Raw genomic sequence first — 141,904 nt, 5'->3', positions numbered from 1 at the left:
TACGCCCCTAACCCTGAGCGACAGAGGCCCCCCCCCCCCCGTGCCCCTGCTCGGAGAGTCACATCCGGGGACTCTTTCCGCACCGTCTCCTTGTTTGCTGAGAATAAATGGTCCTTTGTGTGACAAGGGCACCTGCTGTTTGAACCCGTGACTCACCCAGGAGAGAACCGAGGACGGAGGATGGTTGGGTTACAGAACCACTTCCAGCCGGGACTGGAGGGGGGACCAGAAGACACGGTCAGAGGTAAGGCCAGGGCTGGAGCACCTCACGAGGGGGCCGGGGGGTAAACCTGGCTCTAACTCTGAGTGAACCGGCAGGGCATGGGGGGGGGGGGCGGGTCAGAAGAGTGTCCTCAGGCTGTGCTGGATGTGACTGGAGGGGACCAAGGGCAGGGGACCAGAGCCCGGGGAGGGGGCTCCCGCCTGGGCAGCGTGGAAGTGAAGGCACGTATTTGGCTTTACGTGAACAGAGAGCCCGCAGGATTAGTGACGGACAGGCTGTGAACCGTGAGAACAAGAGAAGGGTCAGGACGACTAAGCAGTTGGAGGAGAGGCCACCAAGTGGCACCACCTGGGACGCCGTGGGGGCCGAGGGCAGAGCAGGCTGTGGGGGAGCGCCACGGGCCCCCTTTCCGGCACGTGTTCCGCTCGCGACGTGTGTGTTCCTCCAAGGACAGACCTGAAGCATCACAGTCGTCAATAAAACACAGCAGGTGTATCGTAATCTACAATGACAGGCTGCCTCCTCCTGCTACTTGTGAGAGCCCGGGGTTACTGTCTGTACAGAAGTGGGTCTGACCTGGAGAGGGGCAGTTTGGGGCCGGAGCGTGTAAAATCTGAAAGAGCGTCCAACGATGAGCAGGTGATGCGGGAAAGAGCGTCTCAGCGGGTCTAGGAGAAAACCGGGCAAACGTGAGTGGAGAAGGGAACGGATTAAGGTGACAACAGACAGAATTACGTGAGGAAAGGAGGCTGGGTCGGTACTGTAGGAAGTGGGTCAGGAACACAGAGGAGAGAGGTGTCTGCAGAGGACTTTGGTCCAGGGTCCCAGAGCTGAGCCCGGAGACCTGCGGGAGGGTGTGTGTTCCCCACGGACCGGGGGTGAAGAACTCTCTGGCCGGTCCACCCAGGAAGTGAAGCCAGACTTGGCCCTCAGGCCAGAAGAGGGGTACGACCCTGACTGGACTTCTCTCTGTGTCGTTCGTTCAGTGATTTATTCGTTCCTCAAGCAGATATTTTCTGAATGTCTAAGATGGCCAGGCCCTGGGCGAGGGAGGAATATGCATTCAGACAAGGCTCCTGCTAATCCTCCAGCAGAAGAGACAGAAAAGTGAACGGGCGCTAGAACACCGAGTGGGCGGTGAACACGTCCCAGAGCAGACACGCAGAGCTGGGGAGACACACAGCAACTGACCGTGCTTGGGGAGGTCAGGGAAGACTTTCAGAGGAGGTGCTTCTAAGCTGAAGCTCACACGGTAAATACTTCCTGAGCAAAGAGGAAGAGGGTTCCCGTCCAGGTGCAAGGTACATGCACCGTGTGCAAAGCTGTAAAGGGGATGCGGCTCGGCTTTCTATCCGCGTCAGCCCCTTAGTATGGCATCCAGGAACTTCAGAACTTCAGGCCTTCTGCCATCTCACCATGTCCCGCCCTCGGCGCTAACCCCAGACAAACCCAACCGCTTGGCGTTACCTATGGGAGCCCGTTCCCTCTGGCTCCTCCAGCCCTCCTGTCCCCACATTGGGCACAGGGTCTACAAGGTCATCTCGGGGTGAACGAGGATTAGGACCATGGTAGCTCAAAGTCCTACACAGGCTGATTCATAGGGGGGCATCACCCTTGGAGCAAAGCTGGTCTATGGAGAAAGGAAAAGCAGCAAACCTTCAGGCTCAGGCTAAGAGCGAGAGGGAGAGACAGAGACAGAGAGGCTGGACCCTCCCATTCCTCAGGAGGGCTGCCCCGAGATTGTATTCCATGAGAGTCCCCAAGCCTCTTATTGTAGATCGACTCGAGTTAACCTCCCTACAAAACGATTCTTGGCTTAGACGTAAGCGGGAGTGGGCACAAACCACGGAGAACGTGTGGAATTGGTGGTGGGGACCCAGCAAGGCAGAGGAAAATGGTCAAGGTGAAGCCAACAGCCCTTGAGGGGAGAAGAAGCAGCTGGTTCCACTACTGAAACTCCAGCTGTGGGCTCTCTGAGGGCAAAGTTTTAGGGTCTTGGGATGGAAAGTAAAGGTGTCTGAAGTTGTTGGTTACTTCTTGTCATCTGAAGTCTACCAGGAAAGGCGTATTTTACGATCCGTGTTTCCTTACTGGAAATAAGGGAAAAACAGTAAATAACTCTGTTGCCAGAAGCCCTTCCAGCCTGTGATTCACATTCAAACTATGAAAATGTCTAAAGGGAGCAACCACAGCACTTTGATGCTCTGCCCTCCTGGGTGTCAGCAGGAGTGGGGTGTTCTCAGGACGATAACAGGACAGGGGACATGGAGAACTTGAGGCCTGGGAGAGAGCTACGTGCTCAACCTATCCCTTCAAATCTCTTCTCATTATTGCATTTCACGAGCTTCCTCAGGTTCTTTAAAATAAACTTCCTCTTAATTAAGTCAGTCATTCTTTCCAATGAAATGGTTCCCCATGAAAACAAAGATGTCATATTCCCAGCTGACTTGCTCCTAGAGATCCAGCTCGGGGATTGCCTTCTCCGGAACACATTCTTTGACCTGCCCACCTTGCCTTCTGGCTGTGTTCAGTCTTCCTCTTATGTGTACCCAGTAATCCACAATGTGCAGTAACTATCCTCACACATGTCCTACGTTGGACTGTCCTCAGTGCCCAGCACCATGCCTGCCTCCAACAATTGCTTATTAAGCTTTTATTGAATGAATGAATGAATGAATGGAGTTTGGGAAGGAAGCAATGCTTGATCCTAGATGTTCTTCAGCCAATCGGAGTCTAGCAGGCCAAGCGTGGAGGATAAGGGAACAGCATGTGCGGTGGTGTAAAGATATGGGGAGTGACATACCTTCATCCATTTTGGGCAATCACAAAGAATTGGTTGGACTGTAGCGAAGAAAAGATTTTTTTCCCTGAGTTATACTGTAAAGGGAAGAGTATTAGGAATTCAACTTGCTATTACATAGCTGAAAACATTGCATTTCAACTAATAAGGGTGACAACAGAGAAAACACTCCTCAAAACATACTAATTAATTCTGTCAGTGAGTAATTCAGCAGTAAATTCATTGGAGAAGTCATCAGGCTATGAACAATACATTGAATTATTAACTTCAGCAAGCATCACCTCCTGCACACACAGTATATTTCCTAAGCCTTTCTGAAGTAGATTAAAACAGGGGCATAGAATCGGGTGATAAGTACTGGGTCTTCCAGACTCACCAGAGAGCTGCTTCAAGATCCACACCCATCATTCGCTCCATATTGGTCAGTAGAAAAAAAGCTGCTTTGGGGGAAATCCCGCCCTGGGATACGGTCCTGAAAAGCGTCAGGTCACAGAACAACAGCTGATTCGTAACATAACTGCATTTATTAATAAAAACTCCTTAGCATGATTAAGAGGAAACTGTTTCACTTTCCCGAGATATAACTAAAGGTGAGTATGTAATGACACATGGCTTCCTGGCCATGATTTATGCAACTAACGAATTTGCCGCCTTGCCATCTACTATTCGAATCACATCTAGCCGGTGTCAGTGAAGGTGACGATGACATTACACGTTAGAGTATGGCTGCTTCTCGGGCGAGCTTCCAAAATTAGTAAAGGAGGTAACTCACTGCGTTGGTTTATGTGCAGGTAGCCAAAAATTATGTTGACGTTGACTTGCTGTACGTCACTGCAAATAGCAATTTCTTCAAGAATCATAATTAATTTGTAGATAGTTTTTTACTATCAATATTTGGCATATTGACATGTTCTCATCAGGACTCATCATTGCAACAGTTTTGCTTCCAAGAATTAAAACAAATAAAAACGTAGGGGCTCGATTTCCTCGTGTCCAGTGTAAAATGGCCAACGTAGATGATTTTAGGTGTCTTCTCCCTCTCGGAGCAATGAATGCTCAGTGGGCAGCTATTACACAGTAAGCATGATGTATATTTGCATTTGGGGATTCACGTATCCCTAAAACCGTCATGGAAAATCATAATGTTGTTGTTTGCATTTTATATGCGAGACAATGAGGTATCAGAAAGGTTAGTATGCCTAAGGCCTAAAAAGCTACGAAATTGAGTTTTGAATTCAAATCTGCCTTACGTGGAGATTAGATTTCCTTCACATCACAATGCTGCCGCCGGGTCTGTGTTCTGTGTCTGTGTACATCTATTATAAGTCTACGTTTGTGATCAAGCCGCCTGGAATATCAGTTAGTGGGAGTAAATCGAGTTTGTAATGCACGCAAACATTTTGGTTAATATTCTCAAGGCAAATCTATCTTCGTATTTCAAGAAAATACTAACTGCAGACCCAGAAAATGGGTTTCGGGTCTGTGAACCCTGGTTAACTTGTATCACTAGGTAGTACCTGATGGTGCAGATACTCTCAAAGGTCAGGAGGTAATGATAATTACCATATGCAGTCATTCAATTTACAAAGTACCTGCCTGTTCAATCACATCGTAAAAAGAAAAAAAAAAAGGGCTAGGCATTATAATTTCTTTTTGCAGATGATAACATCCGAGACTGCTCAACTGTGATTCAAACCCATGTCGTTTGAGTCAAAATGCTGTGCTTTTTCTACCACACCTTTTGGAGGGGACCTGAAAGGAAATTCTCTTATCCATACCCTCCCCAAATACAAGGTGACTGTCCACACTTCCTACAGTAGGAAGCCACTATTGTGTGAGCAAACGCCGGTGTCGAAATGCACTTTGATCTTGGAAACGGACAGCCACGTACTGGTGCCTCGGAGGAGGTGATGTGTGTTTCCATCTCCAAAGTGTGGAAGCGTCCAGCCTCCCTGTGGCCACCCACCCCCACCCCAGCAGCTTCCAGGGTGCTGGAAGCCAAGCGTGGGTCTTTACGCCTGGTGGAACTGACCAAACGTTCCCTTTTCCCGTTTAAGGAAACTGCTGTTCTGTGCCATGCTTCCCTCAAAACTGGTTCCTTTCCCCTCTTCGCCAAAGATGCCTGTCATAACCTCCCCCAAGTGTTCTCAGGTTTTTCCACAGTTGGAAAGAGATCTTGCCTTCGATCAAGTCGCTTTTGATTGCAGTCCTGAAGACACCCGTGAACTAGGGCATAGGTCAGGGCAAACTATGAGACAAAAAATGCAATTTTACATCCCAATATATTATCCTATGACATCTATTGTCTATAGAATTGTATGTATATATTCTTTTGCAGGCACTGTGCTAAGTATATCTGTGTATATAAAGTTACACAGGTTTGCATATTTATAGATACCGAGTCACGAAGATCAATATATATCTACACATATATATAAAATATGCAAAACACACTGGTCCCCTTTTATACGGAGACTGTGCTAACCCCGCGGTATAAATGACGATGTAGGCTTGCTTTTGCAACCTTGGCAGAGGGCAGAGGACTCCGGGGGACTTGAGGGGCTCTGTGATCTCGGGCTGATCTCCAAGGACAGGGAAGAAAACACCCCAATGCTCTGTTGCATAGCTTGTAGGATAGAAGCTTCTAAGGGCTTCTGGCTCTTCTCTTTGGAAACTATTTCTCTAAACACCTTTATGCCCTAGTCAGCACATCAGTGCACACTCTCCCCTTTCGAAAGCTGTATGGCCTGGGAACATCCCTAGTTTCCTTTCCCCAAACCATGGAGGGGAACCATAACATCAGCTTCAGCAAAGAGGGATGGTGCCACATCACCAGCTTTTCAACAATAATTTCCTATGAGAACAAAGAAATGCATCCCAGCGTCAAGCATATGAAGAGGTCTGTGGGGATCAATTAAGATTCTCTCAGGCCTGAGGGATTGGGTGGTGGCATGGAGACGTTATCATAGACGTGACACAAGTAACAGAACCGGCCTGGTGTCTCACAGCATTTCTCCGTTAGGGAGGCCAAGTCTCCATACCCAGAGCGTGTGTGACCTATCCGGCGACAGAGCACCGTGGAGGTTGGTGGACTGGAGTTGCACAGACTCGTGACAGTAAGTGCCTCCAGGTTGATGCGTCCATCATTTCTACCCGGAAGGAAGCCATGACGTCTGAAGGAACCAACAGGTGCAACGTGTCTGTCAGATGTCTGGCACACACAAAGTGATTGTCCATGAAGCCACCATGTGGCCACGGGGAGGGAGGAGATACGGATCGGGGCAAAGCTTTCCCTCATGTCACTCCCAAAACAAAAATTATTAAAACATTAAACCTCTGGGGGCGCCTGGGTGGCTCAGTTGGTTGAGTGTCCGACTTCAGCTCAGGTCATGATCTCACGGTCCGTGAGTTCAAGCCCCGCGTCGGGCTCTGTGCTGATGGCTCGGAGCCTGGAGCCTGGTTCAGATTGTGTGTCTCCCTCTCTCTGCCCCTCCCCCTTCATGCTCTGTCTCTCTCTCCCTCTTTCTCTCTCTCTCTGTCAAAAATAAATAAACATTAAAAAATTAAAAAAAAAAAACATTAAACTTCTGGCTAAAGGTCACTTCAAGACCTGTAGGAGCAAAAAACTAGAAAAAAAAAATGAGACTCAAATTTAATTATAAAACGAAAGAGGCTGAATTTCCAAGCATAAAAAACACGAAGCAAGATGGATATTCCAAGACTCAACTTCATATGCAAAGACACAAACATGCGTGAGTCCTTGCACAGAGCAGCATGAAGTGACCAAGAAAACCTTGGAAATAATTTGCCTATTTGGAAATAGTCGGGAGTCAGCTGATGTGGTCACGCTCTCAAAAGCCCTCCTAAATCTGCCATGCCCCCCGGGGGATACACGATGGAGGAATCATTTCCACAAAACTACATCCGAAAGGGGATTATGGGGGAAAAAGAAGCTCCCAGAGGGGGAAAAAAAAAAAAACATTCAGACATGAAAAGCACTAAAATTCTAACATGTCTTGAGCTTCTTGGAAACTATACAAAGTTTCGGCATTGCTAGGCTTTGGGTAGGATTTAATCCCCAGCTTTCTGGTCCCAATTTGTATGTTTTCCTCTCCACTTTCAAATCTCTCACATGCCGGCACTAGCCAAGGAGCTCGTGTGTTCTGCTGTGAATACCTAACCGGAAATTTCAAGATTCAGGACACCACGAGTCTTTGAAGCTGTCTGCTGAACTGAAACTTAATTTAAAACTCGTTATTTCGGGAAGAGATGTAACAAAAAGCTATTTTAAGTGACCAGGGTCCGATCCACGTCAGCATTCCTGAAGTTGGAGGGAAAAACACGGCTTTTCCATCGGGAGCTCTGCACCCAGACCAGGAGCAGAAGGTTGAGTCCCGGCTCTACGCGCTTCCTCCGACCAGGTCCTCCCCCCACCCCTGTCCCTTCAGAGTCATGACCGCGGGCCTGTGGGCAACCTCCCTGCTGCCCAGGGTCTTGTGGGGAAGACCAGAGTGCTGGGCTAGACCCGTGGGTTTTGAACTTCGTTCCACTGGATCCTCCCTGTGGCACAGACGCCGGGGCTTTGCTAGTGGAGAGGAGACAGGGGACCGGGTGGGAGTGAGGCAGGTGAGGCTCTGTGTCCCTCAGATTTCCCAAAAGGGATTTTGTTTAAAGGATACTGTCGTTTACAAAAGTGGGAAAACCTGTAGACCATAGGGTACGTAAGCTCTCGCCACGTTGACTATTTCATGAGACTCGTCCTGGGTGATATCTTTGTAATGCCTTGCCCAATCCCAGAAGGTCACATGCTCTCGAGTTAACCTCGTGACCCTTGCTTCTCACTGGCCCGGAGGGCGGGGTGCATCCTCTTCACACTGACCAGATTCCCTAGGAGTCCGGGGGGATGTGCGATCCCTTGACTTTGTGCACACAACCTCTGACATAAAAGCTTCTTCCAGTATTTTCCTTGCCTGTACCGAAGTCAGTTCAACCGTTGGTGTTCTTTGGTCTCAGCCCCACCCTTCATCTGATGCCCATGAGAAGGAGAGGCTTTGACCTTGGTGAGAACTTCTTCCAATTCCTCTCACGGTCTTGAACTCACACACTAGTCCACTTATGAGGAAGTTGTGGCTAGGTAATTAGGGAGAAAATGAGCCCTTTCACGTCAGTCCAAAAGATATTGAAGCGATATTTATACACAAGGTGTTGTTCTTAGCGTGGCGAGGAAAACAGAAGTTGGTACGGTGAGAAAAGTCCAGAGAAAGCTGTCTTGCCAGGGTGGGAAAGGCAGGGGCACCATCAGGTGCTGGAGGGGAAAAGAGGACACAGGTGTTTCTCAGCTTCGTATCTCATTAAACACTTTGGAGGAAGGAGGCTGGGGTGTGAGCAGAGGAATCCACGGACTTAGATCAGCTTTTCTCACCAAGGGCCAGAAGGATAGCCCCCAAGACACATATTCCCACATGGACACACAAATGAACGTTTTCATGACATAGCCATGTATTTATTTCAATATGCATACAAAACTAATAACCATTAAACGATGATTTTTACAGACATGATAGCCTATAATGAGGCAAACTGTAACTTAAGGAAAAATACAAAAGTGATACTCCAGGTGGCACTAAGATTTGGCAAAAACTATGGTAGAGATAGGAGGGTTAGTGAACGTTAGGAAATTTAGGGTTGGACCAGCTCTATAGTCTCGTGCATCCTGGCACTTCCTGGTAAATCTAATCTGAGCAGCGTTGTATGGACCTCGGTTAAAGCCACCTTAAGATATCTCATACGATGTCTGTTTACTAATTAACTCCCTCCCGTGGGAACTGGTGCCCGGAAGATGCTGAATACGATCATGTGGATGAATGAATGCAAAGATACGTGAACGAATGCATACATGAGAGAATAATTGCAGCCCAGCCCTAACGAGCATGTGCTCGCATCAACGGGAACGAGGATGATTAAAAATAAGACAGCAGAGGGGCCACAGGTGGCTCAGTCCGTTAAGTATCGGACTTCGGCTGAGGGCGTGATCTCACGGTTTGTGAGTTCGAGTCTAGCAGGTGATGAGCTTGAGACCCACGCCCCCGACCCATCGGGTGAACCCCACTTCTCTCTCTCTCTCTGCCCCAGAAGACTCAAAATAAAACAATAAGACTGGGTCTTTGGCCAGCCCCTGCCTCCTCTGGTACATTGTGACAGGTTTCAGAGAAGGGTCATATTTCTCCCACGATGCCAGTGGGCAGTGTCTGCACAGGGTGGGAGTTATCTCACCAGACCTGTGGACGAGGGCTTCTGAGTCAAGGTTCTCAAATCCTGGGCCCACGTAAAGACGGAGACCGTGGGCTATGGAAATAGTATACTAGACCGTTTGGCAAAGGCAAAAGGTAGCAAAGCCTACCTTTTCACATGATCACGGAATACTTACTCTACGATCTCTGACAAGGCCCTGTTCAAAAAGGGCAGACAGGAACTGGAGAAAACCAACGTGTCTCCCTCACACACACGGACTGTTTGATATTAATCATAAGGTTGCGACACCGAGTGGATCCAAATAATCTGTGCGGCGTCACCGTTTCTGATAATTGCCGGAGGTATTCATCACTAATCAAAGAGGATGTTACGCAATGTGAGCCGGCCAGCCTTCAGCTTTCTGGAAACACAGACTATATAAAGAGGGAGCTTTTCCTAGTTGAGGTACTTCAACAGCAGGCAGGTGGAGAGCATCAGAGGCCATCACCAGAGAAGAAAAGCCAAGGTCAGCATGGCCAGCCTTCCTCTGCCGCTGCTGCTGCTACTGCTCTGGGACGTGGGGTCCCACGGTTTCCCAGCAGTGACCTCAGACACACAAGAGAAAGATGTGGAGATGGTCCAGGTAAATGCTGAATTTCACATGCCAGAAACGAAGAGCCTTTATCTGCATTTTCCCATGGCTTTATAGAGAAGCAGTAGTAGCACAAAGGGGCTTAAGAAATGAGCTTTATTTATTAATAAATAAAGGGTGGGTTTCTTACGAAGAGAAACTCGTGGTGGGAAGGGTCCTCTCCCCAGAGCAGATTCTTTTCCCTTTTCCAGTTGGAGGGAAGCAAGAACTAAAGCAGCCAATTGTAATTCTGACTTCATGCTGTTGAGAGGTCGGGAGATTCCTACTTGAGATTAGTTTCCACCAATCATAAGGACCCTGAAATCCAAGCACAATCTTTCAAAGTGGCTCTCCACTTCTGTGAAAACTTCATATTGTCAATCTTGAGAGAATAGAAAGTTCTCATCTGGTGGTTTCAGTACCTTTATCTTTCATCAGAAATACCTGGAAAACTACTACAATCTGAAGGACGACGGGAAGAAAATGGTAAAGCAGAGAAACCATAGCCCAGTGGTTGAGAAGCTGAAGGAAATGCAGAAATTCTTTGGGCTGAAGGTGACTGGGCGGCCAGATGCCGAGACCCTGCACGTGATGAAGCAGGCCAGGTGTGGGGTGCCCGACGTGGCTTCCTATGTCCTCACTGAGGGGAACCCTCGATGGGAGCACACAGACCTGACCTACAGGTAACCAGAACGGGCACCAGAGCGAGGGCTCTATTCCCCATCAGAGCCATGACAGAGGAGGTCTGACATGTCTCTGTTTTATTTCACGTGAAGGATTGAAAATTACACACCAGATCTGCCAAGAGCAGAGGTGGACCGTGCCATTGAGAAAGCCTTTCAACTCTGGAGTGATGTCTCACCCCTGAACTTCACCAAGGTCTCTGAGGGTCAAGCGGACATAATGCTATCCTTTGTGTGGGGAGGTAAGCCCTTCTTGTAGCAGGAAACTCTCCTCACCTTCCCTTTGCCTTGACCCTAGATCCCTTCAGCTGCTGGAGGACCTTGCTCAAGAGGAGTGTTGCTTTTACAGGCTGAAGGAGGGACTATGCCACACTGGGTGGGAAATCTGTGGCCCTCTCAGCAAAGCTGACCCTCCTGGGTTAGCCGGAGTTAGAACCAAGAGGGACACCTGTTGAATTCTGTTTCTGGCAGATCACTATGACAATTCTCCCTTCGATGGACCTGGAGGGAACCTCGCTCATGCTTTCCAACCAGGCCCAAATCTCGGCGGAGATGTCCATTTCGATGAAGACGAAAGGTGGACCAACGACTTCAGGGGTGAGCCAGCTAATCCTGTCTCTCTTGATCCCCCCACGCCTCCTCAGTTCATTGTAATACTGGTTGGCTTAACTGAAAAGGTGCATTAGTAGAAGTATGTATTTTTCCACTACGAACACCCTTCAAAGAATTGCAAACAGGGTCTATTGGAACTTTTAGATTTCAACTTGTATCGCGTGGCCGCTCATGAGTTGGGTCATTCCCTCGGACTCTCTCACTCGACTGATATTGGGGCTCTGATGTACCCCAACTACATCTACAGTGGTGACGTCCAGCTGTCTCAGGACGACATCGATGGCATCCAGGCCATATATGGTGAGTGTACAGAACAACACTGGGGACGAGGGGCCGTTAGAGCGGCCGTCAGTGGGGACCTTTAAGAAGCTGGCTTTGTGGTTCATGCAGCTTTCCAGCAGAACTAACTGCGGATCTCTTTCTCCTTTAGGACCCTCCCAGAATCCCATCCCTCCAACAGGCCCCCAAACCCCACAACCGTGTGACAGCAAGCTAACCTTTGACGCAATCACCACGATTCGGGGAGAAGTGATGTTCTTTAAAGACAGGTAGGACATCAGTTCCTCTTTGTGTTTTGTGTCTGTAACCGCAACAACGCTCATGACTAGGCGAACCCATGCGCTATACTCTGCCCCACATGTTATTTGTCTTACGCTTACGTGCCTAATTAGAATTTTGATTAAGTGCAAGCAATTACGTACATTTGCACAATGTGATGAATTTATGACAACTTCTCCCCCCACATGCGTTCTGTTGTTTGGTGCTCAGAAAAAAAAACAAAAAAAACAAAAAACACTGAAGTAGAAAATTCAGGAAATATAGTCCCATTTTGCAGATCAGTAAAGTAAGGCAGAGAGAAGGAAAGAGATCCTTTCGGCGCACGGAGTGGTGACAGAGAAGCAACTGAGCTTCTGGCTCGTACTGACGCGCTCTCTTCGTTAATGCCCACTCTCGTGATGAGATTCACGTTAGCACTTTGGTAGGAGAAGCCAGTGGTTTCCACAGCACCGTTAGGCTGATGGGGGTTTTGTAGCCACCCTTAAATGTCACCCCTCTATCCTAGTAAAGATGCCCCCCAGAGCCTGCGATCCCCAGAGACCTAGGGAAGGACAGGAGCCGTTGTGGGGAAAATCCCCAAGAGTTCACGAGAGCCCTCCCTCGAGCACATATGTGGGGCCACGACATGCTTCTCTCCTCACAGCAGGGTCCTGGACCCCCCAGTACGGTGTGTGGCCTCAAAACATCCAGGGCTCCCTCCCAAGGAATAGGCCCGCTCTCTGTGTCATCCTGATTCCTAAAGGACCGTGTAAATTTATAACGTGGTCCTTTTTTGAACGATGCAGTCCACCGAAAGGACAGCCCTGAGGAAGGACCAGGGCTTTGGCACAGCAAGTAGGGGTGCTTTGACGGGCTCACTTCTCAGCCGCTCTTGCTAGAGTCGTGCCCGTGCTGTTTGACTGCTCTGTGGTCACATCCACCCCAGAATGCAGGGTGTTGGTCCCAGACGCTTTCCACCCTCTTCTCCCCTATAGATAAGGCTGCACGCGAACCATATAGGGTGTGGCTGAAAGCTAAGGAAGCAGCTGGCTTTAAAGGAAATCTCTGAATAGAGCAGGACGCCCCCAGCAGAGCAAGTGTTTGAGGGATTTCTTCAAGGACCAGGGGCAAGTCTAGGATTTGCAGGAACTCCTCTGCCTGTGTCCTTTGTCACTTAAGCGGCACCAAAGAGGAAGCTGTGGGAGGCTGGGTAGTAGTGGATTTGCCCAGGGCCTCACCGCCAGGCGGAGGTGGGGCCGGACCGCCACTTGGGCTCCTGACTGCCGGGCCCATCGTTCCCCGTGGCCTGCGGTCCGGACCCTTCTTCTGCGGCCGCGTTACAGTCTATGCTTTTCCATCACCCAGTCCCTGCGGACCGTAGGACCGACGGTGTGAGCCACCGGCCTAAGGGGACAACGGGACCGGCGGCCAGCTCTGAGTGTAAACTTGACCTTTGCCTTAGACACCTCCCTTCCCCTCCCTGACCCCTGTCTCTCCTCTGTGAGGTGCGAGCAGCACGCTCTCGTAGGGTCTTGCGAGGAAAGGCGTGACGGGGGAAAGGGCCTGGGCTGGCAGGGGCACGGACGTGGCTGTGTTCTGACACAGGCTCCTCGCGGCTCCGACGCCAGCTGTCAGACGGAATTGGTGCAAGCTGGTTGTCAATCACAGCCATTATTTGAGTAACTTAAATCATATTAATACCAAAGCCACTAAAGATAAGTGACACGGATGGTTGTGTAGTCACTCTACCGCAGTCGACTGTCCAGGTTCCTGAGGTTGTTTGTGCCGGACGTGCGTGGACGGCAGCAATGCTCTGGACTTACCAGTGCGCTCCCGGGAAGCCCCAGGACTCTGCCGTGGTGCTGTCAGCGTGCAAGGGAGTGGACACCACGGGCCAGGCTTCCCCACCGCCGCCCGGGCCCCAGCCCGGACGACGGACGTTCGACATTCACCAGGACCCGTTTGGCCGGCAGTAAACTCCCTTAGGTGTCAGCCCACGCTTGCTCCCCATTAGCTCAAATTTCTTTACTTTTTAATCATCAGGTTCTACATGCGCATAAGCCACTACTCCCCGGGCGTTGAGCAGAATTTCATTTCTATTTTCTGGCCAAACCTGCCAAATGGACTTGAGGCAGCTTACGAAGCTGCAGAGAGAGACGAAATCCGGTTTTTCAAAGGTAATGTTTCCGCAATGGTTCTGTTCCGTGGATTAATGTTTCATCCGCTTTGGGGCTGAGATAGAAGACGGTTGTAGCTACTTTCTCTCCACGCACTTCGGGAAATCTGACGATCTCGCTTCTCACACCGGTGGGAGCTCATCACCGCAACTGAGAACGATACAGTGCAGCTCTGAGTTGTTTTCCATAAAGAGCATGTGACTACAGATATCCGTGTTCTGCTGGTTTATGAACCTGGAATTTTGAAAATGTTTTCTGTGTGGGGCTCTTTACAAATCTCCCCTGGAGGTGCTCAGGAATGAAAAGGAGAGACTGAGGCCAAAGTTAGAGAGAGGATAGCACAGACACATGAAGGGAGGGGGAGGTATCGTGGACATCCCTGGGGAGTCTGTTAAGACCACAGACTCTCGCTTAGCCTGACATCCTCAAGGTCTGTCCACGTCCTTCAGCTGCCATGTACATTAAGGGATGAGAAGTCCTGAATCATCATGAACTGAATGTGACAAGCTTCTTTGATTCTATCAGAATGAAACGTAATCCAATGATGGGCTCCTGGATTTGAAGACACTATGGCCAACATCACTATTTCTGCAAATAATATACGCAAACATTAAAGTACTTGACCCGGTCATACACTCAAGGCAAAGGATCGAATGCAGTTTAGGTGGACAGAAAACTTGGAAACCGGCTTTCTATCCCTCAGATCATGAAATTAAATAGGAAATCGATTAATTTAATTTAGTTATTTAATTTTTAGAGAGGGTGTGTGTATGTGAGAAGGGGAGCAGGGCAGAGGAAGAGAGATTCTTAAGCAGGCTCCAGGCTCAGCACAGACCCAATGCAGGGCTCGATCTCACAGCACTGGGATCATGACTTGAGCCAAAATCCAGAGTCCGATGTTCAACCAACTGAGCCCCCCAGGCGCCCCTTAAGTAGGATGTCAGATGCACAAAGTTTCAAGCTGCTTTTTCATAAGGGGTAAACGAGCATGTCTGTGCAATGAGAATAATCCTGGCTTCAGGGTGGAAGACCAGTGTTATGTGACATGGGGCTTTTTAAGTCTAAATATATAGATCTGGACACAGCATAAATGAGCGTTTGGAACTGTATTCTAGCCAGATGCAATGGTTTTTGCTGACAAAGGCTGCAAGTCATTACAGACTGTGAGTCATTACAACACTCTGGCCTTTGGGAAGCCATTGGCGGGAACTTTCAGAGTCGAGGGGAAACCGCAGAAGCGAGCCTGGTGTCACGGAGGTGGCGCGATGAACGCTGGGGCCATCTCCAAGCTTGCTGCAGATGCCGATATTTAAAAAACATACTGATCTAATAGACCTTGGTTACAAAATTAGCTCAGGCATCTTGGGAAACCTCCCCGGATGGTTCTAGCGTGCAGGTGAGACCCTGCTCTGGCATGTGTAGCTGAGAACTTAGCTGGAAATCAGCCTACCGTCTTCTGGCGCCCTGGATAAGGATTTTCATCTCTGTTTTTTGATTGGCAGGTGATAAGTACTGGGCTGTCCGGGGGCAGGATATGCTGTATGGATACCCCAGGAACATCCACAAATCCTTCGGCTTCCCCAGAACTGTGACGAGCATCGATGCTGCTGTGTCTGAGGAAGAAACCGGGAAAACGTACTTCTTTGTCGGTAACAAGTACTGGAGGTAAAGACCGAGGACACAAAGTGGTAGTGCACCAGCTCTTTCTACACAGAGGGAACATTCTAGATTGAACCGTGCCCACGGGAGTCTCTTACTGCCTTGACTAGCTGCCGTTTCTGTGAATGGCTGTAGCAAGTATCCAAGGCTTAAGAGATCATTGTGCAACACCCATACTGGGAATCCAGGGAACACGTGGGGCCACATTTGAAAAAGGACACCTAAGAAGGAGGGCGTTTATCTTCACAGGGCCCTTCCACCCGTAGAAATGTATCTTTGATTACAGTTTGCCTTAATGGGATGTCGTGTGGTACTTCCCGGAGAATTAGAATTAGTGGTTGGCGTTCAGAGGGACCTTCTAAATCTTTTCCATCCAGCATCCCATGTCACCCTCCCCCATGCCACACAACATCTCTGCAGTTAAAAGTTCTTGAAACATTCCTGCTGCCAAATTCCCTGTGATGACTTTGCGAAGTCTACACATTTGATGCATTCTGATGCCTCCAATTATTTTTTGACCAGGTATGATGAATATAAACAATCCATGGATGCAGGTTATCCCAAAATGATAGCAGATGACTTTCCTGGAATTGGAAGTAAGGTTGATGCTGTTTTCCAGAAAGATGGTAAGTGAATATATGAATATATTTCCTCTATGTTGTTGTGATAGAATAACATCAGTATTGTTATTTGGGGGATGGCAGACGCCAAAAATATTCTCACAAATGACAGGATTTTTCAAGAATTCAAGTCAAGCCTAGAAACCATTTGTATAACATAGTAAGTCTCTTTTCTTTTCTTTCTAGGATTTTTCTATTTCTTTCATGGAACAAGGCAATACGAATTTGATCCTAAAACTAAGAGAGTTCTGTCTCTCAAGAAAGCTAATAGCTGGTTCAACTGCAGAAATTACTGACCCACTGTTACAGCAGAAAAATATATTTCAAGAGCCTAAGGAAAGTGTCTTCCCGGAGAGCCATTTGTTTAAAAGAAATACAGAGCTGTTAGGTATAATCTTATTTATATCTCATTCTACATGCCTTTTTATGCTTTAGAATGCAATGTATTATGTACTGCTGTAATTTAGTTCCACAACTGAGAACTGAGACAGTCAAGTTCATGGGTTATAGATTCAAATGGGCCATTTCTGCAAAGAGGCTCTTTTCCAAAGTAGAAGACTCTCACCCTGATCTTGGAGTGCAGCTCTTCAAGAACAGAGACCAGAGATACAAGCCTTTGCCAGAGGAAAAGCAGTCCCCTAACATCTAAGCAGCCGCTAGAACATCCTTATATGCAAAGAACAACTTTTGTTACAGAAAATAAAGTGTTTTATGTTTGGAATAAGCCATGCGTATCTCTACTGTTTTATAAACTTTCTAGTACATTTAAGTCATTACCTTGTTACTTCCTGGTGATAAAGCCATGCTTACAGAGACTAGTTTTCAAGTTTGAAGTGGGAATAGGCAAACTATTCATGTGGGAAGTGAGGGTGCACAGGAAGGTGGAATATTCTCCCGTTTTCATGGAAGTTACATCATACGCAAGAGGTTAAAACCGATTTCCCGTGTCCCATGTCAAGATTCCAAAATTGGTTTTAGGCAAAAGCATTGACAGCCTGGTAGAGTTGTTTAAGGGCATGTCCCTCACCCTCTGAGCCTGAGGGAAGGCTCTGCTTTCCTAAGGTCCCACTCCTGGTAGCCACGGAGGAGGGACGGGCAGCGCCATCTAACTAGTCCTGGCCAGCAGATTGTGCCCAGAAGGGACCCATAATGATGTGGAGAACAAAGGCAAAAAGAATCGAAGATAAAATTAAATTTCCTTGGGGCGCCTGGGTGGCTCAGTCGGTTAAGCGTCCGACTTCGGCTCAGGTCATGATCTCACGGTCCATGAGTTCGAGCCCCGCGTCGGGCTCTGTGCCGACAGCTCGGAGCCTGGAGCCTGCTTTGGATTCTGTGACTCCCTCTCTCTCTGACCCTCCCTGTTCATGCTCTGTCTCTCTCTGTCTCAAAAATAAATAAACGTTAAAAATAAAATAAAATTAAAAATTAAATTTCCTTATAACCTGCAGCCCTTTGACCAATTGTTGGGTCAGGCAGAGTAAGACACTCCTCCAGGAAGTCCCAACTGTCTTCATGATAAAGCTTGGCTAGAGTAAAAACAACCGTAGCTTGACAATATCTAAGCCTCCAGTATCCTGTGAGTGTTTAGCAAGTGAAAGTCCCTTTGGAAACGTCCCCTTGCCTTTACCGCCCTCCCCCAATATAATCAGTCTCTCCTCACAATCCCAGGGAAGCTCCTCCTGCCCCTGGGCCCTGTCCCCATGCTTTAATAAAACCACCCTTTGCACCAAAGATGTCTCAAGATTTTGTTCTTGGCCATCGGTTGTGAACCCCAACATTTTCCACATCAAATATCACCTCCAGATGGAGACACAATTGTAGGTGCACATTTCTCCAGTGGTACCCTCTTGCTGTGGTGATCGCGAAAGCACAGCAGAGCATCCACGACATGGAAGAAGCCTGAATTGTCACCACTCAAAGCGATCACCCCAAACCTCGGTAGATTTTGCTTAAAAAGCTTTGATTGTTCTAAACTCCTAAGATTCTAGATTTTGTTCAAGCGGCATAATCTAGTTATTCTTTATGTGGTTTATCATGCCTAATTTGGGAGGGTGTTCATGTAAGTAGGAGTCCCACAAGTAGTATCTGAGCCCTGCAAGTTTTACGACGAGCTCATGGGTGTTCATGGTATTGGTGGACTTTCTGGTATGTAGAAGAGGCTTGGGAATATTTTGAAGTACTCACGATTCTGGGGCAGGCAGTTCTCAGCTCAAGAATTTGGAAAGAAGTGTAACCTCTCCTTTGGCCAGGTGTCTTTCTTTCTAATAAGCATGTTGATATTGAAGTATATATAACGTAAATACAGATAAACGCACAAATCCTAAGTGTTCCTATCCGTGAGTTATCACAAAGTTAGCAATTCCATGTAACTCTCACCCCGATCAAGAGATAGAACATCACCAGGTACACAGCAATCAAGACCCTTTGATCACTGCTCAAGTCTGTGTCAGTTCAGTCCACTTGAATCAGAGCCTGAAACAGGAAGACTGGGACAGGAGTGTTCTGAGGAGAAGAGTGGACACAACATTTGAGAGCGAGGAAACAGCTACAGAATATGGTCCCAGATTGCTCCAATCTAATGATTCAAAACTTGAATCACAGCTAATCCCATCTCAAGGCAAAGGGACCAGCTTTTGTACCCCTGTATCCTCAGTCATCAGCCGAGGTCTGGTTTGGGGGGGTGGGGAGGGTGCATAGCTCCCAGGCGAGATGGCTTCTCTTTGGCAAAGAAATGGGACAACTGAGAATTGCAAGCCACCAACCCTTGAAGAAGCAGGAGGATGGGCACACTGGTGCTAATGGGGGTCTGGAGACACGACCAACCATGTGTCCAGTACATTCTCCATTTCCCAGAGGCAACCCTCATGCTGACCTGGAACATCTGAGATTAAATCTGCCTGTTTTTGAACTAAATTAGATCCAGTATATATTCTCCCGTATCTCCCTTGCTGTGTTCAACATCATGTTCCTGCACTTCATCCACTGATGATGGACTTTGATTTGTGACCATTTGGGGGCTCTCATACACTACTGCTCTTATGTAGGCACTTCTGTTGATTTTATACCTAAGAGTGCAATTGCGGAGTCATCCAGATTCCCCGTGCAAACACCGTCTTCAGATTCTCTCTTGGCCTCCTGTCTTGTGTTCCAGCCACAGCAGCAGTGACTGGTTCTGTCCAGGTTTTAAAGCAGCTTCTAAGCCTCTAGCTGTTCTCATCAGGCCTCTGCTTTCTGCTCTAGGGCTCCTGGCCTTTCCTGTTGGTGTTGCATCAAGCACTGCTGTGGAACTCACTCAGAACACAAGCAGTCTGTGCGAAGAGCAGTCACTCGTGGAACAATCATTGTACCAGTGCGACAGACACAGATGAGTAAATGGGTCTCCCTCTTTCCTCAGTGGGATGTTCCTAAGATGGATTCCAAGTGGGTCCTTGGCGCCATTCTGAGCAAGATATTTCTCATCTCTGCCTGGCTGACAATTCATCTTTGTATTGTCTCTTCCACTTTCCCTGTTTTGCTCTCCCCAACCCTCAATCCAGCCCTCCCTCCACATCACATGCCTTAATAGTCACTTATCTTTAAAATTTTTTTCAAGTTCTGCTTTCTGAAAATACCAGACTAACTCCACTTGTACTAGAAGTGGGGCAGTGATAACCTTGGTATGTAGTGTCATCACAGTGGTGGAGATTCTCATCTGTGGTTGATTGTGAAGGAATAAAGGTGAATCATGAGTAATGGGTGATCAGTTGGCCATAACCCCTGAATGACATGGCAGGAGTGGTGGTTATAGGAAGTGGGGAGCGGGCTGGTTAACCACCCTTGGAATTTGATAAAAAGAAAGTAATTAGTTCGGGGCAGCTAAATGTCAACTGAAGAGCCACTGTGAAAGTCAAAAGACATTAATGACATTTAAGGAAATTCTCATTTTGCAGGCTGTGCTGAAAATCAACCCCAGATCTCATTGCAAATTTGGGCACTTCCTAGCTGGAATAATGGGGGTACCAATCTGAAAATATGGAACATCTAAGTTCTCCCGAAAGTTCCACATGGGCAGCAGTCCCTTTGCCAGAGGAAGGCAACATCCCCTTGCATAGGGAATCAACAAAGCCCTTACCCGAGTCAGTACCTCACAAGATAATGTTCATCCTCCTCTCAAATTCCTTCCTTCACTAGTTCCCAAGGAAATAACTAGGGTCAGGTCTCAGTATAGTTCAAATTCTAGCTATGGCAGGAAATTGCTTATAAACCAAAGGCATTAGAGGATATGGCCCTTGAGTGCCATCAGGAACTAGGGGAACATGCATGAGAATGGACTTTAAAGGCATTGGACCAGGGTGGGAGGATGTAAGCCTGGACTGAGAAGAATTTATTAACATGGTGCACTCATTCTGGGCTCAAGAGTCAGTTTTCTGGCAAGGAAACTGGGACTTTGTCCAATACTCAGCTGATGTAAAGTCTCTAATCTTGAATGCAATGATGTCCTACAGTGTATGAGGTAGAGATGCCAGCCCTTTTTGTAGCACGGTGTTAGGGAATGAGCCAGGAGGCACAAGGAGATGGGAATCTTGAATGGATTTATTACATGAGATTGAGGGACCCACCCCCAGATCCTTTCTGGTCCAGATGGCTCTCCATTCATTGAGGCTGTACAGAATGCACTAGTGAGGGGATGTACTGGTGTCTGAGATACACAATGATGGTTGCTCTCTGTGGGCTGGGGTGACAGTATGAGGTGTGGCTTGGAATTGGGCTCTCTAGTGTCATAGGGATGCTGCAATTTCAGGATGTGAAGGGCAGGTGTCCCACCTAACCATCAAAGGCAAGGTAAACCAAAGCAACTCTCATTAACATGGAGACTAGACTAGGACTAGAAGGCCTTCATTTCCACAGATCATGTGTTTCTAGCAGTAAGTAGATGAGTACACGGTAAAGGTGCTGCTGAACTGATATTTTAAAAATTAAAAACTGCCGGTATCAGTTACTGCAACAGAAAAGTCCTTCTCAATTCCCAAATCTAAAAAGATTTACAAGCTCAAGCTCATTGATTGCAGAGGAGTCTAGGTCTCCTCGAAGAAGGATCCTTCTTCATACTTATGTATTTGTATGGCTTAAACAACAGAAGTTTACTTTCTCATGATTCTGGAGGCTATGATTTTTTTGTTGGTTGGTTCTATTTATTTTTGAGAGACAGAGCGTGAGTGGGGAAGGGGCAGACAGAGGGGGGGACAGAGGATCAGGAGCAGGCTCTGCGCGTACAACAGAGAGCCCGATGTGGGGCTCAAGCTCACAAACCAAGAGATCACGACCTGAGCCGAAGTCAGATGCTCATGTGACTGAGCCACCCAGGTGTCCTGGAGGCTATAATTTTGAGATCAAGGTGTTGACAGGGTTGGGTTCTTCTGAGGCTTCTCTCCTTGGCTTGCAGATGACCATCTTCTCCCTGTTTTTTCCTGTGGTCTCTCCTTTGTATGTACTGGTGTCCTAATCTTCTCTTCTAAATACAGACCCCAGTTATATTGGATTAGGGCCACCCTAATGACCCCATTCTAACTCATTTGGCTCTTTAGAGACCCTATGTCCAAATTCAGTCCCATCCTGAGGCATGGAGGGGCTAGGACTTCAACATATAAATTGTGGAGACAAAATTTAGCCCACAATACGCAGCCTGTGTGCCTGTGTGTGTGTGTGTGTAGTAAATCATCCCACAAAAGGACTTGTGTCCATTGACCAAGGTAACTGTGCTCTGGGGAAAGACAAACATCCAGATTTTTCAAAAACAACTGGGTACTAGATCTGAACTGACAATGACAAAGAGGTCACAAAATAGCAACTTGATCTTCTAGTTTAGAAAGGAGCCTTATGATACACCTGAAACTAAGAGTATACTGTATGTTAACTAACTGGAATTTAAATTAAAAACTGAAAAAAAAAATAAAGAAGCCTTATGAAAGTTTAATGAACAAAGTTCTGACTCAAGCTCATCGTGGGTCCAGTGGGTCCATGGACACATCCTGTGGCCATTTTCTTGGTCAAACTTTCCTCTTGGTTTGCTTACTTGTGGAGTTAGAACCTTATGTGTGAAGGATCAAATGAGAGCCTCTGAAACTGCTCCTCCCTAAATTCTCTGGCAAGATGATAACTTAGAAACACCAAAAAACCATTACCACATCCTGGAGGATTGCATAGACAGATAATAACATCAAAGACTTCAAAACAACAAGGAGAGTCGTCCCTATTGCAACTCCATTCGATTTCTCCCTCTGGCCCCGGCACAAAGTGGATGGATCATGGTGGGTGATGGCAGACTTCTGTAAACTTAACCAAGCAGGTGGCATGCCCTGTGGCTATTGTATCAGACACAATTGCTTTACTGGAGCAAATCAACAGAGCCACAGAATCTCAGCATGGAGTGATTTAGGAGGAAGGTTTGAAGATTTCCCTTCTTCTATGAGCCCAGATGCACTTTGAAAAATAGAGTATTTGCTTCTTAGTGTTTTGGTTCGGTTTTAGCCCCAAATCTAACTTTTCTAGTTGGAAGCCTTGGGAGAATTTAGAATTTAGAATTTACCATGATAAGGGGAAATAGTAGCTTTTTTTTTCTAGACCTCTTCCATGCGTGTTGAAGAGGCAGCATTCTGGCCAAGAAATTGCAGCGAAAGCCAGATCTGCTCTACTCAACTCTCTGTGATGTTAAGCAAATGATCTGGACTTTCTGAATCTTCATTTCCTATCTGTGACAAAAGAAACATAATGCAGGGTTTTCCTGAAGGCGGACAAGTCTACATCACCCAGCAGAGACCTGTCACATAGAAAATATCAAATAAATGAGAACTGCCTGTTCCTTCCCACACCCTCCTAAGCCCAGAGTTTTTCATCACTGTTACTTGCCTCACTAACAAGTTTCTTTCTACCAAAAAAGTGCACGATACTAATGACCCAACCCAACAATGAACCAGAATCCAGATTGAAAATACAGTAACATTATTTTGCGTATCCAACAAGTATTAATAATAGTGCTTATTATAGGTCACCATGTATAATCATGCCTCTGAATATTTACAAGAGGCACTGAAGCCACAATTCTGAAACTTGTCTAACCCCTGCTTTGACATTTTGCCTCCTTAGCTGATAGTCTTTATCAGGTCAGAAACTTGTTATCTAAAGTTCTTACCTAAATACCAGGAAGGAAATACAATGGGTGAAAATTCATTAATACTGGGAAAGGAAGTGGGCTTCTCATTGTCCTCACCTTTGACCCAGGATGATAACCCCAACCTGTAATAACATCAAGACTTTCCAATGAAAGAAGAAGTTGCACATTATTGTAGCTGGTATCATGACACAACTCACTTAGGGTTATGTGTGTATCTACAGTCTTGGAATCAGAGGTTGCTGGATGTTGAAAATTGATAGGTAACCAGTTTTTCCAAGAACTGGACCATCTCTAAGTGGGGAGCGTCCTACATTTCTCAGGCTTGGTTACAGGACAAGATGAATCATAGACAGGTTCTATCTGGATGGCATCCGTACAACCCCCACATAAGGGTGCAGGCCACACTGAGTCCATCTCTCGCCCCCCCCCCCCAGTGCACAGGTGGCATCCACCTTAGAGAACTACCCTGTGACTGCACCACTGTGCTCCTCGCTTCCTAAGAGCTGGGGATAAGGAACAGAGAATGGGAGAGAGGAGGGAGGGGAGAATAGCTGTGGGGTAGGGCCGCACAGTACCTACCACCTGGGTCATCCACCCAGCTGCCTTGTCAGTAAGTTACCCTGAATAAAACTCCACGTGAATGGTGCACAGTGGCTTGCCTTGTTTTTCGGCATTACAGTGACTTCTCAGGCCGGAGGATACATCACTGGCCTCCCTCCGCCTTCCGGCACCAGAAGGTCAGGTGATGGAGCAGGTGGACACAGACCAAAGGAAAAGCCCGGATTCACAGGATGGTCAGAGCGTTGAGAAGACAACAGAAGCTACGGAGGTCAGTTGAAGGCCCTTTCCCAGGTGTCGAGAATGAGAAAAACCAACAAAAAGTGTACAAAGGTGAGAGAAAGGCATTGGGGGCAGAGCCAAGGTTCAAGCCGAAAGCTCGTTGATGGAAATGTAAGTTGCAGTGGTTAGGATTCTGAGTAATCACTTATCACTTGTTTGCTGGTTTACTTCATTTTTATGATACTAATCTACACCACGGCATTGTTTTGAGCATGGGAAATAACACACTTTTAGGGCCTGGCATATCCCTAGAAAGTTTTCTCCTTTCTTTAAGGAGCAGTTCTATACTTGCCTGACCATACACACGCTTTAAGAAGCTTGACAAAGCCACGAATGACTTAGACAAACCTATAGCGCTCTTCCTGCCCCAGGTCATCAATTCCTTCGCAGTGTGGTGGGTGAGTGGAGGACACGGTACACGCCAGCACCGCTCGTGTGAGGCCTGTGTTCTGGTGTTTTGACAGTTGTAATCACAGCACTTACCACCACATTAATTCTCATTGTGTCATGACCACATCGTAAGATCCATCAACAGGACGCTTGACAGCAATAAAATTATGACTCAGATAAAGACGAGGACTCCCAGAGTGTGCCCCATCCGTGCCTGGGACCATTGCCACGGAGCTGTCAGGCCAACAAGCTTTGTCTGGTAAGAGACTTGTTCCAAGCCTAAAACAACCTCCCTGCGAGTCGGGTTACATCCACCCTGTTTCTACAGATGCCAAAACGGTGGTCCACAAAAATGATACTCTTAAGTCCCACTTAGATTGCTCTAAGTCCCACTGACTTTCTCAAGGCCCCACGTCCCTCATTCTCCAGCTGAGGTCCGTTCCATGCCACTGTGGTAGAGCTGACCCTGTGGCTCCATCAGCCACAGGTGGACGGGACTGGCTCAGGGCACCCCCACACTTCTTCTAGCTCTGTCTGCCTCGGTGGGGCTTAAATGGCAGGTGGGCTGATGGGTGATTCCTGCACACTCATGAACTTAGACTCCTATCATGTAGAGTTAGTTTGTCTGTAGCGAGAGAAAATCCTAATTCTACTCGACAAGAATTTTAGGGCTGTCTGTATTAATAGGTTAACTGGGTAAAAATAAGGTATTGCAGACGTATGATGTGAAAAACACTGCATTTGGCTGAGAAAAGGAAAGAGACAAAGTGCTGTTTGAGTGCAGAGGTGAGTGGCTGTATGGGGAGGGTCTGACATCATTCCCCGTGACATATCTCAGTCCGTCTTCTTGCCCTGTGTACTTGCAGACGAGGAACTGAGGAGATTTTTCTTAAAGCCAAGAAGGTAGGAGGTGTTTCCATTCCAATTTAATGGGTTTTTACGGACTGGTTTCTGTGAGCGTGTCTTTCCTTCTGAAATCTACAGCCTCCATCCAGCACAAGCCGGGCCACAGGGGAATCAGTACGTGCTCCGTCCTCCCCTCTGCGGACCTTCCTTTCCACCACCTGCTTCCTTCCCAAGCAAGCCCCACCCCAGGGACAGCAAATCCATCTGAAAAGCAGTGGTGACTGGGTTTTACGACTCAAGAAATGAAATATCTCTTCTAATATCTTCTACATAACAATGCCCACATTTAGACCAAAGCGGTGTCTGTCCTTTATTTCCATTCATCTACTTCTACCTAACCTGCTTATATTTGAGTTTAAAATAAAGTCTTTTTTTTTAACGTTTATTTATTTTTGAGACAGAGAGAGACAGAGCATGAGCAGGGGAGGGCCAGAGAGAGGGAGACACAGAATCTGAAACAGGCTCCAGGCTCTGAGCTGTCAGCCCAGAACCCAACACGGGGCTCGAACTCACGAACTGCGAGATCATGACCTGAGTCGAAGTCGGACGCTTAACCGACTGAGCCCCCCAGGTGCCCCAAAATACAGTCTTTTTAAAAGAAAAGGTCACTGCTTCCAAATGTCTCTACATACGATGTGTTACTAGGCTTTTCAGCTACTTCTCAGGAAACACACAGAGGTGAACAGTCCTTTATTTTTCCTCTTTCCAAACACAGAAACCATTTCTTGAAAATTAATCACGATTACATTACCCAAGTTGGAAAGTTGAAGGGAAGGGAAATTCTGATGTAGACCAAATCACCTTTACCATTTCTAGGAAATTAATCACGATTACATTACCCAAGTTGAAAAGTTGAAGGGAAGGGAAATTCTGATGTAGACCAGATCAGCTTTACATTAAATTTTTAAGAATATTCTTGATGTTCAGATAAAAAAAAAAAAAAAAAAACACGAGCATGAATCATGCTCTTCGGATATAAGCACCATCACCCTAGAAAGGGACAGTCCCTGGAGGGTAGACACCCAAGCCAATAGGCAAGATATTTTCCTGAGCTATGAAGCATCCTGCAATCCTTGTGCTGTTTTGTCTGCCAGTCTGCTCTGCTTATCCACTGAATGGAGGAGTGAGGGAGAAGGACCCGAGCACGGATCTTGTCCAGGTACATCGTGATGGCGGCCACTGCAGCCGCTGGCCAGCCCCCAGGGAAAAGGAAGCTGCCTGCTTGGTCTTGCAACACAAACTAGGCTGGTTTGATTGTCAGTCACTGTGTTGGACTAAGGTAGCATCGGGCACCTCGAGTGCTAGAGGTGGGTGTCCCTACGTTTGAGCAGAGAGGGAAGAGAGGTGCAGGAAGGGAATAGGGAGTAGAAGTCTGAGCTCCTCGAGGTTGTAGGAACACACCGGCGGCTGCTTTGGCGCTAAGGGGAGGAACAAATGGGAAGTGCTCGAAACTTCTCTGGCTTTAGAATTTCTTTGGTGGAAATAATTAGGGCCGAGGAACATGCTCATTGTGACTTTCGAATAATTTCAGGTAATACTGTTCATATTGTTACTCATCATGTTTAGGCAAAAGATTTTATCCCCGTTAAGTCTTGAACCAGGAGTGGAGTAACAGTGTATATTTCTGCCCCCTTCCTGCCTTGAACACCGTTCCTTTGCTCTAGGTGGACAGACGTCCTTTACACTCCCTGGATGGGTTGCTGACTAACTCATGACCTGTTCAATAAAGCCAGTTTGATCTTTTAAATTACTCAGTGAAGTTTTTGTTGTTTAACATCCCACTAGCAATACCTAGAGAACTACTACGACCTCGCAAAGGATGTGAAACAGTTCGTCAGAAGAAGGGACAGCGGACCTGTCGTTAAAAAAATCCGAGAAATGCAGAAGTTCCTCGGGTTGGAGGTGACGGGGAAGCTGGACCCTGACACTCTGGCGATGATACGCAAGCCCCGGTGCGGCGTTCCCGACATGGGCCAGTTCACCACCTTCCCTGGCCTGCCGAAGTGGAGGAAAACGCACCTCACCTACAGGTAACGGGTCCAAAGAGGTGTTCACATCACACTGCGATTTTACCAAGTACCATCACAGGAGAAAATAATCTCTTCAATTTTTTTCTTAAAGGATTGTGAATTATACACTGGATTTGCCGAGAGAGGCTGTTGACTCTGCCTTTGAGAAGGCTCTGAAAGCCTGGGAGGAGGTGACCCCACTTACTTTCTCCAAGATTTACGAAGGAGAGGCTGACATAATGATCTTTTTTGCAGTTAGAGGTAAAAAAAAAATTACATGTATCATTTATCTGGCGCTTACTGGAAAAGGGCATAAAGAAATTCTAAACACTTGTATTACCATTATTTTTTTTTCCCTCTGCCAGAACATGGAGACTTTATCCCTTTCGATGGAGCAGGAAACGTTTTGGCTCATGCCTATCCACCTGGCCCTGGTTTAGATGGAGATGTTCACTTTGATGATGACGAGCTGTGGAGGGAGGATAAATCAGGTGGGCACCAGGTTCCCTGGTTTCAGGAACAACGTCTAACACTATCCAAGAATAGTTAGATCATTCAGCACGAGCAGTAAATGTAACATCCTAATAACTAAAATTTGTGATGGTTTGGGTGCTAACAACCAGAAGCACTGGTGTTTCAGTCATCATTGATGAACATTTTCTAATGTCTGCGTTTGCTTCTTTGCTCCCAACAAGCACAATATGGGAGGCACCATTCAATCTTATTTCCACAGCTCAGGGTCCCATGGAGCTTTTTTAGGATCAGCATGTTAACAAATGCTTCTCATTTCTTTAACTAGCAATGACAAAGGTAGAAGGAATTGTACTGAATTGGTTCCAACCTAAAATGTGCCCTGGGGTTTCTTCTTTTCTTTCCATTTGCCTCCTTTTCTCTTAAAAGATCAGGAAAATGCCAGAAAATAAAGGAAATTGTTAAGTCATCTCTTTAAGGAAACATATAACTATCTTTAGATTAGGAGCCTTTTCTTTTTCTAAATTAATTCTGAAAGACTTTACTAAGTTTAAACACAATGACCAAAATTAACTACATTTTTTTTTGAGGGGCTTCTAAAGTTTGGAAACACACAGTTGAACAACTGTTATTTTCAAGGCGGGTTGGGATGATGTTCGGTGCAAATGCAAAGAGCATCTTTGCTGAGGGTACACAAGTGCCATGAGCAACGATCTTGCTTTATTGGAACGACCATTCTTTTCTGCATAATTGCTTGGAGACTTGCTTAAATAATTTCTACTATTAATTTCAATAAAATTTTTTAGAAGGTAAAGAAAAGCTGAAGCCAGCTGTGTTTGTGCTGCAGAAAGCTGTTATTGGACATACTTCTATTCTAAGCTAGAGATTGTACCTATCCATTGGCACTGACTACAGAAGACGTTTGTTAACCACCAAAAATTGTGTGATTATGTTTGAAGAAGAGGAAGGACAAGTCAGATTAAATCCTCACAGGAAATGACTAGTTTTGTTGTGTAAGAGTGGAGGAACACGGCGAATACCCTGTGATTAATTTGAACTTAGGTTACAGCTGGCACATGTTACTAAATTTGAACAATAACTAACTTTGTATTTGTAGAGACAATGAAGAGTTATCTGTATTGACATGTAGTCTTGGTACCTCCAAAAAATTTTTTTGGAAACAGTGTTTATCACCGTCAGTCTAGGCGAAATGACCAGGTTTTCCTGGCTAAAGAGAAAACTGGGGAGGAGGAATATGGTGAAACCCTCTCTTATTATATTGACTTCAAGTCAACCTTGAAAAATAATTAAATTTCTATGAAGTATGGAATATGCCAATCAACGAATGAACCCACAAATAAGGAGAATAGTACCACGTGGTCCCAAGGATAGTCACTGGCATGTGTTCATACGTATGTGTTCACAGAACAAACAGCTTTTCGATTCTGAACATTTATGGTTTTTCAAATAGGCACCAACTTATTCCTCGTTGCTGCTCATGAGTTCGGCCATTCCCTGGGTCTCTATCACTCGGCCGACCCCACAGCTTTGATGTATCCCGTCTACAACCCACGCACAGACCTGACCCGCTTCCGCCTTGCCCAAGATGATGTGAACGGCATCCAGTCCCTGTATGGTGAGTGATGCTGGAAAAAGGAGGTATTGGAGCTTTGCAGTCATGGTCTTCGGGAAAGCTTTAAAATGCTGCATAAAGCATTTGCAATTCGTCTCAACGCACTCAGGGAGTGTTTGGAAAGCATAGAAATTGACGGAAGCATCCCATTTCTCCTCATGTTCCATCCCCACATCTGTTTCCTTTAGGACCTCCCCCTACGTCATCCCCTGATGGCCCCGCGGGGCCCACGGAATCTGTGCCTCCAGGACCTGGGACACCAGCCACGTGCGATCCTGCTTTGTCCTTCGATGCCATCAGCTCTCTGAGGGGAGAAATCCTGTTCTTTAAAGACAGGTCAGACCAGAAGATTCTATTTCCCTATCTATTCTTTTAATGTACAATGCTTCGAAAGGAAAACAGAAACTTGACAGAAATATTTAAATAAGATATTTCCTCTACGCTTTACAATCATTCAGATCTGGTTCTTGTTGCATTTTATCATCTCCTTAAAGTAGCCTGGATCATTTTGTTTACAGACGTACGAAGGATGATTCTGGGTCACTAGAATGTAAGCCAGGTGAAGGCATGGGGTTCTCTCTGTGTTGTTCACTCTTTGATCCTGGGGACCTATAACGGGCCCAGGACATGCAGTGTGTAAGGCGAACAAGTGAATGATTAATTGGTGTATTTAACTATCATAAACCAGGTAACTTCTACTTCTGGAAGTCGAGCCGTACCTTGACCTGTGCTAACAAATACTACTATTTAAATTGATTAATTTGAGAAAAAGTGATATATGTTTCTGGCACAATATTAACATAGCACCAAAAGACACAGAAGGAAAAGCGAAATCTCTCTCCTGTCTCTGACCTAGGTAGTCCCTATTCTCCCTGTAGTTTCAACCACTGCTAACAACTTCCTTCGTCTCTTTACAAAGCTATTCTATTCACATACAAACATAAATGGGTATGTTTTTTCTTACTTTTTAAAAAAATACTAATGAGGGCATACTATACATACCATTTTAGGGACTTCTAGAGTGGTGTAGCTTATCGATTAAATAAAAGTTACTTAAGAGACAGCCTGTGCAGGAAATAAATCTCCAGGGGAAAGGTGCCGTCTCTGTACCAAGCAGTAAAGACACATCTTCATCCCCAGAGATGGGACGTTTGGAGCCAAGAAAGCTGGGTAAACAACCCTTGCTACTTTTTACTATGTGCTCCCCCAGCCCAAAGTCCCTTGAGGATTCCTTACTAATTAAAGATCCCACAGTTCAGTTCTCCTTGCTCTGTCAATGCCTCACAGATTTATGGTTTCTTTGTCTCGAAACTACGACAATTCCCTACGTCACTCACTTCTCTGGGTCCCAATTTCATTATTGGGCCTCCACATGCACGTAATACAACTTTGGGTTTTTTTCTCCTGTTAATCTGCCTCACATAAATTTAATTCTACCCGAAGGTAGAGCAGAATTCTCCTTCCCTTCAATGGACACTGAGCTAAGTAGTTATATTACCACGGATTTCATCACCTCGGATCATAGGAAAGAAGATGGCCCAGTACAGGCTTCTGAGTTGTCATTGATGGAAAGAGAGAGAATATGTTCTTTTATATATACACTGAAAGGAGAAAAACAATTGTAATTAATTTTTATGTTTTCCAGATATTTTTGGCGTAGATCTCGCTGGAACCTTGAACCTGAATTTCATTTGATTTCTACATTTTGGCCCTCTCTCCCATCAGGCTTGGATGCTGCCTATGAAGTTAATAACAAGGATACCGTCTTTGTGTTTAAAGGCAAATAAGATATAAGAATTTTAAGTTGTTGAAAAAGTTCTCTTGCCAAAATTTCACTGACATGAATTTTCTCCATTATGTTAAATTTTATATGATTTATTACTGCAAAGACCTAGTGCCAATACTTAGACAAGATGTGTATAAGAACATTCTAAGTTTTACTTTCCATTATTCAATGACACTGGGGCACCTGGCTGAGCGTCCAAATTCTTGATCTCAGGTCAAGTCTTTTTGTTAAAACAATTTTTTTTAATTTTTTTTAATGTTTATTTATTTGTGAGAGAGACAGACAGACAGACAGAGTGTGAGTGGGGGAGGGTCAGAGAGAGAGAGGGAGACACAGAATCTGAAGTAGGCTCCAGGCTCCGAGCTGTCAGCACAGAGCCCGACGTGGGGCTCAAACTCACAAATTGTGAGATCATAACCTGAGCCAAAGTCAGATGCTCAACTTTGGCTGAGCCACCCAGGCTCCCCCAAATTTTTTTTAATGTGTACTTATTTTTGAGAAAGAGAGACAGAGCACAAGCAGGGGAAGGGCAGAGAGAGGGAGACACAGAATTGGAAGCAGGCTCCAGGCTCTGAGCTGGCAGCACAGAGCCCAACACAGGGCTTGAACCCACGAACAGTGAGATCATGACCTGAGCCAAAGTCTGATGCTTAACTGACTGAGCCACCCAGGTGCCCCTCAGCTCAGGTCTTGATTTCAGGGTCATGAGTTCAAGCCCCACGTTGGGCTCTATGCACTGGGCATGAAGCCTGCTTAAAAAAAATTCAATGATACCTAAATAATAGAAGCTACCCCACGTTCATGAATAAGGAAATAGTAATAATGTAATGTAGGAAACATAGAGACCGTGTAGTAAAAATGTCAACTTATCTATAAATACAAGATATTTTCCGTTCAAATGCCAAAATAGTTTTCGTGGAACTTGACAAATCGGTTCCCTAACTTGCGTGGGAAAGCAAAGGCCGAGAATAGCCAGGGTACAGCTGGAGGAGAATGAGCCGGGGAGGACAAGCCAAGGAGGACGAGCGGGGGACGATGGCCGCACGCTGGAACTGGAGTGGAGAACACCGTGTCAGCGTGTTGACACTAACAGGCGTCCAGGACTCTCTGGCCCTTTCTCAGATTTTACACCTGCTGGTTCAGTCTCTTCCACTGTGAATATGCTCTTTGAGTTCTTTTACTTCTGGAGTCAGCGTTGCTAACATATCTTTCTAGGAATGTGTCCATTCCGTCCATTTTCAAATCGCCTGGGATGAAGCTTTCTGAGTATTATTTTGTTATTTCACTTATCGCTGAAGTTCTGTTCCCTTTCTCCTTCCTGCTCTTGGGTCTTTGTGCCTCTCTCTTCGCCCATCTCATCGGATAACAGGATACTTAACAATTTCATTCGGCATCTCAAAGGACTCTCAGCTTTGTCATCCTCTCTACTGCATTTTGATTTTCTGTCCACATCACTATTGCCCATGTTTTTGCTGTTTTCGAATGTATTCTGTTACTGTTTTTTATAACTTCAGTTTGGTACTCCCAGCCCTTTCTTCTTTCCTGGTATAAACATTTATGCCTAAAAATATCCCTTTCTTCTCAACTTTTGTTCCATTCCTACAAGTTTTGATATGTAGTAGTTTCATTGTGTTCATTTTTAAGTTTTTAAAACATTTTTTCCATTTTTAATTTTTCCCCTTGCTTCAGAGTTATTTGGGAGTGTTTGTAAGCATCAAATTGTGTGGGGATTTTTAAAAGTCAGGTATTTCTGACAATCTCACTTTTATGAGGAGGAAATGAAATCACCTGAAGTTGCATTGGCTACTGTAAATGTTCCCTAACTCTGAGGCGTTGCTTTCACCCGGTAATTTATGTGACATTTATTTATCCTTGCGATGTGCCAGGCAGGGTACTCCTTAGTGTAGTTCAAACCCGAAAGAGGCTCCTATTCCGGAGAGGGCAGCAGGGCTGAAATCGAGCGCGTTAGGAAAGATAAGAGCTGGGATTGAGGGGAGCTCGCAGGTGCCGTGGGGGACAGCGCTGGCCCCGCATCCAGGGCTCAGCAAAGACCCTGGGACGGGATGATGGTCAGGATGAGTGCTGAGGGAGAACTTTGTTGTGTGGAAAAGGACCGAATGTGTAGAGTGGAAAGGCCTTCAAGGAGGAGGGACAGTCTACACAAAGGCAAGAGAACATCTGGAGCTGCCCAGACAGGTGCAGGTCATTCGGGTGAGGCAAGACAGACACACGACAGACTGGTGTTTTAGGTCAGTTACCCTGGCAATAACGTTAGGGAGGGATTCGGGGCACGGCAGGGGGTGTGATGAAGTAAAAGCAGAGGGACTGATGAGCATTCAGTGTCCTGATTCACTCACATTTGGGTGGCTTCCTAGGCTACTCATAAGAAGCACAGTCTGGACTAGTGACCACACGGGACCCAAGAAAAGTATCCAATAAGTACCTGACTTTGTGATGTGCAGTTACAAGAGGGTTCCTAGGTAGAAACTCAGACCAAGGAGTCACCAGCAATTGTAAGAGATGACCAGGACCAGTCACTGTAATTACAAACTGCCATCAACTGTATTATTTATAGATAATAAATATAAGACCCAGAAAGGACAGAGACCAGAGTTAACTACTCATTCATTCATTCGCTCATTCAGGGAATGTTTGCTAAATACTATCACCTGGGCGTCGGGTTAGTGGCTGGAACTAAAACCAGGATTTCCTGTTTCCCACAACAATGTGCTAATAGCTTCTCTAAAACCACAAGGCTTCACTAAAATTTCTTGGCTTCCTTTTTTCAAAAGGAAATCACTTCTGGGCCATCAGAGGAACTGAGGTACAAGCAGGTTATCCAAAAGACATCCACACCCTGGGTTTTCCTCCAGCCTTGGGAAAAATAGATGCCGCTGTCTCTGATGAGGAAAAGAAGAAAACGTACTTCTTTGTAGAGGACAAATACTGGCGGTAAGATGCGGTTGGAATGACTCTGTATGGAGCCTGATTAGGGACGTTAGGTTCTTTCTTTACAGATATCCTCCCTCCAGTCCCACCCTCTAACTCGGTCTAACCTCCAACTTCCTGATTATGAAGAAGACGACTTAGAGTTACCCCACTTCTCAGATATAATACAGGGCTCTCAGAATGGCTGGTCCCCGGGTCATATATCCAGACAGCAGAAGACATCACGAGAGGCCACCTGAGGTCCAGACAGCAAGCCACCATAGGAAGCCCAGGTGTATCAGGCTGTAGAGACATGATCTACGGGGCAAGTGTGATAAATAACCAGAGTTTGTTTTTAGCCAAATGATTAATTCACTTCGCATCTTATGTGTATGCAGTCCTCATGCATTTGTGGCAGAAAGGCACTTGGGCTCTGTGTTGAGGCTCAGAAACTTGACCTCAGACATACAAATGGAGCTCCGATGGAATAGCATGATATCCTTGCCTCTGGAGTAAACGTTGGTTTGTGTGCTAAGCTTACGGTCTGGGAAAGTCGCACATTTTTGTAGTCCTGAAAATGCTTACCACTTCTTTACCCTACCTGAGAATTATCTGGGATTCCACACTGGAGCAGTAACATTATTTCCTACTGTCGTATGCAATGGGGCCTCTGCTCGATGTTGATATCATACTGTCGTATGCAATGGGGCCTCTGCTCGATGTTGATATCATACTGTCGTATGCAATGGGGCCTCTGCTCGATGTTGATATCATACTGTCGTATGCAATGGGGCCTCTGCTCGATGTTGATATCATACTGTCGTATGTAATGGGGCCTCTGCACAATGTTGAGCTGTATTTCTTTCACTTGGTACAGATTTGATGAAAATAGCCAGTCCATGGAGCGAGGCTTCCCCAGACAAATAGCTGACGACTTTCCAGGAGTTGGGCCGAAGGTTGATGCTGTATTTCAGGAATTTGGTAAGAAGGCACCCACTTCATCGCCACTGGGGACACTATGGGGCATTTTATGGAATCAAAATGATGTGGAGAGTCAGTCTTCAAATCATTCAGTCTTATACCCTTTATTCTCTAAATTTTTGAAAATTTTAACTTTTAGCTTACATTTATTTTTCCTGGATACTTTCCAAGTCTCTGTTTCATACCTGCACATAAAATGAAAGGGTGCTTCCTCACACCGTAGTCAGTATGCCTCAGGTCACTATTTGGTAAAAAAACACAAGCAAGTATGAGCCAGATTACTGATGGCAGGCTGCCATTCTCCTCTCTCCCGTCCCATCCCGGGGGGCCTTGTGTGGCCTTGTGTTGAAGTCTGTAGTTGCCTACACTGAGTAATTCATTTGGAAATAAATAGCAGTCTTCCCTTATGCTCAAAATACACAAAATTCAATTCCTGGTCTTGGCTAGGTGGGATGGTGACTTGTGTGCTTGTTCTGAAGGCATTTTGGAGGGAGATTCTGGGGCTCGACAGTCATGAGGCGTGTGATCTTATTGCTAAGGTATCTTGACCTTTGTGCGTACAGAGTAGGAAATGACCTCCAGTGCTTTGGGTTGTTGGCCTGATTCTCCTGGGTCCAGTTACCTCCCAACCTGTGCTTTAGGACCTAGAGGGGGAAGTGGGGTATTTCAAATACCATAGAATATCGTCAGTATGGAGGCAGTACAATCCAATGTTTTAGAGCCCTGGCTTTGAAGTCAGAAGAGATGGAGTTCTCGCTCCACCTTTCATTAGAGATGTTACCTTGCAGAAATTGCAAAATCTCCCTAGTTCTCATTTTTACCCCCATTCGTGACATCTCACACTTTTTTAGTTAAGAGAGAAGACATAAAGCGTGTAAGCACTCAGCACGGTGGCTGGCGCAGAGTAACAACTGAATAAATGCCGTTCATTATTAGTTTCCTCTCATTCTGAGCTTTGCATGTTACAAAATTGATTTATTTGAAGAATGTCTCATCGTTTTCCTCATCTATGCTTACAGGATTTTTCTATTTCTTCAGAGGACCGTTACAGTTTGAGTTTGACCCGAATGCCAGGATGGTGACACGTGTATTGAAGAGTAACAACTGGTTATATTGTTAAGTGAGAAGTGAAAGAGATAGATTCATTTTAAATGAATCTAATAATTATTCACCTATTTTATTTTAAGTCAGAGGGATGAATTTTTCCTGTGTGTGCAGTGGCCAAAGAAGAGGAGACTTGCAGGCACTTTCACGTGTCATGGAGCATTTATCTGGGCCACTTCACTTGCTGTTGGATTACATTGACTAGAAGTTGGATACATCCATGTGCACTAGTCAGAGAATGTATTTCCGTGGGTGTTTTATTTGCTACTTAATAAAGATTTTTATTTTTGACCTGTTCCTTCTTTCTAGAATAATTCATTTTTAATATAAGGACCACAGGGTGGACTGAGCACTTAACAGCTGTTCTGCTGGTAGGTGTAATGGAAACACACGCTTCAGGGATGTGGCATATGGCGATCATGTGCCCTCTTCCATTCTCTCCACCAACAGGATCTTTATTTTTACCTCCCAGATATCATAAGCATTCCTTACACATCTAAGGAAGAAAGAGCTTAGTCTTTGTTGTTGTTGTCCAGTAGGACTGGGTCTGAACAATGTTGGAAAATAGAATTCTAGAATATTGGAGCTTAAGAACCTAGCAAATCATCTACTGCATGTTATCACTCACAGGCATGGAAACAAAACTAGTTTGGAATCCAGCCACCATTTTTTTTTCGACTTTTCTCTCCTCAGAGAGTCCCCCTTAAAATTTCTTGAGGGCCCGTTTAGTGGTCACGAACTCCTTTAAGTTTTGTTTGTCTGGGAAACTTTTTATCTCTCCTTCTATTTTGAATGACAGCCTTACTGGATAAGGAATCATTGGCTGCATATTTTTCTGATTCAGCACATTGAATATATCCTGCCACTCCTTTCTTACCTGCCATGTTTGTGTGGATAGGTCTGCTGTGAACCTGATCTGTCTTCCCTTGTAGGTTAAGGACTTTTTTCCCTTGCTGCTTTCATGATCCTTTCCTTGCCTGAGTATTTGGTGAATTTGACTATGATATGCCTTGTTGATGGTTGGTTTTTGTTGAATCTAATGGGAGTCCTCTGTGCTTCCTGGATTTTGATGTGTGTGTCTTTTCCCAGGTTAGGAAAGTTTTCTGTTATGATTTGCTCACATAACCCTTCTACGTCTTTTTCTCTCTCTTCATCTTCCGGGACCCCTATGATTCTGATGTTGTTCCTTTTTAATGAGTCACTGATTTCTCTAATTCTTAAATCATGCTCTTTTCCTTAGTCTCCCTCTTTTTTTCTTCTTCAGTATTCTCCATAAGTTTGTCCTCTATATCACTGATTCATAGTTCTGCCTCATCTGTCCTTGCCACCATGGCATCCATTGGAGATTGCAGCTCAGTTATAGCATTTTCTATTTCATCCTGACTAGCTTTTACTTCTTTTATCTCCACAGAAAGGGATTCTAATTCATTTTCAATGCCAGCTAGTATTCTGATTATTGTAATTCTGATTTCTGGTTCAGACATCTTGCTTGTATCTGTGTTAAGTCCCTGGCTGTCATTTCTTCCTGCTCTTTCTTTTGGGGTGAATTCCTTCATTTTGTCATTTTAAAGGAAGAAAAGGAATTAATAAGGTAAAAAAATTAAAATTAAAAAATTAAAACAACACACACACACACACACACACACCCCAAACAAATGATGCTAGATCCTAGGTTTGTTTTGGTCTAGGTGTTGAAAGGACCTTGATAGATTAGAGAAAAAGAGGGGTAGAGAAGGAAAATGTTTGAAATTTTGAAAAAATGAATACAAGGAAATAGAATAAAATGAAATGATGGAAGTAAAATACAGTTTGAAAAATTGACAAAAAAGTAAAAAATATAGTAGAAAAAAATTAAAGAAAAATATTTTTAATAAAAATTGGAAATAGAAATAACCTTTTTCTCTTTCTGTATTCAAAATAAGAAAAGAAAAAAGGAGAAAAAAGAAAATTGAATAGATGGAGTAGGGAAAAGACTGAAATACGATTGGAATTACATCTGTTTCCCCTAGAAGTCAGACTATGAAGTGCTTTACAGTCCGTAAACTAAGCAGGCTGGAGAGACTCATGTTCCTAAAGAGAGACGTTGGCCCAGTCAGGCGGGGCTTAGTGTAACGGCTCCGTTCTCCACTAGATGGCTCTGCTTAGTTTACAGGGGTGGATTGTTGCGATGCCTGTAGGTGCATATGCGCATGTGCGGGAGTGGTGAAAATGGCGTCACCCAGCTACCCAGTCTCTAGTATCGGAACTCTGTTCTCCACACCAGCAATCGGGCACCCTGCTTTGTCTCCGGCTTCCATTCACTCCTGGCTTTTACACTCTCCGTGACCAAGCCTTCAGGCTGCCAGGCGGCGCCTCCCTCCTGAGTTTTATCTCAGATGCAGCTGTGTTTCCCGCCCCCTCGCTTCTGACGGACTGCGGCTTTGACCAGCTCAGATCCTCTGCCAGAGGGTCTCACTGAGCTGTGGCTGGAGCCAGGCACCCCCAGGAACATTTGCACGATCCTGTTGCAGCAGCGCCTCAGGGATTATGGAAAATCACAACACGCATCTGGCACCAGCCTTCGCCCTTCCCACCAGAGCACCGCCAGGTATCAGCTGTGGAGTTGCAGACTCTACGCTCCCCCTGTTTATAGTCTGAATGGAATTTAAACCCTCTCCTTTCTCCTTTCTCCCTTTTTAGTTCAGTCCCTGTGGCTGTTCCCACTTTTCCACTTTCTCTGTGGCTGCTTTTGATGGGGGGGTGGGCGGTGATTTTCCCAAACTCTCGCCCCAACCCCATCTCCGTCCTCTCTCCACAAGCAGAAACAGCTTCCAGCCCTCTGTGGCTTCTCTCTCCCCCAGTTCACCTCTCCGCACCATGTACCTGCTGAATTCTGTGGTTCAGGTTGTGCAGATTGTTGTGTTAATCATCAGATCAGTTTTCTGGGTGTGCAGGATAGTTTAGTGTTGGTCTGGCTGTATTTCATGGATGCGAGACACACAAAAACTTCCATGCTGTTCCTCCATCTTGGCTCCTCCAGCTCCAGCCACCATTTTTGAACCCAAGTGTTATTTCAGTGGTGCTCCCTGACTGCCCCAGAGACCAAATATCTCATTTCCTTCTCATTCTTTCATTAAAATATTCTCTCATTACCATTCTGTAGCTGGCAGCTCCTGAGCGATAATAGCTCCCGTAGACCTGCCAATTGTATGGTTTTGCTGAAGTGGGTTTATCGTCACTCAGTTATATGCGTCACACCTTTCCAGGTACCCTACAGAGACTTGGTCATTCTTTTGTTGATTCACCTACATGACAGGCACTTTCTTGAGTACAACATGTAGGACAGTGAGGAAAACACATTTGACCCAACCTCTTTGAGTTCTGCCTGGTGGGAGTAAGAAATCAAAGAACATGAACACAAATTAATATATGATTATAAATAGTAAAAATATTATTAAAGAAATGACAGAATGATAAGGGAGAGTAATGTTAGGGGTGGGAGGGAGCTACCAGCTAAAGCCCAGTTGTTCAAAAATGTCCCTCTGGGACAAGAACGAAGAAAAAAATGCATAAATTCCGTTGGCCAGGCCAGTGGGTGGAAGGAGATCCAGCATTCTAGGAAGAGAAAATGCACAATAATGTCAAGGCTCAGAGGTGAAAGAATCTTGCCACGCTCCCGGAATTGAAAGAAGGTGGGCGCCTGAGTAGTGTGTTGGAAAGTGGCTGTGGAGTAAGAAGGTATCAGGCAGGTAGGAACGATCCAGTCACGTGTGACGTATTAAAGAGCTGTATTGTATTTTAAGTGCATTATGGATTTGCTGAAGGAGTTTTTAAGCAAAAAACCGACACAAGCCAGTGTGTATGCTGAGTGAGTTCCCTAGCTGGAGAGAATTGGAAGGAAGTCATTTTGCAAGTTGGGCAACACATTAAAGGAGGTGATGGGGGACTGGGACATGTGATGGGCATGAGCTGTGTCTTAACATCATCTTATTCAGCAACAGGCTATCCCTGAGGGCAAAGAAGGTGTTCACAGCAACCACTGGGTTCCCAGCATGAGTACTGGAAGTAGCAGTGACTCCAGGGTAGTTGAGGGGCACTGGGAGGGGAGCAGTTTTGTGAGAGATAGTTAAGAGTGAGGAAGAACGATCTCATTTTCCAAAGTTAGAAATTCCTGTGAGATAATCAAGTAAAGGCATCAATGGGCCTTTTGATGAAGGAGCGTGGAGCCCAACACAGAGCAGATGATGCTGCGGGAGATGGGGGTGTCTGTGAAGTCATGGGAACAGGTGGGCATGCTCGGAGAGCTGCAGGGAGGAGAGGGTGGTAAGGGACCAAAGTCCATGGCATGAGTGTCACCCAGGCTAGACCAGGCTATGCTGTGCTCACGAACAGCTCCCAACTTTCTGTGGGTTAAAGCTAAAAGCCCACCATGGTGTCCTGTTGGGATTTCTACTCCAAGTTCCCCCCTTCCAGACCCAGCAGATGGAATGGCCACCCCCTCGAGCTTTGCCTGTTGCTGTGCGGAGGGAAAGGTTGTTGCTGTGTCCACTGACTCCCAACTCTGTGCGGATATAACAAACACCCTTCTGTCTGCATTTCGTTGGCCAAAGGAAGTTCACTTTGCCTCATTGAATGCCATGGATCCACACATAACATCCTGTCATGCGCCTGAGGGGAGTCGGAAATACTTAGTAATTAACCACAAATCATCACCACAGGGGATTGTTTCGTTCAAAAAAATGTAACATTTACATTTTTTCTTCAAGTATTTCACATTAGACTCTGAACTGGAAGTACAATGGACCAAAGTCCAAAGGAAGAAAGCATATTTATCGAGTATAAAGTTTTTCTCCCTCCAGCTTCCCCAGTTGTCTTTCCCAGACGTCAGCACCGCTCCCGTCATCCGTGCCTCTGTTCTGTGCCACTTGCTCCATGCAGTGTGGCTGCAGTGTCCCGGGATGGTTCGAGTGTAGACGGATTGGCAGGTCTTAGGGCCATCTCCAGTCGTGGTGTAAGAGTTGTGTCCACTACTGTTTGGGCTCCACGCTCAGAATAACAGCTGTATCCTTCAGGCCGGAGTCTCTCGTGGGGCCCAAAAGCCACTGGCCTTACCTTTCCTCCATCCGTTATCTCTGTCCATACCATCTGTATGCCTCATGGGCCTCATGGGCCACGCTACGTCCACCACCGTGGGAAGGAGAGAGGACCCCACACCCGGGACTGGCTCAGACCTGCGAAGGTGGGGGTGCTCAGTCCCAAACTCATTGTGCCGCAGCCAGCGAGCAAGTGAGGGCACACTTGATGTAGAGATGACAACATTGACGTTTTCCACTGAGAATGATATGGAGTGAGAAAGTGGAAAGTGGGCACAACCTCGGGGAGGTTTTGGCAAAGAAAAATCTGCTGAAGCTGTTTTCTCTTATGCTTCCAGGCTAATGGATGCCTTTTTTTGGTTGAGGGGTAAGGAAAAAGTGGACTTTCAATCTACAGGCCCCATATAAGGTGCTTTATTTGTGCAATCCATTCAGGCTTCATAAAAACGATAGTAAACAGTAATGTCTAACTATTGCAGGAATCAGGCTCTGGGGGATAGACTTTCCCGTGATCCACAACTAGTCGACAGTCTCACCGAGATCCTACTCCAGACCGCTGTGGGTCAAACGTCTTGCTCCTCTTGCGGCTAGATCAGAGACCTCAAGTCAACCCACACTAGTTTAGCTTTGTCTCCATCATGTGCTAGTTAACGTCTTTGCTTTTAAAGGCACACAAGTTCATCGAGATTGTGGTTCTCTGAGATAGCTGCACTAAATGCAAGGGTGTTCCTGATTGTGTAGACCTCAGCAGATCAAAACGGGGGAGGACAATTAGCCCTGAGACAAAACAAGATTCTGACTCACCCTCAGAACTGGCAGACAAGTGTTGGGCTCATGGCCCTTTGTGCCATGTGTGGAACCCTTTGGATTCTTGGAGACAGGAGAGACTTGACTCCTATGGTTCTGCTGTTCCCTTAACACATGTGGCCTTCCCAGGCTTGTTCCTTCTTCTGCCTTCCCTGGTTCAGGTAACAGCGCAAACTTCTTCTTTTTTTTTTTTTTTTACTTTGTTTATTTATTTATTTATTTATTTATTGAGAGAGAGCATGAGCAAGGGAGGGGCAAGGAGAGAGGGAGAGAGAGAGAATCCCAAGCAGGCTGTCCACTGTCAACGCAGAGCCCAACACGGGGACTGTTCCAGTGAGATCATGACCTGAGCTGAAATCAAGAGTGTCACACTTAACCCACTGAGACACCCAGGCGCCCCACCACCTTCTTCTTACATATTCATCTTGGAACCTTCTTCTCCGACTCACAGGCCACATTCCCTCACTTGCCGTGCCGTCTGGATTCTTCACGTGCCATGTGTAGAGAGAGCAAAATAAAGGGCGTCAGCCGGAGAGTGGCAGATGGGATGGGAGGAGGCCACGTGGGAGATGTTGTTCAGCCTTCGTAATTGTCTAACTGCATGCTGTGCTCACGCTGCCCTGATTCTCAACCCTCTCCCCATCTCTACTTGCACAACACCGACCATCCCTCATGGCCTGGACCATCTTCCACCTTGTCCATGCTATCCTCCCACGCAATATTAGCTTCTGACGGAGATTCACGCACTCTTGAGATCAGTTTAAGCATAACCACTCTCTTAGAGCGAGACACAGCTCCAGCAGGTGCCGATGAGGAGATTCAGTCCAGGGCAAAAAACACACATCCAAAAGGGGTATCAAACCGAGGCGGGTCATCACCTAGTCAAGCACGTGAGGTTTCAAGTTGTGGTGGAGACACCGGCAGCAGGAGGACCGCTGGGCAGCGCAGCTGTAGGCAAGCGGTACCAGGAAAGCCGGATGGCAATCAGTTAGGACCCCCCGTCGGCCAGAGTCCAGCACTAATGTTCAGCTGGCAAGGATTCCCAGAGAGAGGCGCATCGGAGGTTACTGACTGACCTCTGGCCAGTTTTGGTCCAGGCAATTGGAAAAAGGATGCCCTCGTCTGCAGGAAAGCTCTGAGGAGACCAAGGAATGTTGGGGTTGTGAACGGGCTGGAACTCGTCAAGACGTGGCCATAGGATGGGGCAATGAGATGGCAGAGAAAGGAAGTGAATACAACCTGAGTAAGCTTGGGAGTAGATTCTCCCCCATCTCCAGATGAGAATGCAATGCAGCCAATGCCTTGGGATTTTATGAACCCCTCTACGCCACGATGACAGAAACTAAAATAACAAACTAAAATAAATAATGTTCTAATCCACCAAGTTTGTGGTAAGTTTAAAAGCAGCGGTACATATCTAACATGGCACATGATTGTAGGTGGGGTTACAGGCACATAGCAATTATCCAGAGGGCTCAGGCCAAAATCCAGTTCTGCTAAAGAAGGTCTGGAGGCAGAAATGTCTTACCCGCTTTTGGGGCTCACAATACGCTTGACATAGACAGACATGTGACTGTGTCTAAGGGAAGCTTCAAGGCAAATTTTGAAGTAGGGAAAATTGGTCAATGATGCCCTTGTTTGATTTGGGGTATCTTTCCCTTTCTCTTCCTGCATTTTTTACTCACCCCCTTATCAGGCATCAGGCAGCACTATCACACTGCATTTTCAGTCATTAAGGAAATTACGAATGATGACGAGTTTGATGCGTTTGAGTTATAATGTCCCTGTCTTGCTATTGAGAATTATGAGGGTACATGTGTTAAATACACATGTAGAGAGAAATAGTAGAGTCAGAGTAAAACAGAGAGAGAGGGAGGGAGAGAGATGAGAGACAGTGAAACAGACAAGGGAAGACAGCGAGAGAGAGAAAAGAAAAGGTGACATGGTGGAGATCCAGGACGTGCGAACAGTATTTGAAACGCACAAAGGTGATCCGGTCATGAGCAGACCAAAGAAGAAGAAGTCTGAACTGGTGGAGAGAAGGAGAGGCACCGTGAGTGGAGAAGGAAAGGGTTGGGATGACATCGCGTAGGGCCACGTGAGGAAGTTGCACTGGGGCCAGGCCACCTACAAAGTAACCTGGGGGTCGGAGAGGGGAGAGCGGCCTGGGGAGCAGTGTCACCCCAGCCCTGAGGTGAGACAGAAAACCTGGCACGAGGTCTTTGTGCCTCACGTACCAGGAACAGAGAGAGGGGGGCTGGTCCACCTATGAAGCCGGCCTTGATTGCTCTCCAAGTGGGTGCCACACCAGGGACACAGGGCACAGAGCGCTGCAGACAAGGCTCTACGTTGTGGATGGAGAAGCGAGCGGTCTGGCTGATCTGGTACCAAGCACCCCAGCCATGATGGGGGAAGCCCATGGAGCTATGGAGTCACCTAGAAGGGGCTCCATCCCAATATCCAATACTGAAGGGTCACTGCAGGTCACCGAGAGGAAGACACATCCACATGGAAAACCAAAGAGCAAGGATTTAGGAGCCAAGGGGAAGGGTGGTGGCCCAGATAGGGAGCAAGGAGAGTCTGGGGAGGCATTAGGACCTCACACTCTGAAGAGGTGCTTCTTACAATACCTGCAGTAAAGGACCAGTTTCTTAAACTTTCAACAAATTACACACCAATATTTTTGTAAACATGCATTGAAAAGGAATTACTAGGAAAGTGAAATGTCAAAGATTGTAAGAGGGCTCAGTTTTTAAACTACTTGATTCAATAGACATAACTCACTGTCGAACCGTGAGAACTTCCAGACACTCGTTCTCCTTTCCTGTGTTTAACGACAGGAGGGTGACCAACAGTTCACGGGCACAAAGAACACTTGGAGCGGCCCTGACCTACGGTTTGCAAGTGAAGAGATGTATCACGGGCAGGGGGACCTGAGACTCTCCTGCCGAAAGCACTTCCCGGGTGTAGCCGGTGTTCAGACTCTTGAAAACCAGGTCTGGAAACTACCCATGCACCTGACTGAATTGTCACAGTTGAATCTTCCAGACCCCTCCTTGCTAACACCAGGGCAAATATTCTGATAGAGAGAGTGGGGCCCTGGCGACTGGAACGGGGAGAGTTGGGGAACGAGCTGGAAGAAGTGATGGGGAACTCACTCTCCCTTTCTACCCCTTCTTCTAAGTGCTTATCACTGGGTGCCGTGCAAGTCTTCTACTGACTGACAATAAACCCTCTTTTGTGCAATGTGACGGACTTGATTAAAAACATAAACAACATAAACTTGATTAAAAACAAAACATAAACAGAAGCTCAAACGCATCACAAAGGCTGTCCCCACGCCTCTCTCCCTTGTTCTCCACGGCTCAGCTCTGTTCTCCCACGTGTGTTACACACATCGAGCCCAGGGGCTCCTAAAATACTTCTCATGTTCCACTGTAACTTCTCGCCTCAGATTTATCCCATATCAGGCTGCAACCTTCTTGAATTATTTACCACTCTGACCTACTCAAGGGCACAAGGATTGGCATGAAGCAGATGGTCAATACCTGATTGTCGACTGAATGCAGAAATGGGTCCAAAGGAAATAATGCTGCAGCTTACAGTAGAGACTGGGAGTTGTCGGGCTACAGATCTGAGGGGGAAGGGTGTTCCAAGTGCAGGGAACAGCATGAGGAATGGCATAGAGGTGTGAGAGGACTCGGAGGATGTTTGGTTAGAGTCCAGAAAAGAGTAGGCCCTTGTGATGCACATTGTGGAGATAAATGTGTGAAGCATTCAACTTGTCAGCTTATAATTAAGAGCCTGAGATTTTATTCAATATATGAAACAATTGAGTTAAAAGTTTCCACAGAGCTCATGTCTGGCTTTACCTTTTGTTTTCTAGGATTCGTTTACCACACTCATCCATTTGTTCATTCAATAATCATTTAATCACAGCATCAAACCCATTTTTTTAAACAAGCAAAACTCAAGCTGAAAGAGAAGGTGCTCAGCTAGGACACACAACCTATTCCATTTCTTCAATCCCCCAGGGCACACACACTATTTTGGTAAGTGTGCAGGGGAAGGAATGGCCTGTCCTCTGAAAGACGTGATCAAGGGAGATCATCTGGTTATTTGTTGTTGTATACAAATAAACACACTCTAGCCTGGGTGGCTCAGTCAGTGGGGCAGCCGACTTCGGCTCAGATCGTGATCTCACAGCTCGAAGGCCCGTGGGTTCGAGCCCCGCGTCGGGCTCTGTGCTGACAGCTCAGAGCCTGGAGCCTGCTTCCGATTCTGTGTCTCCCTTTCTCTCTGCCCCTTCCCTGCTCATTCTCTCTCTCTCTCTCTCTCCTCTCAAAAATAAATAAACATTAAAAATAATAATAAAAAAATAAACACACTCTAAACCTTAGGAGCTTAAAATGACGATCCCTCACGGTTGTGTGGGTTGACTTGCAGCTCCCTACTTCTCGCTCAGGCTCGTACGTGGTTGTAGTCAGATGATTACTCGGGCTGGGGTCATTGCACACGTCTTCCGTCGCTTGTCCGGTGCCTGCCTGGAAGGGCGGAAGTTACCAGATCCCGGGCCTGCAGCCTCTCTGGCTGGGCTGGGCTCCCTCAGGGCATGTGACCTCAGCAAAGACACATCTTGTACACGGACGCTCAGGGCTCCAAAGCAAGTGTTCTCAGACAAAAACCAAAGGCTACCGATCTCTTACGGCACCTGCACCATTTTCTGTGTTATTCTGATGGCCAAAGCCACCACGGAATTCATCCGGATTCAAGATCAAGGACACAGACCCGATCTCTCAAAGGCTGGGGTGGAGGAGAGCTGGAATGCTAAAAACTGAAGGCCCTTGTTTATCCGCCACACAGATACTTAAGGATTCGTGCAGACTCGATCCCTGAAAAGTCAGTAGAGCACACAGCTGTCTGGGGGAGAGTCTTCCCTGGAGTCTGGACTTGATAAGAGATAGATCAGTTGATACCCGAACCTGATTTGTAAATGATTGTATCAGTAAGCTTTCCTGAAAAGATTCGAGGGGCGGCATTGCGCTGTCATTAGCTAACCACAGGCTTGCTTATGTAAGATACGTGACTCAAGGCACAGTTTATCTCTCTTGGAAGCATGTTATTTGGAAAGTATTCCTAGTAGCGCATCCACTTGTGGTGATGATGGTGATGATGAAGGAACACGTGACCACACGGCTGTTTCTTGGGCGAGGCTCCCAAAGTCATAAAGGAGATGATTCAATGCAGAGTCTATAATGTGGATACAGCTGAAAGTATTTTGTCTTTGTTTTGTCTCGCTGCAGAAACAATTTGTTTCAGGGTCACACCTCCTTTAAGGGGCTGAAATCCACCTTGGACGATCTCACCCATCCCTTGAATCACTTCCAGATCTCAGTTTTCCCTTCTGTCATGTAAGGAGGTTTAATTGGGTTATTTTTTAACAGATATCTTTCCATTCTAAAAAAAAAAAACCATCAGTACTCACTGAGCAATGTATCTCAGTGTGACAAGAACTGATGCATACACATCACACACGTTAGTGAGCGGGACTCTCCCGAAAACCTTTTAGGGAGATATTATTATTCTTGTCTCTGTTCTCCTGCAAAGGAAGCAGGCTTCACAGGAAAATCCACCAGCCATGTTCTGCATGCCCAGTAGAGAAGACAGTCAGGGTTCACACTCCTCTCTGCCTCTCTCCAAAATCTTAATCCTTCCAGTTTATTTTTATTTGAGTACAGTTGTACACTACTGATGGGAATGCAAACTGGTGCAGCCACCGTGGTAAACAGTATGAAAGCTCCTCAAAAAGTTACAACTACAAATACCCTATGATCCAGGAATTACACTACTGGCTATTTACCCCAAAAGTACAAAAGCAGTAAGTAGGGTTACACGCACCCTACTGTTTACAGCAGCACCGTCAACAACAGCCAAACTGTGGAAGCAACCTGAGTGTCCATCGACTGAGGAATGGATAAAGAAGATGCAGTGTATACGCAATGGGATATACTTGGCCATCTTGCCGTCTGCAGCGATGTGGATGTAGCTAGAGAGGATGATGTTAAGTGAAATCAATCCTTTCCCTGTAAAGGGCTGCCTTCCATCCAACATCCCATGAACCCATGACCATGAAATTATTCAGATTTTCAGTGAAGCTACTTAAGGTCTCAATCACTTAAGGGTTGTGTCAAACTTGTCCTGTGTTTTCACTACGTTAGTTTGTACTCTCTCTTTTGATGTCAGAGAGATGCCTTGTGAGCAACACTTCGCCTTTGTAATTCCTGATGATAGGGGACATCTACCAGGGAAATAATAATTATCACAATTTCATCAGTACAACTGAGGGAAGATTCATTAATATAAGTTCGCTTTTAATAACCTGGAGGAAGAAGCATTATAGTTTCCTTGTTTATAACTGAGCATCATAGACGTTAAGAAGATGGTCCGTGTGCTCAGTTTACAAGGGATGGAGCTGGGATTCAAGCCCGCTGACTCTCAGCTGGGCTTCATCAAACGTGCTGCTTGGAAGGTATCCAAGTGCCACCTCCACCCTCACCCGTGCGTGACTGTCTTCAGACCCCAGGTTGTCACTCTAGGGAGCAAACACGAAAACCAGAAGGAACACTGACTTAGAAATCCATTCATTCTGGTCCTAAATCTCAGGTATGTGTCACCCCGAGGAGGGTCATCTAAGTGCCAATTCCTTGTCACTTGTAGATGTTTGGGGAAGGATTGTCCTCCCTCGTCATTGTACAGATATCGTCTAGGATCTTGATAAAAAGCAACGCAGCATGAGCTGAAGTAACAGGTGAATCGCTGAGATCTCTCTGCAGGACTGCGGCGCCCACGTGAGGGAAACCATGTGCCCTGATTTGGGAGACATTTCAACTTTCGAATATTGTGCTTTATGGTCTGCCTTTGCTCCTGTGGGGTTGTTGACATCACGAGCCTCGATTAGGAGTACACTAGATGGATTCCCTCAAAGCGTAGACACTACCTGCCAGCATCATGCGTTGAGCAAATTCTGGGCCAAACACTCGACTTTAGGCTGATTTAATGTGCTCCAAAGAGACTTGGCCTTTCAGTCGTCTGTGTGGGAGAACAAAAGTAAAACCAGTCAGTTCTCACTAGTCATAGAATACAAAGCATACTTCTAGGGACTGCGTCAATAAAATTAATAATATAACATCATGGTTTGGTTGGAGGCCCTGTGCATCAATATTAATAATGATCTATCTATCTATCTACCTATCTATCCATCCAACTATCTTTCTATCTGTCTTCTCTCAGTAACTCATTCAAAAGCCAAGACGTCTGCATCGTTCGCTGATATGTACTTAGAGCTTGGTTGCCTGTTTTGTGTTCAAAAGACCTGGGTGGCGGATCCTCCCCAACCATGTGGTGGCTTTGCAACCTCAGGCCTGTCCCCTTAACTTTTGTGAGGAGCTAGCTTCCTCATCTATCAGGTGGAACTAATGATATCCACCCTAAGTGCTCTATAGAAGCGTGGCGAAGACGAAGTTAAGCTCACGTTGTAAAAGGCACGAAGCTCTGCGGACGTTACGTGTGGTACTTTTCATCCAGTGCGCATTTGACCAAGAGTTGACTAATTGACGGAAAGCAATGGATCAAACTAGTTGGCCTCATAGTAAATTAGGACAGAGGCATGAGTAACATAGACAAAGAAAACAACAATGCATCATGCGAAAATTCCTCTGTCCAAATTGAGGCAAATTCAGCAAAACAGAACATAATCTGTTTCATAATCAGAACCTGATTCACAGAAAAGGGATCTGAAGGCAGGAAATCAACACACATTAGGGAAGTCATAGTCTGAATTGCAGCATGACTAAGAGCCCACAGAGATGCCCCGGGCATCCCCATACATCTCAAACCTCCACGCGGGGGCAGACGGGTGAGGTCCTGGCTCGTCCCCGCCGAGGCTCTTCTTCAGAAGAGCCGCACCTGCCAGACAAGGTCGGCTCGTGTGAGGGCGCGCCCTCGTCAAGGTGTGCCGTAACTCGGAACACCTTCCGGATATTTCATAAGGCACACCCGCGAGGAGACGTTTCTGGCCGCACACGAATGGAGTGCGTGGAGTGCATGGAGTGCATGGAGACAGCGCGGAAGCGAAGGGACCTTCCCCTCGGAACACCCACTTAGCAGCCTCGCACTCTCACTGGCATCTCTTAAAAATTATTCCTCCCAAGGAGAGCAAAACACACTGAATCTCCTCATCCAGGGAAGTGTTTTTGCAGATAATTGAGCCTGTGAACTTCAGCTCCTTCGTCCAGTCCACACTTGTGGGTCCTCTCCGAAGGGGCCATGGTGGGAGTGACCGCAAACTGTCCTTGCAAAGGAATCAATAAGAGAACTGGGGGGGGGGGGGAGTGTGTCTCTGTCGATGTCCTGTTTGATCACAATCACAAGATTGTAAAGGCAAAAGGAAAGATGAAAGGTCACCCCACTTGAAGTCACGATTTTTGAAAGTTGAGCCCACCCGTTGCCAAATCAAGAGGATGTGGCTCTTCTGGGCAGATGTGAATCAGCTAGCCTTTGTTTTTCTGGGGCTGCCAGGACCCTACCAAAGGGGAGCCCTAAGGCGAACACCCTGGACAGCAGGAGGTGGGGGGCGTCGGAGGTCTTCAGCAGAGAAGGACAGCCTAGGTGAGCATGCCCAGCCTTCCCCTGCCGCTGCTGCTCTGGGGCATGGGGTTCACGTCTTCACAGCGCCTGCTGAGACACGAGAGCGAGATGCCACGATGATCCAGGTAAATGCTGATTCCCACACGCCATCCTCACGTTTCCAAGGTCAAGGTCTAGAAGCTCAAGCAAGTCTGGATTCATTCTGGGGTAACTACTTTCTCTCAAACAGGTTCCCCTCATAACAAAACGAAAATCTCTTTACACATCTGTAGACATTTCTTTGGAAGATAGAGGGAAACAGAGACAGAGAGAGCGAGAGAGTCCTGACTACCTTAACACTGACTTCACGGTGTTATTATTTATTGGTTAAGCCTCATAAAGACTATGAAATCCTCACGATGCAGACAGGTTTTTTTCCCCCCTCTTTGCCCGAAATCTTCAAGACAAAAGAACTTCCTCTATCCCCACAGTGAAATCCTGAAGATTTTCAGGAAGTAAATGAGAAAGGTTTCACGTTTCGTGTTTCGATATTTGCCTCCTTATCAGAAATACCTACAAAGTACTACAACTTGAAGACTGGAACCAACAAATCTGGAAGGCAGAGAAACAGCGGTTTTAGTGGTTGAGAAGCTGAAGCAAATGCAGAAATTCTTTGGGCTGAAGGTGACTGGGCGGCCAGATGCCGAGACCCTGCATGTGATGCAGCAGGGCTGGTGTGGGTGCCTGACCCTGGCTCCCTATGTCCTCACTGAGGGGAACCCTCGATGGGAACACACACACCTGACCTACAGGTAATGAGAACGGGCACCAGAGCGAGGACTCTATTCCCCATCAGAGCCATGACAGAGGAGGTCTGACATGTCTCGTTTTATTTCATGTGAAGGATTGAAAATTACACACCAGACCTGCCAAGAGCAGAGGTGGACTGTGCCATGACAAAGGTTTTCAACTCTGGAGTAATGCCTCCGTCCTGACCTTCACCAAGCTCTCTGAGGGTCAGGCAGACATAATGTTATCCTTTGGGGAGGTAAGCCCTTCTTATCTCCCAAATCCATTCTGGACTTTACCTCCTGATGCTCGCAGGCCTTCTCCACTGGGGGTGGAGGGGCGTTGATTTCATGGGCCAAAGAAAGGAAGCTTCAAAGATCAAGAGTAGCTTTGGGGGGCGCCTGGGTGGCTCAGTCGGTTGAGCGTCCAACCTCGGCTCAGGTCATGATCTCACGGTTCGTGAGTTCAAGCCCCACATCGGGCTCTGTGCTGACAGCTCAGAGCCTAGAGCCTGTTTTGGGTTCTGTGTCTCCCTCTCTCTCTGCCCCATCCCCACTCATACTCTGTTTCTCTCTTTGTCTCAAAAATAAATAACATTATTATTATTTTTTTTTTTTTAAGAATAGCTTTGGGCTCTTTGTCACCGCCCTCACCTTTCCGGGGAAGCCAGACATAACGGGGATACGCCCCTGCTGTCCTGCTCTTCACAGATCATGGCGATAAGTCCGACTTTGGCAGAATCAGAAGCCCACTTGCTCATGTGTTCCCGCCAGGAAGGGGCATGGGAGGAGGTGTTCATTTTGATGAGGAAAAAACATGGACCGATGACTTCAGAAGTGAGTCCACAAATTCTTCCTATTTCCCCCTTTTGTGGTCAGTGTTTTCTCTACAAGAATGCCTTAGTCAAGTGGGCCAGCTTTGTGATCAGCCTTAAATACTTTAGTAAACATAAGCTTTTATTAAAACTATAATTGCTTAGAAAGCCAATGGGAACTCTTGATCTCATTATTTTTTTTAAATGTTTTATTACTTTCAAGACAGAGAAAGACAGAGCATGAGTGGGGATGGGGCAGAGAGAGAAGGAGACACAGAATCTGAAGCAGGCTCTAGGCCTGAGCTGTTAGCACAGAGCCCAACGCGGGGCTCGAACGCAGGAACAGTGAGATCATGACCTGAGCCAAAGCTGGACGCTTAACCAACTGAGCCACCCAGGCACCCCTAGTCTCATTTATTTAAATAAGGGAATATTATTTCTGCAAGTACTACCATTTACCCATAAAGTACGTACTCTGAAATGTTGCTAGGATGTTTTAAATCACACTGCCACATATATTATTACATACCCAAATGGTTATTTTTGGTAAAGTGATTTGGGGGAATTTTTCTTGGTGCTTTCCTACGTTATCTAATTTTCAGAAGTAGACATAGAAGATAATACAAGATTTATGAGCAGAAAACAATAATAAATGTCAATAGAATCCTATTATTCCTCTAGAATATAACACTTTCTACCTTATTTTATGATAGTTATTAATCAGTGGGATTTTCTTTGTCAGTTGAGTTTCTTCCGGGAATTATACTAGTCCCAATCTCAGAAATTCAGACTTTCCTCAGCCCACCTAAAATTATTAAGACACTCTTCTTTCTTTGACAACACGTACACACACACGTATACCCACACAGACATACCACCAGCTACACACCAAATCTGCACAAAGGAAAGTCAAAATAAAGCTTCTGAGGTTGGATGTTTATATTTCCCTCTTGGGTTCCTCAAAAGTGCATTCCAGTAATTGCAAACATGTTCTGTTGGTCTTTTTAGACTACAACTTGTATTATGTGGCAGCACATGAGTTGGGCCATTCCCTTGGACTACTCCATAGTGATGACATTGGCTCTTTGATGTTCCCCAGATACATCTACTATGGTGATGCCCTGCTGTCTCCGAAGGACATCGATGCCATCCAGGCCATCTATGGTGAGCACAAAGTAAAAATGCTGGACAAACAATTAGGGGTGTAGATGTGGGTTTCACAATAAACAGCTTTCAGCTGTGTCCTTTAAGAAAGAGCCTTCGTTCTGTGGGGCAACTGGATGGCTCAGTCAGTTGAGCATCTGACTCTTGATTGTGGCTCAGGTCATGATCTCAGGGTGGTGAGATCAAGCCCTGGGTTGGGCTCTGTGATGAGTGTAGAGCCTGCTTGGGATTCTCTCTCTCTCTCCGCCCCTCCCTGCTTGCTCTTTCGCTCGCTCGCCCTCTGTCTCTCTAAAATAATAAAATAGAGGCTTCCTTCTAAATGTTTTTTGTGTTAACATAATATGCCAACTTAACTTACTTCAGAACTTCTTTTATTTTTTAGGACCTTCCAAAAATCCCATCCAGCCGAAAGAACTGTGAATCCCACGAGCCTGTGATAGCAAGTTAACATTTGATGCTGTCGCCAAAATTCGTGGAGAATCATTCTTCTTTAAAACATGTAAAAAGAAAGAAAAAAAGAGGGGCTCCTGGGTGGCTCAGGCAGTTAAGCATCGGACTTCAGCTCAGGTCATGATCTCACGGCTCATGGGTTTTGAGTCCCACATCGGGCTCTGTGCCGACAGCTCGGAGCCTGGAACCTGCTTCAGATTCTGTGTCTCCCTCTCTCTCAGCCCCTCTTCCACCCATGCTGACTCTCTCTCTCTCTTTCTCTCTCAAAAATAAATAAACATTAAAAAATCTAAAGAGAGAAGAAAGAAAGAAAGAAAGAAAGAAATGAAAGAAAGAAAGAAAAAGTCACCATTAATACTGATATGCTTTTAAGTTGTTCTGACATTTTTGTTGAACGGTCTCTGTTTCTTTAGCAATATATTTTAACTGGTCATTTTCATAGTAGTGCATTTGCATGAAGTGATTTATTCTTCAAAAATTTTTATCAAGATAAGGGGCACCTAGCGGGCTCAGCCAGAAGAGCATACGACTCTCGACCTCAGGTTGTGAGTTCAAGCCCCACGCTGGGTGTAGAAATTACTTAAACAAAATCGAAAGAAGAAAAACAAGTTTTTATCATAGGTAAGTCATTCAATCGCCAGAAATTCATAAAGTCAAGGCATTATAAGGCTTCCACTCCACACTGGCCCACAGGCAAACTTGTGGGTTAGGCAGACAGACAGATCACAGGCTTGTCAGTAATGGAGCTGGAACTCGTCTTCCAACTCCTTTCACCAACCCCTGAGCTGTGAAACTCCTGAGCTCGTTTCTGCTGTCTGGATGATAAACGTGTTAGTGAGTTGGAACACATAGGTTCTTCCGAGCAGCAACTGCTCAAATCAGATGTCTACACCGCGCTGAGGGCAATGTAGTCTAGGGCCCGAAAAGGAAGGTCCAGGGGACGTCAAGAGCTGAGAGGGACTGATGGGGGCCAGTGCCGACACTGCAGGGGGCTTGGTGGTGGGTCCGGGGACTGCGAGCAGCGGCTGGGCCTGCTAGGAGGCTAACAAGGAAGGTTCTTTCCGGGACATGAGCCCTCTGGTCCTTCCCACGGCTGGTGGCTCGCCGTATGCTCCATCTGGTGTCTATGGTCTTGAGAACACTCCCGCCAGCCCACGTAGGAGCCTGTGCTGGGCTGTCACCCTGGTCCCCAGGACGTGACACAAACGCGGCAAAACTCCCAACCAGAAAACCCTACGATGGAGAAGCTTGTCGGAGCCTCTCACACCTTCTTTAGCATCGTCGGTCGGCCTGTGTCATCTGCTGGCACGTAGGATCTCTGTGAGATGAGACATCACGCAGGCAGAGGGCCCAGCATGGGGGGGGGGGGGGCAGACTCGTGTCCAGGGAGAAGAGCTGGTCATCAACCCAGGCTGCTGCGCTTACAATCTTTTCCTCTCTTCCAAATCAGGTTCTTCCTACGCACAGGTGTCTTCTACGAAACAGTGGATCCCGATGTCATTTCTGACTTAGGTAACGGAGTAGACGCTGCTTATGAAGTTGCTAGAAGAGATGAAGTTTTCTTTTTTAAAGGTAAAGCTTCCGGGGTTTTTTTTTGGTTGATGGGTTTATGAGTTACATGTTTCATCAGGTTTTGTTGCTTGTTGAAAATTAAGGGGGCCATTTCCATAAGTCAAGAATCTTGAAACAGATCTAACGTGTGTGGAGAAAACAGGAGGGTTTATATACACACGAGGTCTCACACTGCCTTCTTGTGAGGCGGTCGCGTGTTTGTGCTCATACTGCGGCATCATGACGTGCGATGCGCTGATGTGCTGGAGAGCTAAGCGAGCACGCACCAAGTCCTTTGCCAGGAGCTGAGAGGGGCCCCCCCGGGGAGACGCCATGGCCGCAGGACCCCTGTGCATCTGGGGAAGCCAGCCGCCTGCACCCCGGACAATGCCTGGCTTGGGGACACCACACTTGGGAATAAAACCCTGTATCCACCTCTCCGTGAATGAGCATCTGCGGGAAAGCCTGGACTACTGTCCTCAGAGCCCTGGGCACAGTGTTTTCATGCTCGGTTTTTCTGTTGACAGGTGGTAAATACTGGGCCATCAAGGGGCACCGGGCACCTGTATGGCTATCCCAGGGACATCTACAGTCCTTCAGCTTCCCCCAAAGGCTGAAGAAAATCGATGCTGCCATTCACGAGGAGGAGACTGGGATGACGTACTTCTTTGTTGCCAGCGAGCATTGGAGGCAAAGACAGGCAGATCACTCAGCGGAAGGAGTTGCCTTTTTAAAATCATTCTCAAACCCTGCAGAACCTCCATCCTCCCTTGGTGAATGGACGCAGCTAGACCAAGAGTCACTCGGAAGCCTCTGTTATCGTCACGCCATGTCTGTCCTTGCGAGGCAAGGGACCTGTAGGATGGAGTTGAAAAGGACGATAGAAAGCGGGAACAGAAAGGAAAAGGAACCTTCTTTCCCACGGTAGTTCTCCTTGATAGGGCAGACAATGGAGTCCGAGATAAAGTTTGAATCAGATTTTAGGGTTGATGCTGCTGTAGTCTGTTCCAGTCTCCATAACCCTATTGAACTGGGACCCTTGCCAGTTGAAACCTATTATCTCCGTGCTGGCAATGCACCCACTCACAACTGTTTACAGCGGTGGTTTTCTACAAAATGAAAATGAAGGCAGCCCCCACCTCTCAGATTTATTGTGAAGAGTTAAGGAAGCAGTATACTTAAACCACTCAGAACAGTGACTTGATACTTAATGCTGAGTATTACTTATTGTTGTTAATCACACATTCTGAAATTTCTAATTTTTTTTTTTACCGGTATGATTGAAACACGCAGTCCATGGATGCAGGTTTTCCCAAAGAGATAACTCAAGACTTTCCCGGAATTGGCAAAAAGTTGATGCTGTCTTCCAAGTGAGGTAAAGATGTCTCCCTTCTGTGCACATAGAAATGACAAATGTACTGTTCCTTAGATATGAAAGCAAATTGCCTGTGTGGAAATGGATATTTTTTTTCAAGAGTTCATGTGTAAAATCACCATCTATTTGTCTCATAGGATCGTTACCTTTCATTTTCTTCCTAAGATTTCTATTTCTTTTGTGGAAAAGGCAGTACAAATTTGATCCTAAAACCAAGCAAATTTTGACTGTCCTGAAAACCAACAGCTGGTTCCACTGCAGAAGTAAATGATGATTGACTATCACAAAAGAGAAAAGAAAAATACCCCTGATGAGCCCAGGGGAGGTGTTTCCCTGAGGACCCAGATATTTCAGTATTTTATTCTTGTCTCTCGGCGATACTGAGGCACAGGCATATGAGTACAATCTGATTTAACCTCGATCTGGAAATAGTCTGGGTTAACGAGATTGTACTCCTTCACGAACTTCCACACCTTAGCTTGACCTGAGTGCTGAGGGTCTCATGGCTGTAGCTCATCCCTAGGTTTACCTACAGAAAAGCTTTTTGTCAATATTCTATGATATTTTAAGTAATTATGCTTCTCAAGATAACACCTTCTCACATGTTGTGTCTGTAAGGCTAGGCAAGCTCTCCATGAAGTTTGTGGGAGGACAGGATGTACAGAGTTTCAAGCACATTCCTTTCTCATGGCGGAGGCATCACCTGAGGGGAGGGGGCTGGTTATTGACCCACCTCTCTGGTTTTGATTACAAACTAAGCCTTAGGTCAAATAATGGAAGGGATTGGGAGTGCCTGGCTGGCTCAGTCGGTAGAGCACGTGACTCTTGATCTTGGGGTTGTGAGTTCAAGCCCACACTGGCATAGAACTTACTTAGAAATATATATATAAAGAAAAGAAAGAATAAAATGAGCAGCTTTTTAATAAATAATCACAGTGGAAGGGACTTACTGAGCTTTGGCTGGGGGTCCCTCCGGGAGCCCTGGATTCGGTAAGTTTATGTATATTCCCTCAGCCCTATTGAGGTGACTTCTCTCCAATTTCTCAGTGACAAAGTCCAGAGCCTGAAGCCAGCACATAGCCTCACATTTACTGCAGAAACATGAGTGGGCTGCTTAGACTTCTCCGCTATCGTCCTAGCTATCTTCATCAGGTTAGGAGCTGGTCCCCGAACAGCAGCCTGAGGGCTCTTGTCCTCCAGGTGAGTGTTCCGTGCAGAGCACTCTGGGTGGGTCACATTATGCAGATACACTTTGCAGAGGCTAGTGATTGCTGCTGAAAAACAATCGAGACCGTGCAAATCCTCTCTTCTGCTCTTACAACTGATTTCTCTTAGGTTCCTGATGCTGCTCTGTGCTCAAGGTGCCTCGATTTTATAGTGAACTATTTGTATAATGTTTGTGGTTGAGTATTTTCTTTTTCTGTTTACCAAGATAATAAATGCATGCTCAGTAATTCTGGGCAGGATGGCAAGCCGCCTGCGGGCTCCTTCCTGTGAATCAAAGGCGCGGAAGTAAGGGGAGGCCGGTGAATCCTAGAATAGACGCAAGCGGGGAGAAAGCCTGAGTGGCATGGAAGAGGAAACAGCACCCCGATGGGTGAGGGACAGCTGCCTCCATGTGAGGGCGGGATTGGGGAAGCGAGTTCTACTGCTGCCCCTTCTCTCACGTGTTGCCGTGGAACCCCGCATCGGCACGGCAGGCCTGGACGGGGCAGGATGAGCGAGAGACGAGGGGTGAGGTCAGGGCAGTGACCCTATTTCACGCTCAGCGAAGGCTCGGGCCCCTACAAGGCCCTCCAAGCCTGCTCTCTCTGCACCTCGTTGTCTAGCGTTCTCCCTCTTGGTTGCTGCATTCCAGCTGCACTGGCTTCTTTGCTATTTGTGGAGCGTGTGACATGTATTCGGACCTCAGTGCCTTTTCACCACGATTCCCCCAAATACTTGCATGGTTGAGTCCTTCACGTCTCCTGCAACTCTGCTCAAATGTCCTTCTCAGGGGGACCATCGCTGGCTGCCTCTGTCAGTAGTACAGTGTGCACCACCCCCCACAGAGACGCGGAGTCCTGACTGTCCCACACCACTCTGCAGTGGTCACCTTCTAGCATATTCTGTAATTCAGTCTCTCCTTACATCTGCTGTTTACTGCCTGTCTGCCCTCTACAAAGCAGGCTCGTGAGGACAGGGGCCATTGTTAGTTTCTGTTTGATGTTTGTCATTGTTATAATTCGGGAGCCAAGGAGGTACACGCAAAAAATTAACAAATTAATACAGAATTGAGACGGGATGCCAGCGGATCCGGGACGCCAAGTAACAAGGTGTGGGGTCAGCTTGACCAGCTCCTGAAGGACCCGGCTCCCCGTCCCCCCGGCCGGACACGGCAGCGGCTCCCAGACATGCTCGGAGCCGGACACAGAATTTCTGAGCGGTTCCTGGTGGGGCGGGACCCACTGATGAGGATGAGAAAAATGAGAACAGTGGAGTGCAGACTGTCTTACCAAACACCTGCCCCAAGCTGCTTCCATTCTATCTTGGTCCAGCTCGCAGAGAACACGCCAGGACCCAGGCCTTAAAACCATCCACAGAGTCCAGGGAGACTGACAGTTTCGTGGAAATACGAGATCACGGGGGAAATGCGTATTTCTAATACCTGCATCTGACCAAGGACTTGGACCCAGTAGAGATAAAAGTTCCTACAAAGCAATAATAAAATGACAACCCAAGTAAAATACACAGAAGTCTTTTTTTTTTTAATTTACATCATTATTGCCTATAGTGCAATAATGATTTCAGGAATCGAATCCAGTGATTCATCACTTACATATGACACTGAGTGCTCATCCCGACAAGTGTCTTCCTTAATGCCCTTTGCCCATTTAGCCCATCCCCCACCCACAACCCCTCCAGCAACCCTCAGTTTGTTCTCTGTATTTAAGAGTCTCTTATGTTTTGTCCCCCTCCTTGTTTTTATATTATTTTTGCTCCCTTCCCTTACGTCCATCTGTTTTGTATCTTAAATTCCTCATATGAATGAAGTCCTATGATATTTGTCTTTCTCTGACTAATTTCGCTTAGCATAATCCCCTCTAGTTCCATCCCCGTTATTGCAATGGCAAGATTTCATTCTTTTTGATTGCCGAGTAATACTCCATTGTATATATAGACCACACCTTCTTTATCCGTTCATCAGTCGATGGACATTTGGGCTCTTTCCATACTTTAGCTATTGTCAATAGTGATGCTATAAACATTGGGGTACATGTGCCCCTTCAAACAGCACACATTTATCCTTTGGATAAATACCTAGTGGTGCAATTGCTGGGTCATAGGGTAGTTCTATTTTTAGTTTTTTGAGGAACTTCCATACTGTTTTCCAGAGTGGTTGCACCAGTTTGCATTCCCACCAGCAGTGCAAAAAAGATCCTTTCTCTGCATCCTCACCAACATCTGTTGTTGCCTGAGTTGTTAATGTTAGCCACTCTGACAGGTGCGAGGTGGTTTCGATACGTACTTCCCTGATGATGAGTGATGTTGAGCATCTTTTCATGTGTCTGTTTGCCGTCTGGATGTCTTCTTTGGAAAAGTGTCTATTCATGTCTTTTGCCCATTTCTTCATTGGATTATTTGTTTTTGGGTGTTGAGCTTGATAAGTTCTTTATAGATTTTGGATAGTAACCCTTTATCTGATATGTCATTTACAAATACCTTCTCCCATTCCGTCGGTTGCCTTTTAGTTTTCCTAAGTGCTTCCTTCACCATGCAGAAGCTTTTTATCTTGATGAGGTCCCAATAGTTCATTTTTGCTTTTGTTTCCCTTGCCTCCAGAGACATGTCGTGTAAGAAGTTGTTGCGGCCAAGGTCAAAGAGGTTTGTGTCTGCTTTCTCCTCTAGGATTTTAATGGCTTCCTGTCTTACCTTTAGTTCTTTCATCCATTTTGAGTTTGTTTTTGAAAAATACACAGAAGTCTTAATCAAATCAAACTCTTCATAAAGGAAGACATATAAATAGCCAATAAATACATAAAAAAAGTACTTAATGTCATTAGTTATCAAGAAAATAAAATTCTTATAAGGCATTACTATAAAACCACTAAACTTATTAATATGAATGACTGAATACACTCAATGAGGAGCTAGAATATCTATACCTTTCCTACGATATGGAAGTCACTCACAAAGTTAAATATTTACCTACCTTATGACCTCTTCAATATATTTTCCTGGGATAAATGAAAACACAAACCTACAAGAAGCTTGCTTGGGAAGGCTCGTAGAAGCTTATGCATGTAGCCCAAATCTGGAAAGAGTATATTCACGTGGTACAATACCATAGAAAATGGAGTATAAATGATCTACGAGTATACACCACCACACAGATGAAGCTAAAAACTATTATTCCAGGCAAAGACTACATAATGCTTGGTTCCATTTGGATGACCTTATTGATTAGGAAAAGTAATCTGTAGGGAAAGAAATAAGAACAGTGGTTGAGTCTGGGGAAGGATTCAGATCAGGTGAGAAAGGCCATAGAGATCTTTCTAGGGCAATGGAAATGTTCTAGTTCTTCATGGGAGGGGTGGGTTACATGGGCAGGTACATTTGTAAAATTCACTGTATTATGCACTTAAGACTTGTATCCTTCACTGTATGTCAGTATCTCAAAAATATTTAAACCAAAAAGAAACTAACAGAAAAAGAAGCCTTAATCATTAGATAACTACTAAAATAATTAGAGTGATTTACAAATCTTCCCCCAAACACTGGCCCAGATAGTTCTATGGATTTTTTTTGTGCAAAAATTCATTTCAAGGAACAGATGGCTCCAATATTACATGAACTCTTTCAGAGAAAACAGTGTATATTCTACTATGACACACAGCAAATACAGACACACTTCACTCATTGTCCTATTAAATAAATGCAAATAAGACAAAACAGCCTACATCATTGATGCTTATTCCACATAGTCTTGGATACCTGGCTGAAAATTAGGACAAGAAAAAAAATGAGAAAAAAAATAACATGAGTTATAAGGATCAAAAGGGAAGAGTCCAAATTACCATTATTAGCAGGTCATTTGATCACTTCCATAGAAAAGCCCAAAGAATCAAAACTCCTCAGACAGGACGGACCTTTCAGTGTTCCCAAATATAACATCAACACATCAAATCACTTATGCTCCTACACATTCACAATAAACAAGTAGATAACATATAGAAAATAAAATACTGATAGCTACAGGAAAATCTATAAATCTATCTAGGAAGTAATCTAGCAAAAACAGAGTAAGACCTCAATAAATAAAATTTTTCAGACCCTATTAAAGATAAACAAGAAAAGCTAAAAAAAAAAAAAAGAGAGAGAGAGAGAGAAAGAAAAGAAAAAAAAAGAAAAGCTGATGACCTACAACTCCAAAGATGACCAATTTTCCCCAACTTAATTTGTAAGTGTAATGAAACTTCAATTAAATCCCAATGGGATTCTTTAGGAAACTTGAAAAACTGATTTGAAGTGTTTACAAAGGAATAAAAGCAAAGACAGAGAGAGTCCCCCCCGCCAGACATGTTACAAACCACTACGTCGCCAGGCGCAGAATGGATACAGAAGCAGAGATAGAAGGAAGCTAACAGAACCAAATATGAGTCCAGAAACGCGTCCTTGGTGTGACAGAGGTAGTGTCACCAACTCGAAGGAAAACAACGGATTATTATATGATGCCTTGGAGAAGACCGCATGGAATCCAGGAAAAAAACCCAGATGTGTTAGATCTCTCCTCAGGTGTTCATGATTTATACATTTCACCACGTGTTTCCGGGTCCTCTCCTGCTGGACACAGGAAGGGTTACCCGTTCCAGCCCATTTGCAGTGTTTTGGGGTCAGATCACTAGTTCTGGACAGTGAATTGGCAGTGTCCACCAATGGCGGACATGTGGCGTAGGCCAGAGATGAACTTCTGTTGCTTTGAGAGACCTTAAAGAATTCAGGGCTTCTAATCTCCTAGAATAAGTAGCCTATCCTCTCTGATATAAACCACGTACAAAATTAAAGTTTGAATGGATTTAAAATCTCAACGTGAAAGACAAACTCTAAAATAATTGTAAAAAGGATAGGCAATTTTTGCCATCTTAACATGGGGAAGAAGGTCTCCAACAACACCAAAAACGCTGAAGCTCTATGGGGTGGGGCTGATAGGTTCGACCACATCAAAATTTCAACCATATACCCGGGTAGCCAAGAGCAGGTAAAGGCATATCCAACTGTGCAATCAGAAAAATAGGAAATGTAGACAGGTTGTAGATTTCTACCCATCGAAATGGCAGAAATTGGAAGTTCTGGTAATCCTAAGGGCTCGTACAAACGGGGGGGGGGGGGGGAAGATGTTCATTCTAGCTGGTGGCATGGCTCTGCCCGAACCCCAGTGATTCCACTGCTGGGTGTTCATTCTGATCACGGTCCGCAGGAGAATTGTCGGAGGGTGACCGTTAGAGCAGGGTCGGTGACAACAGGGAGCTAGCCGCGGCCTGGGGGCCTTTGCTGGGAGCTGACCAGGGGGATGGGACCCATCCCGCACGCGATCGAAATATCAGAATACCACGCAACGGTGGGGGGCCGCACACCAAACGGCACCAGACCAGCAGGGACTGACTCGAAGGCCAAGTGTGAGAATGAAGAGCCAAGGCCAGTGCCATTTATAAAAATAGAGAGTTTACACACAAAACAGGGCCATATGCTTTTCAAGAGATACGTGCAATTTACATGAACCTTTGGAAGGAAACTGGGAGGATATATATTAAATACATTAGGTATTTGGTTTTTGTTCGGTGGCAAATCCTTTTTTAAGTTTGTATTCAAATTCCAGTTAGTTAACACAGTGTAATACTGGTTTCGGGTGCACAGAACGCGACTCAACACTCTGCACGTCACCCGGTGCCCGTCACAGCAAGCGCCCCCCCTAATCCCCATCACCTGTTCCCCATCCCCCACCCCACCTCCCCTCTGGTGACCATAAGTCTGTTCTCTATGGTTAAGAGTCTGGGTCTCAGCTGGCTCTCTGTTTCTTTTATTTCCTTCCATTTGCTTGCCTGTTTTGTTTCTTAAATTCTGCGTATGAGTGAAATCACGAGGTATCTGTCTTTCTCTGACTGACTGGCTTCACTTAGAATAATCCTCTCTAGCGCCATCCACATTGCTGCAAATGACATTTCATTCTTCTTTTTTTTCTTTTTTTTTTTTTTTTTTTTTAGGTAGGCTTTACTCCCAGCAGAGCCCGACATGGGGCCCGTCCCGGGGCTGGAACCCACAACCCTAAGATGAAGACCTGAGGTGAGATCAAGAGTCGGGTGCTCAACTGTCTGAGCCACCCAGATGCCCTAACTTCATTCTTCTTTATATCTGAGTAATAGTTCATGGGGGGGGGGGGGGGGGTTTAGGTGTGGTGTGGGTAAAGAAGAAAACTGATAAAAATAATAAAAGGAGTAACATAGAGACTAGTGAGGATAGTACGGCCTGAGGGGGAGAAAAAAAACAGAAAACAAGAAATGGAAAAAATGGAAAGAGAGGGGAAGAGGAGAAAGAAAAATTGAAAGAAAAACTTAAAAAACCCTAAACATTCCAAAAATAAATCATTTATAACGTTACCACCCAATGTTAAGCACCGTGAATATTTTGGCTCATAAACTTGTACTATTTTGATGCTTACGTTTCTCTTTATGAATATGAAAACACATTGTACCCAGGTTTCTATCGCCTGGATTTTCCTCCTAGCAAATGTCATGATACCAAGTAGCCTCTATATCGTATTAAGTGAAAAAGTCCTTACTGACCACGTACTATGTGGATGCGGCTTTATGCGCTTCGGCGGCATCGGCACATAGTGAGAGCTGTCTTCGTGGGGTTCACACTTCTGCTCAGGGAAGACAGACACAGAGTCAACGTAATTTAAAAAGAAAGCCCGTAGGAGGATGATACACGTTACGGGGGAGCACGCAGGACGAGCGAAGGAAGAGGTTGGGCACGGGGGTCCGCCGATCCCCGTAGCGTCGCAAGCAATAGGGTCAGCACTCACAGACCAGATGTCCCTTGAGGGGAGACTCGGAGCACAGGAACGGGGCACTGATCGCCTGGGGAGCTTGCTTGGCACAGGTCACCAGCCAGGGGGGACGCCCCAGGACGGGACAGGCACCCGGTGCACGCGAGAGCCGCGTGGCAGCGTGGCTCCGGCTGAGCGAGGAAGCCAGGCGTGGGAACTGAGGCAGCAGACGGCCCGAGCGGACAGGTCACCGTGGGCCGGTGTGAGGACTTTGACTTGGAACCCGGACGCCAGGAGCCAGGAGCACGCTGACCGAAGCAGCGCACGCTCACTGCTGCTGGAACACACGCCGCAGGGCACCAAGAATACAAGCAGGAAGCCTGTTGTCGGGCACGAGATGACGGCGGTTCAGACCACGGTGGCAGCAGGGGACACACATGACAGAAGGCACTTGTAGGTGTCCTGTTCTCCTCACAGACATCTCTTTCTCGCAGGCTCTACTGGGCCCTGTCCTATCGGGGTAGGTAGTATGAGCCTTCAACTGTTATTTGACGGACAAATGTTTTCCTTTTACCCATTTCCAAAGCAAATTGTGACTCACTGGGCCTCTGGGGACCTGCATATGAGGTCCACCTGTGACCCAGCATCCACTGAATTCGCTGAGCAGCTGCTCTTGGTGAGAAAGGTGCGTGGCCGTCAGCTGGGGGGACACAAGAAAGGGGGCAGGAAAAAAAGGCAAAAGAAGAAGGGAAAGGAAGAAGGGGGGAAAGCCAGTGGGAAGGAAAAAACGGAACAAGGAGAGAAATGGCACGGAAGAAGGGGGGGAATCGCCCGTGGGAAGGCAAACAAGTAACAGGAGACATGGACAGGCAGACGGGGGGACCGCACGTGTGCCGGCAACCACGTCAACCGGAGACCTGGCCAGGCAGCCGGGGGGAACCGCCTGGTGTGCCGGCCACCCCGTCACCCGGAGACCTGGCCCGGCAGCTGGGGGGACAGCCTGTGTGCCGGCCACCCCGTCACCCGGAGACCTGGCCCGGCAGCTGGGGGGACCGCCTGTGGGAAGCACGTTCAGGCGCTGCGTGCTGGCCACTGTGTGACCACGTGCGGCCTCTCAGTGACCTTGTACGACTGCTACCCACAGCGTGGCATCACAGCGTGACATCAAGGAGATGCTCTTCAGTCCCTGAGGGACCAAACTGCTCGGGACTCCGTGGCCGCTCCGTGAATTACCTGCCCTGTGTTCTCACCAACAGCAAACTGTGTTTGAACGAGCTTTGGCTGAGTCCCTAGTGCCCAGTAGTCCAGCGACCCTGCCTTGTTCAGAGCCTGGCCCGTCCTCCCCAAATGAGATGGTGGCGGCCCGTGCTTCCGTTCCCTTCAGGGGCTGCCCGAGTGGACTCTGGGCGCCCTCTCCTGGCCTCGCACGGGCGTGACCAGCTCCAGCCACGCCAGGGGGGACATGTGTCCGGCATCCAGGTTTCCATGGCTTCCACGAGCCCAGCTCCGGGTTGTCTGGCATTTTACACTGGATACACCGGAGTCCTGGAAGCTCTCCCGTAACTCATGGCAAGCTCCCGTATGTGCCACGAACACACAGAAAACTCCCTGCGTGGAGAGAACGCGCGTTGACAGCCGTCACCTCTGGCGGAGGCTTAGGAGGGTCACATGACCTGTCGTGCTTAGGAGTGTTTTGAAATTGCTTTTCACAGAAACATGTGTAGTCCTGTATTACTAGAATATTTTCAACGATTTTTTGTGAGTCCTGTGAACTTCAGTTTATGACCTGCTTTCCATCCGCTGCCTCTAGGACGCACGGCTGTCCTGGGAGATCGTCTCTTACACGACTGACGGAAAACGGTCACTCTCGCTCTGGGTGCCGGGCGGTGGGCTGAGCGCCTCCCGTGACACCTGCACCTGCCTGGAGTCTTACAGCCTTCCGGCCACGGGGGCACCACTGAGGAGACCCAGGCTTCGGGATGGGACCCCGCGGCAGTAAGTGGCTCATCAGGGATGTGAAACCGAGGCACAGAGACTGAGGAACCTGCCCAGAGTCAGGTGAATGGAGGTGGGGGGTGGTGAAAGGTCAAACCCAGGCCTCCAGACCTTGGCCCCACCTGCAAAAGAGAGACTGGCCGCCTGTGAGGACACCAGGCTCTTCAGTTCGGGCTCCACCCCCTCGCCCTAGGCAATCACACTCGCAGAACTGGGGAGAAGAAAGAGCCAGAAAGTCCCCATGGTGACCTCAGGACAACATTTAAACAATCCTGAGATGACAGGTCAACTCTGGTCCGTGACTTCGCTGGGCTCCAACAGAAATAGCTTCGGAGGTGGCGTTATAAAACCAAACCTGGGCCCCCAACTCCATTTACCTGTTAGCTGGGTGACCTTGAATCACTCGCTTAACCTGTTTACATGGAAGTGACTTTGCAAAGGCTCTGAGGACAACACCTGGCCTATAACGTTTGTCCAGTAGACATTTACGTGACACAGTCTTCCTATCCAAAGTCAAACGGAGGGCCAGGGTGGACGCAGGTGGTCCTGGGATTTTAGGACATAATCTTCTCAAACCCCATGCCAACCCACAGATCCTCAGGCGCAATCACTCCACACAGTTACTAACCACCTCCCGCTGAAAATGTTTCCCGCTGAAACGATGGCCTGCGGGAGGCGGACAAGGGCCCCCAAACGCCCAATTCCGGGATGCCTAATCCCTGAAATCTGTGAACACGTTTGCTTACGTGGCTGAGCAGAGTTTACAGGTGTGAATAAGGTTGAGGACCTTGACATGGGGGAACGGCCTGGGTTGTCCAGGTGGCCTCAATCCAATCGCGCAAATCCTTAAAGTGGAGGAACCCTTGCTGGTCGGGGCAGGAGGTGAGGCAGGGAGAAGGGGTGGGGAGAAGCAGGTTGGCTGGCTTTGCAGCCGCAGCAAGGGGCCACGGCCAAGGCGTGCAGGCCGCTCCGGAAGCTGGGAACAGCTCCTCTGGAGCCTCCAGAAGGGACCGGAGCCCTGCTCACAGCTGGGTTGTAGCCCGGAGAGACCCCCAGCAGATCTGTGACCACAGAACGGTGAGATGATCCGTCGTCAGCAGATCTGTGACACAGAACGGTGAGATGATCCGTCGTCAGCAGATCTGTGACCACAGAACGGTGAGATGATCCGTCGTCTTGTTTCAAGGGCACCGAGCTCGTGGTAAACTTGTTAAAGCAGCCAGAGGAAGCTGGGGCACTGCCCGGGACACACCAGCCGTCGGGGGGTAGGCTGTGTTTTTCTGGTATTTTGGGCCGAAAAAATGAGTTGAGATTCATTGACCCAGACGAGAACAGAGCCTAGTGGGGACTTTGCAGGTGGGAGGCAGAGCTAGTCCAGAGGGGTTCCCCTCGACCCAGGCGGGGATGGGCTAGGGGGGTGGAGGGCAGGGGCGCCGTGTGATGGTGTGAGGGTGCACGGAAGGGGGCGAACGGAAGCAGGGGCGCGGTGTGTGAGGGCGCAACGAGCAGGGGGCGCTCAGAGCAGGCCCCAGCCCCCGAGGAAGGCTGACCGCGAGGACAGGAGCTCGGGGGGGGGGGGGGGGGGGGGGGGTTAGTTTTCCGCCTCAGGGGACACCCGCTGCTGGCAGACAGGGACAGGCCGTGTGGCAGGGTGCGTGCTGCTGCAGAAACGCGGGCACGTCCGCGGACACCGCGGGGCGGTTCCCAGGGGCCTGGGGTGACGGACGTCACAGGTGACGTCATCTCGCGGGATAGCCGGGCGGGAGGCTGGACACCGGACGGGAGAAGCTTCAGGAGAGACTCCGCTCCGGAAAAAGGAAATCAGAAACCGCAGCCACAGGCCAGGCCGGCTGACGGGAGGAGAGAGACTTGGGGGAGATCCTCTCCGCGGCTTCCTGCCTCCAGCAGAGCCGCCTAGAGAAGTGGCATCGTGCCCTGGAGGGGACAGGTACTGACCATCCGTGCGGTCTCACCCTCCCCGCGCTCCGCCTGGGAGGAAGCACAGGCTGGAAGACCGGGCAGGGGTGGGGGTGGGGGGCTCCCGCTGCCGCCTGCAGCCATTCCGCACGCGCATGGCCACCACAGCTGCTCCTGTGCCCCGCCTGCCACCCGCGGGACCACCCCCTCCCTCATCGGGGCCCTGGATGTGAGCGGTGTGGACGCCCCAGGGCACGTGTGTGACGCTGATGGTACCTCCGGCCTCCTCCACGTCCTTCCTCCCCATCCAGCCTGCCCCCCAGCGCTGTGTCTCCTCGTCCTGGAGGAAGACCCAGGTCACCACGCCCCTCACCCAAACTCCATCCCCCCGGGGTCTGTCCCGGAGGCTGTGGCCAAGGTTACCTGCACTGACTCGCTCAGGAACCGACGGCGGCGATTCTCAGCGGCCAGTTGATGCTCAGTCCTGTCCCTCCACCGCTGGGTTCCAACCACCACTGCAACTTGCTTGTCTTAATAGGCTGGACACACATTCACCAGGAAACCGTGTTAACCCCCTGGTACAACCAACCTTCCTCCTCTCTCCGCCCTAACCCACCGCAACCCATCCACCCCAGCCTCCAGGCCAAAATCCAGCCCACGTTCAGAATCACCTCCTGGGCTTTGCTGAGCTCCCCAGTAGGATGTGACTGTTCGTTCTTTTCGGCCCTGGAGGTGCGATGGTCCCCTCTCTTGTCATATGTTCTCAATCCTCTTTGCAGCAAAGATTTTTTCTTGTCTTTTTTAAGTTTTTTTTTTTTTTTTTTTTTTTGAGAGAGAGAGAAAAGCACATGTGGGGGAGGGGGCAGAGAGAGCGAATCCCAAGCCAGCTCGCTGTCAGCACAGAGCTTGACCCTGGGCTCCCGCTCCCTGAGAGCATGACCTGGGCCCAAGTCGAGAGTCGGACGCTCAACCCGACCGAGCCACCCAGGCTCCCCACCGCAAAGGTCCTGAACTCCTTTTCCAAGTCGCCCGGGATGCTCTCTAAAATGGCACACGCCTGGGAACCGCCCGAGAGACTCGGGCACAGCAGCCGGAGCGGGGTGCGCCTGTCTATGTTTAATGCACATCCTGAGGGTCAGCCGAGAGGGAGAACGGTTGCCTCGTTTTGAGGTTTTCCTCCCTGGGAGCAAAGGGGAGAGATGCTTGGAAGGATCCACAGAAAGGCCCATTTGGTGGCATCTCTGAACCCCCTTGTCCTTAACTTTAAGATGAGGATGCCAACCCCTACTTCCTCGGGTGCTTATGAAGCTTACGGGAGGGGAGAGAGACTGAACACCCGAGTCTGAGTCCAGACGCCCCACGCACACCTTTACCTCCGCCGACGGCAAAGACCGCTGGCTCGGCACAGGGGGTCATTCACGATGATTGGAGTGATTTCTATCCGAACCACTTGCGCTCTGCGCAAGGAGTTACCACATGTCCTCTGGGTTGCACCAGACTCTGACACGGACAGAAACTGCATGGAAGTTATTTCGTCACTCGGTGGCTTAACCGTAAACACTTCTCTTTCTGGAAAGAAGAGCTTTTCGACACTGCGACCTCGGTTCGCAGGATGGAAGCGCGGCCACCGCATTCATCCCCCAAAGAGGACACCGCCCTGGAGGGTGTCCACAGGTTGTCACCTACAGCGTCTCCTCTAATCGTCCTGAGGCCGTGCGAGGTGTCCAACGTGCGGAACTCACGACAACAGAAGAGCTGTGAGGAGTTGCACGAGTAGGAAGTGGCAAAGCCGAAAGTCGGGCCCACTCAGCACAATGTCGAGTGCAATGTTGTTTGCGCTTCACCACAACGACCCCAACAATCACCCTGCTAACCGGCTCACGTGTGTAGACCTCCATCCTGATCACAGAGTTAAAATGCGTGAGGCACAGGACGCGTTCCTTGGCTGCTATGAAGCAGATTAGCCGTGTGCCACGCGGGGTATGCTTCCAGGCTCGGTGACCTTGTTTCCTACCCCAGATCACGTCCCTGTTAGCAAACTCCCACTCCGCCTCCAAATTCAGGCACACATCCACATGTCCGGCTTTCCCTGCCACCTATGCCCATCCCAGCTGCCTGGACCCTTTTTTTTTTTTTAATTAAACAGAAAACAGACTAAATCTTGCAGTTTCAGTTCTTTGGGGCTAAGATGCAAAAGCAAACTACAACAGTACAACTTGCTGTCGCTGCTGGGGGACAGCATATCAGATCATCAGACGAGGTTGCTGCCCAAGACGGAAATAGGGAGACCCACCATGCTCTGGATCGTCTGTCCAGAACTTAATTTCCTCCATCTTCTTAATCCCAAACACCTCTTCTACAGAAGAAAGCCTTCATTTTTCTAACAAATTGTTTGCTTTTTTTTTTTCCAATAAGTTGACTTAAAAGGCAAATAGCCCCTAAATTCGCACTAAAGTGTAAATGACTGACAGTCGACCCTTCCACGTAGTACATTTTCTGAGGGTAGAGGGCCTGAAAGCAGTGTGGGCTCCAGGCATCAGAAGGGGTGAGGCACGGATGGCAGGCAGACAGGCAGCGGTCAGTGTGAAGGAAGGACTCGAAATCTGGAGGCCCAGAAAACTTATGTCGTCTTTTCCACCCCTCGTCGCAGCTCCAGAAGCGTAGGTGACAAACGACAGCAGCATCTGGTGTAGAAAATCATGATTCTACAAGTCCACACGTAACCATGTGTTCACGGCATCGGGCCCTGCCACCCTCTGTCCCCACACAAGGTTATTACGGTATTACTGACTGTAATCCCCAACTGTACTTCCCATCTCCAACTCATCTATTTGATAAGCATGGGTTTGTATCTCTTCCCCCCTTCACCCACCTCTTCTGTCTCCCCGTCCCCTCCCCTCGGGCCACCCCTCATCCTCCATATTTGAGTCTGTTCTGTTTTTTGTGGTTGTTTGTGCATTAGGGGTTTTTTTTAAGGTTTGAGGTTTTATTTTTAGGTAATCTCCACACCCCAACATGGGGGTCGAACTCACGACCCCACGATCCAGAGTGACATGCTGCATTGACTGAGCCAGCCAGGCACCCCTCATTTGGTTTTTTTAGATTCCAAATATAAGTGAAATCATATGGTATCTGTCTTTCTCTGTGTGACTTATTTCACTTAGCATAATACACTCTCGGTCCATTCATGTTGCCACAATGACAAGATTTCATTCTTTTTTATGGCTGAGTAATATTCTACTATATATAATTATCCTATTATATATAATTTTTCGCTATATATTAGATATATATCTGTATTATATATATCACATCTTCTTTATCCATTCATCTATCTACGGACACTTATGTTGCTTCCATATTTGGCTGTTGTAGATAATGCGGCAATAAACATAGGGCTGCATATATATATTAGTATCATCCTTTTCCTTGGGTAGATACCCAGAAGTGCATTACTAGAACATAAGGTCCTTCTATTTTTATTTTTTTGGAGAATTCTGTCTAGCATAACATTTATACAAACACCACAAGTTTTGGATTCTTGCATAAATCATGACCAGGATGTTCAGAAGAAAGTGCCTTTATGAACCTTGTAAACAAGCCAATGCATCAAAATATCTCCAACACAGGGTAGACCAGTGTTCAGGCAACCTTAGTGGGCAGAGGATTTGTCACTAGAGATCTAAACTAGGGGAAGCGGGCACTGTGGGTGGCTCAGTCAGTTTAAGCGTCCGACTTCGGCTCAGGTCCGATCTCGCGGTCCATGGAGTTTGAGACCCGCATCAGGCTCTGTGCTGACAGATCGGAGCCTGGAGCTGTTTCAGATCTGTGTCTCCCTCTCTCTCTGACCCTCCCCCGTTCCTGCTGTCTCCCCCTATCTCAAAACTAAATGTTAAAAAAATACTTAAAAAAAAATAAACTGGGGAAGCCACATCTGATTAAGTTGTGCGCCTGGGACGGTTGACACGATCACGACCCTTAGAACGGCTTGAAAAACCCGAGGAGGTTGCACACGCATTCAGGGCCTGGGCTTCTGCAACTGTGCACGTTTGCCTCGTGTTTGCCCTTCGAGGTCCAGTTCTAGCTCGACCTCGTCCGTGAAGCCTTCCTTGATTCCACCTTCCCCCACCATTGCTTTTTCCTCCAGACTCCCGTAGCATTTCATCCCAACCGCTCTGACCTTCTCTCCATAATCGAAGTACCCGTCACAGCACCTGGCATATGGTGGGTCACAGGAAACATTTGGGTGAATGCAGGAATCTACACCAGGAGCCTTAATCTGCTGCCCAGATATGTTCTAACCTGAGACGGATTTCTTTGGATTTTTCCAAAGCTCATGAGAAACTTCTAGAGGGACCCGAACTAAGTACTGTATAGCATCCCAAACAAAGGCCTATTTCCATATCAACACATGTCCTATGTCGTAAACATTGGTCATGTTGACAAACACATTTATACACCCCACACCTGTCCTTGCAGGATACATGTAAATATATGTAAATGAACACACGCAAAGACTGTTAGTGACATGATCTACATGTACATCAGAATAACTGTGACCAGGTGACATGATCTAAAACCTGCCCAGGGGCCTCTCAAACCAGTGCAGCCCATTTGCAGCCACAGGGGCTGAAAATCCTCTCCCACAATCTTTTCCCGGGGGCACACGCACACACACTGTCTCGTCCTCCTCGGTGAACACAAGCCAGGGTCCCCCAGTTTGTCGCAGTCCTGGACCCGGGTGCTCATCGTGGGGCAGCCGGGCTCCCAGGTGTGGCTGCTGGAGTGCCTGGCCGCTCGGAGTCTCAGGACCCCTCGCCTGGATTGAGTCCGAGCCACCCCCCACCCCCCTCACTCAGCGCATGACTTGTACAAGTTCTCCTCTCCGGATCTGATCTCCTCTGCAAAATGCAGGACATGACAGCATCCCGAGGCCGTGCGAGGATGGCGGACACAACAGATGTACAGCAGGTACGTGTGGGATGTCGTACGTATCAACACACTGCGTACTCTTATCATCATCACTGTTGCTTTCTTTGTCCTTCCCATGGAAACTCCAGCTTGCAGCCTGGGGATTCTCTACTACACGGACGCCCAAACCCCATCTCCCAGAAGCTGCTCCAGGACCCCACACGGGCCCTGCTTGCTGACCACACGCCCAGCCACGCTCTCCTCACATCCAGAGAGTCTCTGGGATCCCCGGCCCCAAGATAACTACCATGAATCCAACAACACCCCTGCATAAGTTAACCCGGCCCCAGCATCTGCCACACCTAGGAAATGGAAACCCCACAGGTAACTGCTGTTCTCGAACTTCAGGATCAAGCTTCCCTTCCTTCCCCTAGACCAGACAGCTTGGCAAGAGTAAATCTCTGACCAAAACACCCCAAGAACAGAGAAGAGCAAGTTGCAATTGTTTTTCTGTTGCGGGGACACCGCCTACCCACCGTGGAGTCCCCCATCGCGTCGTGGCGTTGCACAAGTCTCCGAGCATCATTAACCCGTGTTGCTTCATGCTGCTGATGGGGCAATTGTTCAAAACACAGCTTTTATAAGAGACCAGAAGAGGACCGTGAGGGACATCCGACCCGCTGAACTCGAGGGTACCCAGGAGGGGAGGACCCTGCCCCAAGGGCCAGAGCAAGGCCAGGATGGCCGTGCTTGCGGGAAAGGCCATGTTCAGTCTGACGATGCTTCTGCCTCTGCTCTCATTCCTCCTGCACCTCTCCGGGGCCTTTCCGGTACGTTGGGAATCCCCGGAAGAGGAGACCACGCAAGTCGTTCGGGTAAGTTGACAACCCGGCAGGCGCGTGGTTGACGTGCCGCTTATTAGGAAATCGTGTGGGTTGTTTCTTCTTTCTAGTTAAATCAGCCCGAATGGAATTGTGCGGTTGCTTTGTTTGGCTTGAACGTCTCGTGTCAGGGGTTTGGAGGGCCCCAGGCGGGGCTCTTCGATCCCAGGAAAAATATCGCTGTTGGGCTCCTTCGGCTGGGGAGCCGTTGAGCAAGAACGGTTTTAATTGCAAGACTAGATGATTTTCTTTCTCGCAAACCTAAGATTCCCCCATTCGCTTATATGCAGCCCAGTGACTCCATGTCCGGTGTTGTCTGTACGGACTGTCTTCGCAGCCAAAAATCTCAGGGGGACTAGAGAGCGTGAGGACAGGAAATCAGAAGGAACTAGAAAGCAATGCGTAGTGCAGTGAGATTTCCCACTCCAGATTCTGAGGCTGTCTACGAACTATTCCGGGCACCATCAAAGCCAAACCCATAGCTTTTCCCCTCATCCCACAGTACCAAGAGTCAGGCCACATTTTGAAGAACCACCGGGAACGCTGTCACCGATTTGTCACGTGCAGTTTTCTTAGCATTGCAGTTGTAGAAAAGCATTCTTTCTTTTGCTTTTTCCCTTTGCTTTGTTCTTGAATATATCTTGCAGTGAGAATACTGAGCCCCAGGCTAATAGCTAGAGCTCACGGAGTGCTTACTCCGCACAAGACACCCCACTAAACGTTTCCCCAACACTGTCTCATGTCGACCTCGCTGCAGCCCTGCAAGGGGGGATTATTGTTCCCACTGTGGACACTAAAGTGAGTCTTGAATCACTTCTGTGATGCGCCCAAAAACTCAGTAATCTAAGGCAGAGCTAGTATTCGAACCCCAGCCTCTGTGAATCCCCCTTTCCCCATTTCTGTGCTCTGTCGTGTGCCCCTGGCCCCTTCCAGAGGATCTGCGGTGGATAAGAGGCTAATGCCGATGATGGTGCCGTTGCCCCAAACCTATCCAGGGCTCTCGTGAACTGTCCGTTCTCACTTGAGGAGCATCCAGGAAGGTCTGGGACTTGAATGGGCGTCTCGGCAATTTCCCTCCACGCACGCACTTGCGTGTCTTAGCGACAGGGGACTAAACCTTCTCTAGAGGAGCAAAAAGATACGTAAGAGGACTCTGCATTGATGCAACTGATACCTTAAAACATCAACAAATGCGGGGGGCACCTGAGCGGCTCGGTCGCTAAACGTCCGATTTCAGCTCGGGTCACAATCTCGCGGTTCGTTAGATGGAGCCCCACGTCCCACTCTGCGCTCACAGTGTCGCAGCGTCTCGTTGGGATTCTTCTCCCCCTCTCTCTCCGCCCGTCTCTCCTTCTGTCAAAATAAATGAACTTAAAACCTTCAAGAAATCAGGAAGGCCTAGCCAGTCTCCTGACTGCACACGAGCTCTTGCACGCGGCCTTGGACCTCAACCCTCATGGGAACCTGTTTTTTATGTTTTTTAATTTTTTTAACGTTTATTATTTTTGAGACAGAGAGAGACAGAGCATGACGGGGGAGGGGGCAGAGAGAGAGGGAGACACAGAATCGGAAACAGGCTCCAGGCTCTGAGCTGTCAGCACAGAGCCCAACGGGGGGCTCGAACTCACGGACCGCGAGATCATGACCTGAGCCGAAGTCGGCCGCTCAACCGACTGAGCCACCCAGGCGCCCCATACCTGTTTTTATGTATAAACATTCCCGGGAGCGCCGAAATGGAGGGGCCGTGCTGACCAAGGGACGGCGTTCTCTCAACGCCGGGCTGCGACTCTGTGTTTGCTCCCGTGACTACCAGCTTGTTAGACGGTTGGGAGTGACTTAGGAAGGACGCCGGGAAGCCCGGAGCACCGACGGAGGTGACTGAGCGAGTCCCCTCACGTGTGTGTCTCGGCCCAGAATTACCTGGAGAGGTTCTACCAGCTGCCGCGGGGCAGATACCGGTCCGGACGGAGCAACGGCACCAGTGTGGTTGTGGACAAGCTCAGAGAGATGCAGCGATTCTTCGGCTTGAACGAGACGGGGAAGCCAGATGAGGAAACGCTGGAGATGATGCGGAAGCCGCGCTGCGGGGTGCCTGACAACGGGGACTTCATGGTGACCCCGGGAAACCCCAGGTGGAAACATACGAACCTGACCTACAGGTGAGATTCCCGAGCTTCGGGACGCGTTAGGGGTGTTCGCGAGCGTGTGTGACGCGCCAGGCGCTGCTCCAGGACACGGGGCCCACGGGACCCCGTGTCCCCACCCCGGGGAGACCAGAGTCTAGTGAGTGAGGCCAGGGGGGAAAGAGCAAAGCCCCTACAGGCTCTCCTCACCCCAAAGCCTGGAGTTTTCGTGCTCCTCCTCCAAGTCTAAGGGACGATGGCCACCTCAGACTGTCCCTCTATGAACCCCCTTCAGGCCCCGACAAAGGCTTAGTCATTACTCCCCGCGTATCCCGATGAGAACGATCTCCGTCAAATACCACGATCTGCCGAGTCCTGAGTGGAAGGCCCTACATGTACTGAATCCCCCAACAGCCCTCTGAGAGGGGAGCTATGTTACGATCCTCCTCTTAGGAACAAAGACACTGAGTTTGAAGATACGGAGGGACTTGTCCGCAGCCCTGAGCCCTCATTAGACCCTGTCCAGGGGCAGCGCATCATGTCACTGACCCCAGGTGGATGAGCTCAGTGTGGTGACACCCCGTGTGCTCATTTTGAAGGATCCTGAAGTACACCACGCAGTTGTCCCATGCCAAGGTGGAAACTGTCATTAGCACAGCCTTTCAAATATGGGCTAACGCATCATCCTTGACCTTCACCAAGATCTCGCAGGGAGAAGCGGACATCAATATCGCTTTTACGAAGGAGGTAGGCCCTCCGCCCTCGAGCTCAGTTTTACTTTCCCGAGCTAACCTGAGACTCGGCAAGGACCTGATACGGGTTGTTCTATTTCAGATCATGGTGACAATTCTCCATTTGATGGACCCAATGGAATCCTCGCTCATGCCTTCCAGCCAGGCCCAGGTATTGGGGGAGACGCTCACTTCGATGAACAAGAAACATGGACCACAAATTTTGAAAGTAAGTTAACCAAGGGCATGTCCACATGCAGCTTCTGAGTGAACTTTGTCATGTTAGCAGCACCACGTAGATACATACACACATCCAAGGGGTTTTAACATTTCAAACCCACACAAATGGACCTTTTTAAAATTTCCCTACCCCATATTAGGTCAATTTAGGTTTTTGAAAAGCCTAAGGCTAAGTACTGACCTTGTTTCCTAGGATAGAAATCAAAAGGCTACAGACGACGGGTAAATCCCGCCAGTCCTGTTTGTTATAAAGTTTTTGAAACACGGCCCCCCTTGTTATGTACCATCTATGGCTGTTTCCATGGCAACAACAGCAGAGTTGAGTACACATCCTACAGAAGTACTCACAGAAATCACAAAGCCTAAAATATTTACTATCTAAACCTTTACAGAAAAGTTTGCTGACCACTTGCTTTGGGATATCTTTCTGTTCATATTCTGAAAATTTAATGATGTTTGGAAAAGGTCCCTATTTTTGGAAATCCAGAACACAGTTGGGGGTTCATTTAGAAACCTATCCCACTTGGAAATGAGCGCCATCTTTCTTGTCAAGTTATGTCATCGTTGTGGAGCTCTTCTTCAGTGGTGTGTTCTGGGGACAAACAACCTTTCAGGAGAAGACTCATGATAAGAGTCAGATCACCTGAAGGGAAGGATTGAGAATAAGGACAGGTGTATCTGGACCATGTGGTACTTCACAAGGCCACAAGTAACAACATGCCACAGAACACATTCTAGAAAGTAGGAAAGGAACCTTTTATCCTTGCTTGGGACCTGTTCTTCCCACCATTTTCTCAAAGAACCAAGTTTCTCCCACCAAGTTCTCAAAGAACTTATTCTACCCAAGTCCCTGTGCTAGGAGCTGCCTATACCCTAAGACAGATAACACTCTCCGCTACTTAGAATTCCTAGAGCCCTCCTCACCGGTCCACATGGTCATTCCCTCTTACCTGAACTAAATGACACTGGTTCCCACCTGGACTCTTTACCTCAAGTCTCTGCTCCCTCTAATTTTTCCTAGCACGGCAGAAAAATTTATATGTGGAGAGTCTATCTTGATTACATTACTCTCCTCCTTAACCTTGCAGTGTTTACATTTTCTGCAACAAATAATATCCAAATACCTTTCCTTGGCATTGAAGCTCTCAGTAGTTTTACACCCTCATCTTTCATGGCTGTCTTCCTGTGTCGCATGCTGCAGCCACCTTGTGCATTCAACCGTTCCCACATGACAGCACCTGCTTTCCAACCTCCCTACATTTGCTCACATTGTGCCCCAAGCCCCCCCTTTCAAAATCTCTTTCTGTGCTATGTCACATGCCACCCCTCTGTTGTCTTGCAGCTGGAAATGAGGACATTCTCCTCAGAATCCCGACAGTCTTCGTGTCTCTTTCTCTAGCTGCTCTCCTCACTGTTTGGTGCCATCCAAGTTGTTGGCATTCATCTCTCCTTCTAGACTGTGCATCATGACAAATCCCCCACATTTGCTTGCCATTCAGGGCCCAACACTCAGAGATGTTTTTGGAGATGCATTCATGATTGCAAAAATACAAGGACGTGATGGTCAAGACAAAAATGTCTTGGAGCATGGGTAGAATTAGCGTAGGCTAATTGTCAATAGGAAGTTGAACGTTGTAGTTGGAGAATGGGGCTTGCCCTTGTACCTGGATTTGACCCCAGCTCTACCACTTATTATTGCAAGACCCGTAAGGAGATACCTGAAATCTGTGGGATTCAGTTCCTTTACTGTAAAAACATTTCTAACAATACTTCATACAAATGTTGCGAGGACTAAATAGTATTATACTTCCTAGCATATGGAAAGTACTCTACAACCCTAGTTACTAAGGTATAAGAGATAGGTGTGTAGCAAAATGCTCAGCCTGTCTGTGAGATGGCCAGACTGAGAGATTCACATCACGAGTCAAATCCTCATGTGTCTGCTGGGCAAGTGAGGAGGTCTTGGACTTGGCCAAGGAACTTGGGTGCTAATTGCCAGGAGCGTGAACCTTGGAAGTTTGGGTTCCCAACTGGCAAAGGCACTGTGCTCCTGGAAGTTAGAGATGGGGGAAGGAGCAGTGTTTGTCTGTTTCTGGAGGGGAATCCTTGAAGCTGCTTCGAGAAATCAGAATCTGGGAAGAGCTGGTGCCCGCTGAGACTCTACTGAAGCTGAGGGCTTGGGAGGCTGGAGAGGGTTGCTGAGCATCAAGAGGCCATGGTGGCAGGGCCACCATGGTCTCTCAGCCTCAGGTCCACACTCATGGAGTACCAGAATCAGAATGAAGGCAGCTTTTCTTGGTCCTAAGGTTTGATGCGAAGCTCACTTAATCTGAACGTGTAACTCCTACCTTGACTGATTCCAGTCTCCATTTCTTCAGAAGCCTGCAGGGAAAATGCAAAAGAAGGCTTGGGCAGTGCTGTTTCTCCAGGAGCTTTTGGCTTGGAAGCTGCATTCCTCGAGATCAGAATTTCCTCCACCCTTGGATCCACTTGGAGCCATTCACCACATGTGCTTGCATTGCAGATTATAATTTGTTTCTTGTTGCTGCCCATGAATTTGGCCATTCCTTGGGGCTCTCTCACTCCACTGACCCGGTTGCCTTGATGTATCCCATCTATGCTTTCCGTGAACCCAGCACCTACACCCTCCCTCAAGATGACATCAACGGCATTCAGGCCATCTATGGTAAGGTTATCAGAAGAACACTGTGGTACACGGCGAGGTGTGGCACATCAAGGATGTTCTTCCCGGTCTTGTCTGTGGTGGTGGAAGTTGGAGGGCTCCTGGGGTCTGTCGGGAAGAAGGTACCGGTCAAATTTGGCGGATGTGCGCCATAGACTAACGCCAGGCAGGGACACCACTGAATTAGAAGTGCGCGTGGCAACAACAGAGATGGGTCTTCAAAACTTTGTGCTTCGTGGAAAAAAAAAACAGAATGATGCATATCACACAGTGTTTAAATTACACAGTATATGATTCCACATACATTAAAGTGCATATAGGCAAAGAAGGCATTTCAAGAAACATGCCAGCAAGCAGATACATATTGCCCATAATAAAAGTGTTGTCTGTGGAAAACAGAATGGGAATAGCAGTGGAGGATGCATAGAAAGAAACATCTTTTAAGGACATGGCTGATGCTCTCAGGGAGGGACATAGACAAGCCCAGATCTTACACGTCTCCTCCTGCTGCCTTCCTGGTCTCTAGAGGCTGTAAGAATGAGAAACCCGTGAGAAGGTAGGAGGGTCTGTAAACCAGTGTGGAGCAGAGTTGGGGACAGCAGCACAGAACCAGGCACACCAGGAACCCTAGCTCGGGAACCTCCTCATGATGATAGAATTTTCCAGAAGGACGAGACCTGCTCTATCCTCCCCAACTCCTTTCCCCAAAAAACACCTCCTTCCTTTTCCCATCAGTGTTTTAAATTCTCTCAGCTACTAGCATAGCCCTTCATTCTACAATGAAAAAACACATGAAAACACAAATACCCATAGGAAAAAAATACTGCTAAAATATGACTTAGGTTTATGCTACAGGTTCAAGGACCAATACCAGTTCCCTTCCTGAAGGTGGGTTTGGCGGGGAAGCAAGAAATGGATCCTGGGTGACAAAAATGTGGAAAGAACCAAGAAGGGGGAAAGGATGGGATTCGGATTTTAAAGTGGAGGGCGGGGAGGGGGAGACATAGAATTCAAATTGTCTTACTTCACAACTTGACCTGGACCTTTCTCTCTAAAAATCACCATGGTTGTTTAAAATAATGATAATAACTTTAAGAGGGCCAAATGTACATTCCCTTCATTGCCTTGTGAGATAGTCTGGTAGGGTTTCTCTTCATGCGGAAACCCTTCCCCTTCTGAGAAGCAATGGGGGTACTCCAAGAGTCACACTGGATTGGGCTTTAAAAAGCTGCTTCTCTGGGGCGCCTGGGTGGCACAGTCGGTTAAGCGTCCGGCTTCAGCCAGGTCACGATCTCGCGGTCCGTGAGTTCGAGCCCCGCATCGGGCTCTGGGCTGATGGCCCAGAGCCTGGAGCCTGTTTCCAATTCTGTGTCTCCCTCTCTCTCTGCCCCTCGCCCGTTCATGCTCTGTCTCTCTCTGTCCCAAAAATAAATAAACGTTGAGAAAAAAATTTAAAAAAATAAATAAATAAAAAATAAAAAGCTGCTTCTCTTTCTCCTCCTCCTCCTCCTCCTTCTTCTTCTCCTTCTCCCCCTCCTCCTTCTCTGTCTTCTCCTTCTCCTCCCCCTCCTCCTCCTCCTTCTCCTTCTCCGTCTTCTCCTTCTCCTTCCCCTTCCCCTCCTCCTCCTCCTCCTCCTCCTCCTCCTCCTCCTCCTCCTCCTCCTTTTTTAAGGACCTTCAAGCAACCCTGTCCAACCAACCGGACCAAGCACACCCACAGCCTGTGACCCCAGACTGACATTTGATGCCATTGCCACACTCCGTGGAGAAATCTTATTCTTTAAAGACCGGTATGCCATTAAACTGCTTCTTCCTTTGACTTACTTTCCTGGCATAACTTAGAACTGGCTTCTAATCAAGTCCCACTTTGCACATCACTCAGCTTTTCCTTTGAATTCTGTGCACGTGCCCCTCATTGGAAAGGACTGTGTTTTCTGGGTCACTCGAAACATCCAGGAAAATTTTTTAAAAAAGAAAGAAACCCTCCAACAGGCATAAACATTCATGTGTTGGTGATAGTATCACAGACACGGGCTCCACACGTGGGTTTACTAGACACAAAACCTCACCCAGTCGCACCCACCCAAATTCAGGCCAGTAAGTGGGAGCTATCCCTTCATAAGCTGAGGGCAAATCATCTCCCTGGTTGAGTTTTTCAATTTTCCATTGGCTGCTTTGTGATTGCGTAACCACAGGCTGGGCCTACTTGTACCACTTTTGCTGGAATACTCTAGATATTCTCAGTCATTTCTGTAGGGACAACGAGACTAATCCAGTGAGACTTGTCAGGGTGTGAGGAGGGGACAGGACAAAATGTAATCAGATAAGGTCATGCCTGTGACCTCCCCTAAACACTGAAGCACCCCCCCCCCCCACCACATGAATGACATCCCGTAAAGCCCCGACCCTGTGCTGGTCACCGTGCTGGGAACCGTCCCACCCTCTCGGGGACCAGGTACAGAGAAGCTGCCTCCTCGGGCCACCGCATGCGGTCCTGTCCTTTGTGCTCTGCCAGGTACTTCTGGAGAAGGCACCCCCGGATGCCAGAGGTAGAGCTCAACTTCATCTCTCTGTTCTGGCCGGCCCTGCCAGACGGCATCCAGGCCGCGTACGAGGACCCGGACAAGGACCTAGTTTTCCTATTTAAAGGTAACTGCCTAGGGTTTCACCTTATTTAGGTTTGTCCCTGCAGGGAAGGGAAGGCTTCTCTGCAGCTCCCCCCACCCCCACCCCAGCTGAGAGGAGGTGAGCCGATGACAGCAGGTTATGCTGGCCAGACTTGTGTCAGGAGACCCGGGTTGGGTCCAGTTCCTGCCGATTACCACTGTGTGCACTTGAGCAGCTGTTCCCTCCTCGGGCCTCAGTTTCCCCATCTACAAACTGAGGAAACCTTACTAGACCCCCCGAGTGCTCTGTCAGCCCCATCCCCAGTATAATGTTCTCAGAGTCCCCAAGGCTCTAATACAGTCTCTGCATAGGAGTGTCAGGACGTAGGAAAGACCCAGCTGTGAGGCCCCGAATGTCAGGCTGAGATGCTGGAAATTTTGTAGGTGCTGGGGAACCACTGAGGCTATTACAGCCCAATGAACTTGACCACCTTTGTCCGTTAAAGACTATTGTTCCCTTGCTGTTTCTATGATGATTTTACACCAAGAGGTGGTATCGATTTTAGAGGAATGGAAGAACCCTATCTAACATAAAACCTGAATCATTGGCAGGCAGCCAGTACTGGGCTCTGAGTGGCTATGACATTGAGCCAGGTTATCCCAAGGACATCTCAAACTACGGCTTCCCAAGCAGTGTCCGCGCAATTGATGCCGCTGTTTACTACAGGGGAGAAACCTTCTTCTTTGTAAACGACCAGTTCTGGAGGTAAGGTAAACTATTTTTTTGGTTAGAGGTTGAAATCTGTATTTACCTTGTCTACAACCACTAACAACCAGCCATCTGGGGGTTTAAAAAAAAAACCCAGGTGATCTTTCATTGGCATTTTATTTTCATAAAATCATCATTGTTGCCATGGCCTTTGAAAATGTCATTTTTATCAAGTCAAAAAGCTTCACAATGGTATTGAGGATTCTATGTCAGGGAACAGAGCAAACCTTAATATGGTTCCAGGAAGGGATGCAAAGAAAGGCTAATTCTGTTATGAGTTAAATTCTAACACACTCAAGAAAATGCTGTTTGGATGGCCTGAAAAATGTGGTGTCCACATTGGACTTATCACCTCACTACTGGGGGGAAGGGGGGAGGGGGAAGAGGAGGAGGGAAGGGAGGAAGGCTGGTTATGCACCAATTAAGTAAATCCACAGGGAATACAAGCTTTTATTTTTGAAAATCAGGTCGTGATCTCACAGTTTCTGAGTTCGAGCCCCACGTCGGGTGCTGTGCTGACAGCTCAGAGCCTGGAGCCTGCTTCAGATTCTGTGTCTCCCTCTCTCTAGCCCTTCCCCCAGTCACACTCTGTCTCTCTCTCTCTTGAAAATAAACAAACATTAAAAAAATAAAAATAAGTAAAAAAGAAAATAACAATAACATTGTGCTAGCAATCAAAACCCTGTTTTAGAATTAATGCGACCCACCTATTTTCTAAATAGGAATGTGCCCTTAGGTAGAAAAAAGTTAACCATTCTTAGGCCCAGGAAATAAGACATAACAAAGACTGAATGAGAAAATATGTGTGAAGGCACTTTGTAAAGTATCTGCACTTTAAATAAAACTGTTATCATTACATACTGTATTGATACATGGGACATTTTTGTTTCATCAGATACGATAACCAAAGACAATCCATGCAAACGGGTTATCCCAAAAACATAGCAAGCATCTTTCCAGGAATAGAAAGTAGAGTTGATGCAGTTTTCCAGCAGAATCGTAAGTAGAAAAAAACCCTGATAATAAATTTGTTTACAGTCGTAAAATAGCACGTTTACGTTTCAGTGTTGTATCGGAACAATTTTCATTGAAAATGTCTAAGACCTTCTACAAGCTAATTCAACCCTTGATCTTTTTGTGCTTTTCGGGCAGACGTCTTCCTCTTCTTCATCGGACCCACGTATTATGCGTTTGATCTTAGCGCTCACAGGATTACTAGGGTTCAGAGAAGCAACAGATGGCTTAACTGCAGATAACCCGGAAGCAAAGTCACACGTGTCTGCATCGGTTTCCTGCGAATGGAAGGAAAGTCTAGTTTGCAAATTCATTTTACTGTGTCCTATTTATACTTTTCTCACCCATAAGTAATGCCTGCTGTCACTGTCCTCACTGGGCCTGTCTTCCATGCAAATGCATTTGGAGTAGGCCACCGTCTACAGGGCTGATTTAGTTCTCACCTATTCCAGCTCAAGAGAGGAGATGAAGCCTTCCTGGTCACCTCAGTGCTCACTATGTTGTTACTCATCTGACTTCTAGAATGCTCGTATATACCTGAGGCTCCTTAAACATGTCTTAATTATATCTGCTATGTACCGTTCAGCACTGTGTTCCAGTGAGACATAGAGGTCATGAACAACGTAACAGAACCTCTTGCCTTTACTGAAAACGTGGTGCTATTTTCCAGTCTTGGAAAAAAATCCTGTTGACCCATGTGGTGGGTTGAACTGTGTCCCTCCAAGAAAGAGATATTGAAGTCCTAGTCCTAGGTGCCTATGAATGTACCCTGTTTGAAACTAGAGTCTTTGGAGATGCAGATAGTTAAAATGAAGTTATCCTGGAGCAGGGGGGCCCCGGAAGAAGAGGGTCCCCGCACACACTGAGGGGGACAGTCACGTGAAGGTAATACAGGGCCTAGAATGATGCATCTACATGCCAACAACGGCCAGCACCCATCACAGGCCAGCAAGAGGCAAGGAAGGATCCTTCCCAGAGCCTTCAGAGAAAAGAATTTTATCCTCCTAACACCTCAATTTTAGACTCGTAGCTTCCAGAACTGTGATAGAATAAACTGTTTTTTAAGCAACCAAGTTTGTGACGCTTCCTTCTGGCAGCCCTAGTCCGTCCAGCAGCCAGGACAGAACATCTGCGCTTGAGAAATGAGTCAACACAAAATGACAAAGTTGATTATTGTCACCTTCCCCCGGAAGGGAGCCAGAAGGGCGGTACCACTTCCTCTTCCGCCTCCTCCCTGCTCTGTCCTTTTAGATTCCAAGCAAAAGGGCTAGTAGTTGGATTTCTTCTTCCCCATTTCTTTTTTTCCAGGGATACTCTGGGGGGCACCTGCTACCAGTAAGTGGGATTTACTGCACCAACAGAACAGTGCTGGGCACAAAATACTGTGAAGCTCACTAAATTAAACTGAGCTTGGATGCATACATTTGATAATGGTTCTTTCCCACCAAGAACTGTAGGACTTCAGGGACCATACTGGCCAACCAAGACATCAAGATCGTTATAACACCATATCGGCAGTTGTTAGAACGTAATGCAGATTATTACACATTAAATGAGTGCATTGTAAACTATATTTATTACCGGCACATTCTATTTTCTTATTCTGTTAGTTTTTAAATCCCGCAGATAATTAGTAGAATTTGGTGTCTTATTCTGGTTCAAAAATTATTAAATGCATTTAAAATAAATATATTAAATGACTTGTGATCCATAATTTCTTAAGATGCTACCACATGGTTCATATAAAGTATAAAAAGGAATAGCAGATTTTATATTTGCAGGCACTTCTTGTCTTACCAGAATTATTACATTGACATTAATCTTTCAAATACCCTTTTCATTCACAAAATATTTTGTAAAGATCCGATTTTCTTTACAAATTCCCTCAAGTATGTCAGCACATTTTTCTCAACTTACTTTACGAGATGAGAGAACAAACTAGGATGTACTGTCATTCCATTCGTTCATTCATTCAACAGTAAGTAATCGCAGACATGCCCCAGGTACTGTGCTAGGGAAAGTGAGAGAGAGATAAGAGTAATTCATTGCATCAATATAACAAGTGCAAAAGAACCTGTAAGAACAGAGTATTTCTTTTTTTTTTTTTTAATTTTTTTAAAAGTGTATTTATTAGGGGCGCCTGGGTGGCTCGGTCGGTTGGGCGTCCGACTTCAGCTCAGGTCATGATCTCATGGTCCGTGAGTTCGAGCCCCACATCAGGCTCTGTGCTGACAGCTCAGAGCCTGGAGCCTGCTTCAGATTCTGTGTCTCCCTCTCTCTCTCTGCCCCTCCCCTGCTCATGCTCTGTCTCTCTCTGTCTCAAAAATAAATAAAAACATTAAAAAAAAAATTTAAGTGTATTTATTAGAGAGCGAGAGCTGGGGAGGGGCAGAGACGAGGGAGAGAGAATCCCAAGCAGGCTCTGTGTTGTCAATGCAGAGCCTGATTCAGGGCTCGACCTCCCAAACTGTGAGATCATGACCTGAGACAAAATGGAGACTCGAGAGCTTAATCAACCGAGTCACCCAGAACAGAGTATTCCATTTTTAACATTAGAGTCCGTTTCAGACTATTATATTTCCTAAGACTTCTTACGTCTGTTTTTTCAGGCATGGAGGTAGGAGCTTCCTCTCAGAACACCTGTTTGTTGCGCTAACTAGTTATGAGAGGTTCTTGGCCCACCTATACATTTTTGAGAGCAGAACCGAGCTCCTTGTTATTTCTTTAACCATATTTCACAGAGTCCTAGGAAGTGGACAGCTATAGGAAGTGAAACAAAGAATTCCAAAATTGCTCCTCATTTTATGGTTCTCTTCTGGACAATATGTGGTATTTTCTGGCTGTTAAACTGAAGTTAACCTAAGAGCTACCAGGATCTGAGCTTAGAACTCAATGAGGTTATTTTTTTATCTCCTTTAAATTTCTTTGAAACCAAAGCCCAAGTCCAGATGTTGCTGCAATTAATTCACTGGGGACGTGGTCCCAGGAAGCAAGAGTGGGGAGGCAGGCAGCCTGAGGTGGACGAGAAAAGCCAGTACAAATACGTGTGATCAAGTTTCCTATGATGGGCATTCTGGGCTCGATTCCAGCTGGACCCCCTGAGAAGCCAACCCAATCCCTTTTAACTGTTCATATCTGGAAGGGCTGGGAGGCTGGCGCACTCCTCCTTCACCTCCCTCCTGCACAGGTGGCTCCTGGATGTCATGTGCCCTGGGAACTAAGCAGAAAGGGTGCCAGAGACATCTCCTACATCTGTTGGTGGGAGCTTAAAACGATGGGAAATTGGAGAAGTCTTCTCTGGAGAGATGTAACAGCCCAAGAAGGAAGCTTTATAGATTGTGGCACTGTAGAAATCTCCAGGTGGCACATGTTGCTAACAGCCTACGTGACCTTTCTCCGCCTCCTAAGACCCCACTTGGATTGGAGGCAGCAACGCATTCAGCTAAAAGACCAGATGCCGTGGTCTTTATAGCCAGATGGGGCCAGTGTTTCACGTCTTGCCAAAATGCATAAGCAGATTATTGCATGGGCTTCTCGAAAGAGACGGGGACCCTCCTTTCTCTGCCATCCTCCTTCCTGCTCCCTGTAATGCAGACGCAATGGTCGGAGCCTACGCAGCTGCCTGGACCACGGAGCGCTGCACGGAGAGAGAAGTGTCCTGATGTGGATGTTGCCTGCGTCCTCGGGGTGGGGACTTGTCAGACAGGTCCTGCCCTTCCCAACCCGGACTTCTGCTATGTGAACGAGAAATAACTTTTATTTTATGGATCATCTGTCACCTTGAGTTCTCGTATGTTCAACCAAATCTTATCCCAACTAATGCATCACACGAAGTGTCTGGAGCACACCCCACCTCCCCGCAGGGAGGGTCATCGGTTCACAAGTCCTGGCCATGCTCCCAGAGCCTCCCGGCAGCTCTCTGTTCTCTCGTTCTTGAATAGATGGCACAGCACAAAGGATCCAAACATGGGAGAACATTTTCCAGTGTTAAACACAGACACCCAGAAAGAAACTTTGAAGAAACAGAGACAATTCTTGGAGTAAAAGAAGATGTCAAGATAAACTTAAAAATACTATAAGTTCTCAAAAGATAAGCCATATTTTACATCCAAACACCCCTTAAAAATGTGAGAAAAAGAAAAAGTAAAATATTCAGAGAACATTGGAAACTAAAAATATAGCTGAAATAAGAAACATAATTGTTGGGCTGGGAAATAATGTTGACAGAGAACGGTAGTAGATATATTAGGAGCAAAGAGATTCAATCCAAGAGGTCCGATAGATATATGGATTCCAGAACGAGGAAGGAAAATCGGGTTGGAAGAAATTATCAAATAACGTAGGAAAGTGCCCTTGAGGTTTTCATAATGACAGAACTGCTTACGCCCAGCAATGTTAACGCAAAAAAGAAAAGAGAAAAAAGAAAAAAGGAAAACCACATCAAAAGACATCATTATGAAATTTTAGGATATCTGCATAAAGAGAATATTTCCAACATTTTTCAGAAGCAAAAATATCAAGAATCAGAACAAAAGACTCCCCAGCAACAATAGCACATTCTAGAAAACAAGGGAAGACTACCTTCCACGTTCTAAAGAAAATTTATTTCAGCCTGAAATTCTACGGACACACCCTCGATCAAGTGTCAGGATGGAATGAGGGACATTCTGAGGCATGAAAAGATTCCAAACATTCATTTTCCTTGCACTCTTTCTTAGACCAACCACCCCCATCTCGCTTGGCTGTCTACGCATGCATTTGCTCCCATCGGCCAGATTTCCTGCGCTTCATTTCTGCTGTGCTACCTGCTTCCTATGGCCTCCCTCCACACATCCTCTCTAGGGTTCAAATCCTACCCATTCTTCAAGATGCAGCAGAAGCCCCACCTGCCTGTTGCGGCCAGGACCTCCATTAACAGTGACCCACTCCCCCTACCCTTCTCAAGCTCTGGACTCTTCCCTGTACATTTTGCCACTTGCCTGTGTCTGGCATTCACGTCTGTGTATGTCTGAATTCTCCAACGAGATTGGAACAGTATCTTCTTCATGCTTCCATTTATGGTGACGGGCAAATACAGGTGCCCAACGAACATGTGAAGTTTGTCCTAGTTAATTAGCGTAATCTGATTCCTGAGTCCCGTGTCCTTTCACGACCCCTTTCTGTCCAAGATATTTGGGAGGTTCGTTCAAAAGAAAATTATAAATTCTCAAGAATTTCAAACATAGGAAAACCTCCCAACTTCACAAGGACAAAAGTAACTTGGAGGCCGACTTGGTGTTCAATTCAGTAACGAGCAATGATTGTGTTTACTAAAAAAAAAACAAAAAAAAACCAAAAAACTGCAGATCATGATTGCAAAATCAAGTCAACCTAAGGGGAAAAAAAAGCATATCATGACACACTTCATGGCAAGTGGTCCTTGCCTGTTACGAATTAAATAACGATACAAGCCAATTCATGCCACGTCTCACTGTTGTTTTCTAAATTCTGTGGCAACAGAGACAGGCTTCAACTGAAAAGAGAGAGGAATGAAGAGCCTTCTGCTTCTGTTTTTGCTCTGTGTAACGTTTTGCTCTGCGTTTCCTACAGCCCGAAAGATGGACCCTGAGGAGACCATGCACCTGGCACAGGTACTGTCTCCATAAATGTTGATGTCGGCTATCTGTAAAAAATGAATTGTACCAATTGTCTTGGAACCTAAAAAGACAGCAAATTCCTCCAAAAGATTCCTGTACTTTCCCCCAGCTCCAAGGACACCAAGTAACCGTGTGCGGGGTGGGATGGGGGTGGGGAAGGAGATTTGCCACCATTTCTCATGACAGTGCCAAGTAAAGACAGAGGGAGGAGCAAGAGGGCGGCCCTGGGAGAAATGGACATCTCTGTACAACCAGGGGGGCCCAGCTCTAACTCTAGACCGCTTACCCCCATATGCATGAAAGAGACATTGCCTTGGACATTCCCTCTAAAGATCAGTCCTGTGAATTTGCCATGTTTGGTTAAATTAATTAAATTTGCCAAATGAAAAACCACGTATCTCTTCTAGAATTTGTCCCAAGGAAACAAAATTTATAAGGAGTATAAATGAAAGTAACAGCAGAAATGGGTAAGATGTGTGGTCATTTACCACATAGAGGAAGCCGATCGTCCTCTGTGGAGATTTGGAGCATGGCAGGCTGTGTGCTTTGGAAGGTTCTGGTCGCACACAGCTCGGCCACTTCTTGAAAATTGAAAACACACGGTGACTCTCTCCTTCCTTCCTTTCTTCTTTCCCCGTCTGGCTCCTTCCTTCCCTGGCTCCTTATTTCTTTCTCCCCCCACCCCCACCACTGCTCAAAGGGTTTCAGGAAATTTTGTTTTATCCTGAGATACAGATCTGCTGTCTTGTAGTCTGTGCCTTTTTTTTTTTTTTTTTTTTTTTTGTCTCTTTGGCCAGGCATATCTCAACCAGTTCTACTCTCTTGAAATAGAAGGGAGTCATCTTGTTCAAAGCAAGAACAGGACTCTCATAGATGGCAAAATTCGGGAAATGCAAGCATTTTTTGGATTGACAGTGACTGGACAGCTGGACTCAAACACTCTTGCAATCATGACGACACCCAGGTGTGGCGTGCCTGATGTGGGTCAGTATGGCTACACTCTCCCGGGGTGGAGGAGACACAACCTCACATACAGGTAATGACTCCGCCAACTCACTTCCCCCTAAGCCAAGACCTTGGGGTATAATCTGCGAGGAACAATAGTTTATTCTACCAAGCACCTGCTAGGTGCATGGCCCTTCCCAGATCTCACTTATAGCAATTCTCCCCACAAAACTGGGACGTCGGCACCACTCCGAGGACCACCTCAAACAGAGACACTGAAACAGAAGGTTGTTTGCCATAGTCAGTCTTAGCAGCAGACTGGCTCTGACAGATTTGCTTTTGTCTCTGGCCTCGGCCGCTTCCTCGGCGGGACCAGAAGCACCGCCATCTGATTGCAGATGGCTGAAGGTGCAGGTGGAGTATGATCGGGAGAGAATGGGAGGAGCCTGGGGCACAGCCAGTTCATGTCACGGACACAGGTGGGTTAGAGCCTTCGGGTCTCAGATGGACCCCGGTGTGAAGTACGGAGTTTGCCCTCAGGCATGTCGAGGAAAGGGGGCTGGTCATTGGCAGGAAGAGGATGAAGCGTGCTTCTGACATGAGTCAGCGGCCTTGACTTTGCTCTAGGGCCCTCTTGATAGACCCTAGAGAGGATTAGTTCTTCCTTCACTGTATTGGGTCTTAGGAATTAAAATAAAACTAGGTTTGGCAAGATAGGGAGTATAAACAAGAGGAAAATCTTTTTCTGAGTGAGTAATTCTTTAAGGCTCTCAAGGGAGACTCTTGAGACACATGCTCAAGGCTGATTTCCACAGGCATCTGAGAAAACAAACCTCCAATCTGTTTAAAATGTTTGTGTAATACACCCATGTCCACAGCAAGCACAGACATGACATTAATGCTCTCCCACTTCGGAGGTGATCTTAAGGACGTCATTTAACCTCTTGGAGCCTCATTTGTAAAGTGCTAGAAGACTAGCTGATCAATAGGGCAGATGGGAGGACTGGGTTGTATAGCTTTTGTGAAAGTAGAAAAGTATGATACACGTGCAACAATAGCACACTACTAGAAGTCACTGCAGCGTACAATCGATAAGAAATGATTTTCTTTGTGTCTGTGTGTGCCTATGTGCATGTGTAACCACCAATTGGTCTATTTTTGAAATTTTTAAGAATCGTAAACTACACTCCAGATATGTCACGAGCAGACGTGGACGAGGCTATCAGGAATGGCCTAGAAGTGTGGAGCAGGGTTACTCCACTAACATTCACCAAGACTTCCAGGGGGATCGCAGACATCATGATTGCCTTTAGGACCCGAGGTAAGGGTACAGCAGACAGAAAAGTATGCCTATTTTCATCTCTGGAGATTTGAAGAGGCTGACCTTCTCCCCTGTGAATTGTGTCTCAGTCCACGGTCGGTGTCCTCGTTACTTCGACGGCCCCTTGGGGGTCCTCGGCCACGCCTTCCCTCCCGGGCTGGGTCTGGGTGGAGACACTCACTTTGATGAGGATGAAAACTGGACCAAGGATGGAGCAGGTGAGTCCCATCTTCTTCCTGAACAAAAATTTTATCATTCCACACAATCTCTGGAACGAATAGCTGTGCAATTAGTTGCTTTTTACTTCTCAATTCCACCCCCTCCCACCCCAGTTTCCCATATTCCAAGATGACATCGATGAAAGTATTCAGTATCCTTTCAGACAGTTGTGCTTGTACAGGTCAGAGCCTCATCCACACAACACCCTCCCAAAGTCGCTCATCCTGCTGTGATCGGCGCATTCTTCTTGTGCTCGTACATCCATTCATACACCCACAACGCCTGAAGGTCCACTATGTGCCTGGAACTGTGCAAGGCATCGGACGGACCACAAAGTTGTACTAGAAAGTTTCCAGCCCTTCAGAGGTCATGATGTTGTGTGGTGCGAGGCCCAGACCACATAACCACCCCACAAGGCACAGTGTGCTGTGTGTTATACAGATAGTAGAAGTCATCTGTGGCTTCCAGATTGAAGAAGACTCTAGGGAGGTGGTCATCTTGAGTTAGTCATCGAAGGATGGTGCGTGAGTTCATGGCCTGTACAAGGGCTATTTAAAAGCATGAAATTTCTCTTCTAACACTTGCCCACCTGCGAAGTAAGTTGACCCTAATCTTTACATTCAAACTATTCCTTCAGAGCAACTGTGTTGGTTTTATTTCTTTTAAACACCTGCCTGGTACTAAAATAAGAAATATTTTATTACTTTTCAAACAAACACTAAAACTTTACCGCAGAAAACGTGCGTGCATCCGACAAAGGAGCAGGTCTCCGTAAACTCTCACATTCTCCCCGTTGTTTTCTGTCATTGACTCCAGTCGCCTTGGGTCTGGTGTCTGGTTTCCAGGGTCCCAGGAGAGCAAGGCTATGGCTCTCTTTATGTGTGGTATACAAGATCACAGTTCAGTCCTGACCAAGTAACTCCAGATAGTCTGTGGGTCAATGTCATAGTTTGTTCAAATCAGCACGTGATAGATGCTCCACACGTTTGGTAAATGAAGTCAATCAAAAATCCCTTACTCCACACCCACTATGATACAAATGGAGTAAATGTTAGTGTGCAAGACACAGACCCTGCCCTTCAGGGGTTTACAGTCTAGGGGACACACACTGTCAACTGGCAATTAAAATCAGTCTGACCAACACTGGGATAGAAGAAACAATGGCAAGATAGTAGGAGCATGTAAAAGAAATTTGAACCCAAACACAGAGGTCAGGGGAGGAAGTGATACCAAGCCTGCATTGAAGGCTAAGCAGGAACTCAGAAAGCAAAGTGGCATAGAGAGTGTTCTGGACAGAATAACCCAACCAACTCATGTACCAGGATTGTGGCAGAAGGCCAGGCTGAAATGGTGAATGGGACACAGACAACATAGTGTCTGAAAAACCAGGAGAAAGGTTTGGAATTCATTGAGATGACCTGAGTGTGAGTTATCTTTTCAATGAGTCACTTGTCCCGTCTTGTCCAAAAGCATACCCAGTGACACTGCCAGCCAGACAAGAGGCGCCAGCAAAGGCCAGAGCACAAAAGCAAGAAGGACCATAAGAGAATTCTTGACCGGTCCAGGTTTGTTTTGTGCAAACATCATTGGACAAGGCTCCATCATAGAAGGCTCAGCCTTTTCTTTAGGATCCATAGGCTTGATTGCAAGTCCAAGGACAGTGTTATCTTTAGAACCTTACAGACCAGGGCGCCTGGGTGGCTCAGTCAGTTAAGCATCCGACTTCGGCTCAGGTCATGATCTTGCTGTCCGTGGGTTTGAGCCCCGCGTCGGGCTCTGTGCTGATGGCTCAGAGCCTGGAGCCTGTTTCAGATTCTGTGTCTCCGTCTTTCTCTGACCCTCCGCTGTCCATGGTCTCTCTCTGTCTCAAAAATAAATAAATGTTAAAAAAAATAAAATAAAAAATAGAACCTTACAGACCAGTGGGAGAGACAGCAGGATAAAAAGGCGATTTCACCATGCATGGCGAGCCCTCTAGTATGGGGAAGTAGGGGGGATGGGGGGCGATGCATTGTGCAGGAGCTCATCTAAACATTCTTTCATGCAAACACCTGGAGATCCAGCAACCATGATTAAGTACCTGCTACTGATAGGTAGTTTAGTAACCACCAGGAGTAAAAGGCTGTTAAGATACAGTCCCTGTACTGAAAGGTTGCTTCATGCAGTCCCGTACGTGCTATGACACAATTAAACACTGAGTCTATGGAAACGCTGGATAGTAGGTGGAGGGATAAGAGAAACCTCATGAAGGAGATGATTCTAGTGGGGCTTCCTGAGCAACAAATAGGAGAGCTAGGCAAACAGAGGATGGGGGAGATAATATTCTGGGTAGACAGAATGTAGGTGGTAAAACACAGAGATTAGAAGAAACATGCCTGGGTGGCTCAGTCGGTTAAGCATGTGACTCTGGATTTCAGCTCAGGTTGTGATCTCATGGATCATGATTGAGCCCCGTGGCCCCCCTCCAAGTAAACATTTAAATAACTTTTAAAAATAAGGACTATGGCACAAACGAGACATGCAAATGATTCAGTATGGTTGGCTCATGAAATATGAAATAAAATGTGAGGCTGGAAAAAAGGCAGGGACTAGATCATAAATGGCCATTTAAGATCTTTGGACTTGATCCAACAGCAGCAGGGAACCTCTGAAGGATACAAGTAGGAGATACGTGATCCCATACAGTGTAGCCCAGCAACAACCAAAAACTGGTGGCTTCTGTTTTTTTTAGTTTATTTATTTATTTTGTGACAGAGAGTGTGCGTGTGTGCACATGGTGGGAGGAGAAGGGAGAAGGGTAGGGAGAGAATCTCAAGCAGGTTCCGTGCTGTCAATGCGGAGCCCAAGGTGGGTCTTGAACCCAACTGTGAAGTCATGATCTGAGCCGAAATCAAGAGTTAGATGCTTGACTGACTGAGCCACCAGGCGCCCCTCTATTTTCTACATAGGGTCCATTTCTGATACTCCTGCTTCCTGCCATGTACTTGCTCTGGGTCATATCTCTCCATGATATGACTAATACCAATTACTCATATGGAAACATTTCCCAGATACATCATGGTGCATATGAGAAGTATCCCTGCAATGGCAAGCCTTTTCTTCTTTCCCCTCAGTTACTTCCTAGTCTCAGATGTAACCCTTCTCCTTTTGGTTGACCCATATACCTATGTTTTTCCTGTTTTTGTTAAGGATTCAACTTATTTCTTGTGGCGGCTCATGAATTTGGCCACGCACTGGGGCTCTCGCACTCCAATGATCAGACAGCTTTGATGTTCCCAAATTATGTCTCCCTGGATCCTAACAAATACCCGCTTTCTCAGGATGATATCAACGGAATCCAATCCATCTATGGTGAGCAACATCATAAATCTGAATATACGTGAACTAAATAGGAAGCTTTCCAGAAGGGAAGTGAAAAAATCACTTCTTGAAATATCACCATGAAGAAAATACTTGAGTAAGATCCTTCTGTAGGTATTTCCACACGCCTTCTTAATTCACTGTGGTGTTTCTTTTCTCATCAAAGGGAGTCTACCTAAGGCATCTGCTAAGCCAAAGGGACCCACTGTCCCCCATGCCTGTGACCCTGATTTGACTTTTGATGCTATCACCACTTTGCGCAGAGAAGTAATGTTCTTTAAAGGCAGGTAAACCCTTTCCCTTAAACACCTCAACTTCCTGTGAATATTTTTCTTTCCAAGAGATTTGGGGATGAAGAGAGAATCACAGATAGTGAGAACACATTCCTCCTCCTTTACATTTTATAACTGCCCATAGCACTTGAATGTTTTACGATGTGTATGTATCTCTTGCGTGTTTGGTAAGTTAATTTTTAAGTGTTCGTAAGCATTTTTTTTTTCATTGCCATTGTATAAGAAGGTGTGGTAGTGTCACTTCCAGAGACTTCTTAGCTCAAATAGTACACCAGTCTCAGCGGTGCTGAAGCTGACCTATACCATTTCAGGAGCCAATCGTTAAATTTTGGGGACTTTTGCAAACCACTTCACCTCACTTTGGTAGCTTGAAACTGCCCATGGTTGGAGTATTTACCCCCTGGAAATCACCAAATGATAAAAATTAGGTCTTTTTCCTACTTAGGGAGGCAGTTGTTCACACTGTCTGAGCAGACCATTCCTTAATGTTGCCTCAGTGTGGTGGCTATAGTAAGAAATCTCTCTTCTCTTCTCTTCTCTTCTCTTCTCTTCTCTTCTCTTCTCTTCTCTTCTCTTTTCTCTCTCTCTCTCTCTCTCTCTCTCTCTCTCTCCGTGCTTAACTTACTGGACTTGAATTGCAACACAGCAAGTCAGCTGTGTGTACCATGACTGTATTTCCAGACCAAGCATTGGGACATAGACCATCTCACAAGGGTATGGGCACAATGGCAGAGTATCTGAGATCTGTCAGCCTCCACCCACGACTACACAGCACTCAGATGACATGCTCCTCACAGCAGAAGCTGCGGCCACCTGGGGGTCTCAGGGAGGGATCACCAGTGTGGGAAGGGAAACAGAATGTCAGGGCTTTGTGGGTCTCCTTCGTAGACTCAGAGCTTTACAGCCAGAGGGGAACATCTGAGAAAATACTATAGCATGCACTGATAACATTTCTTCATTCTAGCAAACATCAGACCCATGAGTTCCTCTTAGAACGCTTGGTGTTGCCTTCAAATCTTGAGTATTGCTGCCTTGGCCAAAATGAGGCCATTGATCTCTCAGAATTGACATTCCTGTGGGTAGGTTGCTACTCTAAGCACCCAGGAGAGTGGCACAAAGGCACGTCCTGACCTTGACCGTCCAAAGGGTAGAACTGAGCCCACACCCACCTAAATTTGCCGAGGAAAATTGTGTTCATGCTCTAAGTTACCTGATGAGAATGCTAGCCAGTTAAATAAGAGGACAGCCTAGGTTTACAGTGTTTTCACTGCAGTATAGGCTGCATGTGTAAAGTGGTTTTGTTTCACACAGGCACGTATGGAGGATCTATTACGACATCACTGACGTTGACTTTGAACTAATCTCTTCGTTCTGGCCATTGCTGCCAACGGATATTCAAGCTGCATATGAGAACCCCAAAGATAAGATTCTAGTTTTTAAAGGTAACGTTGCCCATCACGGTTTGTGTCTCTGGATGCCTGAACTGGTCAGTGGCTTTTCTGGTACCAGGAACATAATATTCATGCACGGGCCGAAGGGAGAGCGCTTCTGCCGTGACGGTGGGTTCCTGTTGTAAAGAAAAACTACCCAGGGGTTCTCGGTGACTGTGAAGACAAACATCATCCCAATTGCACGGGAGCTAAAAGAAACCTGCATGATAAAAACTAAAAACTATCTTTTTTCTACCAAATGAAGGTAACCCACTTCCCTTTTATATTCCCTTTCCACTACAGTCGCCAGATTTGGCAAATCACAGCACAAGATTACTTGAATTTCAGATAAAACACATAATGTTTTTAGTAGAAGTATGTCCCTTGCAGTATTTTGAATATACTTTTACCAAAAATTAGTCACTGTTTTTAAAAAAAATTTTTTAACATTTATTTATTTTTGAGGGACAGAGTGCTAGTTGAGGAGGGGCAGAGAGAGGAGACACAGAATCCGAAACAGGCTCCAGGCGCTGAGCAAGATGTCAGCATAGAGCCCGACACGGGGCTCAAACCCACGAACCGTGAGATCCTGACCTGAGCCGAAGTCGGACGCTTAACCGACTGAGCCACCCAGGCGCCCCCAATTAGTCGCTGTTTATTTGCAATTCAAATTTAACTGGAATCTTATATTTAATTCAGCATTGCTACTCTTCATCTGGATTTCATCAGATTACTTGCCTTTGAGAATCCTTGGAGGCTGAAATTTAGGAGAACATGTGCAAACATAGTTGTCAGAGAAATGATCAATACAGTGAAACCAATTGACATGCACACTCGCGTGCACGAACACTATTAACTGTAGATGGATGTTATTTGTGTAAAACTAACGATAAAAGCAGCTCATGAAAGCAGTAAGAATAAATGGAGACATAAGATCACTAAATCTCTAGGCATTGAGCCTGAGAGATGACACATTCATTATTTTCGAAGTGCTTTAGACATCTCTTTTTCCCTCTAGGAAATGGATAAGATAATCACGTTCTCTCTTCCTAGATGACAACTTCTGGATGATCAGAGGATATGCAGTCTTGCCAGATTATCCCAAATCGATCCATACACTCGGCTTCCCAAGACATGTGAAGAAAATCGATGCGGCTGTCTGTGACCACAGCCTAAGAAAAACCTACTTCTTTGTGGGCATCTGGTGCTGGAGGTCAGTTTACAGACAATCAACCCCTTCATTTCATTCTGCAGAAAAATATCCACATAGCCTCACTTTAACACAGGCAGAAATAGAACTCACCTAGAGGCTTCTTAAAGCCAATTATGTGGGTGGATGACATTCACCAAACAAAAGAGTGTGTCAGTGAGTCCGAAGATCTTTCTCCAACTTAAAAAAATAAATAAATAAAGATAAGATGAAATAATAAAGCTTGTGAAGCCAACCAAATTGCCAATAACACAAACATATCTAGTGAAAACCTGTGAATGCTCCAAGCTGAGTCCTTATTTGGTTTTTTTGTTTGTTTGTTTGTTTGTTTTGTTTTAATTCCGGCTTCCACACATCACCCTGTGCACATCACAGCAGGTGCAATCCTTAATCCCCGTCACCTCTTCTCCCATCCCCCACCCACCGTCCCTCCCCTGGTGACCACCAGTGTGTTCTCTGTAGTTATGAGTCTGGTTCTTGTGGGCCAATACTTTGATTTAATAGTTCCCCAGGATAGCATCATTCTTCCTAATGATGTGGCTTTTATCCTTCATCTTTTCTTGTTTTCAAGACAATATAAAAGATTCAGCCAAACATAATTTTTGATATGTTTTTAATTATAATTATTTTCAGAAAGAGAGAGAGAGAGAGCTGGGGAGGGAGGGAGAGAGAGAGAGAGAGAGAGAGAGAGAGAGGGAATCTGAAGCAGTCTCCATCCTCAGCACAGAGCCCAATGTGGGGCTCAGTCCCACCACCCTGGCTGGGATCAGGACCTGAGACGAAATCAAGAGTCAGATGCTCAACCAACTGAGCCACCCAGGCGCCCCAACATGTTTTTAATTATTTTAATTGTAATTATTTATTGTAGTTATTTTAATTATTGGCCTGATAGTTTTCCTCTCCTAGAGGCTACTTCCTCTCCACATCCCAATTTGAGTCCAAGCGGTGAAGGATTAAGTCCTCCCCACCAAGCAAAGATCCCCTGTAAACCTTTCAAACCCATGCATCCAGGTTTGATGAAGCGACCCAAACCATGGACAGAGGGTACCCACGGAGGGTGGTGAAGTACTTCCCGGGAATTGGTCTCCGAGTTGATGCCGCCTTCCAGTATAAAGGTAAGCATCAATGCCTAACTTTTAGGATACTTGGAAGACTTTACTGTCTGTGAAAGAAGGTAGCACAGAAACGTAGGTGTTTCTATTTTAATGTAATTTTACTATTCTTTTTTTAAATTTTTTTAACGTTTATTTATTTTTGAGAGAGAGAGAGAAAGAGAGAGAGAGAGAGAGAGAGAGAGATCACAAGTGGGGGAGGGGCAGAGAGAAAGGAAGACACAGAATCCGAAGCAGGCTCTAGGCCCTGAGCTGTCAGCACAGAGCCCGACGCAGGGCTCGAACTCATGAACCATGAAATCGTGACCTAAGCCGAAGTCAGATACCGACCAAGCCCCCCAGGTCCCCTGTAATTTTACTATTCTGGAGCGCATGTAATAATAAACTCTAACCAGGCAGACATTCTCACAAACTGAATTAGTAAGTCCTAAATGATATTCTCTATTATACTATTTCAAATCTATGCATAAAGTACCAAAATTAACTTTACTTACCATTGATCCAAGATAGTCGCTAAAAGACACCCCCTGAAGAGTTTGAAAAGCTCTACGTGTTAAAAATGACTAAGCACAGGCACTGAACAGTGACTCTCAAACTATTTAGTGCATAGTTTAATGTGCACACTTGGGGTTTGTGTGAGAAACTACAAATTCTTCAGAGTTTCCGAAAAAGATCTAGAATTGCGGGTAAGATCCAGAAATCTACAGTTTTAAATGAGCCTCGCACAATTTAATGTACCATTGTAGCTGGTATATCTTCAGACTTTGACGATGAACAATAACCTAGAACGTGGAGTGAGCAGGAGTCTACATTTTTTCTGAGTGACACCATCTTTTATTGCAGATAAGTCTAACATAAAACCTTAATACTTAAAACGGAGCAGAATGACTCGAGGAAAATGAGGATGTAGGGCCCAAGGCCATATCCACAGGATATGTGGCTCGCTAAGACACTGTTTTGAAACCTAGTTTGAGAACCTTTGGCATGAACCACAGTCTGGCTAGAAAGGTGGTAACTCCCTTGACATTCATGTTTCACACCTTGGCGTCTTCCTTGGGAAAATAAAAATAACGTTTTTCATGTGACAGCAGTAAAATAAAATATATCTCTATTATTGTAGAAGGTTCTTTTCTCTCCATAATGTCCAATTATTTTAATCTATACCCATTCAATTAAAAAGTGTGGAACCATTATATAGTTGTGCAAGGTAACATATGATCCCCTCTCTCTAGGATTCTTCTATTTCTTCCGTGGATCAAAGCAGTTTGAATATGACCCTAAGGCAAAGAACATTACCAGAATGATGAAAACCAATACTTGGTTTCAGTGCAAAGAACCATTAAACTCATCATCTGATTTTAGTGTCAGTGAGGAAGAAGTACACTCCGGAGGAGTAGAGATGTTTTATCGTACGAACGTAAACTTGCTTATTTTCAGTATTGTTCATGTGCTAAAAATATATATATAGTTATCAATAAATTCATAGACCTAAAATAAACCTCAAGAGGTCTTTTCGTCTGAACTCTGCTTCACAGTGGAATAGAACTGTTGTTGAATGTAAGCTGCCCAACCTGGTTCTAAATATCTATTGCATAAAGACTCAACACATACTTTGAGCTGCCTGACTCTTTTTACAGGAAGTTATGATGTATAAGCAAAACTCCCACTGTATCGTAAGCCTACTTTGTGTTTGTGGACTTGGATAAGTAAGCCATGTGTCTTATAATAACTAAATACTACAGACATTTATTAAACCAATCTTTAGCATCCTATTTTGTCTGGACCTTTGCAGTTGGAGAAGCCGCATAAACTGCAACCCTCGTCTGTACCCATGCTCTGAACCCACTGAGAAGTAACGTTCAATCCTAAGAGCAAAATGGCACCTTTTTTACTGGTAGAGCATATGTTAGCAACTGTAACTGTGGGCAAGCTAGCTTTCTAATATCAAATTCTAGAATAAGACATACTTAGACTCAAGTCATGGGAAGAACTGGAAAGAAACACATCCCCACAAGAATGTGAGCCCTCTATAGGCTGCATGGAGCCCAAAGAGAAAGAAAGAGGATGGAGCCACATGTGCCCAGTTGTTGCCCCCAAATTCACTAATAAATAAGTTATTCCACCTGCCAAAGAGGAGTGCTCGCCTAGAGAAACCCAGGAGGTGTTACACAACAGGTGCTCCCCCAACAACTAGAAAACTAGTAGAAGCAGGAAAGTGGTGTTCCAGCCAACCACCCAAGCATAGGCCAATGCATTTAACCATTCCTTAGAAAGCTTAAAATCAGATTTTACACACACTGATCTCATGTACAAGAAATTTAGAGATTTCCTCCCTATGTTGAAAATATATCTGTCACCTGAGCCTAAACCTATAAGTGGAAGGCTCCTGTCCTCTCTGCTACACCACTTATTTGTTGAGTTTCTAAATTCTTAATGCTTAGATTTTACCTTTACACCCTCAAAACTAAATGAATAAGCTCTTAATGAATTTTCTGACCCAGAAGATGAGAGGATGTCAGTTGAATTTGATTCTGATGAGATGATAGATTAAGCAGATACCAGCTGATAGAAAATATGCAGAGAAAATCTCAGGAATTACTACAACCACATTCCACCCCCCAACTTGAGTTCATTGTTCCCAGGTCCCTATTAGAAAAGGATATAGAAAAGAGCTATCACATGCTCAAAATAGAAAGAAAATTTTAAGAAGTACAGCTTAATACCGAGAATATAGTAGATACTAGGCTAGTCTTGGTGAAAACTAGTGCTGGAATAATCAAACATCCATATATACAGACAAAAAGAATCTCAATCCTTACTTCACACAGTTCACAAAAATTAATTCAAAATGAACCATAGATTTCTAGTAGAAACTTAAAGCTTCTAAAACTTCTAGTAGAAATATAAAACTTCTAAAAGAAAAAAGTTTTAAAAAAATTTTTTGTGGCCTTAGATTAGGCAGAGATTTTTGGATAGGGCACCAAAGGCATGAGCCATAAAAGAAAACATTGATGAATTAAATTTCATCAATATTTAAAACATTTTCTCTTCCAAAAAATATTAAAAGAATGAAAATTCAAGCCACACACTGGGAGAAAATATTTCCAAAACATGTTTCTGATAAAATACTTGTATCCTGAATATTGAAAGAATTCTTGTAATTCAAAAAGAAGACAAACAGTTCAGTTTTTTAAATGAGCAAAATATTTGCTTTATGAGTGGCAAATAAACACATAAGAAGATGTTCAGTATCTTAATCATTTAGGAAACACTAATTCAAACCACAGTGAGACATCACTACATACCCAACAGAATGGTTCAAATGAAAAAGGCTGAAAATACCAAGTTCTGACAAGAGATAGAGTGACTGGAACTCTCTTGGAGTTAGAATAAAAAGTTGTATAGCCACTTTGGAAACCAGCTGGGCTAATCCTTATGAAGTTAAACATTCACTTACCATGTGACCTATTGACACCACTCCTAAATATTTACCCAAGAAAAATGAAAACACAGTCATATAAATGGAAGTACATGAAGTTCATGATTGCTTTATTTATGAGAGCTAAAACTGGAAATAACTCAAGTGTCTATCAATCGGTAAACGGGTCAACAGTGGTACATCCAGAGAGTGTAAAACTCACATGCAACAACGTGGATGAATCTCAACAGCATTTGGAAAATGAAAGAACCCAGACACAAAAGATTACATATCATATGATTCCTTTTATATGAAAAATTAGAAAAGGCAAAACTGAAAGGATAGAAGCTGATTGCTGCCTGCAGAGGCTGGAAGTAGGGGAAGGGATGAACACAAAGAACCATAAGTGACAGAGATGTTCCATGTCATGAATATGGTGGTGGTGACACTATGGAGCATATTTTTAGACACTCAGCATAAAATTAGTGAATTTTATTATATGTTAATTCTGCTTCAGTATCACTGATTTAAAAGACTGGTGCAGGGGCGAGGGGGCTGGCACCTGGGTGGCTCAGTTGGTTAAGCTTGGTTAAGCATCCGACTTCAGCGCAGGTCATGATCTCATGGTTCACGAGTTCGAGGCCTACATCAGGTTCTGTGCTGACAGCTCAAAGCCTGGAGACTGTTTCGAATTCTCCCTCTCTCTCTCTCTCTCCCTCTCTCTCTCTCTCTGCCTCTACCCCACTCATGCTCTGTCTCTTCCTTTCTGATAAATAAATAAAAGTTAAAAAAATTTAAGAATGGTGTGGCATACCATGCTTAGTGGAATCTCTTAGTGGATGTTGGTCAAGCTTGTTTTGTGTCCTTGCATCTATTCTCAGATCAGTGATATGTTATTTGTTATATGTGTTATATATGTTATATATACGTTATATGTATGTTATATATAAAGTATAATATTATATATTATATATTACATTATAGATCCCATGATATTGTAATTTGGGAATCATCAGATTTGCCTGTAGGCACTTTCTCCTTGATTTTCAAGAAAAATATTGGTCCACAGGTGAGAACAAGACACAACTATAAAAATAATCCCATTTTAAACCCAACGGAGTATCCAGAAGTACAGTTTTCCAAGGAATATATGTGACTATTAGAATTATATTAAACATTTATAAGAATAATCCAGAGGTCAGATGATATCACTCAGTCTTTGAAATTTAAATAAACTTGACTTCCAAACTCCTATGGGGATTCTAAGACCATCCACCAAGCAACTGGGGAGAAACCATTCTAATTCTTACTGTCCCTTGGCCAAGCCACTTCTGGGCACCCAGCCCCTGCTCCTCTGCCTGACCCCTGCCCTGTTGTGCTGTATAAGGAACCCACAATTCTATTATTTCTTCTTTTAAGATGTAAAGCAGTGAAGCTGTAACTTTTTTTTTATTGTCTCTTAAAGATGCCATTAGGGCCTCCCCTTTCTTGGCAAAGCAATTTATCAAGGTATGTTTCTCTCCTAGAGAAGAGCACCAGAATACATGTTCACTTTACTCCATAAAGACAGCATGTTAATTTCCCTTTGCTAGATTGGAGGCTGGACAAGATTATGGGCTCTGGAGCCGGAGTGCTTAGGCTCGCGGCTCAGTTCCTCCACTTACCAGCTGTGGAACTTGGGGCCAGTTACCGAGCCCTCTGTTCCTCAGTCTCTCTATCTGTGAGATGAAGATAGTAAGAGATCCAGGCTCAGAGTTGTCAAAAGAGTGTCCACAATTGGTACAGCATGCGGCATCAGGAGTTGAGGCGAATCAAGAGCTTGGTAAGTGTCAGCCATCAGCATTTAGTTGGATGAGTTGAATAATTTATCCCAAACAGTTTGAAAAACAAGAAGCCAATCTCAGAGTTTCTCAAAACTAGAATAAAATATGAACCAACTCTTTCCCAGCTGTGCCATCCGCTTACTGGGAACAAATTAACTGGAACCACAGACTTTTTTCCAGTTTGCTGTGTCCTGACAGTTTTTTCAAGGGTCTGTGATCAGGTCTGGAAACAAAGAAACAGCTTAAAAAGCAAGCATGAACAAGACCGTGTTGACAGGGGTACTCGTTTTGGAGATCTCAGCCGCTGACAGGGAACAGACGTGAGTTCACACGGAGAGAACATATTGGAATTTTCTCTTGCCCAGAGACAAAGAGGGAAGTCAACATGACCTTTCCTTTGTTGGCCATGAGCAGACTCTCCTAAGACATTCACCTGAATGAGTCACTTGTTGGGGAAAAATGGGAAGGTTTCGGTTGTGGTTTGCTTTGGTTCTGAAGATACTTTAAACACATGATGTGTCTTTAGGCTGAAATTCGATCCCTTGTTGGTCTTCAGGTACAAGGAATCTTAAAAAGGAAGATCAGTAGGTTATATCTATATCTATCTATCTATCTATCTATATCTTTAACATACTTAAATTGGTCACGGAATCGTAAATTTTAAGTCTATATTCACTCACCCAGACACCATCATCCATCCAAAGTTTCCACAAGGAAATAAAAATCCAGCTTTTCCTAATATGAACCACTTAGAATTCGATCTCTATAAGAGACCAGGAAAATATGAACAGAAGAGTCAACACTGCATTTAAGACTTCCTTAAAAGTACAGAGTTTCCAGAACAGAGAAATGTTTCTGTCTGACTGCTCTTGAAAGTTTCATGCAGTTTTTATTGCTTCCTTGACCATAAAGCCAGATTTGGTGTTCATCTCAAGACTTAATCAACTATTTTTGTCTGTTTCTGAACTATAGTGTTCAATTTTATTGGTAATAAATAGTATAAGATTTCTTTTCAATCTTGCTTATTTTTTTTTACACACAGTTCAGAGTCTCAGGTTTTCTATTCTTTTTTAAAAACTCAAAAAGCAGAAAGAATCACATAGGGAGGGTTTCTGCTGGACAGATAGAAGAAGATGAATAGAATGTAAAGGAATCTGACAGCCCTCTGGAACTGCGATGCCCAAGATTTGAAGGAATCACATATGCAAATGCATCCTAAATTACAGGGTTCTTATAACAAATGTGATCTTGCCAAGAATCTTGTGTTAGAGAATCTGTTGAGATGGCTTTCGGTGAAGATGGCACCTTGTTATTTTTCACATAACATTTACCTGGTTGTATAATCGTGAACCAGCGTCATTTATTTAGTATATATTTATTCAGTGCCTGCTGTAGGCCAGATGCAAGTCTGTTGAGGCATATTCTTTCATTCAGCAAACATTTACTGAGTGCCTGCTGGATGCCATGGACCGTTTTAGGAGCCAAGGACATAAAAGTGTGCAAAACAGCCAAGGCCCTGACTTTGTAGGCCCTGTATTCTGGCCAAAGTGAGAAACCACAAATAAAAACAATTATAAACACGTCAAGCGCGATCAACGCTCGGGGCCTCTGTGGGCGGGAACAGGGTGCTGGGCGCTTCCCCTGCAGGGTGAGCCCACAGCTGGGGGCCATCGTCCAGTGGGGGGCAGGGAGAGGCCAGGACCCGTCTCCCCTCCCTCTCTGCAGTCTCCATCATCTGCTCCAGTGGTACGGCCCACCCTAACTTCCGGGTTGCTCCTTGTCCCCTCTGGCTTTCTCAGCTTCTCCCATCACTCATACAATTAATTTGCCGCATCAAATCCCTCCTCCCCCCGCCCTCCACCCCCGTTTCAGATACTCGGTGATTTGTTTCCCCACTGACTCGTGCCTAATACTTTGAGTAAGCCCTGGCACATGTGGGGTGTTTGGGGACAAACTGCCCAGAGCCCTTCGTGACCACCTGAGCCCGAAATCTGAAGGAGCTCAGTAAGCAAACCATGTCTCTGGAAAATACCGCTCCAGGAAGAGTGGTTCAGTGCAAAGGCCCTGAGGCCGAGTTGAATAGTGAAGGGGCTCCTGTGACCAGGGAGAACCTGGGGTCAGAGAAGGAGACTGAGGCAAGGAGACGAAGTTGTAGGAGCAGCAGGGAGACAGATCTTATAAGGTCTCATAGGTCACTGTAGACTTTTAGAGTCTACAGGGATTTAAGAGGAGAAGCAACATTACTATTCTTTGACCTGCATCGGCTGCCCTGTTACGGTAAGCTGTAGGAGCCAAAGAGGAGGAGGAGGAGGCGGAACAGGAAACTGCTGCCTCAGTCGAGGATCTTGGTGGCCGCGAGACATAAGCTGAGGGTGTGCGATGGGAGGCAGGTGACTGGATGTGCGGTGTGCTATCCACACAGGAGTCACGTATAACCCAAGTTTTATTTCCGAACATCTGGAAGAACGGAACGTCCCCTCCCTGGGGCCACGAAACCCTGGACGAGGAAATCCAGATGTGCCGTCGGCAATCAGATGCTCGGTCTGAAGTTCGGAGGCAGATCAAATCCCGTCTCTGTGTGCAGACACCGGGTTGGATTAGGTCCCCCGGGCCATGACCCACAGAGAGATGAGAAGAAATTGCAGACTGACCCCTGGCCATTAACAGATTACAGAGAAATGGTGCGGGACATCCCAACCCCCATGGCAATTGCACTTAGCACGTGGGCACATGGGTCCCGCTGGGGGCTCACTCTCCGGGCGGTGTGCCCGGAGCCTGCCTCTCATCCTGCGTGACATACCACGGCTCTCGAGCCCACTGGTGGACTGTCCACGTTAGCATGGGGGCACGTCTGTAGAACAGGGATGCGGACCAGGGCAACACCAGCCCCCAGCTTCCCGGATTTAAACAAAGCAGAACTCTCAAAAGCACACGAAGTCATTTATGTCAACCATGTACATCTTGGCTTTATTTAGTAAATTTATGAAAAGATAAATACATTTTTCATTAATCTGGAAAAACTTGCAAAACGATCAAGCTTCCCTCGTGCCGTGTTAACAGAGGAGAGAACTGTTGTCCATTCAGTGCAGGACCTCTGTCCCGTGCGTCCTTGCTAAACGGTCTGGGAGCCCAAATTCTGGCCCTGGGAGACGACTGAGGCTTTAATAACTATTATAAACTTGACTGACACTTTTTCTTTTTCTGTAAGAATGGAATTTTTTTTGAGAAACAGCAAAAAGAGTCCATTCAAGACTTTACAATTAGAGGCAACGTTTCTTGAAAAACAAGAAAGCAAAATGAACCTGACTCGGCCGTTTTCCACCCCAGTCTCTGCATTCGAGTTAGAGAAACCGCTGGTCTCAGACCCCTGTCCCGAATGGCAAGAACAGTGGGTTATGGGAGTCACACACCTGCCGTGCCTGGTCACTCACTCACTCACTGACCATTATCTCTAGCCAGTTCTACAAAGACTAAGTGATCACAATAGTGACCGTTGACCAAACACAACATGCTATTTGCGTTATGGCGTCTCGCTCGTCCTCACAGTCCTGTGAGAGCAGATGTTGTTGTGTTCTACAAATGAAGACATAAGGCTGGGAGGGGTCACCTTTCCCACCCAAGGTCACATGATAAGCATCAGGGTCCAAATCCTGCCCCATGTACTGGCCATCTTCTCCCAGAGTATGAGTGTCCCAGCGCCAGGCCTGCCCCGTCCCCGAAACAACAGAGTCCCTTACGCACACTCATGCGCGTCCCCTTCAGAACGGGACTGTCCTCTTCGGCCCGCACTTAGCACAGCCGTCGGCAGGGGCTCTCGCAATGGGTTTCCGGGCTTTTCTGCAACACGTTTCACCAAAGTCTGATTTCACGGTTGCTGTGGTTTCTTTTCTCAACGCGTGCAAAGGAAACAGAAGGGGGCACAGGACGTTCCCCATTGAGCAACCCACCAACACACAGGCGAGAAGCGCTAGAAAACTGGGCTCGGCCGCACGGGCCCCGAAGACCCGCCTCAGACTGTCAGGGACCGTGGGGACCCCGTCCGTGTCTCAGCCGGCCCGCCTCTCAGCCTGGGCCCCCTTCACAGCGATACAAGGATCTAACTATACTGGTTTACAAGCCGTTTGCCTAGAACTCCGTAAGCAAAGGATGACCACAGTGACAATCACGAGTTTGTACTTCACTGCCCGCTGTCACATCCGTGATCTTGTCTGGTTCTCTGGACAACCCCGAGAGGTCAGGGGGAGAGTGGGTCCCTTGCGCAAAGAAGGAGGCTGAGACAACCATCGTGTGCTTTGAGGCTTCGCAGGTGGAGTCCCCGTCCAGACACCTGGCTGGCACTCCCGTGTTCTTCTCCCTGGAACCTTCTTCCCCGGCCATCGGCGCCAGGAGGAGGCCCCCCGCCCCCTGGGGTGCAGCCCCCCACCCCGGGGCTGGGCTGGAGGTGAATTCAGAAGGCTTGGCTCCCTTTCACTCCCCGTGTTGGTGTTCCGTTCCCGGCTAGCAGCTCCAGTCCCTTGAGGGCACCTGAAGTGCCAGTGGCTGATGGCACCGCGGACAACACCTGGCCGCATCCCCGGGACCCACCCTCCCCGCAGAGAGACGTGGCACCCGTCTGCCGAGGAACATCACCTATGCCTCTGACATCTGCGAGGAGGGCACCGTCTCCCCTCCTGGAAAACACACAATGCAGTTCCCGATTTCCGGCCTCGACGGTAATTCCCAACCTTAGACGCTCGCCCCACTAACGACGACGCTCGACGGCGGGGCGCGTGATCGGCAAACATGGAGGGCTCCTGGTTGTGGGGGCTGGGCGACCAGGGGCCCGCACGGCCGCGTCCCGCTGAGAGTTCTCTTCCTGGTCCTGCCTTCGTGTGAGCTTTCGGTTTCTCCAAGGGCAGTAACCCCATCGTCAGGGCGCCTCCCCCATGACTGGTCTCATCCTAATTACCCCCCAAAGGCCCCACCTCCCAGTACTGTCACACGGGGGTTAGGATTTCAACACACCAATTGGGGGTGAGGGACACACACATTCAGCCCATAGTGATGCACAACTAGAACCGCCCTGGGAGCTTTGAAAATCGCCAGCCGCGAGGCCCCTTTATGCCAGACTGATCTGGAATCTCGGCCGAGGCGGCCTGCGATCCTGTGTTTCCAGCGAGCTCCCAGGTGACGCTGGTCCAGACCGGTTGAGTAGCACTGACTCCCTGACTCAGCGGTTCTCGATGTCACTGCTATGGGAATTACCTGGAGGCTGCGTCACAGCACAGGTTGTGGGGTCCCCACCTCCGGACCTGCTGATGCAGCCCGTCCTGCACCGGCCCGACTTCGTCATTTCTAACACGTTCCCAGGCATTGGATGCAGCTGGAGACCACACTCTGGAACCCACTAGAGTGTGCGTAGGCGGCCCACCCACCCACCTCCCCTCCCACCGCCTCCTCGGCCCTCCCTCCTGTGCTGTCCCGCTAACCCCATGCTGACCACGGCCCTGACGCCTGACAGCGGAAAGCACAACCATGGGAGGCAGGCAGAGGCCCCCCCAGGAGCGCTGGCTACCCCGGGGTCCGTCTTGGGCCTCCACCCTGCTTTTGCCCTGCAGTGACCTCGCAGGCCGGAGGTCAGCATAGGCCCCGACCGGGTGTGGGAAGGCCTGTTGTGATCGTCCCTAAAGGGTGCACAGCCGGCCCCACTTTCCATAACTCGTTGGCTGGCCCTTCACCTAACTACCTGTGACCTCATCACCATGCTCCTCGCCCTATAAAAGCCCGGAAGTAGGACCCTGATTCGGCAGAGGAGAGTGCTGGGGGGTGTTGCGTTGGCCTGCTCTCGTCCGGTCGTGTCATTTTTGGGTTTCGAGGGGCCTTCTCCATCTGGACAGCGCTTTTCTGTCCCTCCTCCGCGTCCCAGCAGCTCCTCCCCTTGGTCTGTCCCTGAGTCTGGCTCCGTCAGTGCCTCCTCGGGATGAGGGATGAAGGTCCGGGCAGACGGGGATCCTTTGTGCCCCCACGGTCCCTCTGTGGGCGCCCCCAAACAGGAGCCAGGTTCGCATATACTGGCGCTTCCTAACGAGACAGCGTTCTGGCCGGCCCTGGGTTTGGGACGCGGGAGCGAGGGAGGAAAGGTGGTTGTGAAGCGTCTTTCCGAGAAAGGACCAACACCCACCTGAACGCCGAGGGCTCAGAAATCTGTGTGGAGCGTCGGGACCCTCGTTCAGTCAATTTGACAACCTTCTTGGAAAGGAAACTTGCTCACAAAAATCGTCTGAGGATAGAGGCAGAACGTTCCTTTCTGACTGGGGTGGGGGCAGGGGGGTGATTCCTGATTGATTCTCCTGGCCCAGGGAGCCTGCCAGCGGTCACCCCCTCTGATTTCGCACAGACACATCCCCCCCTCCCCCGCCTGGCTCTGAGTGACAGGGGGAGGGTTCCAGCCCGGCCCAGGGTAACCAGCCAGCAGCCGCTGGGCCTGGCTCGGACTGGGCCCGCGCTAGCGAGGGTGATCTTCTCCCCCTCCAGAGCTCGGCTGCGGCCGTCGGGTTCCCCTCCTGTCCACGGGGTCATCGGGAAGAAAAGAGCAGGGGCAGCCAGTGACGGGAGAAGGCCAGGTGATGGGAACGGGCATCCTGGGACCAGTCCTGGGAAGCACAGACCTGCCAGCTCTCTCTGGACCTCGCTCTACCCTCCCCGCTGAGTAACCAGCCCATCACCTTGTGCATTCACATCTTTGAACCTTCAGCATTATTTACAAACCCCCGTGTGCCACCTAGCGAGAACTTCCGTGAGCTGAAAATGTGCTCTTTCCTCTACCCCCAGGGTTGGGCGCCGGCTGAGTTAAGGGAGAAATGCAAACCTGTGTTTCTCCGATTTCAATCTTCGTGGGAACTACAAGGGGAATTTGATAAAATGTGGATTCTGCTGCAAGATGGCCAAGGGTGGGGCCTGCAATTCCTGGAAGAACGCCGCGTGAAAAGGGTCTGTTATCCAGAACTGGGGCCGTGTGTGACCCTCACAAAGCACCAAGAGCGAACATGGGAGAAGCTTTGTAAACATTTTTTCCTCTCTACACAAGACACAAGCCCAGAAATTAAAACGGAAAATCTGGGGCGCCTGGGTGGCGCAGTCGGTTAAGCGTCCGACTTCAGCCAGGTCACGATCTCGCGGTCTGTGAGTTCGAGCCCCGCGTCGGGCTCTGGGCTGATGGCTCAGAGCCTGGAGCCTGTTTCCGATTCTGTGTCTCCCTCTCTCTCTGCCCCTCCCCCGTTCATGCTCTGTCTCTCTCTGTCCCAAAATAAATAATAAACGTTGAAAAAAAAAAAATTAAAACGGAAAATCTGAAAATGTGATGAAATACAAATTTAAATTTCTCCAGGGCAACAGGACTATAAACAGGGGACAATAGAAAAAATTTGCGTATGTGAAGGGATTGTCTCCTTTATTTAATGCTGAAAGCTCTCTTAACGTAAGACAAAGACCTCAAGGGGAAAATGGTCCCGCGACCCCCGGAATCCTTCCTGGCCAGCGGAAGGAGGGCTTATGTATGAGCCTTAGCTCGATCGCACTCATAATTAACGAAATAAGAAAAAAGAGAAAAGCACTGACATACTTTTTTTCTACCTCTCAGACAGTCGAAATCCTTTGTTTGCTTGTAATACCTTAACATATAATGTTGACAAGAATATAGGATAAAAGCTGTTCTCATGTCCTGCTAGTACCGATGTAAGCTGTCACAATGTGCTTGATGGGCAATTAGAATAACACGTCTTTCTTGGGTGCCTGGGTGGCTCCGTTGGTTAAGCATCTGACTTCGGTTCAGGTCATGAGTTCGAGCCCCGTTTGGCTCTGTGCTGACAGCTCAGAGCCTGGAGCCTGCTTCAAATTCTCTCTCTCTCTCTCTCTCTCTCTCTCTCTGCCCCTCCACCACTCGTGCTCTGTCTCTCTCTCAAAAATAAATGATAAACATTAAAATTAAACAAAAAATTTTCCTAAGTGTTGGTCAAGAAACTAATACCAGAGCTGCCCCTGGGCAGGAGAGTTTGGGGGAAATCCAAGAGACGGACACTCTCAAACCAAAAAGAAGGCTCCAGGGACCGCAGGGGCAGAACTGGACAATCAGAGCTCGTGGTCACTAACAGCAAGGACTCAGTAAACGTTGGCTACTGCTGTTTTTTCCTCTTTGTTTTTTTATCTTTGTGAGCAAAAAAAGAAAATGTTTATGGTAAGGGGGGACTAAGTTATTTGTATTGGCCTTCATACTGAAAATGAATGGATAAACTAGTTTTAAAGTTGGATAATGGATAAACTAGTGATGGATAAACTAGTTGTCAGCCCTTGGGGCGCCTGGGTGGCTCGGTCCATTAAGCATCCAACTACAGCTCAGGTCATGATCTCAGGGTTTGTGAGTTTGGGCCCCGTGTTGGGTTCTGTGCTGACAGTTCAGACCCTGGAGTCTGCTTCAGATTCTGTGTCCCCCTTTCTCTCTGCCCCTCCCTCCCCATGTGCATGCTCTCTCTCTCTCTCTCTCTCTCTCAAAAATAAACGTTAAAGGGGCGCCTGGGTGGCGCAGTCGATTAAGCGTCCGACTTCAGCCAGGTCACGATCTCGCGGTCCGTGAGTTCGAGCCCCGCGTCGGGCTCTGGGCTGATGGCTCAGAGCCTGGAGCCTGTTTCCGATTCTGTGTCTCCCTCTCTCTCTGCCCCTCCTCCGTTCATGCTCTGTCTCTCTCTGTCCCAAAAATAAATAAAAAACGTTGAAAAAAAAATTTAAAAAAATAAAAAAATAAAAAAAATAAACGTTAAAGAAAAAAAATTTTTTTAAATGTTGTTAGTCTGTCGGGGCGCCTGGGTGGCGCAGTCGGTTAAGCGTCCGACTTCAGCCAGGTCACGATCTCGCGGTCCGTGAGTTCGAGCCCCGCGTCGGGCTCTGGGCTGATGGCTCAGAGCCTGGAGCCTGTTTCCGATTCTGTGTCTCCCTCTCTCTCTGCCCCTCCTCCGTTCATGCTCTGTCTCTCTCTGTCCCAAAAATAAATAAAAAACGTTGAAAAAAAAATTTTTTTAAATAAAAAAATAAAAAAAATAAACGTTAAAGAAAAAAAATTTTTTTAAATGTTGTTAGTCTGTCGGGGCGCCTGGGTGGCGCAGTCGGTTAAGCGTCCGACTTCAGCCAGGTCACGATCTCGCGGTCCGTGAGTTCGAGCCCCGCGTCAGGCTCTGGGCTAATGGCTCGGAGCCTGGAGCCTGTTTCCGATTCTGTGTCTCCCTCTCTCTCTGCCCCTCGCCCGTTCATGCTCTGTCTCTCTCTGTCCCAAAAATAAATAAACGTTGAAAAAAAAAATTTTTTTTTAAAATAAAAAAAAAAATGTTGTTAGTCTGTCAAATACATGATAGGACATCTCTTGAAACACCTGTAAATTACTCCGTGGCCAACAAACCAAATGCTACAAGGCCAGGCAGGTAAGGTAGACATGTGGGTGGGGGCATGTGTATTATTTAGGACATGGGTGACATTGTGAGAAATTGGAAAGAACTCCCGGACGAGGCAAACATTTACGAGACGCAGCATGGGCTCCCAAAGGTAAACTTTGTTCTCCCTTCACAAATGAAGGGGCGCCTGGGTGGCGCAGTCGGTTAAGCGGCCGACTTCAGCCAGGTCACGATCTCGCGGTCCGTGAGTTCGAGCCCCGCGTCAGGCTCTGGGCGGATGGCTCGGAGCCTGGAGCCTGTTTCCGATTCTGTGTCTCCCTCTCTCTCTGCCCCTCCCCCGTTCATGCTCTGTCTCTCTCTGTCCCAAAAATAAATAAACGTTGAAAAAAAAAATTAAAAAAAAAAAAAAAAAAAAACAAATGAGATCGAGGTGTTGGCCACTTCTCCTAATTCATATTAAATCAAATAGAGAATTCTAAGTGCTCAGAGTTACCAGGCAGGCGACGTAGCTCAAGTTTGTCCTCAGACAAATGAGGGCTCCACGCAAACTCCCAGGTACAAGCTCCCAGGCCTTGGAAAAGTGATTCAGTCTTTACATGTCTTCATATTCACGGTGAAGATCATAAAAACACCCCGTCTGCTGAGCTGCTGTGAAGGTCAATGGTAGAAACCTGTGAAATGCCAATATATGGCAAAGAAATGGTATCTTCTGTCAGAAAACAATGGTAAAAGAAGTTATTTGGGGCTACTTTTCATCGTCCTTCCATTTTTGTGACAGTGGAAAATGGGCAAGTCTTCAGAAGGAATTTTGTACCCCGGGAGCCAAGGTGTCGCCACCCGGCTTTCCATCCACCAGCTGTGTTTCCTCGCTTTGCCACCAGATGGCAGTGGCCTCCCAGAACGTTTGAGCTGGAAGGACGTGAAGTGGTGACTCTGGTGTTACAAATCCAGCCTAGAACCACGCCACATTAACAGGGTGGCACATCCAAGAGAAATCGTTGCCTTACTAGTTAAGAAATTCAGGGCCCCATCCTGAAATTCAAGGGCTGAGGGGATGATGTCCAGAGCAGTTCATGACTTTTTCAGTGCTCACTCAACTGAAGTGAGCTTGCTCCTACCACAGGGCCTTTGCCCTTACAGTCTGTGTTCCCAGATCCTCTCACCCCAGGCGCGGGTGCAGGTCCTCACTAACAGAAGTCCCAGGGGAGAGGGGTTGGCTCTGTCCCTACCGCTTCCCCAACCCCAAGAGCTGTGCCTCTTATACAAGAAACGTTGTCTCGATAAATCGCCTTCAGATGAAAGTTACACAAATACCTGAGTTCTCAAAAGTTGCTCATCCCCCAGCTGAAAACACTTCTGCTTTTCCTCCAGAAAGCAAATCCAAGGGGCGCCTGGGTGGCGCAGTCGGTTAAGCGTCCGACTTCAGCCAGGTCACGATCTCGCGGTCCGTGAGTTCGAGCCCCGCGTCGGGCTCTGGGCTGATGGCTCGGAGCCTGGAGCCTGTTTCCGATTCTGTGTCTCCCTCTCTCTCTGCCCCTCCCCCGTTCATGCTTTGTCTCTCTCTGTCCCAAAAATAAATAAACGTTGAAAAAAAAAAAAAAAAAAAGAAAGCAAATCCAAGTGAAGAGAGACTGTCCACCAGCCTGGGGGGTGGGGGGGAGGGGTTGCTGCAATTGCTCCCCACCCCTTACCTGTGCGAACCGCATCTCACCTCCTACCATTCCTTGAGCCCCCAGTGACGATTGCAAGGCTAAACTAACGGGAGATAATGGGGTGAAGTCGGGACCCCTTTCTCTCCTTATCAGTAACATGGCCTTTAACGGACTCATCTTGGAGAGAAAGTGGTCACCGAAACCAGACGTCTCCTTCGTGGGGTCTTTTATCTACATCTGGATACCTTCCAGATGCTTCCAGCACAGCTGACTTCACTGTCTTCTTCCAGAAACCGTGCCTGCCTTCAGCACCCCTATAACAGGCCCTCAGGTCACCGCCCTCTTGGGACCTGCTCACTCAGAGTCACCGCCCACCTCAAGCATGTGTCTGTCCTTGTCTCCACTCTTACCGCCATCACACAGCCTCCTGGCCCCACCGTGTTTCATGTAGACTTCTCCCACAATGTCCAGTCCTCACCGCAGTGAAATCTGAGCCGGCTCCAAGGACCAGAAGGTCCTTGAGGGCCGCACATACCTTACTCCTTTGTAGGGGTCTTTTTTATGCCTGGCCCTGAAAAATGCATCGGGAACATTTTGATGCCCATAATTGGTCCCCATTACCTGCCAACCAAGTAAATCCCAAGCCGACTTCCCTGTCCTCAAGGCCACCGGCATGTCCCTTAATTACTTGCCTACATGTCCCATCCACTCCCAGCCTGGCTGAACACCCTGGGTGTCTACCTCATGCCCCTGGAGAAAGGCCCTTGAATGATTAATGCATGAGGGCAGATTGTACTTAAAATGCTAGAGTTTTAGTTAACAGGAAGGTTCTAGAGCCAGACTGCCTGGGTTCATATCTCCCTCCCTCCACTGTCTCCAAGGCTGTGTGACTTGGGAAAGCATTATTTTACCCTCTCTGTGCCTCAGTTTCCTCCCTGGCAAAAAGATGCTAACAATGGCACCTTTCTCTTAGGTTTTCATTTATTTTTGGAGAATTAGGTTAACGTGTTAAAGCTCTGGAACAGTCCTGACACACAGTAAGCGTTCAGTTGATTTCTAAGTATTACTGGGTGTGTGCTGTGTGTCAGCGGTGGTGCTAGAAATGACGGGTGGTGCATCTCATCCTACAACACCGCGGGAGGGAAGCGGGCCACGTGTTCCCACCTCCCCATGGTCGGGAAGCACGGAGCACGGACCGGAGTCCAGGGCTGGCCCTTTCCGTGACGCTCCCACTTTCCAAACCAGTCCACGGCCACACGTGAACCACCATCCTATAATTTGGCCCTTTTACCTTTAAGTAATAGCCACATAAATGTCAACCTCATTTGCCTGCCACAAATGAGATTTAAAAAGTTGGCCAAGTCTCCTACTTTGTATTAAACTAAATAGAGAATTCTTAAACGTTTCTTATCTGCCCTCTAAAAATTCTGACCATTACACAGGACTTGGCAAACAGTAGGTGCCACACTGCTTAGCCTGTTTTTTCTTTTAATTTTTTCAATGTTTATTTATTTTTGAGAGAGAGAATATGAGCAGGGGATGGGCAGGGAGAGAGGGAGACACAGAATCCGAAGCAGGCTCCAGGCTCCGAGCTGTCGGCACAGAGCCCGACGTGGGGCTCGAACCCGCGAACAGTGAGATCACGACCTGATCCGAAGTCGGACGCTCAACCGACTGAGCCATCCAGGCGCCCTGGCCTGTTTTTATCCGTATGAGCTTGACCAGAGTAAAGTCGTTGGTCTGCTGTGTAACGACAGCGTTATAACAACGCGCACGGTAGTTAACAATACTGGACACTTAAAAAGTGGTTACGAAGGTGGCTTTCATGTGATGAGATCTTTGCCACACCTAAAACGAGTGGCAAAGCAAAATGAAAAAGAATAAAAGTGCAAAACAATAAAAGTGGGGCAGGGGAGGAGGGCGCCAGAACGGTGTGGGTAGGGAACACGGGACTCGGCGCGTCGCACCTGCCTTCTAGGCTTCTGTAGCTTTGCGGATTCACCGAAATCCCTCACCTACGAATAAAGCCACGTGTTCCTCCTCTTCTCCCTCCACACTGGAGGAAGAGTAAAATTACCAACTGTGGAGATAAATTGTGAGAAATGGACTCTACACATCAACACTTTAATTACCGTCTGAGGAAATTAATCCTAACTTGCGTTCCTACCGGAATCTGATGGTAACAACGCCGGACCCCTCCGAGAAGGTCTGTTGTTCAATTCCAACCCGCTCACTCCTGCCCAGGGACACCGCGCTTCCTCGTAAAACTGCAATTTCCTGGGCGGAGTTATTCTCCAGAGAGGCACAGGGTTCCTCGTTTGGTGGGCACATACTTCGGTGCAGAAGCAGTCCGGAACCTCTTCTAGGAATGAAAGGCCGAACACTTCCTCCTGTGCAGACTAGAAACGAGGGCGGGTTGGGGGAAGGCCAGGCCTCCCCTGGCGGCTTGCAAAGTCCCCTCTGCTGAGAGTTCTGGGGTGTTCCCAGGGGTCAGCTGGTCCCACACAAAAACAGGCGCTTGTGAGGTGCACGTTGACCGAGACTTCACGCGGGATCAGTGAGCGGCCTGCACACAGATACAACCCAGGACCGCAGGCGACGGTTAGGTCCGCTGTGAACTCAGGCGTTGACTCACGTCCGTGGCGTCTCCTTGCCGAGGAAGGGCGTTCGGCACCACTTCTGTCCAGCAAGCTCAGCTTCCCGCTTTGCGTAGCCAAGGTGATCTGGGATGTTTGCGGTGCAAATACCAGGAGGGTTTACAATCTCTGTCCACCTATGGGAAAGTCGAGCACGGAATACGTTGTGTATTTTCTTTGGGCTCCATGTATTTCTCTGTCTCTTCTTTGGTCGCTTCATGGACACTTGCGCTGTTTGGTATCATGCTGTTTAGACTCCGCGTGTTTGTGTTTTTTCCAGTTCTTTTCTTGTGATTTATTTCTAGTTTCATACACTAGAAGAGAGGCCGGAAGAGAGGCAAGACTCGGGAAAGGCCATTTGCTTCCAGGAAGAAGCCGGGGGAGCCAGGGTGGTCGCGGCAGGCCCAAGACAGGAGGCCGTGATGCTCTCTGCCAAGGGCGCAGGAGGCCGGGACGGGGGACCGGTCACCTGTCTGCCAACCCTCTCAGCTCCTCGGAGCTCATTCCCTGCTAACTCGTCCTTCTCCCACCCTGGCTCCCTTCCGGGAGAACCCGGGCAGCCAGGCTGTCCCCAAGGAACAGAGGACAGAAAATGGAGCAATGGTCCCGCAGGAGACACACGGGGGACCAGAGCCATTGGGAAGGCGGCTCGAAGGGCTGCGAGATGCTGTGCATGTGGGGCGTTCAGGTGCAGAGAGAAAGGACCATCTTTTCTCTTTTTCAGAAAGTGCGTAAAGGACCTGCCGGGAGAGCATTAACGTGGCAGCCTTAGAAAGCTGTGCAGCACGGCTGGCCGTGGCTTCTAGAAACTTACATTTTGGAAGGATTCCCTCCATTCATGGATAAGAAAGGCCCTCCGGGCTGGAACCGTGCGAAGAGCCTGGCTTATGCGGAACGCCCGCTTTCCTTCTGGGATTTGAAAGCACGCCTGGCAGAGGCAGGCAGAGGGGGCTCGTCACCCGCTCTTCCAGGAGCTTCCCGGGTCGACAACACGGCACACGTATTGCGAGGAGATTCCAGAGGGTATTATGGGACTCCACCGGGAAGTACCCTTGCAAACGTGCACCTGGCTCCCCCTGGACGTGGCCTTTCCACCTTCCCCCGTGCTGACTTTTCTCTGGAACAAATCACAGCCATGAGTACAACTCCGAGCAGAGCCCCGTCCCTTCCCTGCGACGCGTGGAGCCTGGGGGTGGACACGGGGGTCCTCCGACCGCCTTGCTGTGCTCTGGACACGCAGGGAGGTGCTCATGGCCGTAAAACCAAGTAGATCCGAGCTACGAATCTGCAGCTCGGGTAGAAGGCTTGAACTCCACACATCAGCCAGACAGTTCGTCTGTGTCTCAGGCATGTGAGGAAACAGGAGGAACGTTTGTAGCAATTGGAGAAGGGGTGTTTTGCCCTTGAAAAGCACCGTGTAGTGTATGATCCAGTCTTAGCCTCAAGCAAAGAAAGTTGCTGCATAAGTTAAATGCTAGTTGCCAGAAATGATTTTCCCCGAGGTAGAATCAAAACTAGAAATATAAGGTTCCTCCTTGCTTTTTCTTTTTCTTTTTCTTTTTTTTTTTTTTAAGTCCCTGCCTGCCTGTTAAAAGGCATTTAGAAAAACTTGGAGTTAAAAGGGTTCTCAGGGGCCATTAATCTCCTATCCCTGTAGTAATACTCTAGAACATTCCTCCCTTACACTCAGGGCTTCTCACATCTTCCCTCAAGGCTCCCTAAGGAAATATTTCTAATTGACAAAGAAGTAGTTACAGATGTCGTACAAATGAGATTTGCGAATATGGATACCTCCAAATAGGCCTGGTTTTGCTTAAAAATTCATCTGAGTTTGGCTTTTGATTGCATCGTGTATCTGTTTTTCCTTAACGTAAAAACATTATAGATTCAGGCCTAACCTGGCACATGTGTGTTGCTGTGGGGGTATTAACAAGCACAGTCTGAAGTAAGATACATTCTTGTAACATTTTTCCTAATGAAAAACTACATCAAAGTACAAAGGAAAAGGAAACAGTCCCACATAAACTCTCCCAGCCCTCGTGGTAACCGCATCTAATATCTAGGTGCCTGTCCTAGAAATTCTTTAAAGAAAAAAAAAACAATTATAATACATAGTGATACATTAGGGGCGCCTGGGTGGCTCAGTCGGTAAAGCGTCTGACTTCGCTCATGTCGTGATCTCGTGGTTTGTGAGCTCGAGCCCCACATGTGGCTCTCTGCTGACAGCTCAGAGCCTGGAGCCTGCTTTGGATTCTGTGTCTCCCTCTCTCTCTGCCCCTCCCCTGCTCATGCTGTCTCTCTCTCTCTCTCTCTCTCTCTCTCTCTCTCTCTCTCAATAATAAATAAATGTTAAAAATTTTTTTAAATAGTGATACATTCTAGTTGTGAAAGAAAGAAAGAAAGAAAGGGAGGGAGGGAGGAAGGAAGGAGAATTACAATTTCGATGGAAGGAAGGACCTGGAAATCTAACTTTGGAAGACCTCAAGATGGGATAGACAGAAGATTAGATATAATAACCATGTTTCCATTGTAAAACACACCTTTCCAGTAAGGATCCCAGTTCTTTAGCTACAGCATGACAGAGTCTAGAACACTAAGAAGGGATGTCTGCACAGTTATCACCTCGATGCCTTGTTAATGTCAGGTTAGGCGTCCGTATGCTCTTTAGTTAGCCTTACTCAGCGGCTGTCAGCAGTCATCGCACAGGTGAAGAACACGGTTGGAAATTTATTTTCCACTTCTACATGCAGGTCTTTCCAAGGGACTCGTAAGAAAATAATTGTGCCTGCGAGACTATTCAACTCTGTGGTTGGCCACATAGAAGACCCTGGAGGGTTTCAAGGGCCCGAAAGAAGTGAGTGTTACACACGCACACACACGTGCACATGTGCGTGCACGCACGCAGCGAGTAGAACCATGGGGAGGGCGAAAGTCCTACTGGACAACAACCTTCCACCAGACGTCTGGCTTATGGGCCAGAATGTACTCCAATGCTGGACGCCTGCAGGTAGCAACAGTGCTCGAAAGACATGGAATGTTTGCCACGGAGAGGTCCAAGCTGTACTCGTGGTTCTGGTATTCAGCAACGGGTGAGCGTTTGCAAGCCACCGCTCTAAGCCTGCTTTCCTATCAGGAAAATGGGTATAACAGTGCTCACCTAGAAGGACTAAAGTTATATTTTATAATGCCTGGAACATAATAAATACTTAACATATGATCGCTCAGAGGGTTGTTATTCTGGTAAATAAAACAGTACACGTGAAAGCACTTTGTGATCTGCGTAGTTATCTGAGGCTGGGAAGAAGCCAAATCTTGCCAGAATGCTAATGTTTCTAACGAGGAATTACATTGGATAAGGTCCTCACTGACTCAGGAAGGCAAACCGATTTCTCCTGGACGAACAACTCCAGTCACTGAGGAGCTGTTTCCTGGAGTGCTGCCTTGTGGAAAAAAGTCCTGAAGTCATGTCCAGACACAGAAAGAAAGGGTTTTGTGAGAAATCAGTTATGTCTTCCAACAACACAGAAGGGAAGAGACTTACAGCATTCGCGCCTGGCCCTGCAGTGTCAGACCATCTCGAGGAACACGTTGGACCTGAAGCCTACCGCCGGCGCCCACGGAAAGGCACCGCCTGCACCCTGGCCCCTGATCTACAGCTGCTCCACTTTGTGATGCGGAGAAAGTTTTCATGAACAGAAAACGGCAACCATAAACATCAGACCTGCAAGGTGCATATGCTGCACGAGAAACCCACGATATTGCAACCCTTTCAGGTTTTTCCAAGTGTGTAATCTCCACCCCTTCTTTTCACTCCCTCTCTACTCAGATCCTAATTTTTTTTTATTAAATCAACAGTTTACATTTTTTATTATGTAATGATCATCTACTTCCAGGTCAAAATAGTTTGATGTGAGTAACTTTCCATTTACGTACAACTTTCGCTCCTAAAAAGGTTTTTTTCTAAAAGTTAGTTGTTGCTTTACTTTTCATTGCTTAGTTTTCTATGTGCCCATTCCAAGTTTTTTCAAATGTGCCAGCTGATTCAATGTGTGCCTATTGACAATTATCCAACCCAAATCTTATCTAACCCTTTAATTTAGCTCTACTTTTCCTCCCTGAGGTTGAAACTGCCCATACTGACCTTAATGGTAGGTCTCTAGCCTTAATGATCAGCTATTTTTCCCTTCATTTCTCTTCTGGGTTGGCTCCTCTACCTCATAGATACCATTTCTTTCTCTTCCTTTACTCTATAAATTCACTGAACCATATTCTCCTGTAACTTCCTGAGACAGGGAACTCCCTCCCTCTACCATCCTGTCCCCTTTACCAGGCCTTCTCCTTCACGTGCTCTAGGGCACCAGACAGCCCCTCCTCCGGGAAGTTTCTTGGTTCCCACAGCTAGGGTTTCCCCCCACGTTCCACTCCCTTGGCACAGTGACTGGTATTTGTATCATCACATTTATCAAAAGTCTTTCTCAAGACAGGAGGCCAGGAAATCCACAACCAAGTGATCAGAGTTGGCACAATCTGTGTGCCTTGAGGTGACAACCAGCTCATACATGATGTTGACCTTCAGCCTCCTTTGGCCTTGAAGAGTAGACAAAAAGGAACAGCCCTCCTCCACTCTGTTTGAGAAGAGGACAAAATGAGTAAGCATGAAAACCTAGAAACCAGATGGGAAACAACAGAGCCTTAAAGACAAGAATGATCTGGCAGAGTTTGCAAATGGTGGTGTTGGGCAAATCCCAGGAACCGAGTCACCAGCCCTTCCAACCGCCCATGAACGCTACCATTGGGCCTTTTCTCATGCCCTGTCATCAGCTCTGGGTCTACATCCAGATGGGGGATACTGACCTCAGCAGAGGACCAACCAGAGAGGAAACATGAGCATGTCATGCTTCTGGGAAGGAAGCACTATGTCGAAAGAGTGAAGGAGCAGATTCGTTTATATAGAAAAGTGCACGAAAAGGTAATGAGATGAAGAAAAACCTCGGTTGCCGAAATCCCTGTTAGGGAAAGCACTACATTCATCCTGGAACAAACATCTTCAGCACAGCGGAGACTCACCCTCACCCTGTGGGCACACGCTCCAGAAACAAGAACTGATTGCTTGGTTGCTGTGTATGTAGAGAAGCTAGAGGTTTAAAGTTCCCTTCCAGGCACATGGGTGACTCGGTTAAACGTCCCACTTCAGCTCAGGTCATGATCTCACGGTGCGTGAGTTCGAGCCCCGCATCGGGCTCTGTGCCGACAGCTCAGAGCCTGGAGCCTGCTTCGGGTTCTGTGTCTCCCTCTCTCTCTGCCCCTCCCCTGCTCGCGCTCTGTCTCTCTCTCAAAAAAATAAACATTAGAAAAATTTTTTTAAAAAGTCCCCTTCAAAAAAAGATTCAGAGAACTCCCAGAAGGGGCAAGAAAAGGAAGGACTGAGGAGAATCGTCTATCAGATGGTTACACCATAACCAAAAAAGACTTTGATAAAATATTATTTATTCACATTATAACTAGACATCTGTACCTCTTAATCCCAGACAGCATAGGGAATATAACCAATAATATTGTACTGATGCTGTTTGGGATGACATTCGTCACGATGAGCCCTGAGCAACGTATAGAATTGTTGGCTCCCTGTGCTGTGCACCCAAAACGAATATAGCATTATATGTCCGTTGTACTTGAATTTTTAAAAATGCGAAAGAACTGGACCTCTATGTGTCCTCCCTTTTCCTGGGTATTTTAGAAGAAAACTGTAGGGTAAGCAGTTGTTTGCCAAAGTTTAAACTCCCGTCTCCTTAGAGACGTTCTGAGACCTTCTGAGTCCTGTGATCCTCGGCCTTTCGTGGGACCAGGCGCGTGATTACACCTCAAGAACTATAATAACAACAAGCGCGAGACATAATTATAAACCCAAAAGTGGCGGCTTCGTCTCTGCTGCTGGGGCTTATATTCTTCGCCCAAATTGCTCCAAACTGCAAGTTAGCGTTTTAAAAAAGATCCTGGGTTCTCCAGGGGGAAAAAAGCAAATATTTCTGGGTTCAGAACACGATTCTGGTTCCAAGGCAATCTTTTGGCTTCTATAGTTGGATAGAATGAGTATTTGCTAAACTGCTCTCTGCGTTCATCTTACAGGGGTGGGACAGCAAAGGTGAGTGAAACGTGATTTCTGCTTTCAGAGAACTCATAATCTAGTTTGGGGCTCAGAAATACAATCAATAACCCAAGCAGAAAGGAGATAAACGTACTGAAACAGAGTTTTGCGGAAAGGCTACCTGATAAGACACACTTGGAAAAACACGTTCACTGCAAATCTGTAAGCCTGTCTCCTGGGTGCTATTCTATCCTGTTTTCTTCCTATCAAAACACGAGGACCATATCAGCAGGCTTGTGGAGAGAAACAACCTTGACAACAGATGATGACTCCCCAGAGAGGAAGAATAAGGCCGGGACTGAGAGGAGGAGTAGGACTCCATAGAGGCGACCAGCCTGGAGGTCAGATGAATTTGCAGTGGAAGCCAAAGTGTGGCCTCACCGCTGGAGAGGTCACAGGGGGTCGGAAGACACAGCAGACCCCAGAAAGAGTCCCTAAGGAGGCATCTCTCGCCCCCGCCGCCAACATTTCATGCGGGTGAAATCAGGTTCAGATGAACACCAAGGGAAGAGAAAGATGTCATCAAGGGCAATTTGCCTCTTTCTCGGGCTGTGCGTTGGTGTGATGATGATGGTCCTGGGGACCAACCCGGCAGGGCGCTGTAAACGCAGCCTCCGAGGCCGGAGGTGAGGCGCACACGCCAACAACTTCTTTCCGTCCCCGAGGGCTCCAATTTCTCAGGAATGCACAGCTTCAACCGAGCCAAGGTTCTATTCTTGGTACTAGAAACACAACAAGAGGTCAGTACAGGAAACGTCAAGAAGCGAAACCCTCCATGTTGATCCCTCACCTCCAAGGTCAAGTTCAAGCGCTGCCTGGTGTGCTCAAGACTCCCACCACCGGGCTGCCGGCCTCTTCTGCCTTGCGTCCCGCCGCTCCGCTTGCCCTGTGGCCTCGTGAACTCTGGGTTGTCACGTTCTCGCACCACCTCATTCTGTCCTCTCCTTAGCCTGGTTCCCGCTGCCCGTCCCAACGCGCCCAGGAAGGCTTCCCCGACCTCTGCGACGATCCCACGACAAAAACAGCCCGCATCCACCCTTGACTCCGGTTTCAATTGCCCTTTTGCAGGACCACCTGTTGGCCCACCTCTTGAGCTGCTCCCCTGCAGAACCAGGTCCTGTTTACCACTGTGACTGGTGCCAGGCAGGTGGTAGTTAAGTGAATGAGCAACTGGGGTATTTGTAAACTTCAATCAAATATTCTCTCGCCCTTCGTTTTGGCTGGCACGAACGTCCCGAGCACCAGGGACTGTAGGGACACCCGAGAGAAAAGAAAAAAGAAAAAGTGAGCCCGTATCCTCAAAGAGGATGCTTCTTAACTGTGCCGTGTGGGTGGGTGGAGGCAGGAGAGAGAAATTTAGAGTATGTTTGGGTTTTTTTTAATGTTTATCTTTATTTTTGAGACAGAGAGAGACAGAGCATGAGCGGGGGAGAGGCAGAGAGAGAGGGAGACACAGAGTCGGAAGCAGGCTCCAGGCTGTGAGCTGTCCGCAAGGAGGCTGACGCGGGGCTCGAACCCGTCAACTGAGAGATCATGACCGGAGCCGAAGCCGGACGCTCAACCGACCGAGCCACCCAGGTGCCCGAAATTTAGGGTATGTTTAAAAGACTGGGAAGAAAAAATGAAGGGGAAAAGAGCAGAAAAACAGGGAGTATTCTTGTAAGCACTCATTACGCCCTGCTCGCGTCCTTAGCGGTTCTGAGCATGTGTGAAGGACCCCAGTCAAAGGGGGTGAAATTGGAAGACTTGTGCAGATAAATTAGATCTTATGATTATAGTAATTAGCAGCTGTGATATTGAATTATAATTGTAACTTGTAGATGAACATAATGTGCAATGGTGCATGTCATATATAGTATATGTATCGCCGTGTAATGACAGCAAGCCCTACCCAGAGCTCTCTGCACACCATCTACACACCCCATCTCGTTCAGTTCGTACAACGTGGAGTGGGCTCCAATATCCTCAGTCCGTGGTGAAGAAAGTAACGCTCAGAAAGGCTAGCTTCCCCCAAACCAGACAGCTGTGGCACCTGCCTGTCTTGTGTGCATCCAAATAGCCGGAGAAATCAATACCTTCATTAACTGAAACGTGCCATCACTGTGACTAAACACACTTGCCCAAGAAGTAGGTGTTCTGGAAAGAGCTTGCGAGGACTACTGTTTTCTTACAAACACGTCGCCCGTGTCTCAGACCAACTAGTCCTTCTCAAAATGGAATGTTGCCCTCAGTTAGAACCTGGTTAATTGTAAGGGAATCAGAACTACTGAAGTGTGTCCTTTGAATTTGTCCCAGATTATTAGGGAAAGGGCTTATAAAACAAAATGAAGACTTCATGTAACCATTCTCTGGGTCTTGAGAAACCATTTACTGACAGAAGCACTTTGGGATTACCGAATGGAGAGAGTTAGGGATCTGTCCTCACAGAGAGCAAAATAAAATTATTTGAGAAGCTGGATGAACACAAAATACATTTGCAATTGCTGTGAACACCGCTCAGGAAAGTCTGAGGTCAGGAATCACTAAGATTACGCGGTTTAGGACAACGAGGCTTTATTTCCGTGCACCTCCTTTAAATCACCACCACCCACATTGTGCCTTCTTCACCATTTCCCTTCTTTAAAAATGCAAACCTTCACATTCAGCTACTTGACTCCTATCTCTGGAGATTTTTAAATGACTGCATTTGTAGAATTTCAATATCTGATCTTGTCTATTCTTTGGGCAGAAGCACTAAGCATCATAAAGGCCCCTGGGAGCAGGAAGGGTGGGAGTTGAGGTATTTGAAGTCATTATTAGCAGATTCGGTTCGCGCTGGGCCCACAGCGGGAGTTCCATGGCCTCTGGCCTCTGTCTGCATCCGACGACCCAGCTCTCCTTCCCCTCCCTGCATGGCTCACTCAGAGGAGGAATTTTCCACCTGGCCCACAGCTCCCAGCCCGGTGCCTTCGTAGCAGGAAGGGGGGCTCTGTTCTGGCTCCCACGCTGAGGTCAGTGGGGGGCTGGGTGTGTGCCCCTGGCTGGCGGGCCTCCTGCACACACTCCTGCTGCGTCCACGGGAGCCTGGGGGTCATGACCACCCCACTCGCACCCCATACACTTGGTACTCATGGGGTCCGGACCCCCCAGATTGCAGAACTCGTAGATGCAGCACCCACGGGGGCATCTGGATGTCCCTCTGGGGATGTACTGATGTCCCCAGCTGTCATGGGCCCTACAGCAGACGGCCCTCAACGTGGGCTCTGATAGGAAGAGCCGTCCCCTTCCAGCCACCCAAGACTGGCCCGTGGGGAGGGCAGATATCGAGGCTCAACGACCACACCCCAACGCGGGTCAGCCCAGAGCTGCCCCCCCCCCCCGGTGCCACCGTGGTGAGACTGCATCACCCCAGCCTCTCCCTCTGCCCAGTCCTGTTCCTTCCCTGCCCCACCCCAGGCGGTGGCCCCGCACGACCCCCGGTAACTTCTTGTCCCCTACTGCCCACCGTGGGGTCTACTCCCAGGGGAGCCTGCTCTGTGACAAGGGACAAATCACTCTGACGAGGGCACCACAAAAATCAAATACTTCGACTCAAACCGTATTATGTTTGAACACTGTCTCGAATCTCTAGAAACGACTATGCGATATTCTTCTTACAAACCAAGTCTTCCTGTTTCCCCTTGTCCCCAGTGATTCTGTTCATTCGTTCACCAAATGTGTTTTGTTAATTTATTAGACGTCTGGCCATCAACAAATGTATTTCTGGGTGTCAGCCTTCTAAGGAGCAGAGCAGGGTGGAGGGGGACAGCCACCGACCCAGCAGCGTGAGTACTGTTGCAGACACACAGACAGGGGGGCATCCCTGGGCCGCATTAGAGCCCGTGACACAATTCAGGGGCCACACGGGGTTCGTCACGGGTGCAGCAAAGGCCACAGGGAGAGAGAACGGAAAGGCGGCTGGTGAGGCCAGGCAGGGCAGGAACGTCCCACAAACCACGGTGGGTGTTTTCTGAAAGGTCAGTGGAGCCCTTGGAACCTTTACGTACAGGGTGATGTGATTCTACCTTATTTTTTAAATGTTACCTTGGTAACAGGACAGAGTTTGAGTCAGAAAGTTGCAAGACTAATAATGCAGGGGGACGGGTCAGGAGGGTGTGTTAGCGACCCGAGGGCAAAACAATGAGGCCGCTCAGACAGCCAGAGGCAGACCCCGGGAACATTGCAAACACTGGCTTCCAGGTTCTGGTACACCATTTAGAAGTGAGGTTTGGGGGTGCCCGGGGGGCTCAGTCGGTTCAGCATCCAACTTCGGCTCAGGTCATGATCTCACAGTTTCATGAGTTTGAGCCCGAATTTCCCTCTATCTCTCCCCCTGCTCTCTCTCTCTCTCTCTCTCTCTCATGCTGGCTTCTGCTTCATTCTCTCCTACAGCCCCCTGGCATTTCCACCCATGGGTGACATGGCCACCAGTGACCCCACAATCTCACATCTCCGTTCCCAGAAAGAGCTCAGTCTCTAATCCCAAATCTAGTCATCCTGGAAAACCAGCCTAATCCTGGGAAATGGGTCCCCGATGGCACATTCCTGGACCAATTCGAGGTAACCAGGAAAATGGGAGCCTGTCCTCAGCCCAGCACAGCTCTATGGCTCACGAGGTTTTGCCTAAAGACCATGCACAGATGAGAATACGTAGGAGTGAACACTCACACAAGATGATTAAAGATGAACCCTGGAGAAAACGAACCAGCATTTCAAGGCCTGAATACAGGAAGGGCGATAGATTAAGGAGACTAGGAAGCAGCCCAGGGACTGGGGTCCACATGTGCACACGGTTAATAGGTTGGGGGTGAGGCCTCAGTAAGCCACCTGGTAAAGGTTCATCTCTGTACAAATGTGCTCATAATTTCTTGTTTTCACTATGGAACTTGATACCATTTTTGAGATACTTAGAGATTCAGAAAATAAAGAAACCCGTTATTAATAGGATGACTTCTTCCATGTACATTTCTAACCGTTGTAATTTTTCCTGGGCATCTGCGAGATCGTATAAATCTCCTTCCCCAGTCAGGGCAAGACCAGGGCTATACTAATATTTATCCTGGAGACTTGAGATCCTTTCAAATCCATAATCGTTGAGTACTTCTCCAATACTTATTAAAAGGAGATCAGAAGAAATGTTTTCTATGAATAAAGATCATATCTTTCATGTATAAAATGAGATTTATCACAGCACTTAAGGAATCACAAAATTCTAACTTATTTGGACGTATTTGTAGGTTTTTCCCTTACATAATCAAGCTCAGCTGGAGTATGGTTTTACCGATTGTTTATCATTTTTAACAAGATTTTTTTGGCTCGAGGGTTGTCAAAGCAGCTCCCGCTTTCCTTCTCTTTGGTTGATACAACAGTTGAAATTTATAAATAACTTTCTGGCTGTCCAGTTAGCTCCTCAGAGCCGCCCTGTGAGGTATGCCCCGCTGTGTGCGTTCCGAGTTCTATTTTTCCAGCATAGGAAACTGAGTCTGAACTATTTAGATGACCGTTTTTTATGATTTTTGAAAAATATTTAATTTTCAAGCAGATTCAAACTTAGAGAGGCGGCACGAATAGTAGAAAGACACTCGCCCAAGACCTCATCCAAATTCTGTCACTTGTGCCTGTGACGTCCTTTCCAGCAAGGGATCCGTGTGGCACCAGGTTGTTCCATTCCCTCTGTTTTCTCCAACCTGGGACAGCGCTCGGTCTTTCCTTCACTTTCAGGACCTTGACCTTTTAGTTAAATTACAACAGTTATTTTACAGAAAGTCTCTCGGTTTGGGTTTGCCTGCTGTATTCTCATGAACAGGCTCAGGTTACGTATTTCTGGCCAGAGTGCTACAGAAACTCTGTTCTTTTCTTTGCAACCTATTGGGCGGCGCGTCACGTCCGTTTATGTCCTTATAGGTGACGGTAGCTTTTCCCCTTGGTAACTGACGCACGTTTTGTGGGACGACGCCTTGGAACTAGGTAAAAACCCCTTGCCTCACCCACTTTTACCCACTGCTCTTAGCCTCCCTTGCTGTTTCTGGCCTCGATCGATCATCACTAAGCTGGCTTCCAAATGATTATTTTTCTCAACCGTCATTCCCTTTGCATTTATTTATTAGTGGGCTTTCTACCAGAGGGAAGAGCTTTCTCTTCCCTCCACAGTTTGTTTGTGTGTTTGTATCGGTATCGATCATGGGTTCCGATTTCACCCAATGGGCTGCAACCCAGTACTATCATCATGTATTTTGGTGCTGAGTGTCCCAGATTCGGCCAGAGGAGGTTCAAGAAGCCGCCTTGGGTCCTTCTGACCCACCTCCACCACTGCCTGGGCACCTCCTTACTACCGGCACCACAACATGCTCCAGGCCCGTCTCTTCCTTTCCCTCCCTTCGCTCTAGACTCTTGCATTTCCCAGAAGCCCTGCTTCCTTTCTGTGGAGGTGGCTTTGGAAACAAAATCTGGGTGCAAGGTGTGCACGTCGTTACTGCTGTGTCCCTGCTCCCTTTCCGTGGACACTGATGGGAAATGTACACGGAGGGGAGGGGTGTGTGCACCTGCGCCCTTGCACACTCACCTCCACCTTCATTTCTATGTTGTCTGAGTTTACAAGAACACCCGCATTCCCACCCTCTCTGGCTTCATTGAAGCTTCCCTGCATATCTGCGCCTCTCTTTTCTGACAGTGAGAAACCTGCCTCCTATCATCTTCGTCCTCCCTATGAGGCCAGTCTTGACCCGGCCAGGCTGTGGCCTCTCACTGTCCCCCTTACGTGTGCCCTGACCCCTGCTCAGGCCTGTCTTTCCCAGCTTACCATCTCCATTTGGCCTTGCTTAATGGCTTTTGGGGAAGGAAGGAAGGAAGGAAGGAAGGAAGGAAGGAAGGAAGGAAGGGAGGAAGGAAGGAAGGAAGGAAAGGAGGGAGAGAGGAGGAAAGAAGAAGCCCAATAAATTATTTTTTTAAGGCAGGGCAAGGGAAGCTCAAGATCCTTCTAGAAAGAGGCAAGTGGATGTCTTGTTTAATGTCAGGGTCAAGGCTGCCTTCCCTCCCTTCTCTGCCTGCTCCCCCCACAAGTGAACTCATTGACGGTTGTGGCTCTGACATCACCTACACCTCATGCCTCCCACGTTCACGTCTCCAGCCTCGACCTCCCCAACTCTGGGTGTGCGTCCGGCTGTCCACCTGCACTTAGGCGGAGCCCCCAACACGGAGCCCCCCGCCCCCAGCTCCCAGCCTCACGCCGTCTGCGTCACAGCCACGGTCAGTGCCTCACTCGTCCCCCTCAGCCTGCGTCGGAGGCTGCCTGAACTGGAGGTGGCAGGCAGTCCCCATGTCTTCCTGAGGGCAGTGCACACCTGGCAGGTATGTGACACAGTCACGTGTGACACGGTCCGCATGCTCCGGAAGATGAATGTCTCAAGAGCAGCCTCGGGGGCCAATGGCTAAACGGCCCAGCTCGCTCGTCCTTCCGGGCACAGTTCTGAAGGACGCTGCATGCAGGGTCCCTGGGTCCTCGGTGGGGCTGAGTCCCAGATGCCCTCAGCGGTAACCTTGTCGTTCACGTACCCCTTTTCCCTGGGAAATGACACAGGAAGTCCCCCCCCCCATGCTTGCAGGGTCACTGCACCCAGATCGAGTTCTCGGGGACACTGGGCCCGGTTCTGGGTGATGGAGTTAGAGTCCGCACCCGGGCCCATGCCCCGAACGGATGCAAAATCGCCGTGATTTACTGCAATCCCTTCACCCCTTGCTGGGACAGACTAGGACTCACGCTCACTCCTCCACGGCTCGTGCCACGTTTTTGCCATCAGCACGGCCCATACGCTCTGTGTGTCCCAGATCGGACAATGGCGCCCGTCTTAGGCCAGTGGCCCTCATATTTAAGCGCGTGTCAGAATCTCCCGGGGTTGCTGGGCCCCGACCTCCAGGTTCCGATTCAGTAGGTCGTTGGGGGGGGACAGGAACTTACAAATTCCCAGGTGGTGCCGAGGCAGCTGGTCCAGGGGCCACCCGTCCACAACCACCGGTCTCACGACCACCGTCTCTGGCCTGGACACAGAGCAGCCCGCCTGGAGTCCCAGCTACCCCTTGAGGCATGTTAGGTCCTGACGCATCTGCTAGGAAGCCCTCCAGTGTCGCTGCCAGGCGGAGAGCCCGCTGCCGGGGTCCGGGGTTCGAGGCCGGCCCGGACTGATCCCGTCCCGTGATCCCTCACTCACTGTGCCCCAGCTTCTGCCCCACCCCTGGCTCCTCCCCACACACTCCAGGCCTTTGCAGCCACCCTTCCCTATGCCCGGAACGTCCTTCCCCCTAAATAGTCACGACCCTGGCCTTTTCGGCACCTTCAAGTGTCTGTTCCAATGCCCCCTTCGTGCTTCCTTGCCCCACGCCCAGCCGTGCCCGGCACACGCGAAGGACGCTCAACAGACATTCTGGGACGTGTGTGACAGGAAATCCAAGAGCGGGAAGCGGTGACGGGGTGGTAGTGCCATCAAAATGGCCACACGTTTACGTGTAGACGAAGGCAGAGCGGGAAAGGAGATGTTCAGAGGCACCGTGGGCAGAAACCGCTGACGCGGGCGCTGACGTGCGTCTCTGATTCAGCACGCTGGCTCGAGGGCCCCCGGCAGGTGGAGTGCGTTCTCATGGGGCTCCTGCCACCCCACCCTTCACACGGGCCATAAACACGGCTCCTTCTCAACCTCAAACGCTGGCCTTGGTGGCCTGGGATTGCACAAGAACACACAAAATGCCAACTCCACGGACACACGTGTCCTTCATGGTTCGTGATCTAAGACGTACATGATGTCAGCCCCCTTGGCCTGGACGTCCCACACCCTCCTCCTTGACCCCTCCCCCTCCATGCCCGCTCGCCTCCGATCTGGGCCGCACCTCCCCTCGGGACAGCCTTTCACTAAATGCAAACCCAGTCCCGTGTTCCCGGACGGGAAGCCCTCCAGGGTTGCCCGTCACACACCCTTATGCGTGGGTGCCTCAGCCCAGCCACAGTGACCTGCCTGGCGCACCTTTCTCCAGGCCCTTCCAATGAACTCGGCGAGCCCTCAAAGCCTCGGTGGCCCCTGCTCCAGACTTGCTGTGTGACACTCTCCTCACACCTGCCAACCACGTTCCGCCTCTGAGTCCTGGAGCCTCGCTTCGGCCCTGCGCCTCGGACCTTCAGCATGGGTTGGACCCTGGCCTCTGCCTTCTGGCTTCATCGTCGGAACTGTGGGTGTGAGGTGTCCTCCAACAGATGGGTCTCTGCCCACCTTTCCTGCCCCATCTCCCCCCAGTCACCTTGTGCGTAAAAACACCTTCAGCGTCCTAGACTAGGTGCTCCTAGACGTCTCCGCCTCCCATCATCCCTCCCCGTTGGCCTCCACCACCCCTCCCTGTCCCCCGACCCTCTCCTTTGCCAGTCAGCACTTAACCCCACTCCGTGGACGGCCCACCCTGACCCCTCCCCGCACCCTCTCCTACTCTCAACAGCCCGGACGCAAACAGGTCCTCCCGTCTTCTGCTCTCATTGGACCATCACGTACCCCTCCTATCCCCCTAATTACACGGTAGCATATTTTGAGCTTACACCCAAGTCTTTCTCTGGAGACTCTGAGACCCTGGCAGGCAAGAACAGGTTTCTGTTTACCTCTGTGCCCCCAGCACGAAGCCTGGTCTGGGCATCGGATGGAACGTGCCCATGCCGGACGGGCAAACACATGCGTCCGTGAAACACCCAGTTCACCGCAGGTCTTCTCTTTCCGCAAATGCACACTAGAACGTACATTGATACAGTCATTCAAAATTCCACTGACTGTCTTCAAAAATGCGTGATGGCTTTAAAAGAAAACGTACGAGAATGGTTACATGGAAGGTCTTAAGACCCTGACGCTCGGATTTCGGTACCGTCGGCTCCCTTCCCGCTGTTGGTCTACAACCACATACTTTTCTTTAGCAAACTAGCCCCAAATTTGCCCAATTTTGTAGTTTGCTTTTTTGGTTAAAATTATTCTTTTAATGTTTTACGCACTGCTATTTTATTTCTAATGACTAAATTATATAATATTGAGTTGCCATAACTTCTGTAACCACTTCTGTATTTTTAGACACTGAGGCGGTTTCCAAGTTTTTGCTCTATAACTGGGCATAAAATAAACATTTTTGTCTCTATTCTTGTAAATGGCTTTCTCAGTGGAAATTCTTACAGATGGAATGCGGCCCAAACAGCATAGCCCCCTTTATGGCTCCTAGTATATATACGGCATGGCTGCTTTCCGGAAGGATTCTGCCCACTGCAGTGTGAAGGCACGTGTTTCTCTCACAAGGTCTGTCCATGTTTACCTGGGGTTTGCTCCAAGGTCACCGTCCTACTACAGCAGCCGATCTGGGCTCCTGCCGCATACGAACGGTGCCTCACATCCTTGTATTTCCAGTGCCTAAAAAAGAGACTGATGGTCATGAATTGGGTATGAATTAAATGAAATAAATGGATGTGATTGAAAGAAATTGATGACGAATTTATTGAAAAACTTTATAGAATACATATATTGAACATAGTGAATTGACCTCTATTTTAAATATACTTTCTGTTTACGTATATATATTTATAATTGTGTATGTAAATACATACACACAAATTGAAAACATCATCTAATCTAACTTCTCCACATACTCCCAAGCGACAGGCAGAACGCCACGTTAACTCAACCCATTGCTGTCCTCAAAGCCTCTCTGTCCTGTACTCCAAGACTCCTGGGGGCAAGTTCACAAACGTCTTCAATAGCTCCTTTGAATGCTAACAATTCCTAGACGTTTCCTTCTCTCCAACCAAACTCCTGTGCAGTTCTCGACCTCTCCTCCCCTCGCTACCCTCTCCCCTCTCTTCCCTGCCTTTCTTCTCCTGTTCTTGGTGACCCCTCCTCCCTCCCCTCCCTTCCCCTCCCTTCCTCTGTCCTCCCCTCCTCTTCCTTCCCCTCCCCTCTCTCCCCTTCTTCTCTTCTTCTTGGTGAACCACCCCCCTCCCCTCCCCTCCCTTCTCTCCTCCCCCTCTCTCTGTTCTCCAGCTCCCCAGGCCCTCTCTGAGATGTTCATTCTCACAAGTGATGTCAGATCATTTCCCTAATTTTCTGTATGGGATTCTGAGGGTAGTCTGATTTCAAATACAGTTTCCTAAACACTAAATTTTGTTTTTTATTTTTATTTTTTGATTTTTATTTATTTTTGAGAGACCGAGCATGAGTTGGGGAGGGGCAGAGACAGGGAGGGAGACACAGCACCCAATACAGGCTCCAGGCTCTGAGCTGTCAGCAAAGAGCCCGATATGAGGCTTGAACTCACAAACCATGAGATCATGACCTGAGCCGAAGTCGGTGGCTCAACCGACTGAGCCACCCAGGCGCCCCTTCATTCCTTTTTACTGTGTATTCATTTTTGAGAGACAGAGACAGAGACAGAGCGTGAGTGGGGGAGGGGCAATGGGAGAGAGAGACCCAGAATCCGAAGCAGGCTCCAGGCTCTGAGCTGTCAGCACAGAGCCCAACGTGGGGCTCGACCTCAGGAACGGTGAGATCATGACCTGAGCCGAAGTTGGAGGCTCAACCGACTGAGCCACCCAGCACCCCTCAAATACACTTTTCTTTCTTCTATTTTTATTCCATCTGATTCTAGAGTATTTGCTTACTTAGAAATTCATAATAGCGGTTGTTTTTCTCCATTCTTTTTAAAAAAATTTTTTTTAACGTTTATTTTTGAGACAGAGAGACAGAGCATGAACAGGGGAGGGGCAGAGAGAGAGGGAGACACAGAATCTGAAACAGGCTCCAGGCTCTGAGCTGTCAGCCCAGAGCCCGACGCGGGGCTCAAACTCACGGACTGTGAGATCGTGACCTGAGCCGAAGTCGGACGCTTAACCGACCAAGCCACCCAGGCGCCCCTGGTTTTCTCCATTCTTAATAAAAACTTCTAAACTTCCAAAAGGCAAAATACAACTACAAAATAGAGTATTGCGTGACTTACAAGTTAAATAAGTGAATATCTTGTATAAGTCGGCGTTCAAAGTGCCGTATATTTACTGGAGAGGTCTGGAAGGAAGACCGTGTTGAGCTGGGTGTGGGCTGAGGGGAGGTGGAAGCCGGCCCCACTGGGGGGCATTCTTCCCAGTTGGGACTGAACTCCTTGGACATCCAGAAATTTAATCCAGTAAGCTACGTTACTAGAGATGGAAATACAGAAAGGAGGGTAACGGTGGATCGGTTGCAGGGACGAAGGCTATCGGCGGTCAGGGGGCTGGGCAGTCGGGCCGGCCGTGTTCTGTGAGGCCAGACCCAGGAGCGCCCGGGAGCCACGCGGCCTGCCTGCCAGCCCGAGTCCCATGTGCGCCCGGACGCTGCAGGGCCCAGGCACCAGGGCACGGACGCTCCTGTGACTATCAGGGGCACGGGCTCTGAGCTCGAGCAGGTCTCGGTTAAAATCTTGGAGACCACACTTCACTTGAAAAATGAGATGTCTTGGGCCTGGGGGGCTCAGCTGGGTAAGCGACCGACTCTTGATTTCTGCTCAGGTCATGATCTCAGTTCATGAGCTTCAGCCCTGCGTTGGGCTCCGTGCTGACAGCGCTGAGCCTGGGATTCTAAACTAACAAACAAACACACAAACATAAAAAAGGAAACTGAGATGTCTTGAAGTTGTGTGGAAAACGTACGTCGGGCATGATACGGGTTTAGGAACAGTTCTGACACCCTGGGGAAATGCTACACGCCTGTGTTTGATTTGAAAGTTACCCCTCCGAGGACCATCTTGATTTTCTTACTGGCTTTAGTCAGTCCCTCATCCACGAGTTCGTACGTGCAGCAACTATTCATGGCACCACTATTTTGTGCCAGACCCTGTTCTGGGTACCGGGGACACCGCTGTGGACAGAATGACATCACGCTTTATTTGTTCGCACAACTGGTGTTTTAATCAATGCTCCATCCAGTGAACAATGGTTGCTTCCAACTAAGAAAAAATCTCACGTTCATTTTTTTTATTAACCCATCACAATACTTGCGGGAAATAGCTGTGATTCGTACCAAAAAGTAGTTCTGGGGTCTCCCGTTTGTGACCCGGCCTGCGCACTAAGCGTCCGTTAGCCGTTTGAATCTTCTCCTCGTCCTGTGAGACGCGCCCATGTCACAAGGCGGGAGGCGGTGCCGACAGCCCCCTGGACCGCGGTGGGCATTTTCCGGGTTTGGTTCTGGTTTGTTCTTTGGCCGCCCGGCACGAACTTCCTCTCTGGGAGGCGTTGCCCTGCACGTATGGCCGGTGGTCTCTCTGGAGCGCGTCCTGCAGCCCGGCCGGACGCCAAGCTGTGGGGCCCTCCTGCTTCTTGAGTCCGCACGTGAGGGTGAGGGCATGTGACCCGGGCCCAACCTACTCACCCAACACTGGAAGACTGGGCGCTGAGGGAAAGAGACCGAGGCCATGAGAACCAGGAGCCCGGCAGCGGCCGCCTCCCTGCTCAGCTGACATATCGTCTGGTGACAGGAGCCACGGGCCCCTCTTTGGCTTTGGTTTCTACGGCCCTTTGTCCTGCTGGTTCTTGTGGCCTGGGGCCCCAGCCTTCCTGGAAATTCTGAGATACCAGCTATTTATTTCCTAGAGAAAAAAAATTTCTCTTAAATTAGCCAGAACTGGATTTCACAGCTCAAGACACTGACGACTAACACACCTAGAAGGTGGGGAGTCGATGTTTGATTCGAGGTCTGTCTGATACCAAGTCTGTGCCTCTCAACAAGGCGGTCAGCTGTCTGGTCAACAATTATTCACCAACCCATCCCATCACACGCAGGGCAGACACTATCTCACTCAGGATGGTGGATTTGTAAACGTCCAGGATTTGCTAAAACTCCCGTGGAACTGAATTCAGCCGGGATCGGGCAAGAAGCATTCTCTGTAGTGAACGTGATTCCGTGATTTAAACCCGTCTCCCTTTGCATTATTGGCACACAGAAACTCCCGTTTAAAGTGCCTGGGAAGTCCGCAGGATCCCCAAGACACGACCCCTGCTCGAAGGCTACCGACCTCCTGTTTCACGTGTATCTTTTTTCCACAGATACTGTGCTCTCCGTGGCTCTCTACGATATCGCCTCTCATTTCATGTCCTTTTACTTGTTGTTTGGCTTCAATATGATGTCTTTAGGTTGGAACAGCTTGGATTTAAATCGAGACTTAACACGAGAATGATAGAAGGGAAGCCGACTTTGTTCCCCTGTAATGAGGAGGAAAATCGGGAAAAGGACACACCTAGTGAGAAATTACCAGTCTGTTTGTCATGGTTTTTTGAAAGGTCAAGGATGTTGCCTCGCCCTGGCCTTGCGGTGAAACTTATTCACACTAATGTGTAAATGACTTATAAGAACATAAATTGCGAATCCTCTGCGGTGTTTGCACATTACAACTGAAGACTCCCAGTGGGAACGCAGGGATTGATCGCATTCCTGCATTAGAAGAGAGGATGCTGGAACCTTCTAGAAATAAGTAGGTCACCCCCTCTTCTTGATCTCAGTCTGCTTCCAAAAATGGAGTTGAGCAACTCTCTGAGTTCTGTAGGTGAGAATAGCCTCTGTTGACACATGTTTCTTTACTGTCTTCTGCTCCCTGGCTGCCTTTGCCTCAAGACCATCAGAAGGACTCAAGCAGTGACCTGGGGAGAACGCAAGCCAAGTGGAAAAGAGTTTCCTCTCTAATGTGGGCAGCTGCATGAAGATGTGGGAGAACAGGAAACCGCAAATGCAAGTTTTGACCTCTCTTCCTCTCCTCAGACCAAAAGCGACCAGGAGTATGTGTGGCACGTCCTTTCATTCATTTATAAAACGAACTTGATTGTGACTTTTGTATCATTCAGTCTTCGGGGAGCTTACAACTTGTAAGTCGAATGAGTCTCGTGGATCTCTGATTTGCCTTCTGTTACACAAGAGAATGCATTCTCAGGGTGCTCGACAGACAATGTTCACCCGTGCGACGGACACTCATCGAGGACCTGGCTTACTCACGAGACCCCACACACGGGCTGCTCCCTTCTGTGCAGGAGAGAATCTCGGGAGGCAACTGAATGACAGAGAGAAAGCAAAATCACCATGGGAATAACCTTGAATCTAGCGCAAGTGGAAGGCAAGCCAACTGATACATTTTCAGGGCTTAACAAGTATGAGCAATAAATTAGTTGCAACAAACTTAAAGAATGACGTTCAAATACGAGGTACGTCACCACTAAAAATCACTGCTCTGGATGGCAAGGGCAGTACTGAATACCTTCTGTGACGGGGATATTCTTGGCACTTTTCCTATATTTTTTTCATCCCGTCCCAGACCCCACAATGCTATTTGCTCAACAAATCCAGTGTTTTCCAACTGTAGCGTGCCTCAGAATCACCCAGGGGCTTGTGGAAACACAGACGGCCAGGCCCCGTTCCCAGACTCTCTGATTCAGCAAGGTGGCATTTCCAGCAAGTTTCCGGGTGACATGGATGCTACTGGCCCAGGAGCCACACTTTGGGAATCACCGATGGAGTCATCCATTCATCCATTTGTTCAAAGCTTCCAGGTGCCTGGCCCTAAAGCAGAGAGATGAGTCAAACATTACTTTGTAGGACCTGATGTCCCCTGGGCACTCTGCGAAGGGCTTCCTCTTGACCTGGTTTTCTCCTTTGTGACAATCCAACAAAGTAGATCTCGTCCCCACCCCCCATTTTATAGATGAAAATGCCACAGAAAGAGATTGAGTAACTTGCTCCAAGTCACGTGGACAGGTGTCAACCTGGGATTTGGGTCCACGCGTCCTGGATGCCAAGTGGCCATCAGACAGCACGCTGTGTGCTGTGCCTCTCCTAGAACGCTGAGCTTACACCAGTACTGTCAGTCTTCTGCAGATGGAAACAAACCAAAGTTCAGAGAGGTTAGACAACATGCCCAAACTCACACAGCTAGGAAGTGTCTCAAGATTGAGTCTCACTTTGATGCCAAAGTGCTTTCTGCGCCAGGAAACCCATTTCTCCACGCCGTCTCCAGACCGACATCTAAATCAGAGCCGGGAAAGAGAGTACGAGCCCAGGTAACCAGAGTGCACAGAGAACGGGTACTTCTGTCCAGTGTTCCGGTGAGCTAATATAGATCTCATGCATCAACTTATTCAAGAGTTTTCAAACAGCTCAGTCTACTTTCCAGCCTAAGTCAGCACCGTATAATGTAACGTTTCCTTGATGATTCAGGATCCTACATGCCCAGAACCGTCATCACGAACAGAGTTCGTTACTGAGAAATCTGAATGCGGAAGAGGCAGGTGACTGGATCGAGTTTTGAGGGGCGGGGGGCAGAATTACTGAGGACAAATTAAAC

The 141,904-nt window shown here is 47.5% G+C and overlaps 4 protein-coding genes and 2 long non-coding RNA genes across 24 annotated transcripts; 5 read left to right on the top strand and 1 right to left on the bottom strand.

Moving 5' to 3' along the window:
- The first annotated feature begins 9,715 nt into the window (after positions 1 to 9,715).
- Positions 9,716 to 16,897, top strand: MMP1 (matrix metallopeptidase 1). The gene is made up of 10 exons (XM_030332204.1): positions 9,716 to 9,897; positions 10,324 to 10,568; positions 10,662 to 10,810; positions 11,040 to 11,165; positions 11,325 to 11,480; positions 11,611 to 11,728; positions 13,761 to 13,894; positions 15,397 to 15,559; positions 16,076 to 16,179; positions 16,360 to 16,897. Exons 1-10 carry the CDS (start codon positions 9,787 to 9,789, stop codon positions 16,467 to 16,469), a joined length of 1,416 nt encoding a protein of 471 aa, XP_030188064.1. The 5' UTR covers positions 9,716 to 9,786; the 3' UTR covers positions 16,470 to 16,897.
- A 7,845-nt stretch (positions 16,898 to 24,742) lies between these two features.
- MMP10 (matrix metallopeptidase 10) lies at positions 24,743 to 36,668 on the top strand. 2 transcript variants are annotated; one of them, XM_030332203.1, is made up of 10 exons: positions 24,743 to 24,812; positions 27,245 to 27,489; positions 27,581 to 27,729; positions 27,834 to 27,959; positions 29,411 to 29,575; positions 29,761 to 29,908; positions 31,218 to 31,351; positions 34,151 to 34,310; positions 35,164 to 35,267; positions 36,287 to 36,668. In XM_030332203.1, exons 2-10 carry the CDS (start codon positions 27,338 to 27,340, stop codon positions 36,385 to 36,387), a joined length of 1,239 nt encoding a protein of 412 aa, XP_030188063.1. In that variant the 5' UTR covers positions 24,743 to 24,812; positions 27,245 to 27,337; the 3' UTR covers positions 36,388 to 36,668. The 2 variants fall into 2 exon arrangements, with proteins under 2 accessions (XP_030188063.1, XP_030188062.1); XM_030332202.1 differs by lacking the exon at positions 24,743 to 24,812 and adding an exon at positions 26,452 to 26,618.
- An 11,391-nt stretch (positions 36,669 to 48,059) lies between these two features.
- On the bottom strand, positions 48,060 to 71,795 carry LOC115525168. Of its 11 annotated transcripts, XR_003972317.1 has the most exons (6): positions 70,330 to 71,795; positions 69,628 to 69,752; positions 69,380 to 69,495; positions 64,839 to 64,918; positions 50,714 to 50,986; positions 48,060 to 49,339 (listed from the first exon to the last, which is right to left on the bottom strand). It is a non-coding gene; the product is annotated as an uncharacterized LOC115525168 (long non-coding RNA). The 11 variants fall into 11 exon arrangements; XR_003972316.1 differs by lacking the exon at positions 48,060 to 49,339 and having other exon boundaries at positions 50,382 to 50,986; positions 70,330 to 71,789; XR_003972319.1 differs by lacking the exon at positions 48,060 to 49,339 and having other exon boundaries at positions 50,383 to 50,983; positions 70,330 to 71,789.
- Positions 53,558 to 54,148, top strand: LOC115525169. The gene is made up of 2 exons (XR_004344216.1): positions 53,558 to 53,642; positions 54,025 to 54,148. It is a non-coding gene; the product is annotated as an uncharacterized LOC115525169 (long non-coding RNA).
- Positions 71,796 to 74,508: 2,713 nt separating the features above from the next.
- On the top strand, positions 74,509 to 86,615 carry MMP8 (matrix metallopeptidase 8). Its single transcript, XM_030332206.1, has 10 exons — positions 74,509 to 74,742; positions 76,663 to 76,907; positions 77,471 to 77,622; positions 77,706 to 77,831; positions 80,367 to 80,528; positions 82,198 to 82,315; positions 83,041 to 83,174; positions 83,744 to 83,897; positions 84,796 to 84,899; positions 85,053 to 86,615. The coding sequence occupies exons 1-10, from the start codon at positions 74,608 to 74,610 to the stop codon at positions 85,154 to 85,156; spliced, it is 1,434 nt and encodes a 477-aa protein (XP_030188066.1). The 5' UTR covers positions 74,509 to 74,607; the 3' UTR covers positions 85,157 to 86,615.
- Positions 86,616 to 87,377: 762 nt separating this feature from the next.
- On the top strand, positions 87,378 to 126,972 carry MMP27 (matrix metallopeptidase 27). 8 transcript variants are annotated; one of them, XR_003972222.1, is made up of 11 exons: positions 87,378 to 90,544; positions 91,348 to 91,586; positions 92,668 to 92,816; positions 92,906 to 93,034; positions 96,225 to 96,386; positions 96,562 to 96,682; positions 98,000 to 98,130; positions 99,172 to 99,331; positions 100,340 to 100,443; positions 105,451 to 105,680; positions 112,492 to 112,773. XR_003972222.1 is itself a non-coding variant. In XM_030331491.1 (10 exons), the coding sequence occupies exons 1-10, from the start codon at positions 90,443 to 90,445 to the stop codon at positions 105,585 to 105,587; spliced, it is 1,434 nt and encodes a 477-aa protein (XP_030187351.1). In that variant the 5' UTR covers positions 87,378 to 90,442; the 3' UTR covers positions 105,588 to 106,697. The 8 variants fall into 8 exon arrangements, 5 of the variants coding, with proteins under 5 accessions (XP_030187351.1, XP_030187353.1, XP_030187354.1 ...); XR_003972223.1 differs by lacking the exons at positions 105,451 to 105,680; positions 112,492 to 112,773 and adding exons at positions 104,843 to 104,927; positions 126,937 to 126,972 and having other exon boundaries at positions 87,380 to 90,544; XR_003972224.1 differs by lacking the exons at positions 105,451 to 105,680; positions 112,492 to 112,773 and adding exons at positions 104,843 to 104,927; positions 105,385 to 105,402 and having other exon boundaries at positions 87,380 to 90,544.
- Positions 126,973 to 141,904: the final 14,932 nt, after the last annotated feature.

This window comes from Lynx canadensis, chromosome D1 (assembly GCF_007474595.2).
Source record: "Lynx canadensis isolate LIC74 chromosome D1, mLynCan4.pri.v2, whole genome shotgun sequence".
NCBI lineage: Eukaryota > Metazoa > Chordata > Mammalia > Carnivora > Felidae > Lynx > Lynx canadensis.
The sequence above is the reverse complement of the archived record's forward strand: the minus strand, read 5'-3'. Positions and strand labels throughout refer to the sequence as shown.

Coding starts and splice junctions, on each gene's coding strand:
- MMP1 (XM_030332204.1), top strand. CDS start 9,787: ATGGCCAGCCTTCCTCTGCCGCTGCTGCTGCTACTGCTCTGGGACGTG. Junction 9,898..10,323: donor AAGATGTGGAGATGGTCCAG/GTAAATGCTGAA, acceptor ATCTTTCATCAG/AAATACCTGGAAAACTACTA. Junction 16,180..16,359: donor TGCTGTTTTCCAGAAAGATG/GTAAGTGAATAT, acceptor TTTTCTTTCTAG/GATTTTTCTATTTCTTTCAT.
- MMP10 (XM_030332202.1), top strand. CDS start 26,514: ATGAAGCATCCTGCAATCCTTGTGCTGTTTTGTCTGCCAGTCTGCTCT. Junction 26,619..27,244: donor CGAGCACGGATCTTGTCCAG/GTACATCGTGAT, acceptor ACATCCCACTAG/CAATACCTAGAGAACTACTA. Junction 34,311..35,163: donor GTAGAGGACAAATACTGGCG/GTAAGATGCGGT, acceptor CACTTGGTACAG/ATTTGATGAAAATAGCCAGT.
- MMP8 (XM_030332206.1), top strand. CDS start 74,608: ATGGCCGTGCTTGCGGGAAAGGCCATGTTCAGTCTGACGATGCTTCTG. Junction 77,623..77,705: donor CGCTTTTACGAAGGAGGTAG/GCCCTCCGCCCT, acceptor GTTCTATTTCAG/ATCATGGTGACAATTCTCCA. Junction 83,175..83,743: donor CCTAGTTTTCCTATTTAAAG/GTAACTGCCTAG, acceptor AATCATTGGCAG/GCAGCCAGTACTGGGCTCTG.
- MMP27 (XM_030331490.1), top strand. CDS start 90,443: ATGAAGAGCCTTCTGCTTCTGTTTTTGCTCTGTGTAACGTTTTGCTCT. Junction 93,035..96,224: donor CTGGACCAAGGATGGAGCAG/GTGAGTCCCATC, acceptor GTTTTTGTTAAG/GATTCAACTTATTTCTTGTG. Junction 96,387..96,561: donor CGGAATCCAATCCATCTATG/GTGAGCAACATC, acceptor TTCTCATCAAAG/GGAGTCTACCTAAGGCATCT.